This window comes from Phyllobates terribilis, unplaced genomic scaffold, assembly GCF_046119375.1.
Source record: "Phyllobates terribilis strain yellow unplaced genomic scaffold, ASM4611937v1 Scaffold_234__1_contigs__length_3078370, whole genome shotgun sequence".
In the NCBI taxonomy this organism is placed as follows: domain Eukaryota; kingdom Metazoa; phylum Chordata; class Amphibia; order Anura; family Dendrobatidae; genus Phyllobates; species Phyllobates terribilis.
This window is the reverse complement of record NW_027362994.1, coordinates 525,212-669,390: the sequence shown is the minus strand read 5'-3', so window position 1 is coordinate 669,390 and position 144,179 is coordinate 525,212.

Below are 144,179 nucleotides of genomic sequence, written 5' to 3'. Positions count from 1 at the left end.
CTGTTCACAGAGTGCTGTATCCGAGCATATTAATGGACGTGGAAGGAAAAAGTGTGGTAGAAAAAGGTGCACAAGCAACTGGGATAACCGCAGCCTTGAAAGGATTGCTAAGAAAAGGCCATTCAAAAATTTGGGGGAGATTCACAAGGAGTGGACTGCTGCTGGAGTCACTGCTTCAAGAGCCACCACACACAGACGTATCCAGGACATGGGCTACAAGTGTCGCATTGCTTGTGTCAAGCCCCTCATGACCAATAGACAACGCCAGTAGCGTCTTACCTGGGCCAAAGAGAAAAAGACCTGGACTGATGCTCAGTGGCCCAAGGTGTTGTTTTCAGATGAAAAGTAAATTTTGCATTTCATTAGGAAATCAAGGTCCCAGAGTCTGGAGGAAGAGTGGAGAGGCCACAATCCAAGCTGCTGGAGGTCTAGTGTGAAGTCTCCACAATCAGTGATGGTTTGGGGAGCTATGTCATCTGCTGGTGGAGGTCCACTGTGTTTTATCAAGACCAAAGTCAGCGCAGCCGTCTACCAGGACATTTTACAGCACTTCATGCTTCCCTCTGCCCACAAGCTTTATGGAGATGGAAATGTCATTCTCCAGCAGGACTTGGCCCCTGTCCACACTGCCAAAAGTACCAATACCTGGTTTACACACAACAGTATCACTATCCTTGATTGGCAGCAAACTCGCCTGACCTTTACCCCATAGAGAATCTATTATAGAGAATCTATGGGGTATTGTCAAGAGGAAGATGAGACCCCAGACCCCACAATACAGATGAGCTGAAGGCTGCTATCAAAGCCACCTGGGCTTCCATAACACCTCAGCAGTGCCACAGGCTGATCCCTCCATGCCACATTGCCGCATTGATGCAGTAATTGATGCACAAGGAGCCCGAACAACTATTGAGGGCATTTACTAAACATACATTTCAGTAGGCCAACTTTTCGGATTTTAAAAACATTTTTCAAGCTGTTGTTATGAAGTATTCTAATTTACTGAGATAATGACGTTTGTGTTTTCATTGGCTGTAAGCTATAATCATCAACATTAACAGAAATAAACACTTAAAATAGATCCCTCTGTGTGTAATGACTCTATATAATAGATCCCTCTGTGTGTAATGACTCTATATAATAGATCCCTCTGTGTGTAATGACTCTATATAATAGATCCCTCTGTGTGTAATGACTCTATATAATAGATCCCTCTGTGTGTAATGACTCTATATAATAGATCCCTCTGTGTGTAATGACTGTATATAATAGATCCCTCTGTGTGTAATGACTCTATATAATAGATCACTCTGTGTGTAATGACTCTATATAATAGATCCCTCTTTGTGTAATGACTCTATATAATAGATCCCTCTGTGTGTAATTACTCTATATAATAGATCCCTCTGTGTAATGACTCTATATAATAGATCCCTCTGTGTGTAATGACTCTATATAATAGATCCCTCTGTGTAATGACTCTATATAATAGATCACTCTGTGTGTAATGACTCTATATAATATAGGAGTTTCACTTTTTGCATTGAAGAAATGAAATAAACTAACTTTTGATGATATTCTAATTTTGTGAGAAGCACCTGTATATAGTATGAAGCCCCACTGCCCCATATCTGTATGTATAATTTGATGCACATGACTCGCCCCCTGGGCCGTGGGGTACACGGAACCGGGCCTTCTAGTGTACGGTGCTGATGGGGGTAGTAGTGGTAACCCGATCCCGTGGCTCAGGGTGGTCAGACCAAATGGTGGCAGTCTATTTATCAGTGTTTTGAATGTCCGACTACGCCACCCGTGGATTGCGGTCAGGGATAACCGCCGCTGCGAGGCAGACTGCTGAGGCTGGTGTTGGTGTGCAGCACAGGTGTAGGATAACTCCCCACGGGAAGAGTGTAGCCTCAGGGCAGTGTAGGTGGATGTTGGGGGTGATAGTGCAGGCCGCAATAGTAAGAGTTCAGAGTCCGCTTCAAACAGTTCAGGGTCTTTATTGTAGATATTATTAATGACCCAACAGTACCGGTTAGGAATGGGCCTGGGTGTCTGAGAGCATTCGGGCGAGCCCCACTGGTCAGGGTGAGTGTGTAGGCCTACCGTTCTCTCTATGCTCTTTCTGACTATCCCCCTTTTCGTGGTGTAATAGCCCACGTCCCTGAACTGGCCGTGTACTTCTCGCCTGTATGGCATGCGACTAGGGCCTTGGGTACCTGTTGCTTGTGTAGCACCCTGAGGATTCGGCTGCTACAGGGGTATTGCACCTCAACCCAGAGGTGTGGTATTCCACTCCCGGGTAAGGATGGAGTGTGGAACTGAGCTCAGATAGACTGCATGCACTACATACATCCCATTTCCGGGGGGCAGACCAACGGTACTCCCACTTAAGAAATGTGCAGGTACGACCGTGTCTGTTCCTGGCTGGAGTGGGAGGGGGGTGGAACATCCCAGTAGTGTAGGGGCAGATAGGGGGAGCAGTCTGGGTAATGCTAGGAGCTCATTGGGTGCTGGTCACCTGAGCTCACACATAGAGGGAGTATATAAGGTGGGAACCATCTTAGATCAGGGTCAGTCAGTCAGCCTGTCTTTTGTAGAGGAAGAGAGCAGAGAAGCAGAGCAGCTCCAAGGCCCAGAGAGAGAGAGGAGAAAGAAGGACCCAGAGGGGGAGAAAGAAGGAACTCCAAGAGCCCAAATTAGACCAGAGGGTGAAGAGTTGGCACAAGGGTACCGGATCCCAAGCTGGTGGAGGGCACTAATCCTTAGCCAGAGACCGGAGGTCGTGGGCAGAATCTGTCACGACCACCCACTAAATCCACCCGGAAGGCAAACCGTGCATAGGGTCAGGGAACCCAGAGACAAGGGTTTACCAACAAGAGGCCCGAGGGAGCCGGACATAGGTGGATCCCTGGTGGGGAAGGCCAGAGAGGAGGACAAGTCAGAAAGGGAGCTCAGGACCACGCTCCAGAATCACCTGGGGGTTGGCCGAGTCCAGGACCTGGTGGACGCAGCACGGCTCGGGTGGTCACTCAAGGCCGGAGTGACCAGAACATCTGCAGTAAGTAAAAACCCTGAACTGCACAGCCCGACTCGGAGTCTTATTACCACTCTCACTGCACCACCCCAACCCCCATCCTCTGCGACTGACCCCCTGAGGCTATACCCCTCCCGTTGGGGGTCATACTACTACCAAGCTGCGCACACACCACCAGCCTCAGCGGACCCTGCTGCAGCGGCGGCCGTATTTACCGCACATCAACGGGTGGCGTAGTCGACACAAAAGAACACTAATAACATCTGTAAGGACTGCCACACACTGAGCTTGACACCCTGGGCACGGACCGGGTCACCGCCACTCGGAGACTACAACCCCCATCTGATCCGGCTCCGGGTATCCCCCAAACAACACTGGCCCAGGGGGTGCGTCAACTTTGGCGTAGTCGGCAGGATTACGTGCCCGCAACAACCGGGTACTGCGTGCCTGAAGAAAAGTTCACCGTTACCTCAAAAAGAAGTCTCCCGCCGGTTCCGGAGGGTCCCCGCCAACGGGCCCCATCACAAGTCGTTTCCCGCCGGTTGCCCGCCATTTGCAGCTTTTTCCCGCCATCCATGGAGTTTCCCGCCACTGGGAGACGATTCCCGCCATTTCCAAAGATTTCCCGCCTTGGAAGAGCGGACGCCATTATGGGCGTGCCAGAGGGTGGCAAAAGGCCACCTCCCATCGTGGGCCAGGTCGAAGAATGGCGCCAAAAGCGGAAACCGCGCCCACCAACAGAGACTGTGATGCTGGAAGTGTCCATCAGCGTGAGAGAACTGCCCCTGGAACTGAAGTTGCCCCGGGACCACCCTCGATGTGGGCGGAGACAGAACAAAAGAGCAAAGATGGGTGCCGCCTGGAGCAGTCTAGAGAGAGCGCACCCGGAGACAAGACGTCTGGAGAAGAGTCCAGAGAGAACATACCCGGAGATGGAGGGAGAGACAGGCAGCACCGACCCAGTGGTCAGGAGCCTGCTGCAAGCAACAAGCCCACTAGGCTTAGTGGAGATCCTGGCACAGCTCCCCCGAGATCGGGAGTGTGCACAGACTGCGCTGGAGGGCCTCGCACGGAGGATGGCCCGGGTGCAGCGGGAGGCGTTGACGGAGTGGAGCCGAGAGATGGCCCAGCAGACCGAAACCCGTCAGCGGAGCACGCCACCCGAGACGAGGAGACAGACCGCCTCTGAGGATGGTGCAGGAGGACTGAAGGCCGGAGACGGCGCCGAGAAGGGAGCCGAACGAATGGAGGCAGGTAAAGGGGACGTCTATACCCCGAGCCGGGAAACCGCGTACCTGCCCCAGCTCCCCGTCGCAGAGCCCGAAGTTCCCCCTGCCGTGCCCGTCGCTGCATCGTCACCGCCGCTGACTAGGCCTCAACCGGAAGCCGCGGCCGCGACCCCTGTGACGTCACACGCCTCGACCTCGAGCGTGGCCAAGCAGGAAGTACCATCGGCCTGGTCGCAAGGCCTAGTACCCCCGGGCGCCGCAATACCAACAGCGCCCCCTACCTCCGCGGAGCCCCCGGCCTGGTCGCAGGGCCGAATAACCCAGGGCGCCGCCGTTCTTACGGTGCCCTTTGCCTTTAAGGTGCCGCCGGCCTGGTCGCAAGGCCTGGTCAATCCGGGCGCCGCTACCACCACAGCGCCTATAGCATCTCGAGTGCCGCACCTGGGCGAAAATCTATTTGCCCAGCACACGTGCCCGGATGGGCAGCCCTTCATATGGCCTGAGGAGTACATTCAACTGGAGCTCCAGAGAGCAAGGCCCATGTGCGAGCCCCTGATTCCGGCTCCGAAGCCCGTAAAGAGGACCTCGTCCCCGCTGGAGGAGGCACAGTTTGAGTGGGACCCCACCGGAGAAGACCTCATGGGGTTCACTCAGGAGACTCGGGCGGCCGCAGCGGAGCGTGCAGAGTGCTGCCGGCAGCAGCTCGAGGTTTTCGAGAAGGAGCGGAGAGAGAGGCGGGTCCGGGAACAGCAAGCCCAAATAAGGAGCGCGGAGCAGAAGAGCCGGACCAGGAGAGATCCCCGTGCAGCGCATGGTCCCCGCACCATCGGGACTGTGATAAAGTTCAATCTGCAGCATGGGTGGGGCTTCATCAGAGACCATCATACCCCCGGCGACGTCTTTGTCACACGCAGAGACGTAGAGAGCCATCTGCCGGAGGGACACAGAGGTCGTGACCTGTATTTAGGGGACGAGGTCACCTTCACCCGGCACAAGTGTGCCAAAGGACCCTACGCCCTCCATGTGCATCGCCTGACGGAGGAGGAGCTGCGGTGTGAGGAGGAGCAAGAGGACCCGGACGGGTCTGAAACAGAAACTGAATCCAAAGAAAGAGCAGGAGGACGCCGTCGTTGAGTATGGTAGAGAAGAGACTGTATATAGTTGCCCGTCGGGGTACCAAAAACTGTTGCTGCTTTAAATATGTCCCCGTTGGGACAAGAGTGAACTGTTTACCCGTGTGTCCCTATTCCTAATACCTGGCCGAGGACTGAGAGCGGCCATATCCCCTTTTGTATATAGTTGCGCTTTCTAAAGCGCCCCCTACTGGTTTTATAGGAAAGCCGAGTTTTGTTTTCAAGAAAAGACTGTCGCACTTTACCCGGTCACAAGTTGCACCGTGACCGGAGGAACCAGAAACAAGAATATTTACAAGAATGTTTTATATGAAAAAGTTTTTATTGCTGATAATATATGTGATGTTTTATATGTTGTTTTATATGTTGATGTTTATGAAAAATAATTGTATGTTTTGGATGTTTTTGTATCTTACAGCCCGAGGACGTGCTGTGATTTACCAGGGGGGAATGTAGCACCCTGAGGATTCGGCTGCTACAGGGGTATTGCACCTCAACCCAGAGGTGTGGTATTCCACTCCCGGGTAAGGATGGAGTGTGGAACTGAGCTCAGATAGACTGCATGCACTACATACATCCCATTTCCGGGGGGGCAGACCAACGGTACTCCCACTTAAGAAATGTGCAGGTACGACCGTGTCTGTTCCTGGCTGGAGTGGGAGGGGGGTGGAACATCCCAGTAGTGTAGGGGCAGATAGGGGGAGCAGTCTGGGTAATGCTAGGAGCTCATTGGGTGCTGGTCACCTGAGCTCACACATAGAGGGAGTATATAAGGTGGGAACCATCTTAGATCAGGGTCAGTCAGTCAGCCTGTCTTTTGTAGAGGAAGAGAGCAGAGAAGCAGAGCAGCTCCAAGGCCCAGAGAGAGAGAGGAGAAAGAAGGACCCAGAGGGGGAGAAAGAAGGAACTCCAAGAGCCCAAATTAGACCAGAGGGTGAAGAGTTGGCACAAGGGTACCGGATCCCAAGCTGGTGGAGGGCACTAATCCTTAGCCAGAGACCGGAGGTCGTGGGCAGAATCTGTCACGACCACCCACTAAATCCACCCGGAAGGCAAACCGTGCATAGGGTCAGGGAACCCAGAGACAAGGGTTTACCAACAAGAGGCCCGAGGGAGCCGGACATAGGTGGATCCCTGGTGGGGAAGGCCAGAGAGGAGGACAAGTCAGAAAGGGAGCTCAGGACCACGCTCCAGAATCACCTGGGGGTTGGCCGAGTCCAGGACCTGGTGGACGCAGCACGGCTCGGGTGGTCACTCAAGGCCGGAGTGACCAGAACATCTGCAGTAAGTAAAAACCCTGAACTGCACAGCCCGACTCGGAGTCTTATTACCACTCTCACTGCACCACCACAACCCCCATCCTCTGCGACTGACCCCCTGAGGCTATACCCCTCCCGTTGGGGGTTATACTACTACCAAGCTGCGCACACACCACCAGCCTCAGCGGACCCTGCTGCAGCGGCGGCCGTATTGACCGCACATCAACGGGTGGCGTAGTCGACACAAAAGAACACTAATAACATCTGTAAGGACTGCCACACACTGAGCTTGACACCCTGGGCACGGACCGGGTCACCGCCACTCGGAGACTACAACCCCCATCTGATCCGGCTCCGGGTATCCCCCAAACAACACTGGCCCAGGGGGTGCGTCACTTGCTCCTCGCTGTACTGGTCCCTCTGTGTGGCGGAGCCTCCAGGATTCTTAGGCCAAGGGACCTGAAATCCCTCGCAGGTTGGTTCTCTGCTGCTGGGCTTGTAACCCTGACAGCCCCGGACCCCAATGCCCGGTAGATTGGTTCTCTTCCAGGACCGGCTCTCGTCGCCTCTGTCCCTGGCTTGCAGTTTCTCCTCTGCCTCACGGACTCCTCAGCTACAGCTGAATTGTCCCTCCTTCTCTGGGACTAGTCTCACTCCTGAGCTAGGTCTTCCAGTTCTCTCTAACCCTGCCCCCAGTTCCAGCTTTTATAGGGGCAGCCAGCTCCCCCTGCTGGCCTGGGACAGGAGGTGCTGTATGCTAATTGTCCCTAACCAGTGGACCTCCCTCCTGCTCTCAGACACAGATTATTGTTTGTGGCATCCAGGCCTGGGGTGACACATTCTCCCCTAGTAAAATTTAGTACTTCGGACTAAACAGGAACCACAAATACAGGGTATAAATGACAACATAACATATACACAAGTATATTTTGTCCTTGAGGTCACAGCGCTTCCGTGACCGGGTGTCCATGTCACCCAACAAGGTGAAGTTTTCCACGGTGTGGGGACCTGTTTCCATAAACCCCAAGTTCCTGGCCTTGGGCGTGGCGACAAGGCTGAGCTCTCTACTTTGGGCCACAAGGAGGCCACACCGGACAGATTTTTCTTCCGTGGCCATCTTCGAAAGAGGGCACCAAGTGCAACTATCTACAAGACAGTTCCGGTTATTCAGCGTCCATAACCTGTTAGTCCATGAACTAGAAAGACTGGAAAAACATAATTAGCAACCAGGCAACAAACATAAAACATTTACAATATACAGCATTTAGATCTTCCAGCGAGCTGGTATTTGCCCCCTAGTGCTCCGGGTTGACCTGCGTAACCCACTGTCTGGTGGTGGTCTAACCTGACTTTCCCCACTAGCATTCAGGGTACAGCTTCTAGCTGGGTTTACAGGCAGTGCAGGCAGCTATCTGCGGGTCCTTTGGCTTACCGCAGGTATGGCAGGCTCACTGTCAGCAGAGGGTTGACTCTCTTGGGCTGCTGGCATGGGTTCTTCTGCCTCTAGGGCTGCTTGGTCTTCTAATTCCTCCTGCTCTCCTGTAGGTTCCTGCTGGGTTGGTTGAAGGAAGTGTAGGACGGGTACCACTATTGCATCATTTATCCGAGTCCAGGACCGGGGGAACTCTCCAAGAACTGTGCTGATCATTTCTTTCTTGTCTTCTGCGGGTTCAAGGTCATCTTGATCTTCTCCTGCACTCTGTAGTTGCTTGGGGCACCTTTTTAGGTGGTCTCTGGAGACGGTGCTAGTGGTTTCTCCTCCATCCTTGGTAATTACACATACCTTCGGGTTGTTGTGGTTGGACTGCAGTACTGTGTACGGGTCGCTCTCCCACTGGTCATCTAGCTTGTGAAGCCTTCTCTTCCGCTTCAGGACCTGCTCACCAGGTTCCAGGGAACCAGCAGGGGCGTGTTGGTTGAAGAGCCTCTCTTGCTTTTCTCTCGCTTGAGCCAGACTCCTCTCCACACTCTCCTGTACCTTCTTGTACTGTAGCCGCCGTTCCGTATCCCAGTCCGCGTCTGGGGAGGTGTCCTCGGGGGTCAGGACTCCCATGTCCAGGTCTATCGGCAGCTTACCTGGTCTTGCCCTCATCAGGTAAGCCGGGGTGCAATTTGTAGCATTCACCAAGATATGGTTGTATAAGTCTATCAGGTCTGGCAGCTTCTCCGGCTACAGGCTGCGTTCTTCCAGGGGCAACGTTTTGAGGAGATCAATGACGATATTATTCATTTTCTCACATAGCCCGTTGGTTTGTGGGTGGTAAGACGTTGTCCGAATCTTCTTACAGCCGTAGAGGTTGCAGAACTCCTGGAAGATTTCAGCCTCAAACCCTGGACCTTGATCTGTCAAGACCTGTTCCGGATACCCGTGTGGACGGCAGAAGTGTTGTTGGAAGGCTCTGGCCGCTGTTTGGGCTGTCAAGTCTTTAACAGGAACCACCACCAGGAACCGGGAATAGTGGTCCACTATTGTCAGGGCATAGACGTAGCCCAACCGGCTTGGAGCCAGTTTCACATGGTCCAGAGCTACCAGCTCAAGAGGCTGCCTGGTGATGATGGGCATCAAGGGCGTCTTCTGGCTGGTACCGTCCTTCCTTCTGAGGTTACATGGGCCGCAGTCCCTGCACCACTTCTCTATGACCCCTCTCATTCCGACCCAGTAGAACCGCTCTCTCAGTAGGAACTCCAGTTTCTTCCACCTGAAGTGTCCCGCTCTGTCATGGTAGGCCTCCAGGACCATTGCTGCATCTCGTCTCGGGACCACTACCTGCCAGGTCAGCTCGTGCGTCCGGTGGTTGACAAGCCTTCTGCACAGCTTACCTTCGTAGAGGAATAGCCTGCTTTTCTCCTTCCATAACTGCTTGGCTTCCTCTGGAGCGTCCGAGCCAGGGCTAGCGTCTGCCTGGGTCAACAGGTCTTTCACCAGGCGAATTGCAGGGTCACTATCTTGCGTTTCAGCCCAGCCGTGGTGAGGTAAGGGATTGAACATGACAGTGGTCAAGTCTTTGTCTCTTACACGGTGGGAGTACTGAGTGGCCCCGTACCGGTGGAATGCAGGGAGCTCTATTTCCTCCAACTCATCTGGATCTTCTCCCTCATCAGGCAAGTGGGGAATTCTCGATAGGGCATCTGCATTGGCATTGGCTCGGCCTGCCCGGTACTTGATGGTGAAGTCATAGTTTGCTAGCCGGGCCATCCACCGCTGCTCTAGGGCACCAAGTCTCGCATTGTCCAGATGTGTCTACGGATTGTTGTCCGTGTACACAGTGAACTTCACAGAGGCCAGGTAATGCTTGAAACGTTCTGTTACGTCCCACACCACTGCCAAGGACTCCAGCTTAAAGGAGCTGTAATTCTCCGGGTTTCTCTCGGTGGGCCTCAGCTTCCGGCTGGCGTACGCGATCACCCTTTCTCTGCCCTGTTGGTTCTGTAACAGTACGGCTCCCAGCCCCACATTACTGGCGTCTGTGTGGAGGATAAAAGGCTGGCCATAATCAGGGTAGGCCAGGATCTCATCCCCCGTGAGGGCCATCTTCAGCTGGCGGAAGGACTCCTCTTCCGGCTTGTCTCACTTGAAGGGTGGCTTTTGGCTTCTGGTCTTAGATTGTCCTATAAGGAGGTCCTGCATAGGGGCTGCCATCTTGGTGAACCTGGGGATGAACCTTTGGTAGTAGCCTACCAACCCGAGGAACTGCCTCACTTCTTTTATGTTAGAGGGGCTTGGCCAGTTCTTTATTGCCGTGATTTTGCAGGGTCGGGGGCTACTCCTTCTGCACTCACCACATGTCCCAGGTACTGTACCTTCGGCTTTAACAGATGGCACTTGGAGGGTTTCACTTTCATGCCAAAGCCTGCCAGGGCATCGAACACCTCGGCCAGGTGCTTTAGATGGTCCTCGTAAGTCTTCGAATAGACAATCACGTCGTCCAGGTAAAGTAGGACCGTCTCAAAGTTTCGGTGCCCTAGACAGCATTCCATCAGCCTCTGGAAGGTCCCGGGTGCGTTGCAGAACCCGAACGGCATATAGTTGAATTCACTTAATCCCATCGGGGTGGTGAAGGCGGTCTTCTCCTTATCAGCCTCTGCCACAGGAACCTGCCAGTACCCACTAGTAAGGTCCAAAGTAGAGAAGAAATTAGCTGATTTTAGTGCGACCAAAGACTCCTCTATTCTAGGCAACGGGTATGCGTCTTTATGGGTGATACGATTGACTTCTCTATAGTCCACGCACATTCTCATAGTACAGTCTTTCTTTTTTACCAGAACCAAGGGGGCTGCCCAGGGGCTACAACTGTCTCTAATGACCCCGGCTTCCTTCATTTCTCTCAGCATGCCCTTTGCGTTCTGATAGTGTGCGGGGTGGTACAGATCTGTATCTTTCTTTTATTGGTGGGTGGCTCCCCATGGGGATGTGGTGTTCTACCCCTTTCACTCTGCCGAAGTCTAGCGGGTGCTTACTAAAGATTCTCTCGTACTCTTGAACCACCCGGTAGACTCCTTGTTTTTGGTGCAAGGGAGTGGAGTCAGCACCCACGTGGAGTTTCTGGCACCAGTCCTCCTTGGGTTTCTGGGAACCATTACCCTCTGCTTGGGGAGATGGAGGCAAGGGTTCCATGGCCCTGACAGCATTGTGTTCAACAGTATACAATTTGGCTAGTGTAGCGTACCAAGGCAAGTGTACTTCCCTTTCCCCAATGTTTAAGATCCAGACGGGCACCCTTCCATGGCGGACATCGACCACCCCCTGGGCTGTCAAAATGGTGGGCCTGCTGTCTGAGTACACGGGTTCTACCATGGCTTGGTATTCTCTCCCTCTTAACCCGATTGCATTCCGACACCAGATCATTTCACTTTTGGGGGGCATGGCAATGGGGAACGGGTCGCTCATCCATTCCTCACGCTACCGATCTCACCACCAGACAGTTCTACCTGTTGCCATCTCATCAGGGCTCTTATCTCCTTCTGGAGGACCCTCTGCTGGCTGGAGCTCACATTCATCGCCACCTGCTGCAAAATTACAATTGCTTCTGAAAGACAATTTTCAATCACATTAGTACCCAAGGTTATTTTAGGGTGACTTTCTCGACGGTCAATGTCCACAATGATCACTCCCTGTGCCGGCAGTTCAACTTTACCAATCTTAATGGTCATCTCTCTGAACCCCACCTGCGGCACAGGTTGACCATTGCTGGCGATGATGCTCAAGTCATCATCTGGATAACGAGTTATATCAGTGTCACTCCAGTACTGCTTAAAAAGTACATATTGGATGGTAGTCACTTGGGACCCGGTGTCCAGCAGTGCACTCATGGGGATACCGTCCAGCACTACGGGTAAAACCGGGCGTTCCCCTACCTACTTATCACGCCAATTAGATGGGCCTGATGACCTTATGCCTGGGGGTTCGCCCTTTGCCCCAGGTCGGACCCATTTAAAGTACAGTACCTGGCTACGTGTCCCGGCTGGCTGCAACGGCGGCAAATCGGCTGTCCATCCTCAGTGTAATGATCAGCGGGCCTCCCTCTGAACGACGGGATCCTCCTCCGTCGACGCCACGGGACATCCTCCGGACTGGAAGCCAGCTTGATTGGTCCTGACGGGTCCATCTGTAACGACTGTACGGTCCTGGACAATGCAGCAACACTCTTTGTTAGTTCTTGGACCTGATGGTGCAGGTTTGCAGGCGGGGATGGATTTAGGGCCTGCGCATCAGCCCCCACAAGGTCTGCGGGATAGGGTGCCGCCCCCTGGTGGTAAGGGATGGCTGGGCGCCGGGAAGCTACAGCGCCACCCGGTGCAGGTTCTCGGAGCACCCGGATGGCCCTATCGTTGAACTGTGCAAAAGTCAAATCGGGGTTCTGTAGGGCCATGAGGCGCAGCTGGGTTCTGTGGGCGCTGGACAGCAGACCTTCTATGAACTGGTCAGTCAATAGTTTATCTGTATCCTGCACGCTGCCAGGGTCAGCTTGCTTAATTGCCCCCAAGGCTTCCTGTAAATTTAGGGCATAATCTCGGATGCTATCTTGAGCTCGCTGCTTACATCCATAGAACCGCATTTTGATTTCTGCTGAGGTACGGGTATCAAAGGTGTCCCGTAGACGGGTCAGAACCCCCCTTACAGTCCTTTTCTCCTCAGCTGTCCAAGACTTTACCTCCCGCTGGGCCGCACCAGTTAACTGCCCTATCAGTATGCTTACCTTCTGTTCTTCTGTCAGGGGATAAACTTTGAACAGGCTATACAGCCTTTCTTTAAAGTCGCCCAAGGTATGCGACTCGCCGGCATACTGGGGCAGCCAGGCCGCTCCGGGGATATAGGCAGGGGTGGATTAAGAGTAGCAAGGGCCCCGGGCAGTTTAGAAGGCGCGGGCCCCCTCCACACAGCTGATTTATCACGTGACATGTCACATGATCCCCTGTGATAGATCATGTGATAGTTCATGGGAAATTAATTTGGCATAATATTAATTGTGCTGCCTCATCTGAGAGCAGCACAATATTGGGGCAGATACCCTGATTCCAGCGATGTGTCACTTTATCAGCTACTTGTTGCCATTTTGAGAAAATCACCGTTTTATCTGCTGCAGATCTAGCAGCTCTCTGAATGCTGCGCTCTGTATAGCCCCACCCACACCACTGATTGGCAGCTTTCTGCCCATGCTCAGTGTACACAGAAATCTACTGATCAGTGATGGGGGTGGGGTCCTACAGAACTTACTAGTCATCTAGTGATAATTACCTTCTGACAAATCAATGATTTTATCAAAACAACACTAAACAGCCCAGTAAGTGACACATTACTGGAATCAGTGCCTCTAACCCTACATTATGCTGCTCTCAGATTAGGTGGCAAAAACCTGATGACAGATTCCCTTTAAAAGAGCTGTAAAGACAAAAAAGTTTGTATTAAAAAAAATACAAGCCATTTGTTAAATTAACTTTTTTTCATTGTTAATTCACGTTAGACTGTATCTTCAACACTTTTGTCAGCAGGTCTTATTACAGACTCTGAATAGGGCAGCTCTCTCCCTCTCCCTCAGCAGAAAGTCACAGCATGGTTAAAAAACTGGATCTTTTATGATTTTCTCATAATAAATAAAAAGGACATGCAAGTCCTCCAAACTATTTTTCGTTTCTCTATAGGGGAGGTCCTAAATCTTTCTTGCTCTTTAGTTGATCACATGTCAAAAATGCAAAGCATTTACTATGAACTCGCCTAAAAAAATATACACTTGGAGAGTAATATCATCATCTACATGTAAATATTCCTTGACTCTAAGGGCTCGCTCACACTGTCGTATAACACGGCCGAATGCTATGTGATGTTTTATCGGATAGGACTCGGCTCTATGTTATACTATGGGACAGTGCGATTATTGGCATGAGAAAATAATCTCATTCGATATTCGGACCATGTGCACCCATACAAGTCTATGGGTGCACGTAAAACATTGGACTGCACTCGGACGTCATCCAAGTGCAGTCCGATCAACACTCACAGAGACTATGGAGAAGATGGAGAAAGTAAGTTCTCCATCTTCTCCATATCTGTGCTGCGAGAGAATCGGATCACACTCAGTTGAAGCTCTGACAGAGTTTGAGCCGAGTGTCATTAGCATAATTGGCCCTATTCTCTTGCATGAGAGAATATATGGCTTAGTGAGTGGACCCTAAAACTGAATAGTAGTGACGGACAGGCACCACACAAGCGGGATCCATGTAGCTCTCAGATGTCATGTAGGTAGGGCTTCATTCCATGGGGTAGAGCTTAATTTCAAAGTATATAAAAAAAATGGACTTCAAATAAAAATTAAATAAACACAAAAAGCACTAATTGAATTATTTTTTTCATATTTATGTTTGCAGCCCCTTTAAAAACCCTTTGAGGACCAAGGCACATATATGTCCCATAGTTTTAAACTGGAAAAAAATTGATTGAATAAAATTTAAGGTCCTCCAAGGTTTAAGTAGGTCATAAATTCATATGAATACTTGCTCATACAATTGCACATGCCAAAAGATGAAGAAGAACAGAATCAAAAATATGACATTAAGTGGAACACTTACAGGTATTCAAGGTGAAAGAGACCAGCAAAGGCATCGTCTCGAATGACAGTAAATGAGTTAGAATTCAGCAAGCTGAAAATGAAGACAGCAGGTTAGAAGCGAACCAGACTTTATGGTGCTCAGAATTAGTCAAGCAGAATTTATTGACTGCTCTTGCAAAACACTGAGACTCCCGCTGTGTATAGATGGCTCCGTGCGGCCTCCCGCTGTGTATAGATGGCGCCGTGCGACCTCCCACTGTGTATAGATGGCGCCGTGCGGCCTCCCGCTGTGTATAGATGGCACCGTATAGATGGCTACGTGCGGCCTCCTGCTGAGTATACGTGTATAGCTGGCTACGGTCGGCCTCCTGCTGAGTATAGATGCCGCACGGCGCTCCCCCCAGAGACAGCAGGAGGCCGCACAGCGCCATCTATACTCAGCGGGAGACCGCACGTAGCCATCTATACACAGCAGGAGGCCGCACGGCGACATCTATACTCAGCGGGGGGCCGCACGTAGCCATCTATACACAGCGGGGGGCGCACGTAGCCATCTATACACAGCGGGGGGGCGCACGGCGCCGTCTATAAACAGCGAGGGGCCGCACGTAGCCATCTATACACAGCGGGAGGCTGCACGGAGCCCCCCCAGAGACATCAGGAGGCCGCACGGCGCCAACTATACTCAGCAGGAGGCCGCATGCAGTCATACACACACACAAACATATACAGACACGCATAAACACATTTGAAACACAAAAATACATACAAACAGGCATCACACAATGACATCTGCCCACACACACACACACACACACAAACAGACAGACATCACACACACACACACCTGCCCACACACACACCTGCCCACACACACACACCTGCCCACATACACATCTGTGTGTGTGTATGTATAGTGTGTGTGTGTGTGTATAATGTGTGTGTATGTATACTGTGTGTGTATGTATAGTGTGTGTGTGTGTGTATAATTTGTGTGTGTGTATTTTTTTTTTAAGTTAAAAACAAGTAAAATGCTTGTGGCATCAATATCAAGACTCCAGATATAAGGGCCTATTCACACTGAATTTTGCAATGCATTCATCTCCTCTTTCCAGGCTTCTATCTAAATCCCTGAAAAATGGCATTCAGATGTGCCTTGACATAGCCATTGATTTGAACAAAGGCAAACCGAGGCTAAAGTCTGAATCTTTAGGCTCCATTTTCTCTGCTTTCAGATGTCTCATTTCAGACAGCACAATCCTGAATTTCAGGGATTCAGTTGTAAGCCTTGTGTAAAGACCTGAATGCAGCGCTGAATGTAGTGTGAATAGGTCCTTACATCCTACACCACCTCAGGGGATTGTTGTTATGGAGTATTGCCCCTGGGTGGCCGCAGTTATGACCACCACCAGGGCTTGCGGTCACCCACCCTAACTTTGGTATTCTGGGGAGCTGGTATAATGAATATCTGAGAAGAGCCCTAGAGAAGCAAGAACATTGGACAACCAAGAGGTGGTGGCCTCAAGTCAGGTGTAGTGTTCAACAGGGCAAGACTTTCTAACCTGCCCACACACACACACACACACACATATACACACACACACCTGCCCACACAGACACACACACACACCTGCCCACACAGACACACACACACCTGCCCACACACACACACACACACACACACACCTGCCCACACACATACACATCTGCCCACACACACACACACACACACACCTGCCCACACACACACACACACCTGCCCACACACAAACACACCTGCCCACACACAAACACACCTGCCCACACACACACCTGCCCACACACACACACACCTGCCCACACACATACACACCTGTCCACACACACACACCAACACCTGCCCACACACACACACACCTGCCCACACACACACACACACCTGCCCACACACACACACACACCTGCCCACACACACATCTGCCCACACAGACACCTGCCCGCAAACACACACACACACCCATATACACACACCTGCCCACACACACACCTGCCCACACACACACACACACCTGCCCACACACACACCCACACCTGCTCACACAGACACCTGCCCACACACACACACACACACACACACACATATACACACACACACATATACACACACACACCTGCCCACACAGACACACACACATATACACACACACACATATACACACACACACACACACCTGCCCACACAGACACCTGCCCCCACAGACACCTGCCCACAAACACACACACACCTGCCCACACACACATCTGCTCACACACACACACACTCACCATCCCCCGGCTCAATTCCTCCTGCCTGCTCTCTCTCTTTTCCGGTGCAGCACTGCAGGCCGGGGCGCACTGTGTGACGTCACAGCTAGGAGACACAGCCGCGCACAGGGCCATGTCTCCTAGCAGTGACGCGGCCGGGCCAGCACAGGGAAGTTAACTGCTGCAGTGCTGGCCCGGCCGATGAAGAAGTAGCGGTGGCCGCTGCTGGGGGAGCAGTCCAGGCCCCCCCCTCCCGCCACTGCTACCGCTATGTGCCGCGGCGGCCCGCACATATAATGAGGGCAATCCGGCATTAGACACCCCGCCTGGAGCCGTGGACCCCCTGCAGGCTCAGGGCCCTGGGCGGTCGCCCGGATTGCCCTCATTATAATCCGCCTATGGATATAGGGCATGGAAAACGGCATCACAGCTGCAGCGGCTACGCTGGTGGTAGAGGGTCCCTCCGCGTCCGACATCTTCCTCCCTCCTAATTAACCGTGGCCTACCTTCTGGCGATCCTCTTCTGTAGGCCGCGGCTTCCCTCGCGATGCTCTGGGAGAGGACCTTGCGTTGCTCGGTGATGACGTCGGCATCCGCTGGATCTCCATCCACGACCTTGAGCAGCGTCTCAGCGTAGGGCGGGGCTTCAGGTCTCACGCGTTTTTGGACGTCCACGCCCCTCTTCTTCCCGCGCGTCGTCCCGAAGATGGCGCCCGATGGCGGGAAACGGCTCCGATTGGCGGGAAATGGCCCCAAATGGCGGGAAACTTCACTCAGATATGTATAGAGTCTTTTCCAGGCACGCAATACCCGTTTGTGGCGGGTTGGTCACAATTCTGCCGACTACGCCAAAGCTGACTCCCCCCCTGGGCCGTGGGGTACCCGGAACCGGGCCTTCTAGTGTACGGTGCTGATGGGGGTAGTAGTGGCAACCCGATCCCGTGGCTCAGGGTGGTCAGACCAAATGGTGGCAGTCTATTTATCAGTGTTTTGAATGTCCGACTACGCCACCCGTGGATTGCGGTTGGAGATAACCGCCGCTGCAAGGCAGACCGCTGAGGCTGGTGCTGGTGTGCAGCACAGGGGTAGGATAACTCCCCATGGGAAGAGTGTAGCCTCAGGGCAGTGTAGGTGGATGTTGGGGGTGATAGTGCAGGCCGCAATAGTAAGAGTTCAGAGTCCGTCAAACAGTTCAGGGTCTTTATTGTAGATATTATTAATGGCCCAACAGTACCGGTTAGGAATGGGCCTGGGTGTCTGAGAGCAATCGGGCGAGCCCCACTGGTCAGGGTGAGTGTGTAGGCCTACCGTTTTCTCTATGCTCTTTCTGACTATCCCCCTTTTCGTGGTGTAATAGCCCACGTCCCTGAGCTGGCCGTGTACTTCTCTCCTGTATGGCTTGCGACTCAGGCCTTGGGTACCTGTTTGTTGCTCCTCGATGTACTGGTCCCTCTGTGTGGCGGAGCCTCCAGGCTTCTTAGGCCAAGGGACCTGAAATCCCTCGCAGCTTGGTTCTCTGCTGCTGGGCTTGTAACCCTGACAGCCTCGGACCCCAATGTCCAGTAGATTGGTTCTCTGCCAGGACCGGCTCTCGTCGCCTCTGTCCCTGGCTTGCAGTTTCTCCTCTGCCTCACGGACTCCTCAGCAACAGCTGAACTGTCCCTCCTTCTCTGGGACTAGTCTCACTCCTGAGCTAGGTCTTCCAGTTCTCTCTAACCCTGCCCCCAGTTCCAGCTTTTATAGGGGCAGCCAGCTCCCCCTGCTGGCCTGGGACAGGAGGTGCTGTATGCTAATTGTCCCTAACCAGGGGACCTCCCTCCTGCTTTCAGAAACAGATTATTGTTTGTGGCATCCAGGCCTGGGGTGACACACACACACTGCTCTATATTTAGTATGATGCCCCCACTCCTCCATATATATAGCATGATAGTCCCACTGCTCCATATACAGGTGCATCTCACTAAATTAGAATATCATCAAAAAGTTAATTTATTTCAGTTCTTCAATACAAAAAGCTGTCTTTCAGCTCATCTGCATTGTTGGGTCTGGTGTCTCTCATCTTCCTCTTGACAATACCCCATAGATTCTCAATAATAGATTCTCTATGGGGTTAAGGTCAGGCGAGTTTGCTGCCAATCAAGCACAGTGATACTGTTGTGTGTAAACCAGGTATTGGTACTTTTGGCCGTGTGGACAGGGGCCAAGTCCTGCTGGAGAATGACATTTTTATCTCCAAAAAGCTTGTCGGCAGAGGGAAGCATGAAGTGCTGTAAAATGTCCTGGTAGCCGGCTGTGCTGACTTTGGTCTTGATAAAACACAGTGGACCTACACCAGCAGATGACATGGCCTCCCAAACCATCACTGATTGTGGAGCCTTCACACTAGACCTCAAGCAGCTTGGATTGTGGACTCTCCACTCTTCCTCCAGACTCTGGGACCTTGATTTCCAAATGAAAATTGGAACTCTAGGACCTTGTGGAGTGTGTCAATGACTGCCTTCTGGACATCTGTCAAGTCAGCAGTCTTCCTCATGATTGTGGAGCATACTGAAACAGTATTGAAGAACTGGAATAAATTAACTTTTTGAAGATATTCTAATTTAGTGAGATGCACCTGTATATACTATGATGGTCCCACTGCCCCACATACATATAGTATAATGGCCCCACTACTCCATATGTAGTATGATGGACCCACTACTCCAGATATATAGTAGGATGGCTCCACTGCCCGATCATTTAAAAAAATATCTCACTTAATCCTGATTCCCTACATCACGGCCTCTGTCTCCTCTTCCATGGCGGGACAGCAGAGCAGAGCGATGCAATGATGTCACCGAGCCACCTGCGTGAGGATGCTGACATCTCGTTAACCGCAGGCCTATGGCGATCTGTGGCATATGAAAGAGATAGTGATAGGGCAGGGAGCTTGTGTCCCACTGCTTTATCATGCGACGCCTCTGCATAAGAGACATTAGGGCTACATTAGCTACGTCACAGAAGACACTGGAGCTGGAGTATATAGAATAGGAGACACTGGGGCTGGCGTATATTCATCACAGGATACATTGGGGCTAGAGCATATACATCACAGAAGAAGCTGGAGTATATAGAATAGGAGACACTGGGGCTGGAGTATATAGAATAGGAGACACTGGGGCTGGCGTATATTCATCACAGGATACATTGGGGCTAGAGCATATACATCACAGAAGAAGCTGGAGTATATAGAATAGGAGACACTGGGGCTGGAGTATATAGAATAGGAGACACTGGGGCTGGCGTATATTCATCACAGGATACATTGGGGCTAGAGCATATACATCACAGAAGAAGCTGGAGTATATAGAATAGGAGACACTGGGGCTGGAGTATATAGAATAGGAGACACTGGGGCTGGCGCATATACAGTTCTGCTCAAAAGTTTACATACCCCGGCAGAATTTTTCCTTTCTTGGCCTTGTTTCAGAAAAAATGAATGATAACAAAAACACTTTTTCTCCACTCATGGTTATTGGTTGGGTGAAGCCATTTACTGTCACATTTCTGTGTTTTCTCTTTTTAAATCTTAATGACAACTAGTGATGAGCGAGCATGCTCGCTACTGCTCGGTGCTCGCCCGAGTATCTCACTGCTCGAGATGCTCTGCGCTCACCGAGTATTTCCGGGTTGGTCGGGCGGGAAGTCGGGACCCATCCCTGCATGTTTGGTGCTCTTTACAGAGCCAATGAACATGCAGGGATTGCCTGCCATGCACTGTAATGCCATAGCCATGTTGGTTGTGGGCATTACAGTGATTGGCTGGCCGCACAGCGTCATCAGGTCTATATCTGACCTGGCACCGCCATGCTCATCACAGTCACTCCGGATCAGACAGTGTAGGGAGAGCTGCTGCTGCGTTAGGGAGAGATTTGATCGTGCATTAGGTAGTGTAGTGAGAAAAACCGCACATTACACATATACATCTCAACAAACAGTCCTTCTGAGGACTAATCCATCTGCAGAGATATCAGGCAGGCAGTGTAAATAGGCAGGCAGGCAGTGTATATAGCAGACTGCAGTGCATATAGCACAAGAGGCTCCATTCCAATTCTGCCTTCTGCTGCTGTTAGATATTTCTATACAAAGGCCCAGGTCTCAGGGGCGAGGAATACTTTTCTTTGGATCTTAATCCTCATTATTTGCTTATAAAGCAATCCAGAGAACACCGTTTTTCTGCACCATTTGCTTGTTGGCACTGCAGAATACAGCCAGGTCCTTTCCATATTAGAGCGCTAGAAATCCAGCTATTTAAAACTGTGTTTTCTCCGTCACACAGATCACATATACGTTGTCAGAAAATACTGCCATTTCTGGCCTCCATTTTTTCAGTGTGTCAGTGAAGCAATTCACAGCAGTTTGCTGTTCACACTACTTACCTACAGGCCAGGTATTTAAAACTCTGTTTTCTCCATCACACCGATCACATATAACTTCGCTTCAAACTCAATCATTTGTAGTGAGCGTGGAAGATACTATCCTCCATTTAAAATGGGCAAGGCACGTGGCAAGGGACGGGGAACTGGACGTGATGGTAATGGTGCATGCAGAGGCCGAGGACAAGGCCGTGGGCAAGCCGAAATTGTGCCACAACAAACACCCACATCTTCTCGCCTGACCTTCCTGTCCCAATTTCTAGGGGACCGCAGCACACCACTATTGAACCCAGATCAGTGTCAAAAGGTTGTTGGTTGGATAGCGGATAATGCTTCCAGTCACTTAGCCACCACCACCACCACCACCCTGTCTTCCACACGGTCAAGTCTCAGTAGCCATGAGTCTGGACCTCATATTCCTCACCCTGATCCTCCTTCCTCCCACCATGCCGAGTACCCAGAGACAATTGATCCCACACTTGGACAATCTGAAGAGCTGTTCACTTTTCCATTTATAGATTCGGGCCTCTCGCCCGGTCCACTTGAAGCGGGGCAAGAGGAGATCACGTGTAGCGATGCCCAAATATTTGAGCAGCCACGGTCACACGAAGGCGACGGTGGGAAACTGTCATAAGAGGTGGACGATGATGAGACACAATTGACAGAAAGTCAGGAATAGTACCAGGGTGCAGAAGTGGGAGACGAGGTGGTGGATGATATAGTAACTGACCCAACCTGGCAGGAGGACATGCAGAGCAAGGACAGCAGCACACAGGGGGAGGGAGGCAGAGCACCCCAACAGGCAGGAAGAAGCAGTGTGGTGGCCGCAGACAGAAGGCAGGCTACCGTTTCCCGTAACACCAACATGAAGGAAGTTGCCACTACAACTGTTAGGTCTTCCCGAGTCTGGTTGTTTTTTAAAGACTCTGCCGATAACTCCAAAAAGGCCATTTGCATCACGAGCCAGACCAGCATCAGCAGGGGTGGCAAAACGACCAGCCTGACCACCACCAGCATGATGAGGCACATGGCAGCAAAGCACTCGACTTTGTGGGCCGAACACCAGGGTCCAGGAACAGTGTCTACAGGTGGCACCATTGCTTCTTCTGCTGTTGTGCATGCAAGTCAATCCCCTGTCCATAGTGCATGCAAAGATGCCTCCTGCCCTGCTCCTGTCATTGCACACTCTCAAGTAGCAGCATCAGGAAGCACGTCCATGTCCTTGTCCCAGCGCAGCGTTCAGTTGTTCATACTCCAGTCCTTGGAATGCAAGCGCAAATATGCAGCCAACGTCCCACAGGCCACACTACTAAATTCTCACAATTCACGACTGCTTGGCTCGAAATGTTGCCTTTTAGGCTTGTGGAAACAGAAGCATTCCGCAACCTGATGGCGGCGGCCGTCCCTCGGTACTCTGTCCCCAGCCGCCACTATTTCTCCCAGTGTGCCGTCCCCACATTACACAAGCAAGTGTCCCAAAACATTAGCCGTGCCCTCAACAACGCAGTTACCGGTAAAGTCCACCTAAACACGGACACGTGGACAAGTGCTTGTGGGCAGGGACGGTACATCTCGCTGATGGCACACTGGGTTAACATAGTGGAAGCCGGGACCCAGTCGGACCTTGGGACGGAACACGTCCTCCCGACGCCAAGGATTGCAGGCCCTAGGTCAATCAGGGTTGCCCCCACGGTCTACAGCTCCTGAACCTCATGCTCCTCAGCCTGCTCCTCCTCCTCAGCCTCCATCTCCGAAATGACCACATCAGTCACAAGCTGGAAGCACTGCAGCACTGCCTCGGCCAAGCGGCAACAGGCTGTGCTGAAGCTAATATGCTTAGGTGAAAAAACACACAATGCTGAAGAGTTATGGACAGCTCTGAAAGAGCAGGCAGATCTGTGGCTCAAACCGCTGAACCTACAGCCAGGCATGGTCGCGTGTGACAATGGCTGGAACCTGGTGGCGGCTCAGAGGCGAGGCGAGCTCACACACGTACCATGCCTGGCCCATGTGCTTAACCTCGTGGTTCAGCAGTTACTCAAATCCTACCCGGAGCTGCCGGATCTGCTTGTTAAAGTATGCCGCCTGTGTGCCCATTTTAGAAAGTCAGCTACAGCTTCCGCTGCCCTTGCAGTGTTTCAGCAGCGTTTGCAGCTTCTGGCTCACAGACTGGTGTGTGATGTCCCCACACGTTGGAACTCTACATTGCAGATGTTGGGAAGGATTTGTGAGCAGAAGAGGGCAGTTGTTGAGTACCAGCATCAAAAAGGCTATCGGTATTCAGTTCAGACTCCACACATAAGACCTCAGTAGTGGACGTGGATGTCAGACATATGTACCATCCTCCAAAACTTTGAGGACTCCACCAAGATGGTGAGCGGCGATGACGCCATAATTAGCGTCACCATCCCGCTTCTCTGTCTTCTGAAACGCTCTCTGCTCACAATCAAAGATGATGCATTGCAGGCGGAGAATGATAAGATGGAGCAATTAACCATACAGGGTGATTACACACAGCCAAGCCTCATCTCATCCCAACGTGGATTGGGTGACAATGAGGAAGAGGAGGAGGAGGAAGGACAGGAACTAGTTTCATGCACTATAGACGGTGCTATCTGCACAGCTGTCATACCGTCTGTTCAGCGTGGATGGCCAGAGGACAGAGAGGAGGAGGAGGAGAGCATGGTCAGTCATCCTCTTGGTGAGGACACGGAAGTCTTGCCTGTTAGTAGTCTGGCACGCATGGCTGAGTTTATGTTATGCTGCCTTTCCCATGACCCTCGCATTCTCAAAATTTTAGGTCATTACTGGTTGGTGACACTTCTAGACCCACTCTACAAGGAGAACTTTATATCTCTTATTCCTGAGGCGGACAGGTGTACAAAAATGAGGCAGTACCAGAAGGCCCTTGTTGCGGACCTATTAAAAAAATTCCCATCTGAAAACGCTGGAGGCAGAGGGCACACTTCGTTCGACAACCAAGGAGTACAGGCGAGAGAGACACAACTTCAATCCAGCAGAGGCAGGGGAACACTGTCAAAGTTCTGGGAGAGTTTTCTCAGACCCTCCCATCGCACAGGCCCTGAGGCGCAGGGTACTCTCACAAGGAGTGCAAAGTTTGGGAAGATGCTGAGGGAGTACCTTGCCGTACCGTACCAACGTCCTCCGTGATTCCTCTGTGCCTTATAAATATTGGGTATCCAAGCTAGATATGTGGAATGAACTGGCTCTCTATGCCTTGGAGGTCCTGGCCTACCCTGCTGCCAGCGTTTTATCAGATCGGGTTTTTAGTGCCGCTGGTGGAATTATAACTGATAAGCGCATCCTCCTGTCAACTGAAAATGCTGACAGGCTGACTCTTATAAAAATGAACAAGGGCTGGATTGGGCCAGACTTCTCAACACCACCGAATGATAGTGACGCGCCCCCTGGGCCATGTTCAGGGGATACCCGGAGCCGGATCTGGATAGGGGTAGTAGTCCTTGTGGCGGTGACCCGGTCCGTGCCCAGGGTGTCAAACTAAGTGGCAGTCTATGGCAGTAGATGTTAACTTGATCGACTACGCCACCCGTTGAGTGCGGCTTTGAAGCCGCCGCTGCAGAACAGTCCACTGAGGCCAGGTGTATCAGGATGTGCAGCATGGTGGTATAACCCCCAACGGGAGGGGTATGGCCTCAGGGCAGCAGATGCGGATAGTTGTAGTGTAGAAAGGAGAGTCAGAGACGTGGGATGCAGTTTCAGGGTTTTTACTCACGGGTGTTCCTTTGGTCACTCTGGCCTTGAGTGACCACCCGAGCCGTGCTGCGTCCACCAGGTCCTCGACTCGGCCAACCCCCAGGCAGTTCCGGAGCGTGGTCCTGAGCTTCCCTCTCTCCTCTCTTTCTCCTGGCCGTCCCCACCAGGGATCCACCTTTGGCCGGCTCCCTCGGGTCTCTTGGTGGTTAAACCTTCTCTGGGTTCCCTGACCCTATACTTGGTGTGCCTTTCTGGTGGATTTGGTGGGCGTCGTGGCAAATCTTGACCATGACCTCCGGTTCCTGGCTGAGGATGATTGACCTCCACCAGCTTGGGTTCCGGTACCCGTGTCCGCCAACCCTTCACCCTTCTGGCTTAATTCTGGGTTCTCAGGGTTCCCTCTTGTTTTCCACTCTGGGCCTTCCTTCTTCCTCTCTCCTCACTGCAGGCCTAGCCCTGGAGCTGGGCCCAGACGGAGCCACAGCTCCTGTCAGCCCTCCTGGCTGAACTCTTCCTCAGCTCCTAAAAAGACCCTGTCCTAAGATGGTGCCCACCTTATATACTCCCTCTATGTGTGAGCCCAGGTGACCATCACCCAATGAGCTCCTAGCTTTACCCAGAGTGCTCCCCCTATCTGCCCCTACACTACTGGGATGTTCCACCCCCCTTCCCACTCCAGCCAGGGACAGACGCTGTCGTACCTGCACATATATACTTGGTGGGAGTACCGTAGTTCTGTCCCCCGGAAATGGGATGTATGTAGTGCATGCAGCCTACTAAGCTCAGTTCCACACTCCATCCTTACCCGGGAGTGGAATACTACACCTCTGGGTTGAGGTGCAATACCCCTGTAGCAGCCGAGTCCTCAGGGTGCTACATTCCCCCCTGGTAAATCACAGCACGTCCTCGGGCTGTAAAAGAATAAAAACATACCAAAACATACAATTTTTTTTCATAACATCCATAAACATATAAAACATTATATACATTATCAGCAGCATAAAACTTTTTCATAATAAACTTTTCATTGTAAACATTCTTGTTCCTCCGGCCACGGTGCAACTTGTGACCAGGTAAAGTGCAACAGTCTCTTTTAGAAAAAACACAGTTTCCTATAAAACCGGTAGGGGGCGCCTTAGGAAGCGCAACTATATACAAGGGGTTATGGCCGCTCTCAGTCCTCGGCCAGTGGGGATAAGGATTAGCTGTTCACAGTCCTCAGCCTGTTAAGGGATAGGGGACACACGGGTAACAGTTCACACTTGTCCCAACGGGGACTATACTTTTCTGGCAACAGTTCCTGTACCCTTACGGGTAACTATTTACAGTTCCACTTTACCGTACTTCAGTAACGGCGTCCTCCTGCTCCTTCTCGCGGGTAGGCTTCAGACCCATCCGGGTCCTCTTGTCCTTCCTCACACCGCAGCTCTTCCTCCGTCAACCGGTGTACATGAAGGGCGTAGGGTCCTTTGGCACATTGATGCCGGGTAAAGGTGACCTCGTCACCCAGGTATAGGTCACGACCTCTGTGTCCCTCCGGCAGATGGCTCTCGACGTCCCTGCGGGTCACAAAGACGTCGCCGGGGGTGCGGTGGTCCCGGATGAAGCCCCAACCATGCTGCAGTTGGAATTTGATTACAGTCCCGGTGGCACGGGGACCATGGGCTGCACGGGGGTTCCGTCGGGTCCGGCTCTTCTGCTCTGCACTCTGTACTTGCAGCCGCTCCTCGCGGACCCGCCTCTCTCTCCGTTCCCTGTCGAAGACCTCCAATTGCTGCCGGCAGCACTCCGCACGCTCAGCTGCGGCCGCCCGGGTTTCTTGAGTGAACCCGATGAGGTCTCCTCCAGTGGGGTCCCACGCGAACTGCGCCTCCTCCAACGAGAGTGGGGTGATCTTGACAGGCGCCGGAGCCGGAATCAGGGGCTCGCACAGGGGTCCTTCCTTCCGGAGTCGGAGATGGTAGTACTCCGGTGGCCACACAAAGGGCTGCCCATCCGGGCAAGTGTGTTGGGCGAATAGGTCTTCACCCAGGTGCGGCACTGTGGAAGTTGAGGGCGCGGTGGTGGCAGCGGCGCCCGGGTCTTCCAGGCCTTGCGACCAGGCTTGGGGCACCCTGAAGGTAAAGGGCACCGTGGAGACGGCGGCGCCCGGGGGTACTTGACCTTGCGACCAGGCCGGTGGCTTAGTGGAGGTAGAGGGCGCTGTTGGGTCTGCGGCGCCCGGGGGTACTCGGCCCTGCGACCAGGCCGGTGGCATTTCCTGCTTGGCCGCGCTCAGGGTTGGGGCGCGTGACGTCACAGGGGGCGTGGCCGCGGCTCCTGCCGCTTGAGGCCTAGCTGGGAACGGTGGCGGTGCAGCGACAGGCACGGTAGGGGGAATTTCGGGCTCTGCGACGGGGAGCTGGGGCAGGTTCACGGTTATTAGGCTTGGGGTTGTGACGTCCCCTTTACCTGCCTCCGTCTCTTCAGCTCCTTCCTCGGCGTCGTCTCCGGCCTTCATTCCTCCTGCACCATCCTCAGAGGCGGTCAGACTCCTCGTCTCGGGTGGCGTGCTCCGCTGGCGGGTTCCAGCCTGCTGGGCCATCTCCCTACTCCACTCAGTCAGCATTTCTCGCTGCACCCGGGCCATCCTCCGTGCGAGGCCCTCCAGCGCGGTCTGTGCACGCTCCCGGTCTTGGGGGAGCTGTGCCAGGATCTCCACCAGGCCTAGTGGGGTGGTTGCTTGCAACAGGCTCCTGACCACAGGGTCGGTGCTGCCTGACTCTCCCTCCATCTCCGGGTGCGACCTCTCCAGACTCCTCCAGGCTGCACCCATCCTCGCTCTTTTGTTCTGTATCCGCCCATACTGAGGGCGGTCCCGGGGCAACTCGGTGATTGTCAGTTCCAGGGGCAGTCCCCTCACGCTGATGGACATCTCTATCATTACAGTCTCTGCTGGTGGGGGCGGTTTCCGCTTTTGGCGCCATTCTTGGACCTGGCCCACGATGGGAGGTGGCCTCTTGCCACCCTCTGGCACGCCCATAATGGCGTCCGCTCTGCCAGGGCGGGAAATCTTCTCAGATGGCGGGAATCGTCTCCCAGTGGCGGGAAACTCCGTGGATGGCGGGAAAAGACTGCAGATGACTGGCAAACGGCGGGAAACGATCCGAGATGGCGTCCGATGGCGGGGACCCTCCGGAACCGGCGGGAGACTTCTTTTTGAGGTAAATGTGAACTTTTCTTCAGGCACGCAGTACCCGGTGGTTGCGGGCACGTAATCCTGCCGACTACGCCAAAGTTGACGCACCCCCTGGGCCATGTTCAGGGGATACCCGGAGCCAGATCTGGATAGGGGTAGTAGTCCTTGTGGCGGTGACCCGGTCCGTGCCCAGGGTGTCAAACTAAGTGGCAGTCTATGGCAGTAGATGTTAACTTGATCGACTACGCCACCCGTTGAGTGCGGCTTTGAAGCCGCCGCTGCAGAACAGTCCACTGAGGCCAGGTGTATCAGGATGTGCAGCGTGGTGGTATAACCCCCAACGGGAGGGGTATGGCCTCAGGGCAGCAGATGAGGATGATGGGGGTAGTTGTAGTGTAGAAAGGAGAGTCAGAGACGTGGGATGCAGTTTCAGGGTTTTTAACTCACGGGTGTTCCTTTGGTCACTCTGGCCTTGAGTGACCACCCGAGCCGTGCTGCGTCCACCAGGTCCTGGACTCGGCCAACCCCCAGGCAGTTCCGGAGCGTGGTCCTGAGCTTCCCTCTCTCCTCTCTTTCTCCTGGCCGTCCCCACCAGGGATCCACCTTTGGCCGGCTCCCTCGGGTCTCTTGGTGGTTAAACCTTCTCTGGGTTCCCTGACCCTATACTTGGTGTGCCTTTCTGGTGGATTTGGTGGGGGTCGTGGCAAATCTTGACCATGACCTCCGGTTCCTGGCTGAGGATGATTGACCTCCACCAGCTTGGGTTCCGGTACCCGTGTCCGCCAACCCTTCACCCTTCTGGCTTAATTCTGGGTTCTCAGGGTTCCCTCTTGTCTTCCACTCTGGGCCTTCCTTCTTCCTCTCTCCTCACTGCAGGCCTAGCCCTGGAGCTGGGCCCAGACGGAGCCACAGCTCCTGTCAGCCCTCCTGGCTGAACTCTTCCTCAGCTCCTAAAAAGACCCTGTCCTAAGATGGTGCCCACCTTATATACTCCCTCTATGTGTGAGCCCAGGTGACCAGCACCCAATGAGCTCCTAGCTTTACCCAGAGTGCTCCCCCTATCTGCCCCTACACTACTGGGATGTTCCACCCCCCTTCCCACTCCAGCCAGGGACAGACGCTGTCGTACCTGCACATATATACTTGGTGGGAGTACCGTAGTTCTGTCCCCCGGAAATGGGATGTATGTAGTGCATGCAGCCTACTAAGCTCAGTTCCACACTCCATCCTTACCCGGGAGTGGAATACCACACCTCTGGGTTGAGGTGCAATACCCCTGTAGCAGCCGAGTCCTCAGGGTGCTACAATAGCAGCGTAACATAAACTCAAATCCAGTGTCTTTTCTTGGGAGGTGTATTCCCATGCACCTTTTCACACCCACACATGGGTATACGCTTCCTGATTTTGGCTATTTGCTCTTGTCCTCCTCCTTCTCCTCATCCTCCACCACCATATCACCAGGGTGACCGTGGTCCATGATGCAACACCCACATAATTTTTTTTAAGGGTGTTTGACTCGCCCCTGGGCCGTGGGGCACTCGGAGCCGGGCAATAGGGAGACGGTGGGGGTAGTAGTGGCGACCCGGTTCCGTGGCTCAGGGTGGTCAGACCAGTGGTAGTCCTTTAGCCGTCCTAAGTGATGTCCGACTGCGCCACCCGTGGATTGCGGTTATTATGAACCGCCGCTGCAAGGCAGATCGCTGGGGCTGATGATGTATGCAGCTGAGGTAGTGTGACTCCCCACGGGAAGAGTGCAGCCCCAGGGCAGTGTAGTGGATGGTGGGGGTGATGGTGCAGAGAGTCCCAGTGCCGTTAGTGCTGGAGGAGCGAAAGAGTACACAGACAACGTACTGCAGTCCAATGTCTTTTACTCACAGTTCATGTACTCCGGGTCACTTCTGTCAGCAATGACCGCCCGAGCCGTGCTGCGTCCACCAGGTGAGGGGCTCGGTCAACCCCAGGCAGTTCAGGAGCATGACACAGGACCCCTTCAATCCTTTCTCTGGCCTGCCTCACCAGTGACCCACTTTTGTCCAGCTGCCGCGGACTTGTGCGGGTAAATGTGGTTCCCGTTCCCCGCTGTCCTATATGGTGCCTTCCTAGCAGGTTTGATGAGGTGTCGCACCAATAAATGATCACGACCTCCGGTCTTTGGCTGAGGGCTGTTTCTCCTCCACCAACTTGGGATCCGGTACCCTTAATCTGCCTGACCCTTCACCCTGTATTCTCGTTGGTTCTTAGGGTCCCTTCTGCCGTCTTGTTCCTGAGCCCTTCTGTTTCTCTCTTTCTCTTTCTCTTCTGTTCCTTTCTGTTCTTGTTCCTTTCTGTTCTTGTTCCTTTCTGTTCCTGGCCTTCACCCTAGGCCTGCCTCGTGGAGCTGGGCCCAGACTGAGCCACAGCTCCCTGTCAGCCCTCTCTGGCTGAACTCCTTCTCTTACTCCACTCACTGAACTTCTCTTCTTCTCTTCTCTCTGTGCTGGCTGGGCCTCAGAGGCTAGGCCCGCCTACGGAGAAGAGCCCCTTGCAGAGGCCCCCACTCTGTCACTTCTTCTCTCTGACTGAACACTGTTCTAAGATGGTGCCCACCTTTTATACCTCCCTCTAGAACATGAGCCCAGGTGACCAGCAAACAATGGGCTCCTATCTACGCTCAGGAACCAACCCCTATCTGCTCCTACATCACTGGGTATTCCTACCCCCTCCCCACTCCAGCCAGGGACATGGTCTGTCGTGCCTGCATTTCTGTCTAATGGGAGCACCGTTGAGCTGTCCCTCGGAAATGGGGTGAGTGTGCTGTATGCAGCTAACTGAACCCTGGTCCATACTCCATCCTTACCCGGGAGTGGAATATCACACCTCTGGCAGAGGTGCAATACCCCTGTAGCGGTCGAGCCCTCGGGGCGCTACATTTTTATGATGCCCTTAAAAAAAATTTTTTATACAGTATGTTCATGTATACCCCCCAGGAGTAAATGTTTGTCAGCCCATACACTTAGTGCATGGCATTACAAGTATAGGAGGCCCGCTCCTTTCTAATGGTAACAATTTTTTATGATGCGCTCCTCCACGTCTCTTCCAAGGGCCATTGAAGTGCCTCCAAATTTTTGGCAGCTCTTGCAGTCACTGCATAGTCCAACACTATGGGAGACTCTCTCCTTTCTAATGGGAATTTGTCATTACTGTGGCCTGGTCTATGTGTCTTTAAATTCTTAGTGGGTTTTTTCCTAAACTTGGTCAGCTGGTGGACTCACTGCATACCCTATAACTGTATAGCAGACCCTCTCCTTTCTAATGGGAACATGTCGTACCTTGTTAATGTGGCCCTGCTCTGTGTGTCCTTAAATTCTTAGTGGGGTTTTTCCTAAAATTTGTCAGCCGTTGGATTCACTGCATACCCTATAACTGTATAGCAGACCCTCTCCTTTCTAACGGGAACATGTCGTACCTTGTTACTGTGGCCATGCTCTTTGTGTCTTTAAATTGTTAGTGTTTTATTCAAAAATTTTGCCCACCCTTGCAGTCACAGCATGGGCATTACCACTATAGAAGACCCGCTCCTTTATAATGGGAACATTTTTTTTACTGAGACCCTCCTCTATGTCTCTTCAAAGGGGTATTAGGTTGCGTCCAAATTTTTGACAACCCTTGCAGTCACTGGATGCGCAATAACAGTATAGGAGACCCACTTGTTAATAATGGGAACAACAAAGCATAGCCCTCTGATGGCTCTCTAACAATAGCTAGGGCCGACTGCTGGCCTTTTAAGAATAGTAAGGGCCGTCTGATGTTCCTATAAAAATAGGCTTTATGACTTTCAGAGTCCCTCCATCATAAATAAAACAGGATGTGTCTGATGACACCACATTACCAGATTAGGTTGTAAAATGTTAAAATGACTTTTCCCGGTGAATGCATTTGTCATAAAAAATAACATAAAAAAACATAACAATAGGATCTTTCTTTAGTATAAAAAACAGCATCACCAATTTAACCTCAATGTAATCACATTGTTCAGCTCATGCACCTCCTCCTCCATCTCCGAAATGACCACATCAGTCACAAGCTGACAGCACTGCTGCACTGCCTTGGCCAAACAGCAGCAGGCTGTGCTGAAGATAACATGCTTAATGCTTAATTAACAAACCGCCCAGCGCTGCATAGTTGTTGAAAGCTGTAACACAGCAGCTTGATCTGTGGCTCTCACCGCTGAACATACAGCCAGGCATGGTCGTGTGTTACAATGGGCGGAACCTGGTGACGGAGAAATGACAACCGGGGTAAATAAGGTTTCCCTATATGCCAGTCCTTTCACAGAGCTAAAGAATATGGCATGCTGTGAAATACAACTCCCACTGAGAAGCTGTTTCAGATTGAAAAACATTCTGCCCACCAGAGGATTTGTTTCTGAGGGCTAACCTTTCTCACCCGCTCAAGAGCCCCATAGCAGCTGCAAAGTTAGCGCTATCATGAACTCTCCTGAGGTAGAAGCCAAGGCACACCAGAGAATTCTCTGGTGGGACTGTCCAACCCTGTGGGAGAACATACAAATTTCTTGCAGATGTTGTCCTTGCTGGGATTTGAACCCAGGATCCCAGTGCTGCAAGACTTCAGTGCTAACCACTGATCCAATGTGCTGCCGTTCACCCTCTAATATCTAACAGGCTGGAGAAACTTGAACCTACTGCCACTCTATCATCAGCTACTTTGTGAGAAAATTTATTTTGGCAGCCACTCAGTCTACCAAATAAAATTCCAGAGAAGGAAATTGAGGATGGCTTCGCTGCTGGTACTGGGGGCAGTGCTAATACCATGGTGTTGTACCATAGTTTGCTGGAAATATTCCAGGCTGGTAGGAGGCAAGAAAATTGCCACAGAAAAGTACCAGCAGTAATGTTCAGGCCACATTTCAAGTGCAAGCAGCTTTAGAGGGCTTCCTGGGAGAAATGACACTCAGGGTAGATACGGTTTCCTTCTATGCCAGTCCTTTCACTGAGCTAAATACAACTCTTATCAAAAAAAGTTGTGGACTGGCTCCGTACCGTCCCTGGCCACATTCACCTGTCCACGTGTTTGTGGTTAGGCAGTCCTTCTTAGTAAGTGCACTGGGTAGGGCATGGGTAATGTTGTGGGACCCGTGCTTGTGGAAGGCGAAGGCGATACCGGAAAAATACTGGCGGCTGGGGACCGAGTATGGACACCCGGCCGCCGCCTGCATGAGGTTGTGAAAAGCTTCCACCTCCACAAGCTTAAAAGGCCATATTTCAAGTGCAAAGAGCTGCCCAGAAATCTGTCAGTTTAGTGTTGCGGTCTGTGGGTGGGTGGGTGGCTGGCTGCATACTTGCAATTGCATTCCAAGTAACAGAAAACTAAGCAGATGATGGCCTCTATCATCATCATGGCCTCACCTCGGCACTATGAACTCTCCTGAAGGAGAAGCCAGGGCCCGCCGGAGGAGTCTCTGGTTCTCTGGTGGGCCCGTGCAACCCTGCCGAAAAGCAGCCCTGGCTAAGAAAAGTGTGGGGGAAGGTTCCTGGACACTCTATGGCTGCTTTTTTAATGCGGATCGGCCATGCTTATGCATATTACGGATCAGGCCATTTTCCAATTCTGTATTCAAGAAATTAAATGCGCAAAGAAAGATGTGTGTGTGTCAAAGCACCATTGACAAGTGCGAGTTGATGTTGGATGGGCTGCCATTGCTTCTGCAACAAGCTCAATTACAGGATTTTCTGGGAGAAATGACGCGCAGGGTAGATACGGTTTCCCTCTATGCCAGTCCTTTCACCGAGCTAAATACAACTCTTAGCAAAAAAAGTTGTGGACTGGCTCCGTACCGTCCCTGGCCACATTCACCTGTCCACGTGTTTGTGGTTAGGCGGTCCTTCCCAGTAAGTGCACTGGGGAGGGCACGGGTAATGTTATTGGACCCGTGGTTGTGGAAGGCGGAGGCGATACCGGGAAATATAGTGGCGACTGGGGACCGAGTATGGACACCCGGCCGCCGCCGGCATGAGGTTATGAAAAGCTTCCGCCTCCACGAGCCTAAAAGGCCACATTTCAAGTGCAAGCAGCTGTCAAAAATTTGGCAGTATAGTATTGCAACCTGTGGGTGGGTGGCTGCCGGCATTCTTGTGCTTGCATTCCAAGGAATGGGGTAGGGACAACTGAACACTGCAGTGGGACAAGGACGTGGACGGTGATTGTTGCAAGTCTGCAACGACAGGTGCATGGCGGGAGGCATCTTCGCATGTGCCAAGGATCACTTATGATGGGCACACATTTAGGCAGTGACCTGGGATTCAGAGATGTTTCCAGAGGTCTTCCCCTTGCTGTTCCCATGTCTTTTCAGCACTGTATGCATGTGTCTGATGATGTGTCACACACCACATGGCCAGATAAGGTTGTAAAATGTTAAAATGACATTTCCTGGTGAATGCATTTGTCTTGGTTGGAAGCTATGCAAAAGTGCAAAAACGTGTCAAAAATGCTACGTGTGAACATAGCCCAAGGTGTGTAGGAGTATTTGTGTTTTTGTTTATTTATTTTGCCTTATATACAAGTCATCACCCTGGAAAGGATGTTCCTTACGCCGTAAAAGTGGCGTAATACTCTGACGACGTTGTTGACAGCAGTGATCTGGGAGTCAGAGATGCTTCCAGGGGTCTTCCCCATGCTGTTCACATGTCATTTGAGCACAGTTCCCATCGATTTGGGCAATTTTTAGGCCCTCTGCAGACCGCCGTGGGGAGCCACCTGAAAAATGCTCAAGTTTCCCCTAGACTTATATTGGGCTCATTGCTCGGGTTGAGCACCCGAGTATTTCAATTTGCTCGACCCGAGCAACGAGTACTCGAGCATTTTAGTGCTCGCTCATCACTAATGACAACCAAAAACATCCAAATAATCCTGATCAAAAAGTTTACATACCCTGGTGATTTTGGCCTGATAACATGCACAGAATTTGACACAAATGGGTTTGAATGGCTACTAAAGGTAACATCCTCACCTATGACCTGTTTGCTTGTAATCAGTGTGTGTGCATAAAGCTGAGTGAGTTTCTGGGATCCAGCCACTGACGTTTCTGGATTTTGAGATGGGGAAAGCAAAAGAATTATCAACGGATCTACGGGAAAAGGTAGTTGAACTGTATAACACAGGAAAGGGAGGCAAAAAGAGTATAACACAGGAAAGGGATACAAAAAGATATCCCAGGAATTGATAATGCCAGTCTGCAGTGTTCAAACTGTGATTAACAAATGGAAAATCAGATGCTCTGTAAAAACCAAACCACAGTCAGGTAGACCAACAAAAATTTCAGCCACAACTGCCAAGAAAATTGTTCGGGATGCAAAGAAAAACCCCAAATAACATCAGCTGAGAACACACTTAGGGGTGTACTCACTTTTGTTGCCAGCTGTTTAGACATTAATGGCTGTGTGTTGAGTTATTTTGCAGGCACACCAAATTTACAGTTAAACAAGCTGTACACTGACTACTGTACATTGTATCAAAGTGTCGCATCTTCAGTGTTGTCCCATCAAAAATATATATATGTATTCCGGCCCATTTTTGGAGTTTTGTGTGAAATTATGTCCAATTTGCCTTTTTTTTCTCAGTTTTTTTGTGTTGTTCCAATAAACACAAAGGAAATAAACATGCGTGTAATAAAACATGTGTAATTTTCTGAAACAATTTCAAGGGTGCCAGCACTTTCCGCCATGACTGTATATGCAAGTAGAGTCCTTAACCCCTTTACAACCCAAAGTGGTTTGCACGTTATTGAGAAGGCCAATTTTTACAATTCTGACCACTGTCACTTTATGAGGTAATTACTCTGGAACGCTTCAACGGATCCCCCTGGTTCTGAGAATATTTTTTCATGACATATTGTACTTTATGATTGTGGTAAAATTTCTTCGATATCACTTGTGTTTATTTGTGAAAAAAACAGATATTTGGCGAAAATTTAGAAAATTTTGCAATTTTCAAAATTTGAATTTTTATGCCCTTAAATCGGAGAGATATGTCACACAAAAAAAGTTAATAAATAACATTTCCCATATGTCTACTTTACATTGGCACAATTTTGGAACCCAAATTTATTTTTATTAGGGAGCTATAAGGGTTAAAATTGACCAGCGATTTCTCATTTTTCCAACAAAATTTACAAAACCATTTTATTAGGGACCGCATCACATTTGAAGTCACTTTGAGGGGTCTTTATGACTGAAAATACCCAAAAGTGACACCATTCTTAAAACTGCACCCCTCAGTGAATCGGGTCATCATGACAACATCCGGGAAGCCGCGGCACACATTGCTGGACGCCGGCAGGAGAGGTGACTATCCCGATCACCTCCCCTTGCCCCCGCAATGCTGCGAACGACTTAGATCCCAGCATTGCGGGGGTTAATGTGCGGGACCTCTCCCAGCACATAGCACCAGGTGTCAGTTGTGACAATCAGTTGACACCCGGCGGCGATCACGCCCGCACAGCCTGTGTGCGGGCGCGATCGCAAAGATGTACTAATACGTATCAGGCTCTTAAGTCCCAGGGCGCAGATACGTATCAGTACGTCTTGGGCTTTAAAGAAGTTAAAATTATGTGAAAATGGGAAAAGTCACAAAACTTTGCAACTTTTCAAGAGCTTTATGCCAGTTTTCTGGCAAAAACACTGGTGAATCGGGTTCATAATCTCTAATCCTTTCAGCTCCCTTTAATTAGACTACTTTCAACAAACTAATTATAAGTATTGGGTCTGGTTTTTTTTTAATGCTTTTAAAATAATTGTAAATATTTTCAATCCCCTTTTGTTATAAGGATTTCCCAAAAATTAGCTAATCATAGGTTGTCCTGCATTCGTGACAGTGATTGACTGCGCGGTCACTTGGAAGTTTACATTGGCATCACTACAGGGCCGGTAAAGAAGGACTGTCAGGGACCCCCAGAGTGTGGTAAAATGCGCCAACTAATTCATAATTCATTTAATTCTCACACAATATACTAAGTTAGTGTAAGTCTACAAAAAAGCAACAAAACTTGGTGCTAAAAAAATTGAGCATAACTTTTTGAAAAATGAACCAGGTTATGCCAAATCTTACATATTTTGTGACTTTGTGATCAGTTATCAACACAAATATTTTACTCAAATTACCAGATCGATGGATAAGAATTGGGACTTTTCCCTAAATCTCTCCAAAACATCACCGCTTATAGAAGACCACCCTCATATCCAGATCAGATTTTCTGTGAGAGATGCCCAGATTCACAATATAGTATGCATACTGGCCATCTATGAGAAGTCCACCCCAATGGAAGTCCAGTTATTAAAGAGGATTTTACTGTTTATATAAGGGGCAGACAATGACAGTGAAGGGCCCTTAATCAGGACTTCTGATCTGGGCCCCCCACCCTCCATCAGGCACCACCTACATATACATTTCCATGTATATTTATATTAGGCACACATATAAAATTTGCACATGCTAATACTCTATACACATTTTAACGTATGCGTATGTGGCACCCCAGGGGTCTGGTTTCCACAGTAACAGCAATGTTATGTCTAGGAGCAGGTGGGAGGTCTCTTGGTCAGGAATCCTATGCATGCCACACCTCCTGCCCAGTCCTGGGAGGGGAAGGACTTCCCCTATATAAACCTGGGGCTGAGGCAGGGCTAGAGAGTTCAAAGGGAGAGTTGAGCCAGGAGGGCGGACAGGGAGCTGTGGCTTCGGCTGGGCCCAGCTCCCGGGCCATGCCAGAAGTAGAGACAGAGAAGAGAAGCAGCATAGGAAGAAACAACAGGAGCTCTGTGGGAGCAGTGCTACAAGGAGTCAGGGGCTGGCAGCTGCAGAGCTCGCCCTGACTGAGAAGTTATCACCGGACCCGGAGTCCGAGGCTGTGGGGACTAACCCTTACCCAGCAGCAGAAACCGTCCGGCAGGGGATTTCAAGTCCTCTGGCCCAGAAACCCGAAGGCACGGTCACACGCGTGGGACCAGCACCGCCGTCGTGGAGCGGAAGGCACTAGAAGGCCCCGAGTCACCGGCCATACGGGTGAGCACCACACGGTACACTCAGGGACGTGGGCTAATTTTACCCGCCTCTAGCAAGGTAGCCAGAAGAGTACAGTTAGTTGGGAAGGCCTACAACTCCACCTGGCCAGGGGAGATCCCATCTGCTCAAGGACTGACCAGGCCCCGATCGCTAGCAAGTACTCCGGGAGGGTCTGTCTTTGTCACCAGTAAAGACCCTGAACTGAGTGGTTCCTGCTACCCCCATCTTCCACGTCGGCTGCCCTGAGGCCATACCCCTCCCGTTGGGGGTTATACCATCCACGCTGCACCATCCTTCCACCGGCCTCAGCGGTCTGCCCTGCAGCGGCAGCTCCATAGCTGCATTCAACAGGTGGCATAGTCATCCTACATCTACTGCTAATATACCGCCACTTAGTCTGACTCCCTGGGCACGGACCGGGTCACCTCCACGAGACTACTACCCCTATCAGATCCGGCTCCGGGTAGTCCCTGCGTGCGCAACGCTACGTCACATAGGCCCAGGGCGCGTCAACTTTTGGCGTAGTCGGCAGGATTTCGTGCCCGCAACCACCGGGTACTGCGTGCCTGAAAGAGAAACTTTTAAAACTTACCTGTGGTGAAGATTCCCGCCATCCGGCGCCATCTTCAGCCTTCTTCCCGCAATCCGTGAAGTTTTCCCGCCATCCGGCGCCATCTTCAGCCTTCTTCCCGCCATCTGTGGAGTTTTCCCGCCGTTGGACGCCATTTTGAGGACGCCGCGCGGGAAGAAGAGGGGCGTGGACTCCGAAAAGCCCGCGAGAACTGAAGCCCCGCCTCACGTCCGGACGTTGCGTAAGGTCCTGGAAGGAGCCCAGCAGACGCCGACGTCACAGGAGCGCGACGAGAGGTCCTCAACCCTGACGATCCACTGCGGAGCCGCGGCCTACGGAAGAGGATCATCGCAAGGTAGGCCACGGTCCACTAGGGGGGAGGAAGATGTCGGATACGGAGGAGAGCTTCACTGCCTCAACCCCCGCCAGCGCCACCGCTGCTGCAGTCATGCCTTTCACCATGCCCTATATCCCGGGAGCGGCCTGGCTACCCCAGTACTCAGGGGAGTCACATACCCTACATGACTTTAGAGAAAAGCTGGATAGCCTCTTCCAGGTGTACCCCCTCACAGAAGAGCAAAAAGTGAGCATCCTGGTGGCCCAATTAACCGGGGCAGCCCAAAGGGAGGTAAAGTCCTGGCCACCTGGGAGGAGGACTGTCGCAGAGATACTAACCCGGCTAACCGAGGAGGAGCTGCAGTACTACCAATATGAGGAAAGCCAAGAGGACCCGGACGGGTCTGAGGACTACCCTCAGGAGGGAGCACAAAGAGGACATAGCTGCTGAAGGGAAGTAGCGTGAATAAAGAGCTGTACATAGTTACCCGTTAGGGTACAAGGACTGCTGCTAATTAAAATATGGTCCCCGTTGGGATTAGTGAATTGTTCCCCGTGTGTCCCTATCCCTTACCAGGCTGAGGACTGTGAGCAGCCAATCCTTATCCCCACTGGCCGAGGCCTGAGAGCGGCCATATCCTGTAAATAATTATGTGTTTCTAGTTATTTTTAGGAGTCCTTGGTGGATTTACCGGGAATCCTTGTACAGTTAGTGGAGCGTAACCCAGGATGGACTAAAGACTGTTAAGGACTCGGGGCAGGACAGACCCCTACCTGGTTACGTCTCCCTGTTTTGGTGAAATGGACACCTTTGTTTTCTTCAAAGACTGCACCCGGTTGCGGACACGCCGTGACCGTCTTTATGTGTTTCCTTATTGTAATGTTATTTTTTTTTTTATGCCTTGTTATGTTGACAAAAGTATGTTCAGTCCCGGAGTACTAAATTTCACTAGGGGGGAATGTGGCACCCCAGGGGTCTGGTTTCCACAGTAACAGCAATGTTATGTCTGAGAGCAGGTGGGAGGTCTCTTGGTCAGGAATCCTATGCATGCCACACCTCCTGCCCAGTCCTGGGAGGGGAAGGACTTCCCCTATATAAACCTGGGGCTGAGGCAGGGTTAGAGAGTTCAAAGGGAGAGTTGAGCCAGGAGGGCGGACAGGGAGCTGTGGCTCCGGCTGGGCCCAGCTCCCGGGCCATGCCAGAAGTAGAGACAGAGAAGAGAAGCAGCATAGGAAGAAACAACAGGAGCTCTGTGGGAGCAGTGCTACAAGGAGTCAGGGGCTGGCAGCTGCAGAGCTCGCCCTGACTGAGAAGTTATCACCGGACCCGGAGTCCGAGGCTGTGGGGACTAACCCTTACCCAGCAGCAGAAACCGTCCGGCAGGGGATTTCAAGTCCTCTGGCCCAGAAACTCGAAGGCACGGTCACACGCGTGGGACCAGCACCGCCGTCGTGGAGCGGAAGGCACTAGAAGGCCCCGAGTCACCGGCCATACGGGTGAGCACCACACGGTACACTCAGGGACGTGGGCTACTTTTACCCGCCTCTAGCAAGGTAGCCAGAAGAGTACAGTTAGTTGGGAAGGCCTACAACTCCACCTGGCCAGGGGAGATACCATCTGCTCAAGGACTGACCAGGCCCCGATCGCTAGCAAGTACTCCGGGAGGGTCTGTCTTTGTCACCAGTAAAGACCCTGAACTACACCGCATCGTCTCTGAGTGGTTCCTGCTACCCCCATCTTCCACGTCGGCTGCCCTGAGGCCATACCCCTCCCGTTGGGGGTTATACCATCCACGCTGCACCATCCTTCCACCGGCCTCAGCGGTCTGCCCTGCAGCGGCAGCTCCATAGCTGCATTCAACGGGTGGCGTAGTCATCCTACATCTACTGCTAATATACCGCCACTTAGTCTGACTCCCTGGGCACGGACCGGGTCACCGCCACGAGACTACTACCCCTATCAGATCCGGCTCCGGGTAGTCCCTGCGTGCGCAACGCTACGTCACATAGGCCCAGGGCGCGTCACATATACATAGTGCACACAAACATAAAATACGGACATACACATAAGATGCACATACACAGTATAGAGTCCCGGTAGTCCTCATAGTTTTAAGCATGGACCCTGGCAAATTGTAGACGGACTTTTATTGTTCATGGGCTTTAAGGGAGAGAGGCTTCCTTTGTGGAGGACACTCATGAATGCCATTCATTTGCAGTGTACACCGTGTCGTGTCATGGAAAACACTCACCTTAGTTTGGCTTTCTACTTCTTCAGCTAATAGCAATGAATTTGCCTGTCGATTTTCTTCTCATCAGAAGATGCTTTTGTTTAGATGTTAACTTCCATCTGACTGATAAGAAAAGCTTTGCTGATCTTCTTGTAGACTTCACATTTTTTGTAAAGAAATTATTTTCTTTCTCAGAAATGTCTTGTGACATTTCTCTTCTATGTGGTGCCACTTACCCTTCTCATCAGAGGACGCTTTTGTTTAGGTGTTAACTTCCATAGTCGGCCTGGACGTCTCTGTAAGATGGTTGCAGTTCCATCTTTGTTATAGTTTTGCATCACTTTTGCTACAGTATTCTGACTGATAAGTAAAGTTTTGCTGATCTTCTTGTAGACTTTACATTTATTGCAAAGAAATTATTTTCTTTCTCAGGTTTTGTGACATTTCCCTTCTATGTGGTGCCATTGCTGATAGCATGAAATGGGAAGGAGTTTTCTTTATTAAGTAACTTCCTTTTACAGACACCTGTCTGCTGGACATCTGTTTAATGAATAATTACACTTACCTGTGGTTCAGTTCTTGTTAATTATAATTTTGTTGTCTAAACTTAGCTTTTCTCTTAAGACTGTTACTGGGATGTTCTCATTTTTGAAACATGATCTTGAATGAGTTTGTTAAGAAAATTACTTTTTTGGGGTCTGCAAAATACCAAATCTTGTTTGCATTCAATGGCTCAAATTTGCGAGAGTATTTTGTAGTATGGTATCCCATATAAAATGATGATTCTGAAAGGAAACTACAGGTTTGCTGACAAATCTATTTGGGTGTACTGATTTATGCTAAACACTGTATATATATATATATATATATATATATATACAGTACAGACCAAAAGTTTGGACACACCTTCTCGGTTAAAGATTTTTCTGTATTTTCAAGACTATGAAAATTGTACATTCACACTGAAGGCATCAAAACTATGAATTAACACATGTGGAATAATATACTTAACAAAAAAGTATGAAACAACTGAAAATATGTCTTATATTCTAGGTTCTTCAAAGTAGCCACCTTTTGCTTTGATGACTGCTTTGCACACTCTTGGCATTCTCTTGATGAGCTTCAAGAGGTAGTCACCGAAAAAGGTTTTCACTTCACAGGTGTGCCCTGTCAGGTTTAATAAGTGGGATTTCTTGCCTTATAAATGGGGTTGGGACCATCAGTTGTGTTGTGCAGAAGTCTGGTCGATACTCTGCTGATAGTCCTACTGAATAGACTGTTAGAATTTGTATTATTGCAAGCAAAAAGCAGCTAAGTAAAGAAAAACGAGTGGCCATCATTACTTTAAGGAATGAAGGTCAGTCAGTGCGAAAAATTGGGAAAACTTTGAAAGTGTCCCCAAGTGCAGTTGCAAAAACCATCAATCGCTACAAAGAAACTGGCTCACATGAGGACCACCCCACGAAAGGAAGACCAAGAGTCAGCTCTGCTTCTGAGGATAAGTTTATCCGAGTCACCAACCTCAGAAATCGCAGGTTAACAGCAGCTCAGATTAGAGGCCGGGTCAATGCCACACAGAGTTCTAGCAGCAGACACATCTCTTCAACAACTGTTAAGAGGAGACTTTGTGCAGCAGGCCTTCATGGTAAAATAGCTGCTAGGAAACCACTGCTAAGGACAGGCAACAAGCAGAAGACACTTGTTTGGGTTAAAGAACACAAGGAATGGACATTAGACCAGTGGAAATCTGTGCTTTGGTCTGATGAGTTCAAATTTGAGATCTTTGGTTTCAACCACCGTGACTTTGTGCGATGCAGAAAAGGTGAACGGATGGCTCTACATGCCTGGTTCCCACCATGAAGCATGGAGGAGGAGGTGTGATGGTGTGGGGGTGCTTTGCTGGAGACACTGTTGGGGATTTATTCAAAATTGAAGGCATACTGAACCAGCATGGCTACCACAGCATCTTGCAGCGGCATGCTATTTCATCCGGTTTGCGTTTAGTTGGACCATCATTTGTTTTTCAACAGGACAATGACCCCAAACACACCTCCAGGCTGTGTAAGGGCTATTTGACCAAGGAGGAGAGTGATGGGGTGCTACGCCGGATGACCTGGCCTCCACAGTCACCAGACCTGAACCCAATCGAGATGGTTTGGGGTGAGCTGGACCACAGAGTGAAGGCAAAAGGGCCAACAAGTGCTAAGCATCTCTGGGAACTCCTTCAAGATTGTTGGAAGACCATTTCCGGTGACTACCTCTTGAAGCTCATCAAGAGAATGTCAAGAGTGTGCAAAGCAGTCATCAAAGCAAAAGGTGGCTACTTTGAAGAACCTAGAATATAAGACATATTTTCAGTTGTTTCACACTTTTTTGTTAAGTATATAATTCCACATGTGTTAATTCATAGTTTTGATGCCTTCAGTGTGAATGTACAATTTTCATAGTCATGAAAATACAGAAAAATCTTTAAATTAGAAGGTGTGTCCAAACTTTTGGTCTGTACTGTATATATATATATATATATAAACCTTATAAGTTTGGTATCACAGTAATCGTACTACTGACTCTGAATCATTTTGTCAGTTTGTTTTTACAACACAATACACACTGTAAAATGAAGGAACCCAAACCTGGCATTTTTTCTCATTTTTCAACACATTATATGATAAAATGAATGGTGTTGTTCAAAACTACAACACTAAGCGTCAGCACACTGTGATTTGCTGATCTGTAAGATGCGTTCTTTGTGCTGTGAAAATACACAGCTGTGATATCTCACCAAATATTCATAGTGGGAACTTAAAATTATGTTTTTCTGCCATGATTAAGGATGGTTTGGATGTATGAAACATGTTGACCTTTTATTTCTATCTTTGTGGAATTAAGGCTGCATGAACCAGTCACCAACCATTATCTGTATATGTACAAATATTAAGTGCTACTGAGTGCTGTAGGAAAAACTTAGAATAGTGAGGTGATTTGACAGTCCTGCCACAAATAATCTGTTTCTACTGCACACTTAAAATCTCTGATAGTGGGAATGAACCTGATTGCCTGCAGTAGTGCACTCCTGAGAGCTGGTGCAGCAGAGAAAATGTCTTGGACATGAGAGTGGGAGGTCCTGATTATGGAGGATGTTAATCTTAGCTCATTGGAGTGTAGATATGGTAGAGATGCAGGACTGTGCAGCAGTGTGGAGAGGTTTGTGGATGAGTGTAATGACTGGTACAGGGTGGATGCACCAGTGTAATTGCTGGACAGAAATATGAGACTGACTGCTGCATTAAGGATAATGAGAAATACATTTAGTGGGAAGAAGAGCAATTAGTGAGTTACAAGTATTTGTGAATTCAAGACAAAAAGGAATCAGAGCAACAGTAACAGATTTTACTTTTTTTTAATTAATAATGGGATGAATAAAATCGTGAACATTGTCAATAGAATAAATCAAAGTCAGGAAGATAGCCGAGGTCAGATACCAGGTGATCAGTAAATGACAAGTCAGACGAGCAGTATGAATACCGCGGAGCCCGATGACAGAGGCGTTACTGAAACTTGTCCAGGTTGACCAGTCAGAAGGCCACAGGTAGATGGTGAAGGTCCTTCTATACAGCTCCAGCAGTGATGATGGATCTGCTGGACTTCAGGGCGCTGGATGCTTAGGTGTCCCGTCTTTTAGATGGTTTTAGGGCAACAGTGACAGCATGCAAATGCGCGAGCAGCCCTGGATAATCCACGCCGGCAGGATGATAAGATCCGGCGGAAGATGGAACCTATGAGAAGAGAAATAAATATAATGTAAGTGATGGGACTCCATATTACATGATAATGCTGTGCAGTCACTGTGGCCGGACGGCAGAGGAATATTATCATACAGAGGTCAGGGGTCATTGTCAGCAATCATACATGTGACAATCCCATCACTGACAGATGACATCTACTCCACATGAATTATTCTCACTGACATCACACAACATGGAGTTGATTCTCACACTTACCTCGTCTCTTTTTCCCATTTTTTCCATTTTCTGAGTTTTGTTGCTCCATACTCAGATTTATTGCCGATTTTCTTTCTTCATGAGATGGAAATTCTGATGAAAAATTAAAAAAAAAATCAGTAACAATATATTCTTATAGGATCTGCTTTGTCATAATATGGATAACATAAGAGACCTATAGTATTGTATAAAACCATGTGGGAATATTTGAGCCTTGAAGTCACCATTCACATTGCTGGTGCTGTAGACATGTACATACCTGGCAATGGGGACGAGGGTGGCAAGATGGTAACAGCATCGTCTGTATTACATACAGGAACAGATACTTTCTGCCTGTTTGAAGAAGAAAAACATGTAAATCTCAAGTAAACTCCATATAAAAGGGGTTGTCTCACTAGAAGAACACCGACTATAAGGCCTAGTAGGACATATGACTGTCATAGTGGGGAAGGTCTTCTGCTCAAGACTACCTTTTATAGAGAGCTGAGAGGAAAACAACTACCAAGAATGGCCGGCATTTCATACTACATCTCTCCTACAGTGAGGGCAGCACTAAAAGTGCATGACCGGCCACAATTATGGGCTGTTATCTCCAACAATTCCGAAAGCTGAAAGCACAATGACCCATAACCATGGGGCGGTGGATGCTGCATTTGATATTATGGTATTTATGTCCTATATTTGGTGTTGTGCACATATATCAGCCTGGAGCTCCCAGTAATGACCCCATAATCTACTCACATTTCTGAGATGTTTGTGTTGGATTCTGGTGTACACTCTGGAGGGGCCTTGGGATCCTCGTTGTTCACCATCCTGTTAGTGGTGGTAGAGTGCTAAATGTGGATAACAATAAGTTATTAAATATACATACTTTTTAATTTTATAGATCCTTTTTTTGTACATATTTTGGATTTATCGATCACATACTTACTTTAGAAAGCCTCTCAGAAGATGATGATGCAAATATTCGGAAGATAAAGTTCTCATCGTCCTCACTTGTGCCCTCCTTATCCTCTTTGATCAGATGGTTGTTTTCATCAGAGTGATCTACAAGACATAGGTAATGAAGGATTGTTAGAGGGTGTCAGTATAACACAGTCGCTATATCTCACTAGGTTAATAGATGATGCAACGTAATATACAGAATACATGAAAAAAAACTCCTGTACAAAATTAAGGAAATAGGGATACAGTACGAACCCATGGTCAACATAGCTGAGATCCATGAAACATGGATAACATAGTAGACCAGAAAAACCATGTGGAAATATTTGAGCCTTGAAGTCAACATTCACATTGTTGGTGCTGTAGACATGTACATACCTGGCAATGGGGACGAGGGTGGCAAGATGGTAACAGCATCGTCTGTATTACATACAGGAACAGATTCTTTCTGCCTGTTTGAAGAAGAAAAACATGTAAATCGTAAGTAAACACAGTATAAAATGGGTTGTCTCACTATAAGAACACTGACTATAAGGCCTAATAGGACATATGACTGTCATAGTGGGGAAGGTTTTCTGCTCAAAACTACCTTCCATGGATCAGAACACAACTACCAAGAATGGCTGGCAAGTAATACTACAGCTCTCCTACAGAGTAGGCAGTGCTAAAAATGCATGACCTGCCACAATTATGGGCTGTTATCTTCTGCATTTTCTGAAGCCAAAAGTACAATGACCGTTAACCATGAAGCGGTGAATGCTGCATTTGATATTCTGATATTTATGTCCTATATTTGGTGTTGTGTACATAGATCAGCCTGGAACTCCCAGTAATGAAGTAATGACCCTTTCTAATCTACTCACATTTCTGAGATGTTTGTGTTGGTTTCTGGTGTATACTCTGGAGGGGCATTGGGATCCTCATTGTTCACCATCCTGGTAGCGATGATACAGAGCTAAATACGGATAAAAATAAGATATAAAATATTTTTTTTATGTACTTTTAGAGTTGTTTTACATTTTTTTTACATGTTTTGGATTTATTAATCACATACTTACTTTACAAAGCTTTTCAGAAGATGACGTAAAATTTTGGAAGTCAAGGCTCTCATTGTTCTCACTTGTGCCTTCCTCATCCTTTGAGACCAGATGTTTGTTTATATCAGAATGATCTACAAGAAATAGGTAATGAAGTATTATTAGAGGTTGTCAGTATAACACAGTCACTATTTATCACTAATATTAATGGGAACAGATGATCACATATTAGGGAAGATGAGACAAACAGTCGCTTAGTCTAGATGACGTCTCCTTCTACTTACTGATAAATAAGCTGGTGTCTGCGTCTGAAACAAGCTGAGGAACATACTCCAGCTCCTGGCTCAGAATGTTGTCAAAGTCCAAGTCACTCAGGAATGGATGAACCTTGATCTCAAATGCTCCTCCTAGAAAAAGAAAAACAAAAGTGATGCGGACATAGTCAGGGATGGCTCCATATCTGAACAGTTTATCGTAATCTGAACTAATGACAAAACTGAGCCGACATGAAGGAAATAAACTGAAAGTCTTAGTGTGGAGAACTAGAAATACAGTAGATGAGCTGATAGAGAAATGCTGATCTTCATGGACATGAGCGATATGTCCTTGGTCTAATAAGGGAATATTAATACTAGTATATCTGTTACCTGTCCCAAGTCTACGCACAGGATTTCTTCTGAGCAGCTCAGTGATGAGATTCTGAGCATCCAGGGGTGGAGCGCGATCACAATTCCAAATTAGTTCTCCTGTTACATAGAAAATTACAGAAAATAAAACCTCTTTACTGGACTGTAACTTAGAGCAAAGGAAATAACTAAACAAATGTAACCAATCAACGCAATGATCGGATTATTCTACTCACCAATGACAACCCTTTTATAAAGCTCAGTGAGGGAATCAGCATCAAATGGTACACATCCCAGCAGGAATTTATACAGGATGATCCCCAATGACCACCAGTCAACAGGTCTTCCATAGCCTTCTTTCAGGATGATCTCTGGGGCTATGTAACATGGGGTGCCACAGAACTGGAAACCAACAGAACATAGAGATGAGAATCGATGAAACAATTATTATGACAAGTTATCATCGTTAAAACACAATGCAGAAGATAAAATATTAGTGGAAAAGTTCTCTAGAAAGGAAGAACGTAGAGAAGAGACAATAGTGTGATGAGATTTGCAAATAACAAGCTAAGTTCTTGTAGGTGATGCTGACCTCACGGTCCTGGAACTCTCTGGAGATGTCCACTGCTAATTCCTTGTAGGTGTTAGTTTTCGGTATCATTAGACCAAGTTTTGAAATCCCAAAATCGGTAACTTTAATATGTCCAGTAGATGTAATCAGGAGGCTGCAAAAGAGAAGATGGTTTTAGCCTCACAGACTGAATGATAATAAATGACAACTTTCCCCACTTTATTATACTACGGGGGCACTTACTTTTCCGGCTTCAGGTCTCTGTGCACCACACCGTAACTATGCAGGTATTCCACGGCAAGTACCGCCTCTGCAAAGTACAAGCGGGCCATGGGGACAGAGAAAGGACCCCTGGTGCTTAGAAGGGTCCCACAGTCTCCACCTATAGAAGAAAGGAAATATGACCAGTGAGGGGTTTATACAGCAGATGACCATGATATACCACGAGCAGATAACCATGATGTATAATGAGCAGTGAGCGGAAACATCCTGGGGAGATCACACAGATAATGGCGTACATAGAAATCACAAGACCCCATATCAAAAGTTGTAATTGCCCCCCACCCTAAAAAATAAAAAAGAAATATATTTATATCCCTGTTGAAGCAGCTTGGTGTTCTCACCAGCAATACAACTTTTATGGCCATTTTAGAGTATGATGCTCCCAAAAATGCCCACACCCACACTCAATGAGTATGGTATCCCCACAGTGAATCCTCCTAAGGAGGCCACCACTTAGAAGGAGGCCAGCCACAACCCCCTACTCGGTGTGATGGCACCCACAGCAACCCTCCCACTCAGGATAATGGTTCCCACAGTCCCTCACACAATATAATGGTCCGCATAACTCCCCACTCAGTATGATGTCCCCACACAGAATGGGGGCCTCCATACAGAGTGAGGACCCCCACAGCACCCCACTTAATATGATGACCTCCACTCAGCATTCACAGTCCCCCCATATCTAGTCATACGGCCCCCTTTCAGTATTTTGGCCCCTACTAGCCACCTACTCAGTATTTTTGCCCCCACCAGCCCCACCTCCTTGAAGAAGCAAATACCGCTGAAATTGTGATGACAGGTGGAGGGATGCTGCCCACTGCTGAGCGTCGACAGACCCCCTCCGACTGATGAGCCCCATAGCGCCCCTGCACCAAGATCAATGAATTTACGAGCATCTTGGTAATAGATAACCTATAGTAAATGCTCTGTGGGGAAGTAACCAACAATGTCCTAATGATATGAGCAGTGATAAGATGAAAGCAGACATGGGCTGAATATAATACAATAGATGTGTCTTACCTCCTACATACTCCATGACCATACACAGGTGAGATCTAGTTGGAAAGGAGCAGAGCATGGAGACCACAAAGGGACAATCAGCAAATGTTAAGATGTCCCTCTCCAGAAAGGCCCATTCCAATCTCTGTGCAGTATTTAGGTTCCGCTTAGCCATTTTCTTCATAGCAAAGGTCTGGTGTGAGTCTTTATGATGCACTAAGTAGACGGCCCTGGAGAGAAGGAGAATCCATCGGTTATAATAAATCCTTATTAATAATCCATCTATAGAAATCATTATATGTTTAATACTGGTATCCTGGTAACATTTCTCCTTGCGGAGAGTGACATGTTAAGCTTGTCAAGGTGAGGAGACTTTTAAGCCTCAATGATCCTCTGGGAAATATGCAAATTGTCTCTTCAGAGAGGAAGAGAACTAGAACTCTAGTGCCACCTATAGGAAGTAGTAATCCTAAAAGTCAATATCGACCCTTTAACGAGCCTTATCACATGACATGGAATAATAGCCATAACCAAAATCTCAATTTTCGGACACTATGTTTTGGGGTACAAGCACTCATCAGTGCAAAGTGTGAGATATGGTTTGGCTGGGTAAGAGGCATCTGACCGGGATCCAAGCGGTAACGTTTCTCCTTGCGGAAAAAGCCATGTTAAGCATGTCAAGGTGAGGAGACTTTTAAGCTGCAATGCTCTTCTGGGAAATATGCAAATTGTCTCTTTTCAGAGAGGAAGAGAACTAGCACCCTAGTGCCACCTATGGGAAGTAGCAATCCTATTTCCCAGAGGAGCATTGTGGCTTAAAAGTCTCCTCATGTCCGCAAGGAGAAATGTCAACCCCTTGGATACCGGTCAGACACCTCTCACCCAGTCAAACCATATCTCACACTTTGCACTGAAGAGGGGCAGTACCCCAGAACACAGTTCCTGCAAATTGAGATTTTGGTTTTGGCTATTATCCTAAGTCATGTGACAAGGCTTGTTAAAGGGTCGATATTGACTTTTAGGATTGCTACTTCCTATAGGTGGAGTTCTAGTTTGCTTCCTCTCTGAAGAGACAATTTGCATATGTATAATACTAAAAGTCTGGCCGCCACTATAAATGCACATCTAGAAATACATAAAATAGCACTACATAGATCACCTATTGGAGGTCTCCACAATGCCACTTCTGCCGGAGCCATCACCCAGGTCACATTATAGATACGAGAATCTATCGAAATTCTCTTTGGGCAGATTCGCTATAACTGACCAAATACAATTTAGTGCAAATAAAATTGGTCCAAAATGAATGTGCTCCAGGGCTCTCTTCTGCTGCTGAGGCCAGTGATTGGGCCCACATGGTCATGGTGGAGGGTGTAGATGTCATTGACGTCAATATGGTGTCACCCTTCATGTGACCATGTGTAGCCAACTTCTCTGATCAGCTTCATAATGGAGCCCCCCCCATCAAAACAAAGATCAGAGTGGAGAGCAGAAAAGCTCAGGTGGAGGAGGCAGCATAAGAACAGATGAGAGTCTAGCACAGGCGAATGTAATAATATTATATTATTATATATTATATTATATGTAATTATATTATTTAAATCGCTTTCCTTACAGTTTGATTTGCTACAGATCACATAATTTCCCTATGATAACACTGAATGGCAGAGTGCAGGGGCAGAAGCATTGTCATAGGGAACCCTGAGAAATGTGGATTATGGCAACAGAAATCTCACCCAAAATTTCCACTGCTGATGAGTTTGGAAGTTTCATAGTCGGTCATATGCGGCTTTCTCGCCGGAACCAATGAATCCATCACACTCTATAAAAGAATAAGAAATAATACTGATTTATTGAAGATGCAGGAAAAAAGTTACAGATGCAAAAACTTCTCCCCCCATATTATGTCCCAGATGATTTACACTGATATGATGTTGGGAGGATACAAACCGGACGCTGGGCAGACCTGGCGCTAGCACCCTGCACACCCAGGCAAGTGCCGGGGCCCTGAGTAGGCGGGCCTTGCTCCCCCCCCCCTCAATGCTTGCCCAGGACCACGGCCGGCACAATACTTACCTCTCCACAGCTGGTGAGCAGTGAGGTGAGCATTTGATTTTTTTTTTTATGTATGGAGGTATGGGGCATTATATGGGGGGAGAAGTGACATCCTGCATGGGGCATTATATGGGGGGGAGGTAGGGACATCCTGCGTGGGGTATTATATGGGGGGGAGAAGTGACATCCTGCAATGGGCATTATATGGGGGGGAGTGACATCCTGCATGGGGCATTATATGGGGTGAGAGGTGACATCCTACATGAGGCATTATATGGGGGGGACATCCTGCATGGGGCATTATATAGGGGGGTGACATCCTGCATGGGGTATTATATGAGGGGGAGAAGTGACATCCTGCATGGGTCATTATATGGGGGGGGGAGTGACATCCAGCATAGGGCTTTATATGGGGTGAGAGGTGACATTCTGCATGGGGCATTATATGGGGGGTGACATCCTGCATGGGGCATTATATGGGGGGAGTGACATCCTGCATAGGGTATTATATGGGGGGAGAAGTGACATCCTGCATGGGGCATTATATGGGGTGAGAGGTGACATCCTGCATGGGCCAATATATGGGGTGAGAGGTGACATCCTACATGGGGCATTATATGGGGGGGTGACATCCTGCATGGGGCATTATATGGGGGGTGACATCCTGTATGGGTCATTATGTGAGGTGGGACATCCTGCATGGAGCATTATGTGGGGGGGGGACATCCTGCATGGGAAATTATATGGGGGGTGACATCCTGCATGGGGCATTATGTGGGGGGGATATCCTGCATGGGGCATTATGTGTGGGGGACATCCTGCATGGGGCATTATGTGGGGTGGGACATCCTGCATGGGGCATTATGTGGAGGGGACATCCTGCATGGGGAATTATATGGGGGGTGACATCCTGCATGGGCCATTATGTGGGGGGGCACAGCCTGCATGGGGCATTATGTGGGGGGCACAGCCTGCATGGGGCATTATGTGGGAGGGACATTCTGCATGGGGAATTATATGGGGGGTGACATCCTGCATGGGCCATTATGTGGGAGGGGGACATCCTGCAAGGGGCATTATGTGGGGGGGGCACAGCCTGCATGGGGCATTATGTGGGGGGTCAAAGCCTGCATGGGGCATTATGTGAGGGTCACAGCCTGCATGAAGCATTATGTGGGGGGTCAAAGCCTGCATGGGGCATTATGTGGGGGGCACAGCCTGCATGGGGCATTATGTGTGGGGTCACAGCCTGCATGGGGCATTATATGGGGGCACAGCCTGCGTGGAGCATTTTATGGGGTCCATTATTCTATATGGAGCAATATATGGAGCTCATAATACGGTATAGAGGACTATGTGGTGCCATTATACTGTGTGGAGGACATTACTGTCCGGTCTGCACTGTGAGCTGTGAGGATTCGCCGCTTTCTGAGTTATTGTGGAATTTACAATAGATATCGCTCATGTAATGTAAGAAGTGAAATCTTCGGCCTTGTACTATATATATATATATATATATATATATATATATATATATATATATATATTTATCTGCGGTATCTGTGCATCATGAATCGTGGTATGTGTTAAAGGGGCCACTGAGACTCTTTCGCCCAGGGCCCACGAAATCCTGGAGCCGCCCTGCAACGGTCATCATACATTACTATAACATTCTGGATAATGTGGGAGATCACACAGAGGAGGACTTACAGGTAATCTGTCACCAGGTGTTTGCTATGTATTCTGAAAGCACCATGATGTAGGGGCAGAGACCCTGATTCCAGTGATGTGTTACTTACTAGGCTGTGTGTGGCTGTTTCAATAAAATCAGTAGATTATCACTAGAAGACTATCTGTCTAGCCAGGTAGTCCTATTGCTCTGTACCCCTGCCTCCACCACTGATTAGCAGCTTTCTGCCTATGCACAGTGTACACAGAAAGCTGCCAATCAATGGTGTGGGCGGGGTTATACAAGACTCAGCATTCAGAGCTCTGCAGCAGAAAAAAATAGTGATTTTATCACAACTGCTCCACCGAGTAAAGTAATCAACACATGGAATCAGGGTCTCTGTCCCTGCATCATGCTTCTCTCAGACCAAATAGCATAAACCTGGTGACAGATTCCCTGTAATTCACATGTAATTAACACCATAGGGTCATCTACACTTAGAATAGAGACGTACCATGGTTGTATGGGGGATAATACTGGACGAGTCATTCACACCCCATGATCTGATGACACACACGCATCCCCCTCTATGATACTTACGGATTCTTGGATCTCCGGGATCTCACTAATTCCATTGTTAGGATTCGACAGCTCAGTTGTTTCTAAAATAATGATGAAGAAATGAAATGTATTAGAGGATATTATTCCTACATAGATAATACAGCAATAAAACGGAGAAATGACAAGATGTCTGTAAATGGGATTAATACTCGTTATATGGGGATTCTAAATATGAGAATATACGGGGAATCCATAGATAAATGTAATGTAAATGATGGAGGAACCCCTTCATAAATAACAAAAGACTGACCATCACTTCCGAAAAGAAAATGGGTGTGAACAGGTGCATACTAAGAGTAGCCATCCAAATACATAACTAACAAAGTTGCACTCTGTAACGCTATAGCATGTAAACATGAAATAAATGAAATTTGAATTGCATTACTGCTGTATAAAATAGGATAAAAGGAAGATACTTAGCGCATAATTTGGCCAATTCATGCATGGCCAGCAGCCACGGCAAGGCGACCTTCTTTTTCTGGGTGCATGCCAAGTAGCCACGGCAAGGTGACCTTTTTTTTTGCTGGGTGCACGCCCAGCAGTCACGGCAAGACGACCTTCTTTTGCTGGGTGCATGCCCAGGAGTCACGACAAGGCGACCTTCTTTTGCTGGGTGCATGCCCAGCAGTCACGACAAGGCGACCTTGTTTTGCTGGGTGCATGCCTAGCAGCCACGGCAAGGCGACCTTCTTTTGCTCGATGCATGCCCAGCAGTCACGGCAAGGCGACCTTTTTTGCTGGGAACCTATCTCCACCCATCAGCCCGGGGTGGTTTTAATTACAACAGGATCCTACCTACCCATATAAATGTAGGCTTCAGCCTAGGAGAGGATTCACATTAGGAGAGGATTCCAACAAAAAGATCGCCTTGTCATTGGCTGCTGGGCATTCATGAATTGGCCAAATTATGTGCTCAGTATCTTAGTTTTTTCCCATTTTCTAGAGCAGTAATGCAATTTAAATTTAATTTATTTCATGTTACTTGCTATAGCACTGCAGAATGGACCCTCCAGCACATGAATGAGGAAGCCCCCACCCACGCTGCACATATGAGTGATGGTAAGAGAGCTGAAACATAGGAGAGATTTGCAAATTAGCCTGGAAGTGCACTGGGGGCGTGTCACTGCACTTGGATTTCTTCTTTCACGCCCCCAGTGCACTTCCATTCTAATTTGAATATGGTGTCTACTTTACATTTCTCCTGACTGGCACATTGGATTTCTACAAACAATTATTATTAGGGGACAATGGCCTATACCGTCACACCACTACTTCTATATGTAACAATGTGCTGCCAGGTTCCCATTACACAGAGTAGAGAGTAAATCTAACATTATCCTCCGTCCTCTGTAATATCTGGATATTCCTTGTAGAAGGTCAGGTGATCGCTCACCTGTAATCAGATCGCTGTTCAGCTCCGGCTGACTCCTATTAGGGTCAGGGATTTTCGGGGTCACATTTTGCCCATATTTGGCGTCGCCTCCTGTTGTTTCCTGATAGATATAATATATATAATTACTATGTGGAAGATTTCACTAAATCACCAAATACATAAATCATGAAGGACTAAACCAACATTTACAGATGCACCAATTGTAACGATACAAATCCCGCGCCATCTTCAGACCTTTTCTCAGAAAGTCTCCTCAGATACGGTGGATTAAGATACGTCTATTAATATTGATCCTTACCGGGCGTTCCAATGAGCGTTCTAGTATAGACAGGACTTTTTCGGCCAGTTCTTTAAAGACAGCCAAATCTTCAGTCTGAGATCTTTCTTCAGCCTATAAAGAAGGAAAAATGGAAAGGAGAATTTTGAGATGAGAGCGATCAGAATGGAGGCGGAAATTGTATGTGACATCGGTTCTCTGTCTGCAGATACAATGACTACATACTGTATTTGGGGACTCGTTGTGTTTTACCGTATTTTTTGGACTATAAGATGCCTTTTTTTCCAAAATTTTTGACCTCCCTTCTAACACTCTCGCACCCCTCCAATCTATCCTAAACTCTGCTGTCTGACTAATCCACCTGTCCCCCCGCTATTCCCTGGCTTTTCCCCTCGCTCCGCCAATCCCGTCACTGGCTCCACATTACCCAGAGACTCCAGTTCAAGACCCTAACCTTGGCATGCAAAGCCACCCACAACCTGTCTCCTCCATATATCTGTGACCTAGTCTCCCGGTACTTACCTGCACGCAACCTCCGATCCTCACAAGATCTTCTTCTCTACTCCCCTCTTATCTCCTCTTCCCACAATCGCATACAAGATTTCTCCCGTGCATCCCCCCTACTCTGGAACTCTCCACCCCAGCATATCAGACAGATTATTAATAATAATAATTGTCTGAATGTAGCTTACCAGGGGGGTGGCTGTGGTGGAGTGAGGTCACAGGAAGTAGGGTCACTGCTGCAGGAAGCCAGCAGTAGAAGTGGGGCGCTCCTGCGGGCCAGCGGGGTGTCCAGGAGGTGCGAGGCTGCGGGCCCTGGGCTTCAAGGAAATGTTAGCGGTGATTTAGGAGGGGAGTCCCCGCTCTGCCCATTGAATTTCTGGCGGTGGGCTTCAGGCAAATGGCCGCTGGAGGCAGTGCATGTGCAGATTTAGATCTCGGCTCAATGAGGAGCTGAGATCTCAAACTGCGTATTGGCCATCTCCAGCAGCCTACTTCTTGAAGCCCACTGCAGAGAAATCAATAAGCAGAGCAGGGCCTCCCCTCCTGAATTACCGCTAACATTTCCTTGAAGCCCAGGGCCCGCAGCCTCGTACCTTCTGGACACCCCGCTCCTCCCAGCTTGGAGCCCGCAGCAGCGCCCCACTCCTACTGCCGACTTCCTGCAGCAGCGACTCTGCCTCCTGTGACCTCGCTCCACTGCCACCACCCCCCCTCAGTAAGCAACCGAAAATTCGGACTATAAGACAGACCCCCATTTTATTATAATAAATGTTTTTCCTATTTACCTCCCAAAAAATTTTGGTACGTCTTATGGTCTGCAAAATACGATATATTAGAAGAAAAAGCTTCTATCCCTCCATTATTATCTGTTAATATTGAGATGTTCTGTGCAGAGTGTCCGCCACTTACCTGGTGTAGTAATGTCCTGATGTTCTGAAGTAAATCCGTCAGATAGTCTGACGTTAGACGACGTTGTCGGTGTTTGGTCAGGCAATCCTTTACTAGCTCCATCACCAGCCGGTGAGTGAAGCTGAGGACGCCATCGGGTGGTAGAAGCACACTGTTAGGACGATTGATCATAAGGATCATCAATAGTGCTTTTACCTGAGGAATGTCCAAAACAATTCCAGCCATAGTGAAAAACTGCAAGTGCTATCAGTCACTATAGAGCCAAGAAAGGCACGGGTGAGCCTATGTGCATTGCATATATAGCGACTGTGAGCAGTGATGTCACCATCACCTGTGATGTCATCACGGAATCTTGTGATAGAATCTTCACGGAGCAGCTCTGCGCAAATAGAATGCGGCCTGGTAATATTTAATGTGAAAACACCATACAATTAACTACCCATGTTATCATGGCCGTTCTATTTTATATCCAATTAGAACACAACCAGGATAAAGGTGTGTTCACAAGTTGGATTTTGGCAGTATTTTTTTTCTACCTCAAAAATCAAAGGAGGCAGGAAAAACGCTGCTTAAAATTCAGGTGTTTTTACTTGTGTTTATTTTTCCATTCATTTGAATGGGTGAAAAATGCTGCAAAACCTCTGAAAGACTTGACAAGCTGCAGATTTTAAAAAAATGCAAAAAAAACAGCATGTGAATGAGATTTCAGAAATGTCATTCACTAAGATGGTGCTGTAAAACACAGCATTTATTGCTGCAGAAGAAAAAACAGTGAATACACCCTAAAGATATCCTCAGTCATATTATGGGAAATATTGTATATTTCGCATTTATTATCTCACGTGTTTTTCTTCACCATAGAACTTTTAAGGCTGTGTGCCCACTATGCGTTTTTTAGGCGTTTCTGCAGCGTAACTTTCGCTGCGGAAACACTTAAAAAACGCTTGGTGATAGGTCTGCAATGGTCCCCAATGATAATCCGCATGTGCTGTGCACATGCCGCGGAGATTTCCGCTGCGGATTATCATTGCGGAAAAATCCGCAGCACGTCCTTTAATTTTGCAGAGTCGCTGCGATTTAGCCGCCATTGACTTGCATTGGAACGCATAACATCCGCATGACTACAAATACACATGTGGATATTATGCGACTCAATGCGTGGATGGTACCCGGGTCTGGAGATGAAGAGACTCTCCTCCAGACCCGGGTACCATAGTACCTGTAGTTAAAATAGAATTAAAATAAAAAATAAACATATACTTACCTTCTGATGGCCCCTGTCTGCTCCCGGCGGTGCTGCTGGCTCTTCGGCTGCTCGCGGTGGTAAAAGGACCTTCCATGATGCCATTTAGTCATGTGACAGGTCACGTGACCGCTGACATCGGCGGTTGCGTGACCTGTCACATGACTAAATGACGTCATGAAAGGTCCTTTTACAGCACCGTGATCCGCCAAAGACACCGGACGCACCGGAGAAGGAGATCGAGGACCATCGGAAGATGAGTATAATGTTTTTTTTTTATTTTTCACCATTATTATTCTTTTTTTTCATTATTGATGCTGCATTTGCAGCATTGTAACTTGGTCACACTATATAAATCCATGACGGTTGCATGGAATTATATAGTGTGACCAAGTTGTCAAGCACTTTTCCAAGTGATGCTAAAATCACTTGGCAAAGCGCTTGACAACCCAGGGAGATGCAGAAACGCTTAGGAAAAATCCGCAGCATTTCTGCATCGTGGTCATATATCCTAACTCATTGGCGAACCGTTATACAAGGCTATATTCACACTAGACGTTTTTTTAGCGGGCTTTTTTATGCAAATTTTCAGCTGCGTTTTACAGTACCAACAAAGTCTATGAGATTTCCGAAATCTCATGCACAAAGCTTGCTTATTTGTCCTCAGTATTTTGTGCTTTCCATGGCTTTTTGCAATAGAGTATGTCACTTGTTTCAGCGTTTTTCACCCATTAAAAAAAAGGGTGGTGGAAAAAAATGCTGAAAAAAAGCCTAGTGTGAACATTTTGCTGCGTTTTTAGTGAAAAAAGCAAGTATGTGACACACATTTATTCTTGTGATTTTCCCAAGTTTAAACCATCTTGTCTTGGTCACCTGAGATAGCAGCTTGGATTATTACAGTTTAATTAAATTAGTGATGCCTACAAAGTAAACATTGGTTGAGCTAGGTGTGAGATTGAACAACACGTGTGGCCCAGGGAGGTGTGAAAATGAACAATGCCTGAGCAACTCAATGGCAAACCATAATGTGAAAGTAAATAGTGTCCTACAAATTCAATGCACTGCCAGGGTCTTAGATAAACCATTCCAGACCAATTCACCCCCCACCCGCCCCCTGTTACATTTGTAATGTGTACTTTTTCATGAACATATGTCTTGCAATGGTGACCTGTTTTCATGTGTCTATGGTGGAAGCAAAGCTGAACTTTGGGATCCTGAAAAACGCACCAAAAATGCACCAAGAACCACTGCAAAAAAACACACCAAAACCTGCGTTTTTGACGCTACTTCTTTCCTGCCAAGAGATTATGTTTTGCTGCAGAAAAAAACACCTAGTGTGAATATAGCCTAAGACTTACTCTGCCAGCATTAATAGTCAATATTCTGTATAAAAATAGGACTCCAATCCAGGTATTCAGTTTATCATAAACAAGCCTGAGTTAATCTGCCAAATACACATAGTATGCTTTCTCATAGGTGAAATATAAATCCTGTTAAAGGTCCAAGTTGCAGCAGTTAAGTAGAACAAAACAGACCTCTTCATTCTTTGTAGGTGGAAAAACTTTCGAAATTATCAGTGTATCAAGTACTTATACTCCTGACTGTATATAGTATAATTGCCGCACTGCTACATACAGGTGCTTCTCAGAAAATTAGAATATCATCAAAAAGTGAATTTATTTCAGTTCTTAAATCCAAAAAGTGAAACTCATATTATACAGAGTCATTACAAACAGAGTGATCTGTTTTAAGTGTTTATTTCTGCTAATGTTGATGATTATGGCTTACAGCCAATGAAAACACAAAAGTCACTATCTCAGTAAATTAGAATTAACAAGAAACACCTGCAAAGGCTTCCTAAGCATTTAAAAGGTCCCTTAGTCTGTTTTAGTAGGCTCCACAATCATGGGCAAGACTGCTGACTTGACAGATGTCCAAAAGGCAGTCATTGACACACTCCTCAAGGAGGGTAAGCCACAAAAGGTCATTGCTAAAGAAGCAGCTGTTCACAGAGTGCTGTATCCGAGCATATTAATGGACGTGGAAGGAAAAAGTGTGGTAGAAAAAGGTGCACAAGCAACCGGGATAACCGCAGCCTTGAAAGGATTGCTAAGAAAAGGCCATTCAAAAATTTGGGGGAGATTCACAAGGAGTGGACTGCTGCTGGAGTCACTGCTTCAAGAGCCACCACACACAGACGTATCCAGGACATGGGCTACAAGTGTCGCATTGCTTGTGTCAAGCCCCTCATGACCAATAGACAACGCCAGAAGCGTCTTACCTGGGCCAAAGAGAAAAAGACCTGGACTGATGCTCAGTGGCCCAAGGTGTTGTGTTCAGATGAAAAGTAAATTTTGCATTTCATTAGGAAATCAAGGTCCCAGAGTCTGGAGGAAGAGTGGAGAGGCCACAATCCAAGCTGCTGGAGGTCTGGTGTGAAGTCTCCACAATCAGTGATGGTTTGGGGAGCCATGTCATCTGCTGGTGGAGGTCCACTGTGTTTTATCAAGACCAAAGTCAGCGCAGCCGTCTACCAGGACATTTTACAGCACTTCATGCTTCCCTCTGCCCACAAGCTTTATGGAGATGGAAATGTCATTCTCCAGCAGGACTTGGCCCCTGTCCATACTGCCAAAAGTACCAATACCTGGTTTACACACAACAGTATCACTGTGCTTGATTGGCAGCAAACTCGCCTGACCTTAACCCCATAGAGAATCTATTATAGAGAATCTATGGGGTATTGTCAAGAGGAAGATGAGACCCCAGACCCCACAATACAGATGAGCTGAAGGCTGCTATCAAAGCCACCTGGGCTTCCATAACACCTCAGCAGCGCCACAGGCTGATCGCCTCCATGCCACATTGCCGCATTAATGCAGTAATTGATGCACAAGGAGCCCGACCAAGTATTGAGGGCATTTACTAAACATACATTTCAGTAGGCCAGCTTTTCGGATTTTAAAAACATTTTTCAAGCTGTTGTTATGAAGTATTCTAATTTACTGAGATAATGACTTTTGTGTTTTCATTGGCTGTAAGCCATAATCATCAACATTAACAGAAATAAACACTTAAAATAGATCCCTCTGTGTGTAATGACTCTATATAATAGATCCCTCTGTGTGTAATGACTCTATATAATAGATCCCTCTGTGTGTAATGACTCTATATAATAGATCCCTCTGTGTGTAATGACTCTATATAATAGATCCCTCTGTGTGTAATGACTCTATATAATAGATCCCTCTGTGTGTAATGACTCTATATAATAGATCCCTCTGTGTGTAATGACTCTATATAATAGATCCCTCCGTGTGTAATGACTCTATATAATAGATCCCTCTGTGTAATGACTCTATATAATAGATCACTCTGTGTGTAATGACTCTATATAATATAGGAGTTTCACTTTTTGCATTGAAGAACTGAAATAAACTAACTTTTGATGATATTCTAATTTTGTGAGAAGCACCTGTATATAGTATGAAGCCCCACTGCCCCATATGTGTATGTATAATTTGATGCACATGACTCGCCCCCTGGGCCGTGGGGTACACGGAACCGGGCCTTCTAGTGTACGGTGCTGATGGGGGTAGTAGTGGCAACCCGATCCCGTGGCTCAGGGTGGTCAGACCAAATGGTGGCAGTCTATTTATCAGTGTTTTGAATGTCCGACTACGCCACCAGTGGATTGCGATCAGGGATAACCGCCGCTGCGAGGCAGACTACTGAGGCTGGTGTTGGTGTGCAGCACAGGTGTAGGATAACTCCCCACGGGAAGAGTGTAGCCTCAGGGCAGTGTAGGTGGATGTTGGGGGTGATAGTGCAGGCCGCAATAGTAAGAGTTCAGAGTCCGCTTCAAACAGTTCAGGGTCTTTATTGTAGATATTATTAATGACCCAACAGTACCGGTTAGGAATGGGCCTGGGTGTCTGAGAGCATTCGGGCGAGCCCCACTGGTCAGGGTGAGTGTGTAGGCCTACCGTTCTCTCTATGCTCTTTCTGACTATCCCCCTTTTCGTGGTGTAATAGCCCACGTCCCTGAACTGGCCGTGTACTTCTCGCCTGTATGGCATGCGACTAGGGCCTTGGGTACCTGTTGCTTGCTCCTCGCTGTACAGGTCCCTCTGTGTGGCGGAGCCTCCAGGCTTCTTAGGCCAAGGGACCTGAAATCCCTCGCAGGTTGGTTCTCTGCTGCTGGGCTTGTAACCCTGACAGCCCCGGACCCCAATGCCCGGTAGATTGGTTCTCTTCCAGGACCGGCTCTCGTCGCCTCTGTCCCTGGCTTGCAGTTTCTCCTCTGCCTCACGGACTCCTCAGCTACAGCTGAACTGTCCCTCCTTCTCTGGGACTAGTCTCACTCCTGAGCTAGGTCTTCCAGTTCTCTCTAACCCTGCCCCCAGTTCCAGCTTTTATAGGGGCAGCCAGCTCCCCCTGCTGGCCTGGGACAGGAGGTGCTGTATGCTAATTGTCCCTAACCAGGGGACCACCCTCCTGCTCTCAGACACAGATTATTGTTTGTGGCATCCAGGCCTGGGGTGACACATTCTCCCCTAGTAAAATGTAGTACTCCGGACTAAACAGGAAACACAAATACAGGGTATAAATGACAACATAACATATATACAAGTATATTTTGTCCTTGAGGTCACGGCGCTTCCGTGACCGGGTGTCCATTTCACCCAACAAGGTGAAGTTTTCCACGGTGTGGGGACCTGTTTTCATAAACCCCAATTTCCTGGCCTTAGGCGTGGCGACAAGGCTGAGCTCTCTACTTTGGGCCACAAGGAGGCCACACCAGACAGATTTTTCTTCCGTGGCCATCTTCGAAAGAGGGCACCAAGTGCAACTATCTACAAGATAGTTCCGGTTATTCAGCGTCCATAACCTGTTAGTCCATGAACTAGAAAGACTGGAAAAACATAATTAGCAACCAGGCAACAAACATAAAACATTTACAATATACAGCATTTAGATCTTCCAGCGAGCTGGTATTTGCCCCCTAGTGCTCCGGGTTGACCTGCGTAACCCACTGTCTGGTGGTGGTCTAACCTGACTTTCCCCACTAGCATTCAGGGTACAGCTACTAGCTGGGTTTACAGGCAGTGCAGGCAGCTATCTGCGGGTCCTTTGGCTTACCGCAGGTATGGCAGGCTCACTGTCAGCAGAGGGTTGACTCTCCTGGGCTGCTGGCATGGGTTCTTCTGCCTCTAGGGCTGCTTGGTCTTCTGATTCCTCCTGCTCTCCTGTAGGTTCCTGCTGGGTTGGTTGAAGGAAGTGTAGGACGGGTACCACTATTGCATCATTTATCCGAGTCCAGGACCGGGGGAACTCTCCAAGAACTGTGCTGATCATTTCTTTCTTGTCTTCTGCGGGTTCAAGGTCATCTTGATCTTCTCCTGCACTCTGTAGTTGCTCGGGGCACCTTTTTAGGTGGTGTCTGGAGACGGTGCTAGTGGTTTCTCCTCCAACCTTGGTAATTACACATACCTTCGGGTTGTTGTGGTTGGACTGCAGTACTGTGTACGGGTCGCTCTCCCACTGGTCATCTAGCTTGTGAAGCCTTCTCTTCCGCTTCAGGACCTGCTCACCAGGTTCCAGGGGACCAGCAGGGGCGTGTTGGTTGAAGAGCCTCTCTTGCTTTTCTCTCGCTTGAGCCAGACTCCTCTCCACACTCTCCTGTACCTTCTTGTACTGTAGCTGCCGTTCCGTATCCCAGTCCGCGTCTGGGGAGGTGTCCTCGGGGGTCAGGACTCCCATCTCCAGGTCTATCGGCAGCTTACCTGGTCTTGCCCTCATCAGGTAAGCCGGGGTGCAATTTGTAGCATTCACCGGGATATGGTTGTATAAGTCTATCAGGTCTGGCAGCTTCTCCGGCCACAGGCTGCGTTCTTCCAGGGGCAACGTTTTGAGGAGATCAATGACGATATTATTCATTTTCTCACACAGCCCGTTGGTTTGTGGGTGGTAAGACGTTGTCCGAATCTTCTTACAGCCGTAGAGGTTGCAGAACTCCTGGAAGATTTCAGCCTCAAACGCTGGACCTTGATCTGTCAAGACCTGTTCCGGATACCCGTGTGGATGGCAGAAGTGTTGTTGGAAGGCTCTGGCCGCTGTTTGGGCTGTCAAGTCTTTAACAGGAACCACCAGCAGGAACCGGGAATAGTGGTCCACTATTGTCAGGGCATAGACGTAGCCCGACCGGCTTGGAGCCAGTTTCACATGGTCCAGAGCTACCAGCTCAAGAGGCTGCCTGGTGACGATGGGCATCAAGGGCGTCTTCTGGCTGGTACCGCCTTCCTTCTGAGGTTACATGGGCCACAGTCCCTGCACCACTTCTCTATGGCCCCTCTCATTCCGACCCAGTAGAACCGCTCTCTCAGTAGGAACTCCAGTTTCTTCCACCCGAAGTGTCCCGCTCTGTCATGGTAGGCCTCCAGTACCATTGCTGCATCTCGTCTCGGGACCACTACCTGCCAGGTCAGCTCGTGCGTCCGGTGGTTGACAAGCCTTCTGCACAGCTTACCTTCGTAGAGGAATAGCCTGCTTTTCTCCTTCCATAACTGCTTGGCTTCCTCTGGAGCGTCCGAGCCAGGGCTAGCGTCTGCCTGGGTCAAGAGGTCTTTCACCAGGCGAATTGCAGGGTCACTATCTTGCGTTTCAGCCCAGCCGTGGTGAGGTAAGGAATTGAACATGACAGTGGTCAAGTCTTTGTCTCTTACAAGGTGGGAGTACTGAGTGGCCCCGTACCGGTGGAATGCAGGGAGCTCTATTTCCTCCAACTCGTCTGGATCTTCTCCCTCATCGGGCAAGTGGGGCATTCTCGATAGGGCATCTGCATTGGCATTGGCTCGGCCTGCCCGGTACTTGATGGTGAAGTCATAGTTTGCTAGCCGGGCCATCCACCGCTGCTCTAGGGCACCAAGTCTCGCATTGTCCAGATGTGTCTACGGATTGTTGTCCGTGTACACAGTGAACTTCACAGAGGCCACGTAATGCTTGAAACGTTCTGTTACGGCCCACACCACTGCCAAGGACTCCAGCTTAATGGAGCTGTAATTCTCCGGGTTTCTCTCGGTGGGCCTCAGCTTCCGGATGGCGTACGCGATCACCCTTTCTCTGCCCTGTTGGTTCTGTGACAGTACGGCTCCCAGCCCCACATTACTGGCGTCTGTGTGGAGGATAAAAGGCTGGCCATAATCAGGGTAGGCCAGGTTCTCATCCCCCGTGAGGGCCATCTTCAGCTGGCGGAAGGACTCCTCTTCTGGCTTGTCCCACTTGAAGGGTGGCTTTTGGCTTCTGGTCTTAGATTGTCCTATAAGGAGGTCCTGCATAGGGGCTGCCATCTTGGTGAACCTGGGGATGAACCTTCGGTAGTAGCCTACCAACCCGAGGAACTGCCTCACTTCTTTTATGTTAGAGGGGCTTGGCCAGTTCTTTATTGCCGTGATTTTGTCAGGGTCGGGGGCTACTCCTTCTGCACTCACCACGTGTCCCAGGTACTGTACCTTCGGCTTTAACAGATGGCACTTGGAGGGTTTCACTTTCATGCCAAAGCCTGCCAGGGCCTCGAACACCTCGGCCAGGTGCTTTAGATGGTCCTCGTAAGTCTTCGAATAGACAATCACGTCGTCCAGGTAAAGTAGGACCGTCTCAAAGTTTCGGTGCCCTAGACAGCATTCCATCAGCCTCTGGAAGGTCCCGGGTGCGTTGCAGAGCCCGAACGGCATATAGTTGAATTCACTTAATCCCATCAGGGTGGTGAAGGCGGTCTTCTCCTTATCAGCCTCTGCCACAGGAACCTGCCAGTACCCACTAGTAAGGTCCAAAGTAGAGAAGAAATTAGCTGATTTTAGTGCGGCCAAAGACTCCTCTATTCTAGGCAACGGGTATTTATCTTTATGGGTGATACGATTGACTTCTCTATAGTCCACGCACATTCTCATAGTACCGTCTTTCTTTTTTACCAGAACCAAGGGGGCTGCCCAGGGGCTACAACTGTCTCTATTGACCCTGGCTTCCTTCATTTCTCTCAGAATGCCCTTTGCGTTCTGATAGTGTGCGGGGTGGTACAGGTCTGTATCTTTCAGCAATTGGTGGGTGGCTCCCCGTGGGGATGTGGTGTTCTACTCCTTTCACTCTGCCGAAGTCTAGCGGGTGCTTACTAAAGATTCTCTCGTACTCTTGAACCACCCGGTAGAGTCCTTGTTTTTGGTGCAAGGGAGTGGAGTCAGCACCCATGTGGAGTTTCTGGCACCAGTCCTCCTTGGGTTTCTGGGAACCATTACCCTCCGCCTGGGGAGATGGAGGCAAGGGTTCCACGGCCCTGACAGCATTGTGTTCAACAGTATACAATTTGGCTAGTGTAGCGTACCGGGGCAAATGTACTTCCCTTTCCCCAATGTTTAAGATCCGGACGGGCACCCTTCCATGGCGGACATAGACCACCCCCCGGGCTGTCAAAATGGTGGGCCTGCTGTCTGAGTACACGGGTTCTACCATGGCTTGGTAGTCTCTCCCTCTTAACCCGATTGCAGTCCGACACCAGATCATTTCACTTTTGGGGGGCATAGCAATGGGGAACGAGTCGCTCATCCTCACGCTACCGATCTCACCACCAGACAGTTCTACCTGTTGCCATCTCATCAGGGCTCTTATCTCCTTCTGGAGGACCCTCTCTTGGCTGGAGCTCGCATTCATCGCCACCTGCTGAAAAATTACAATTACTTCTGAAAGACAATTTTCAATCACATTAGTACCCAAGGTTATTTTAGGGTGACTTTCTCGATGGTCAATGTCCACAATGATCACTCCCTGTGCCGGCAGTTCAACTTTACCAATCTTAATGGTCATCTCTCTGAACCCCACCTGCGGCACGGGTTGACCATTGCTGGCGATGATGCTCAAGTCATCGTCTGGATAACGAGTTATATCAGTGTCACTCCAGTACTGCTTGAAAAGTACATAGGGGATGGTAGTCACTTGGGACCCGGTGTCCAGCAGTGCACTCATGGGGATACCGTCCAGCACTACGGGTAAAACCGGGCGTCCCCCTACGTACTTATCACGCCAATTAGATGGGCCTGATGACCTTATGCCTGGGGGTTGGCCCTTTGCCCCAGGTCGGACCCATTTAAAGTACAGTACCTGGCTACGTGTCCCGGCTGGCTGCAACGGCGGCAAATCGGCTGTCCATCCTCAGTGTAATGATCGGCGGGCCTCCCTCTGAATGACGGGATCCTCCTCCGTCGACGCCACGGGACATCCTCCGGACTGGAAGCCAGCTTGATTGGTCCTGACAGGTCCATCTGTAACGACTGTACGGTCCTGGTCAATGCAGCAACACTCTTTGTTAGTTCTTGGACCTGATGGTGGAGGTTTGCAGGCGGGGATGGATTTAGGGCCTGCGCATCAGCCCCCACAAGGTTTGCGGGATAGGGCGCCGCCCCCTGGTGGTAAGGGATGGCAGGGCGCCGGGAAGCTACAGCGCCACCCGGTGCAGGTTCTCGGAGCACCTGGATGGCCCTATCTTTGAACTGTGCAAAAGTCAAATCGGGGTTCTGTAGGGCCATGAGGCGCAGCTGGGTTCTGTGGGCGCTGGACAGCAGACCTTCTATGAACTGGTCAGTCAATAGTTATCCTGTATCCTGCACGCTGCCAGGGTCAGCTTGCTTAATTGCCCCTAAGGCTTCCTGTAAATTTAGGGCATAATCTCGGATGCTATCTTGAGCTCGCTGCTTACATCCATAGAACCGCATTTTGATTTCTGCTGAGGTACGGGTATCAAAGGTGTCCCGTAGACGGGTCAGAACCCCCCTTACAGTCCTTTTCTCCTCAGCTGTCCAAGACTTTACCTCCCGCTGGGCCGCACCAGTTAACTGCCCTATCAGTATGCTTACCTTCTGTTCTTCTGTCAGGGGATAAACTTTGAACAGGCTATACAGCCTTTCTTTAAAGTCGCCCAAGGTATGCGACTCGCTGGCATACTGGGCATCCAGGCCGCTCCGGGGATATAGGCAGGGGTGGATTAAGAGTAGCAAGGGCCCCGGGCAGTTTAGAAGGCGCGGGCCCCCTCCACACACCTGATTTATCACGTGACATGTCACATGATCCCCTGTGATAGATCATGTGATAGTTCACAGGAAATTTATTTGGCATAATATTAATTGTGCTGCCTCATCTGAGAGCAGCACAATATTGGGGCAGATACCCTGATTCCAGCGATGTGTCACTTTTTCAGCTGCTTGTTGTCATTTTGAGAAAATCACCGTTTTATCTGCTGCAGATCTAGCAGCTCTCTGAATGCTGCGCTCTGTATAGCCCCACCCACACCACTGATTGGCAGCTTTCTGCCCATGCTCATTGTACACAGAAATCTACTGATCAGTGATGGGGGTGGGGTCCTACAGAACTTACTAGTCATCTAGTGATAATTACCTTCTGACAAATCAATGATTTTATCAAAACAACACTAAGCAGCCCAGTAAGTGACACATTACTGGAATCAGTGCCTCTAACCCTACATTATGCTGCTCTCAGATTAGGTGGCAAAAACCTCATGACAGATTCCCTTTAAAGGAGCTGTAAAGACAAAAAAGTTTGTATTAAAAAAAATACAAGCCATTTGTTAAATTAACTTTTTTTTATTGTTAATTCACATTAGACTGTATCTTCAACACTTTTGTCAGCAGGTCTTATTACAGACTCTGAATAGGGCAGCTCTCTCCCTCTCCCTCAGCAGAAAGTCACAGCATGGTTAAAAAACGGGATCTTTTATGATTTTCTCATAATAAATAAAAAAGGACATGCAAGTCCTCCAAACTATTTTCCGTTTCTCTATAGGGAAGGTCCTAAATCTTTCTTGTTCTTTAGTTGATCACATGTCAAAAATGCAAAGCATTTACTATGAACTCGCCTAAAAAAATATACACTTGGAGAGTAATATCATCATTTGCATGTAAATATTCCTTGACTCTAAGGGCTCGCTCACACTGTCGTATAACACGGCCGAATGCTATGTGATGTTTTATCGGATAGGACTCGGCCCTATGTTATACTATGGGACAGTGCGATTATTGGCATGAGAAAATAATCTCATTCGATATTCGGACCATGTGCACCCATACAAGTCTATGGGTGCACGTAAAACATTGGACTGCACTCGGATGTCATCCAAGTGCAGTCCGATGAACACTCACAGAGACTATGGAGAAGATGGAGAAAATTAAGTTCTCCATCTTCTCCATATCTGTGCTGCGAGAGAATCGGATCACACTCAGTTGAAGCTCTGACAGAGTTTGAGCCCAGTGTCATTAGCATAATTGGCCCTATTCTCTTGCATGAGAGAATATATGGCTTAGTGAGTGGACCCTAAAACTGAATAGTAGTGACGGACAGGCACCTCACAAGCGGGATCCATGTAGCTCTCAGATGTTATGTAGGTAGGGCTTCATTCCATGGGGTAGGGTTTAATTTCAAGGTATATAAAAAAAATGGACTTCAAATGAAAATTAAATGAACACATAAAGCACTAATTGAATTATTTTTTTCGTATTTATGTTTGCAGCCCCTTTAAAAACCCTTTGAGGACCAAGGCACATATATGTCCCATAGTTTTAAACTGGAAAAAAATTTGATTGAATAAAATTTAAGGTCCTCAAAGGTTTAAGTAGGTCATAAATTCATATGAATACTTGCTCATACAATTGCACATGCCAAAAGATGAAGAAGAACAGAATCAAAAATATGACATTAAGTGGAGCACTTACAGGTATTCAAGGTGAAAGAGACCAGCAAAGGCATCGTCTCGAATGACAGTAAATGAGTTAGAATTCAGCAAGCTGAAAATGAAGACAGCAGGTTAGAAGCGAACCAGACTTTATGGTGCTCAGAATTAGTCAAGCAGAATTTATTGACTGCTCTTGCAAAGCACTGAGACTCCCGCTGTGTATAGATGGCGCCGTGCGGCCTTCCGCTGTGTATAGATGGCGCCGTGCGGCCTCCCGCTGTGTATAGATGGCGCCGTGCGGCCTCCTGCTGTGTATAGATGGCACCGTATAGATGGCTACGTGCGGCCTCCTGCTGAGTATACGTGTATAGATGGCTATGTGCGGCCTCCTGCTGAGTATAGATGCCTCACGGCGCTCCCCCCAGAGACAGCAGGAGGCCGCACAGCGCCATCTATACTCAGCGGGAGACCGCACGTAGCCATCTATACACAGCAGGAGGCCGCACGGCGACATCTATACTCAGCGGGGGGCCGCACGTAGCCATCTATACACAGCGGGGGGCGCACTTAGCCATCTATACACAGCGGGGGGCCGCACGGCGCCGTCTATAATGCACGGAGCCCCACCAGAGACATCAGGAGGCCGCACGGCGCCAACTATACTCAGCAGGAGGCCGCATGCAGTCATACACACACACAAACATATACAGACACGCATAAACACATTTGAAACACAAAAATACATACAAACAGACATCACACAATGACATCTGCCCACACACACACACACAAACAGACAGACATCACACACACACACCTGCCCACACACACACACACCTGCCCACACACACACACCTGCCCACATACACATCTGTGTGTGTGTATGTATTGTGTGTGTGTGTGTGTATAATGTGTGTGTATGTATACTGTGTGTGTATGTATAGTGTGTGTGTATAATGTGTGTGTATGTATAGTGCGTGTGTATGTATAGTGTGTGTGTGTGTGTGTGTGTGTATAATTTGTGTGTGTGTATTTTTTTTTTAAGTTAAAAACAAGTAAAATGCTTGTGGCATCAATATCAAGACTCCAGATATAAGGGCCTATTCACACTGAATTTTGCAATGCATTCATCTCCTCTTTCCAGGCTTCTATCTAAATCCCTGAAAATTGGCATTCAGATGTGCCTTGACATAGCCATTGATTTGAACAAAGGCAAACCAAGGCTAAAGTCTGAATCTTTAGGCTCCATTTTCTCTGCTTTCAGATGTCTCATTTCAGACAGCACAATCCTGAATTTCAGGGATTCAGTTGTAAGCCTTGTGTAAAGACCTGAATGCAGCGCTGAATGTAGTGTGAATAGGTCCTTACATCCTACACCACCTCAGGGGATTGTTGTTATGGAGTATTGCCCCTGGGTGGCCGCAGTTATGACCACCACCAGGGCTCGCGGTCACCCACCCTAACTTTGGTATTCTGGGGAGCTGGTATAATGAATATCTGAGAAGAGCCCTAGAGAAGCAAGAACATTGGACAACCAAGAGGTGGTGGCCTCAAGTCAGGTGTAGTGTTCAACAGGGCAAGACTTTCTAACCTGCCCCCCCCCCACACACACACACATATACACACACCTGCCCACACAGACACACACACACACCTGCCCACACACACACACACACACACCTGCCCACACACACACACACACACACACCTGCCCACACACACTCACATATACACACACACACACACCTGCCCACACACACACACACATATACACACACACACACCTGCCCACACAGACACACACACACCTGCCCACACACACACACACACACACACCTGCCCACACACACACACACATACACCTGCCCACACACACACACATATACACACACACACACACCTGCCCACACACACACACACATATACACACACACACACCTGCCCACACAGACACACACACACCTGCCCACACAGACACACACACACCTGCCCACACACACACACACACCTGCCCACACACATACACACCTGCCCACACACACACACACACCTGCCCACACACACACACACACCTGCCCACACACAAACATACCTGCCCACACACAAACACACCTGCCCACACACACACACCTGCCCACACACACACACACACACCTGCCCACACACATACACACCTGCCCACACACACACAAACACCTGCCCACACACACACACACTTGCCCACACACACACACACCTGCCCACACACACACACACCTGCCCCCACACACATCTGCTCACTCAGACACCTGCCCGCAAACACACACACACACCCATATACACACACCTGACCACACACACACCTGCCCCCCCCCACACACACACACATATACACACACACATATACACACACACCTGCCCACACAGACACACACACATATACACACACATATACACACACACACACACCTGCCCACACAGACACCTGCCCCCACAGACACCTGCCCACAAACACACACACACCTGCCCACACACACATCTGCCCACACACACACACACTCACAATCCCCCGGCTCAATTCCTCCTGCCTGCTCTCTCTCTTTTCCGGTGCAGCACTGCAGGCCGGGGCGCACTGTGTGACGTCACAGCTAGGAGACACAGCCGCGCACAGGGCCATGTCTCCTAGCAGTGATGCGGCCGGGCCAGCACAGGGAAGTTAACTGCTGCAGTGCTGGCCCGGCGGATGAAGAAGTAGCGGCGGCCGCTGCTGGGGGAGCGGTCCGGGCCCCCCCCTCCCGCCACTGCTACCGCTATGTGCCGCGGCGGCCCGCACATATAATGAGGGCAATCCGGATTGCCCTCATTATAATCCGCCTATGGATATAGGGCATGGAAAACGGCATCACAGCTGCAGCGGCTACGCTGGTGGTAGAGGGTCCCTCCGCGTCCGACATCTTCCTCCCCCCTAGTTAACTGTGGCCTACCTTCTGGCGATCCTCTTCTGTAGGCCGCGGCTCCGCTCGCGATGCTCTGGGCGAGGACCTTGCTTTGCTCGGTGATGACGTCGGCATCCGCTGGATCTCCTTCCAGGACCTTGAGCAGCGTCTCAGCGTAGGCGTGGCGTCCCGAAGATGGCGCCCGATGGCAGGAAACGCTCCGATTGGCGGGAAATGGCCCTGAATGGAGGGAAACTTCACTCAGATATGTATAGAGTCTTTTCCAGGCACGCAATACCCGTTTGTTGCGGGTTGGTCACAATTCTGCCGACTACGCCAAAGCTGACTCGCCCCCTGGGCCGTGGGGTACCCGGAACCGGGCCTTCTAGTGTACGGTGCTGATGGGGGTAGTAGTGGCAACCCGATCCCGTGGCTCAGGGTGGACAGACCAAATGGTGGCAGTCTATTTATCAGTGTTTTGAATGTCCGACTACGCCACCCGTGGATTGCGATTGGAGATAACCGCTGCTGCAAGGCAGACCGCTGAGGCTGGTGTTGGTGTGCAGCACAGGGGTAGGATAATTCCCCACGGGAAGAGTGTAGCCTCAGGGCAGTGTAGGTGGATGTTGGGGGTGATAGTGCAGGCCGCAATAGTAATAGTTCAGAGTCTGCTTCAAACAGTTCAGGGTCTTTATTGTAGATATTATTAATGACCCAACAGTACCGGTTAGGAATGGGCCTGGGTGTCTGAGAGCATTCGGGCGAGCCCCACTGGTCAGGGTGAGTGTGTAGGCCTACCGTTCTCTCTATGCTCTTTCTGACTATCCCCCTTTTCGTGGTGTAATAGCCCACGTCCCTGAGCTGGCCGTGTACTTCTCTCCTGTATGGCTTGCGACTCAGGCCTTGGGTACCTGTTGCTTGCTCCTCGATGTACTGGTCCCTCTGTGTGGCGGAGCCTCCAGGCTTCTTAGGCCAAGGGACCTGAAATCCCTCGCAGGTTGGTTCTCTGCTGCTGGGCTTGTAACCCTGACAGCCTCGGACCCCAATGTCCGGTAGATTGGTTCTCTGCCAGGACCGGCTCTCGTCGCCTCTGTCCCTGGCTTGCAGTTTCTCCTGTGCCTCACGGACTCCTCAGCTACAGCTGAACTGTCCCTCCTTCTCTGGGACTAGTCTCACTCCTGAGCTAGGTCTTCCAGTTCTCTCTAACCCTGCCACCAGTTCCAGCTTTTATAGGGGCAGCCAGCTCCCCCTGCTGGCCTGGGACAGGAGGTGCTGTATGCTAATAGTCCCTAACCAGGGGACCTCCCTCCTGCTTTCAGAAACAGATTATTGTTTGTGGCATCCAGGCCTGGGGTGACACACACACACTGCTCTATATTTAGTATGATGCCCCCACTCCTCCATATATATAGCATGATGGTCCCACTGCTCCATATACAGGTGCATCTCACTAAATTGGAATATCATCAAAAAGTTAATTTATTTCAGTTCTTCAATACAAAAAGCTGTCTTTCAGCTCATCTGCATTGTTGGGTCTGGTGTCTCTCATCTACCTCTTGACAATACCCCATAGATTCTCTATAATAGATTCTCTATGGGGTTAAGGTCAGGCGAGTTTGCTGCCAATCAAGCACAGTGATACTGTTGTGTGTAAACCAGGTATTGGTACTTTTGGCCGTGTGGACAGGGGCCAAGTCCTGCTGGAGAATGACATTTCCATCTCCAAAAAGCTTGTGGGCAGAGGCAAGCATGAAGTGCTGTAAAATGTCCTGGTAGCCGGCTGTGCTGACTTTGGTCTTGATAAAACACAGTGGACCTACACCAGCAGATGACATGGCCCCCCAAACCATCACTGATTGTGGAGCCTTCACACTAGACCTCAAGCAGCTTGGATTGTGGACTCTCCACTCTTCCTCCAGACTCTGGGACCTTGATTTCCAAATGAAAATTGGAACTCTAGGACCTTGTGGAGTGTGTCAATGACTGCCTTCTGGACATCTGTCAAGTCAGCAGTCTTCCTCATGATTGTGGAGCATACTGAAACAGTATTGAAGAACTGGAATCAATTAACTTTTTGAAGATATTCTAATTTAGTGAGATGCACCTGTATATACTATGATGGTCCCACTGCCCCACATACATATAGTATAATGACCCCACTACTCCATATGTAGTATGATGGACCCACTACTCCAGATATATAGTAGGATGGCTCCACTGCCCGATCATTTAAAAAAATAACGTTTATTCTCACTTAATCCTGATTCCCTACATCACGGCCTCTGTCTCCTCTTCCATGGCGGGACAGCAGAGCAGAGCGATGCAATGATGTCACCGAGCCACCTGCGTGAGTATGCTGACATCTCGTTAACCGCAGGCCTATGGCGATCTGTGGCATATGAAAGAGATAGTGATAGGGCAGGGAGCTTGTGTCTCACTACTTTATCATGCGACGCCTCTGCATAAGAGACATTAGGGCTACATTAGCTACGTCACAGAAGACACTGGAGCTGGAGTATATAGAATAGGAGACACTGGGGCTGGCGTATATTCATCACAGGATACATTGGGGCTAGAGCATATACATCACAGAAGAAGCTGGAGTATATAGAATAGGAGACACTGGGGCTGGAGTATATAGAATAGGAGACACTGGGGCTGGCGTATATTCATCACAGGATACATTGGGGCTAGAGCATATACATCACAGAAGAAGCTGGAGTATATAGAATAGGAGACACTGGGGCTGGAGTACATAGAATAGGAGACACTGGGGCTGGCGCATATACAGTTCTGCTCAAAAGTTTACATACCCCGGCAGAATTTTTCCTTTCTTGGCCTTGTTTCAGAGAAAATGAATGATAACAAAAACACTTTTTCTCCACTCATGGTTATTGGTTGGGTGAAGCCATTTACTGTCACATTTCTGTGTTTTCTCTTTTTAAATCTTAATGACAACTAGTGATGAGCGAGCATGCTCGCTACTGCTCGGTGCTCGCCCGAGTATCTCACTGCTCGAGATGCTCTGCGCTCACCGAGTATTTCCGGGTTGGTCGGGCGGGAAGTCGGGTCCCCTCCCTGCATGTTTGGCGCTCTTTACAGAGCCAATAAACATACAGTGATTGCCTGCCATGCACTGTAATGCCATAGCCATGTTGGTTGTGGGCATTACAGTGATTGGCTGGCTGCACAGCGTCATCAGGTCTATATCTGACCTGGCACCGCCATGCTCATCACAGTCACTCTGGATCAGACAGTGTAGGGAGAGCTGCTGCTGCGTTAGGGAGAGATTTGATCGTGCATTAGGTAGTGTAGTGAGAAAAACCGCACATTACACATATCTATCTCAACAAGCAGTCCTTCTGAGGACTAATCCATCTGCAGAGATATCAGGCAGGCAGTGTATATAGGCAGGCAGGCAGGGTATATAGCAGACTGCAGTGCATATAGCACAAGAGGCTCCATTCCAATTCTGCCTTCTGCTGCTGTTAGATATTTCTATACAAAGGCCCAGGTCTCAGGGGCCAGGAATACTTTTCTTTGGATCTTAATTCTCATTATTTGCTTATAAAGCAATCCAGAGAACACCGTTTTTCTGCGCCATTTGCTTGTTGGCACTGCAGAATACAGCCAGGTCCTTTCCATATTAGAGCGCTAGAAATCCAGCTATTTAAAACTGTGTTTTCTCCGTCACACGGATCACATATACGTTGTCAGAAAATACTGCCATTTCTGGCCTCCATTTTTTCAGTGTGTCAGTGAAGCAATTCACAGCAGTTTGCTGTTCACACTACTTACCTACAGGCCAGGTATTTAAAACTCTGTTTTCTCCATCACACCGATCACATATAACTTCGCTTCAAACTCAGTCATTTGTAGTGAGCGTGGAAGATACTATCCTCCATTTAAAATGGGCAAGGCACGTGGCAAGGGACGGGGAACTGGACGTGATGGTAATGGTGCATGCAGAGGCCGAGGACAAGGCCGTGGGCAAGCCGAAATTGTGCCACAGCAAACACCCACATCTTCTCGCCTGACCTTCCTGTCCCAATTTCTAGGGGACCGCAGCACACCACTATTGAACCCAGATCAGTGTCAAAAGGTTGTTGGTTGGATAGCGGATAATGCTTCCAGTCACTTAGCCACCACCACCACCACCCTGTCTTCTACACGGTCAAGTCTCAGTAGCCATGAGTCTGGACCTCATATTCCTCACCCTGATCCTCCTTCCTCCCACCATGCTGAGTACCCAGAGACAACTGATCCCACACTTGGACAATCTGAAGAGCTGTTCACTTTTCCATTTATAGATTCGGGCCTCTCGCCCGGTCCACTTGAAGCGGGGCAAGAGGAGATCACGTGTAGCGATGCCCAAATATTTGAGCAGCCACGGTCACATGAAGGCGACGGTGGGAAACTGTCACAAGAGGTGGACGATGATTAGACACAATTGGCAGAAAGTCAGGAATAGTACCAGGGTGCAGAAGTGGGTGACTAGGTGGTGGATGATATAGTAACTGACCCAACCTGGCAGGAGGACATGCAGAGCAAGGACAGCAGCACACAGGGGGAGGGAGGCAGAGCACCCCAACAGGCAGGAAGAAGCAGTGTGGTGGCCGCAGACAGAAGGCAGGCTACCGTTTCCCGTAACACCAACACGAAGGAAGTTGCCACTACAACTGTTAGGTCTTCCCGAGTCTGGTTGTTTTTTAAAGACTCTGCCGATAACTCCAAAAAGGCCATTTGCATCACGAGCCAGACCAGCATCAGCAGGGGTGGCAAAACGACCAGCCTGACCACCACCAGCATGATCAGGCACATGGCAGCAAATCACTCGACTTTGTGGGCCGAACACCAGGGTCCAGGAACAGTGTCTACAGGTGGCACCATTGCTTCTTCTGCTGTTGTGCATGCAAGTCAATCCCCTGTCCATAGTGCATGCAAAGATGCCTCCTGCCCTGCACCTGTCATTGCACACTCTCAAGTAGCAGCATCAGGAAGCACGTCCATGTCCTTCTCCCAGCACAGCGTTCAGTTGTTCATACTCCAGTCCTTGGAATGCAAGCGCAAATATGCAGCCAACGTCCCACAGGCCACACTACTAAATTCTCACAATTCACGACTGCTTGGCTCGAAATGTTGCCTTTTAGGCTTGTGGAGACAGAAGCATTCCGCAACCTGATGGCGGCGGCCGTCCCTCGGTACTCTGTCCCCAGCCGCCACTATTTCTCCCAGTGTGCCGTCCCCACATTACACAAGCACGTGTCCCAAAACATTAGCCGTGCCCTCAACAACGCAGTTACCGGTAAAGTCCACCTAACCACGGACACGTGGACAAGTGCTTGTGGGCAGGGACGGTACATCTCGCTGATGGCACACTGGGTTAACATAGTGGAAGCCGGGACCCAGTCGGACCTTGGGACGGAACACGTCCTCCCGACGCCAAAGATTGCAGGCCCTAGGTCAATCAGGGTTGTCCCCACGGTCTACAGCTCCTGAACCTCATGCTCCTCAGCCTCCTCCTCCTCCTCGGCCTCTATCTCCGAAATGACCACATCAGTCACAAGCTGGAAGCACTGCAGCACTGCCTCGGCCAAGCGGCAACAGGCTGTGCTGAAGCTAATATGCTTAGGTGAAAAAACACACAATGCTGAAGAGTTATGGCCAGCTCTGAAAGAGCAGGCAGATCTGTGGCTCAAACCGCTGAACCTACAGCCAGGCATGGTCGTGTGTGACAATGGCCGGAACCTGGTGGCGGCTCTGAGGCGAGGCGAGCTCACACACGTACCATGCCTGGCCCATGTGCTTAACCTCGTGGTTCAGCGGTTACTCAAATCCTACCCGGAGCTGCCGGATCTGCTTGTTAAAGTATGCCGCCTGTGTGCCCATTTTAGAAAGTCAGCTACAGCTTCCGCCGCCCTTGCAGTGTTTCAGCAGCGTTTGCAGCTTCTGGCTCACAGACTGGTGTGTGATGTCACCACACGTTGGAACTCTACATTGCAGATGTTGGGAAGGATTTGTGAGCAGAAGAGGGCAGTTGTTGAGTACCAGCATCAAAAAGGCTATCGGTATTCAGTTCAGACTCCACACATAAGACCTCAGTAGTGGACGTGGATGTCAGACATATGTACCATCCTCCAAAACTTTGCGGACTCCACCAAGATGGTGAGCGGCGATGACGCCATAATTAGCGTCACCATCCCGCTTCTCTGTCTTCTGAAAAGCTCTTTGCTCACAATCAAAGATGATGCATTGCAGGCTCAGCACGATAAGATGGAGCAATTAACCATACAGGGTGATTACACACAGCCAAGCCTCATCTCATCCCAACGTGGATTGGGTGACAGTGAGGAAGAGGAGGAGGAGGAAGGACAGGAACTAGTTTCATGCACTATAGACGGTGCTATCTGCACAGCTGTCATACCGTCTGTTCAGCGTGGATGGCCAGAGGACAGAGAGGAGGAGGAGGAGAGCATGGTCAGTCATCCTCTTGGTGAGGACACGGAAGTCTTGCCTGTTAGTAGTCTGGCACGCATGGCTGAGTTTATGTTATGCTGCCTTTCCCATGACCCTCGCATTCTCAAAATTTTAGGTCATTACTGGTTGGTGACACTTCTAGACCCACTCTACAAGGAGAACTTTATATTTCTTATTCCTGAGGCGGACAGGTGTACAAAAATGAGGCAGTACCAGAAGGCCCTTGTTGCGGAACTATTAAAAAAATTCCCATCTAAAAACGCTGGAGGCAGAGGGCACACTTCGTTCGACAACCAAGGCCCCCACTCTGTCACTTCTTCTCTCTGACTGAACACTGTTCTAAGATGGTGCCCTCTAGAACATGAGCCCAGGTGACCAGCAAACAATGGGCTCCTATCTACGCTCAGGAACCAACCCCTATCTGCTCCTACATCACTGGGTATTCCTACCCCCTCCCCACTCCAGCCAGGGACATGGTCTGTCGTGCCTGCATTTCTGTCTAATGGGAGCACCGTTGAGCTGTCCCTCGGAAATGGGGTGAGTGTGCTGTATGCAGCTAACTGAACCCTGGTCCATACTACATCCTTACCCGGGAGTGGAATATCACACCTCTGGCAGAGGTGCAATACCCCTGTAGCGGCTGAGCCCTCGGGGCGCTACATTTTTATGATGCCCGAAAAAAAAAATTTTTATACAGTATGTTCATGTATACCCCCCAGGAGTAAATGTTTGTCAGCCCATACACTTAGTGCATGGCATTACAAGTATAGGAGGCCCGCTCCTTTCTAATGGTAAAAAAAATTTATGATGCGCTCCTCCACGTCTCTTCCAAGGGCCATTGAAGTGCCTCCAAATTTTTGGCAGCCCTTGCAGTCACTGCATAGTCCAACACTATGGGAGACTCTCTCCTTTCTAATGGGAATTTGTCATTACTGTGGCCTGGTCTATGTGTCTTTAAATTCTTAGTGGGTTTTTCCTAAACTTGGTCAGCCGTTGGACTCACTGCATACCCTATAACTGTATAGCAGACCCTCTCCTTTCTAATGGGAACATGTCATATCTTGTTACTGTGGCCCTGCTCTGTGTGTCTTTAAATTCTTAGTGGGGATTTTCCTAAAATCTGTCAGCCGTTGGACTCACTGCATACCCTATAACAGTATAGCCGACCCTAGAATTTCTAATGGGAATTTGTCGTTACTGTGACCCTGCTCTATGTGTCTTTAAATTCTTAGTCGTTTTTTTCCTAAAATTGGTCAGCCGTTGGACTCACTGCATACCCTATAACTGTATAGCAGATCCTGTCCTTTCTAATGGGAGCATGTCGTACCTTGTTACTGTGGCCCTGCTCTGTGTGTCTTTAAATTCTTATTGAGGTTTTTCATTAAAATTTGTCAGCCGTTGGATTCACTGCATACCCTATAACTGTATAGCAGACCCTCTACTTTCTAATGGGAACATGTCGTACCTTGTTACTGTGGCCCTGCTCTGTGTGTCCTTAAATTCTTAGTGGGGTTTTTCCTAAAATTTGTCAGCCGTTGGATTCACTGCATACCATATAACTGTATAGCAGACCCTCTCCTTTCTAACGGGAACATGTCGTACCTTGTTACTGTGGCCATGCTCTTTGTGTCTTTAAATTGTTAGTGTTTTTTTTCAAAAATTTTGGCCACCCTTGCAGTCACAGCATGGGCATTACCACTATAGAAGACCCGCTCCTTTATAATGGGAACATTTTTTTTACTGAGACCCTCCTCTATGTCTCTTCAAAGGGGTATTAGGTTGCGTCCAAATTTTTGACAACCCTTGCAGTCACTGGATGCGCAATAACAGTATAGGAAACCCACTTGTTAATAATGGGAACAACAAAGCATAGCCCTCTGATGGCTCTCTAACAATAGCTAGGGCCGACTGCTGGCCTTTTAAGAATAGTAAGGGCCGTCTGATGTCCCTATAAAAATAGGCTTTATGACTTTCAGAGTCCCTCCATCATAAATAAAACAGGATGTGTCTGATGACACAACATTGCCAGATGAGGTTGTAAAATGTTAAAGTGACATTTCCCGGTGAATGCATTTTTCATAAAAAATAACATAAAAAAACATAACAATAGGATCTTTCTTTAGTATAAAAAACAGCATCACCAATTTAACCTCAATGTAATCACATTGTTCAGCTCATGTACCTCCTCCTCCATCTCCGAAATGACCACATCAGTCACAAGCTGACAGCACTGCAGCACTGCCTTGGCCAAACAGCAACAGGCTGTGCTGAAGATAACATGCTTAATGCTTAATTGACACACCGCCCAGCGCTGCATAGTTGTTGAAAGCTGTAACACAGCAGCTTGATCTGTGGCTCTCACCGCTGAACATACAGCCAGGCATGGTCATGTGTTACAATGGGCGGAACCTGGTGACAGAGAAATGACAACCGGGGTAGATAAGGTTTCCCTCTATGCTAGTCCTTTCACAGAGCTAAAGAATATGGCTGTGGTGAAATACAACTCCCACTGAGAAGCTGTTTCAGATTGAAAAACATTGTGCCCACCAGAGGATTTGTTTCTGAGAGCTAACCTTTCTCACCCGCTCAAGAGCCCCATAGCAGCTGCAAAGTTAGCGCTATCATGAACTCTCCTGAGGTAGAAGCCAAGGCACACCAGAGAATTCTCTGGTGGGACTGTCCAACCCTGCTGAGAAGCAGTCCTGGCTAAGAAAAGTGTGTGGGAAGATTCCAGGACACTCTATTTTTACTGAGGAGGAAACACATGCAAACATGGGGAGAACATACAAATTTCTTGCAGATGTTGTCCTTGCTGGGATTTGAACCCAGGATCCCAGTGCTGCAAGACTTCAGTGCTAACCACTGATCCAATGTGCTGCCGTTCACCCTCTAATATCTAACAAGCTGGAGAAACTTGAACCTACTGCCACTCTATCATCAGCTCCTTTGTGAGAAAATTTATTTGGGCAGCCACTCAGTCTACCAAATAAAATTCCAGAGAAGGAAATTGAGGATGGCTTCGCTACTGGTACTGGGGGCAGTGCTAATACCATGGTGTTGTACCATAGTTTGCTGGAAATATTCCAGGCTGGTAGGAGGCAAGAAAATTCCCACAGAAAAGTACCAGCAGTAATGTTCAGACCACATTTCAAGTGCAAGCAGCTTTAGAGGACTTCCTGGGAGAAATGACACGCAGGGTAGATACGGTTTCCCTCTATGCCAGTCCTTTCACTGAGCTAAATACAACTCTTATCAAAAAAAGTTGTGGACTGGCTCCGTACCGTCCCTGGCCACATTCACCTGTCCACGTGTTTGTGGTTAGGCAGTTCTTCTTAGTAAGTGCACTGGGTAGGGCATGGGTACTGTTGTGGGACCCGTGCTTGTGGAAGGCGAAGGCGATACCGGGAAAAATACTGGCGGCTGGGGACCGAGTATGGACACCCGGCCGCCGCCTGCATGAGGTTGTGAAAAGCTTCCATCTCCACAAGCTTAAAAGGCCATATTTCAAGTGCAAAGAGCTGCCCAGAAATCTGTCAGTTTAGTGTTGCGGTCTGTGGGTGGGTGGGTGGCTGGCTGCATACTTGCAATTGCATTCCAAGTAAAAGAAAACTAAGCAGATGATGGCCTCTATCATCATCATGGCCTCACCTCGGCACTATGAACTCTCCTGAAGGAGAAGCCAGGGCCCGCCGGAGGAGTCTCCGGTTCTCTGGTGGGCCCGTCCAACCCTGCCGAAAAGCAGCCCTGGCTAAGAAAAGTGTGGGGGAAGGTTCCCGGACACTCTATGGCTGCTTTTTTAATGCGGATCGGCCATGCTTATGCATGTTATTTCTCAAAACGCATTACGGATCAGGCCATTTTCCAACTCTGTATTCAAGAAATTAAATGCGCAAAGAAAGATGTGTGTGTGTCAAAGCACCATTGACAAGTGCAAGTTGATGTTGGATGGGCTGCCATTGCTTCTGCAACAAGCTCATTTACAGGATTTTCTGGGAGAAATGACACGCAGGGTAGATACGGTTTCCCTCTATGCCAGTCCTTTCACCGAGCTAAATACAACTCTTAGCAAAAAAAGTTGTGGACTGCCTCCGTACCGTCCCTGGCCACATTCACCTGTCCACGTGTTTGTGGTTAGGCGGTCCTTCCCAGTAAGTGCACTGGGGAGGGCACGGGTAATGTTATGGGACCCGTGATTGTGGAAGGCGGAGGCGATACCGGGAAATATAGTGGCGGCTGGGGACCGAGTATGGACACCCGGCCGCCGCTGGCATGAGGTTATGAAAAGCTTCCGCCTCCACGAGCCTAAAAGGCCACATTTCAAGTGCAAGCAGCTGTCAAAAATTTGGCAGTATAGTATTGCAGCCTGTGGGTGGGTGGCTGCCGGCATTCTTGTGCTTGCATTCCAAGGAATGGGGTAGGGACAACTGAACACTGCAGTGGGACAAGGACGTGGACGGTGATTGTTTCAAGTCTGCAACGACAGGTGCATGGCGGGAGGCATCTTCGCATGTGCTAAGGATCACTTATGATGGGCACACATTTAGGCAGTGACCTGGGAGTCAGAGATGTTTCCAGAGGTCTTCCCCTTGCTGTTCCCATGTCTTTTCAGCACTGTATGCATGTGTCTGATGATGTGTCACACACCACATGGCCAGATAAGGTTGTAAAATGTTAAAATGACATTTCCTGGTGAATGCATTTGTCTTGGTTGAAAGCAATGCAAAAGTGCAAAAACGTGTCAAAAATGCTACGTGTGTAGGAGTATTTTTGTTTTTGTTTATTTATTTTGCCTTATATACAAGTCATCACCCTGGAAAGGATGTTCCTTACGCCGTAAAAGTGGCGTAATACTCTGACGACGTTGTTGACAGCAGTGTTCTGGGAGTCAGAGATGCTTCCAGGGGTCTTCCCCATGTTGTTCCCATGTCATTTGAGCACAGTTCCCATCGATTTGGGTAATTTTTAGGCCCTCTGCAGACCGCCGTGGGGAGCCACCTGAAAAATGCTCAAGTTTCCCCTAGACTTATATTGGGCTCATTGCTCGGGTTGAGCACCCGAGTATTTCAATTTGCTCGACCCGAGCAACGAGTACTCGAGCATTTTAGTGCTCGCTCATCACTAATGACAACCAAAAACATCCAAATAATCCTGATCAAAAAGTTCACATACCCTGGTGATTTTGGCCTGATAACATGCACAGAATTTGACACAAATGGGTTTGAATGGCTACTAAAGGTAACATCCTCACCTATGACCTGTTTGCTTGTAATCAGTGTGTGTGCATAAAGCTGAGTGAGTTTCTGGGATCCAGCCACTGACTTTTCTGGATTTTGAGATGGGGAAAGCAAAAGAATTATCAACGGATCTACGGGAAAAGGTAGTTGAACTGTATAACACAGGAAAGGGAGGCAAAAAGAGTATAACACAGGAAAGGGATACAAAAAGATATCCCAGGAATTGATAATGCCAGTCTGCAGTGTTCAAACTGTGATTAACAAATGGAAAATCAGATGCTCTGTAAAAACCAAACCACAGTCAGGTAGAACAACAAAAATTTCAGCCACAACTGCCAAGAAAATTGTTCGGGATGCAAAGAAAAACCAACAAATAACATCAGCTGAGAACACACTTAGGGGTGTACTCACTTTTGTTGCCAGCGGTTTAGACATTAATGGCTGTGTGTTGAGTTATTTTGCAGGCACACCAAATTTACAGTTAAACAAGCTGTACACTGACTACTGAACATTGTATTAAAGTGTCGCATCTTCAGTGTTGTCCCATCAAAAATATATATATGTATTCCGGCCCATTTTTGGAGTTTTGTGTGAAATTATGTCCAATTTGCCTTTTTTTTCTCAGTTTTTTTGTGTTGTTCCAATAAACACAAAGGAAATAAACATGCGTGTAATAAAACATGTGTAATTTTCTGAAACAATTTCAAGGGTGCCAGCACTTTCCGCCATGACTGTATATGCAAGTAGAGTCCTTAACCCCTTTACAACCCAAAGTGGTTTGCACGTTAATGAGAAGGCCAATTTTTACAATTCTGACCACTGTCACTTTATGAGGTAATTACTCTGGAACGCTTCAACGGATCCCCCTGGTTCTGAGAATATTTTTTCATGACATATTGTACTTTATGATTGTGGTAGAATTTCTTCGATATCACTTGTGTTTATTTGTGAAAAAACAGATATTTGGCGAAAATGTTGAAAATTTTGCAATTTTCAAAATTTGAATTTTTATGCCCTTAAATCGGAGAGATATGTCACACAAAAAAAGTTAATAAATAACATTTCCCATATGTCTACTTTACATCAGCACAATTTTGGAACCCAAATTTATTTTTATTAGGGAGCTATAAGGGTTAAAATTGACCAGCGATTTCTCATTTTTCCAACAAAATTTACAAAACCATTTTATTAGGGACCGCATCACATTTGAAGTCACTTTGAGGGGTCTTTATGACTGAAAATACCCAAAAGTGACACCATTTTTAAAACTGCACCCCTCAGTGAATCGGGTCATCATGGCAACATCCGGGAAGCCGCGGCACACATTGCTGGAAACCGGCAGGAGAGGTGACTATCCCGATCACCTCCCCTTGCCCCCGCAATGCTGCGAACGACTTCGATCGCAGCATTGCGGGGGTTAATGTGCGGGACCTCTCCCAGCACATAGCACCGGGTGTCAGCTGTGACAATCAGTTGACACCCGGCGGCGATCACGCCCGCACAGCCTGTGTGCGGGCGCGATCGCAAAGATGTACTAATACATATCAGGCTCTTAAGTCCCAGGGCGCAGATACGTATCAGTACGTCTTGGGCTTTAACCCCTTAATAACATCTGACGTACTAATACGCGTCTGTGCCCTGGGACTTAAGAGCCAGACTCGTATTAGTACGTCATCGCGATCGCGCGCGCACATAGGCTGTGCGGGCGCGATCGCCGCCGGGTGTCAGCTGATTGTCACAGCTGACACCCGGTACTATGTGCAGGGAGCGGTCCTGCACCGCTCCCAGCACATTAACCCCCGCGATGCTGCGATCGAAGTCGATCGCGGCATTGCGGGGGCAAGGGGAGGTGATCGGCGATACTCACCTCCTCTTCCGGCTTCCAGCGCAGTCTGCAAAGGCTTCCCGGGTGTTGCCATGACGACCCGATGTCGTCATGACAACATCCGGGTCACCAGAGAGCAGGAAGATTGCTTGGACATGCGCAGTGCATCTCCAAGCAATCTTCACACTGTGCATTTTTGACAGCCTTCATGGCATAGGGATGGTGCTCCATTCCTGTGCCATGCAGGCGATCAGAAAAAAAAAAAGTGAAAGTCCCAGAGTGGGACAAAGTAATAAAGTGTATAAACTGTGTGAAAGTGGAAAAAAAAAAAAAAAAAGTGCAAAAATATTATAAAAAAATAAAAAAAATAATACACCAAAAATAAAAATATAATGTACCCATCAATAAATATTATTATAAAAAAAATATTTGGTATCGCCGCGTCCGGAAAAACCTGACCTATAAAACTGTCCCACTAGTTAACCCCTTCAGTGAACACGGTAAAAAAAAAACGAAGCAAAAAGCAATGCTTTATCACCATACCGCCAAACAAAAAGTGGAATAACACGCGATCAAAAAGACGCATATAAATAAAAATGATACCGCTGAAAACGTCATCTCGTCCCGCAAAAAACAAGCTGCCATACAGCTCCATCAGCCGAAAAATAAAAAAGTTATAGCTCTCAGAATAAAGCGATACTAAAAAATATTTTTTTCTATAAAATAGCTTTTATTGTGTATAAGCGCCAAAACATAGAAAAATGATACAAATGTGGTACCGCTGTAAACGTACTGACCCGAAGAATAAAGCTACCTCATCAATTTTACCACACGCGGAACAGAATAAAAAAAAAAAAAAAAAACAATTCCTGAATTGTTGGTTTTTGTTTATTCTGCCTCCCAAAAATCGGAATAGAAAGCGATCAAAAAATGTCACGTGCCTGAAAATGGCACCAATAACAACGTCAAGTCATCCCGCAAAAAACGAGCCGTCACATGACTGTCTGCCAAAATCTGGAAAAATTATAGCTCTCAAAATATGGCGATGCAAAAACTAGATTTAAAAAAAAATGCGTCTTTTAGTGTGTGACAGCTGTCAGTCATAAAAACCCCATATGATTCTGGCATTGCTGTAATCACACCGACCCGAAGAATAAAGTCGTCTAATCACTTATACCGCACAAGGAACGGCGTCAAAAATAAACTCTTGGGTTAGGATTGGGCTAGGGTTAGGGCTGGGTTTGGGGCTAGGGTTGTGCTGGGGCTAGGGTTGTGCTGGGGCTAGGGTTGTGCTGGGGCTAGGGTTGTGCTAGGGTTAGGGCTGGGGTTGGGATTTTTTTCAAAAGTAAGAAAAAAAGATGACGATATGGCGACTAGTGTTGAGAGCAAGTGCTCGCTACTTGAGTTTGCATCGGGTGCTCTGGTATGCATTGAGTATCGTGGGTATTTGAGTGACATGCTCGAGTCTCTGCCCCATATGCTTCGCGGCCAAAAAACTTTACGGGGATTGCCTGCCATGCACGAGCGATCCCCACATGTTTTTTTTGGGGTGTCTAATAACCGTGAAACATGCGGAGCAGGGACTCGAGCATGTCACTCGAGCACACGCTGTACATGGTGCATACCTGAGTACCCGATGCAAACTCAAGTAGCGAGCACTTGCGCTCAAGAATAATGACAACTTATTCAATATGATGACCTAATGTAAACAAATTCTGTGCCGTACCTCTGGGTTCAAAATGTTCACTATACACCTTAATAAAATCCTTGAGGGGTATAGTTTCCAAAATGGGGACACTTGTGGGGGAGCTCCACTGTTTAGGCACATCACGGGCTCTCCAAACGCGACATGGTGTCCGCTAACAAATTGAATGGAAAATCGGCTCAAATTGTTAGCGGACGCCATGTTGCGTTTGGAGAGCCCCTGTGTGCCCAAACATTGGAGCTCCCCCACAAGTGACCCCATTTTGGAAACTAGACCCCCGAAGGCACCTATCTAGATGCATAGTGAGCACTTGGAATCCCCAGGTGCTTCACAAATTGATTCGTAAAAATGAAAAAGTGAAAAAAAAAAACACTTTTTCATTTTTATGAATCAATTTGTGAAGCACCTGGGGTTCCAAGTGCTCACTATGAATCTAGATAGGTGCCTTGGGGGGTCTAGTTTCCAAAATGGGGTCACTTGTGGGGGAGCTCCAATGTTTGGGCACGCAGGGACTCTCTAAATGCAACATGGTATCCGCTAACAAATTGAATGGAAAATCGGCTCAAATTGTTAGCGGATACCATGTAAAGTAGACATGTGGGAAATGTTATTTATTAACTCTTTTGTGTGACATATCGCTCTGATTTCAGGGCTTAAAAATTAAAATTTTGAAAATTGCAAAATTTTCAAAATTTTCGCCAAATTTCCGTTTTTTTCACAAATAAACGCAAGTGATATCGAAGAAATTTTTCCACAATCATGAAGTACAATATGTCACGAAAAAACAATCTCAGAATCAGGGGGATCCGTTGAAGCGTTCCAGAGTAATTACCTCATAAAGTGACAGTGGTCAGAATTGTAAAAATTGGCCCGGTCATTAACGTGCAAACCACCCGCGGGGCTTAAGGGGTTAAAGAAGTTAAAATTATGTGAAAATGGGAAAAGTCACAAAACTTTGCAACTTTTCAAGAGCTTTATGCCAGTTTTCTGGCAAAAACACTGGTGAATCGGGTTCATAATCTCTAATCCTTTCAGCTCCCTTTAATTAGACTACTTTCAACAAACTAATTATAAGTATTGGGTCTGTTTTTTTTTAATGCTTTTAAAATAATTGTAAATATTTTCAATCCCCTTTTGTTATAAGGATTTCCCAAAAATTAGCTAATCATAGGTTGTCCTGCATTCGTGACAGTGATTGACTGCGCGGTCACTTGGAAGTTTACATTGGCATCACTACAGGGCCGGTAAAGAAGGACTGTCAGGGACCCCCAGAGTGTGGTAAAATGCGCCAACTAATTCATAATTCATTTAATTCTCACACAATATACTAAGTTAGTGTAAGTCTACAAAAAAGCAACAAAACTTGGTGCTAAAAAAATTGAGCATAACTTTTTGAAAAATGAACCAGGTTATGCCAAATCTTACATATTTTGTGACTTTGTGATCAGTTATCAACACAAATATTTTACTCAAATTACCAGATCGATGGATAAGAATTGGGACTTTTCCCTAAATCTCTCCAAAACATCACCGCTTATAGAAGACCACCCTCATATCCAGATCAGATTTTCTGTGAGAGATGCCCAGATTCATAATATAGTATGCATACTGGCCATCTATGAGAAGTCCACCCCAATGGAAGTGCAGTTATTAAAGAGGATTTTACTGTTTATATAAGGGGCAGACAATGACAGTGAAGGGCCCTTAATCAGGACTTCTGATCTGGGCCCCCCACCCTCCATCAGGCACCACCTACATATACATTTCCATGTATATTTATATTAGGCACACATATAAAATTTGCACATGCTAATACTCTATACACATTTTAACGTATGCATATACATAGTGCACACAAACATAAAATACAGACATACACATAAGATGCACATACACAGTATACAGTCCCGGTAGTCCTCATAGTTTTAAGCATGGACCCTGGCAAATTGTAGACGGACTTTTATTGTTCATGGGCTTTAAGGGAGAGAGGCTTCCTTTGTGGAGGACACTCATGAATGCCATTCATTTGCAGTGTACACCGTGTCGTGTTATGGAAAACACTCACCCTAGTTTGGCTTTCTACTTCTTCAGCTAATAGCAATGAATTTGCCTGTCGATTTTCTTCTCATCAGAAGATGCTTTTGTTTAGATGTTAGCTTCCATCTGACTGATAAGAAAAGCTTTGCTGATCTTCTTGTAGACTTCACATTTTTTGTAAAGAAATTATTTTCTTTCTCAGAAATGTCTTGTGACATTTCTCTTCTATGTGGTGCCACTTACCCTTCTCATCAGAGGACGCTTTTGTTTAGGTGTTAACTTCCATAGTCGGCCTGGACGTCTCTGTAAGATGGTTGCAGTTCCATCTTTGTTATAGTTTTGCATCACTTTTGCTACAGTATTCTGACTGATAAGTAAAGTTTTGCTGATCTTCTTGTAGACTTCACATTTATTGCAAAGAAATTATTTTCTTTCTCAGGTTTTGTGACATTTCCCTTCTATGTGGTGCCATTGCTGATAGCATGAAATGGGAAGGAGTTTTCTTTATTAAGTAACTTCCTTTTACAGACACCTGTCTGCTGGACATCTGTTTAATGAATAATTACACTTACTTGTGGTTCAGTTCTTGTTAATTAGAATTTTGTTGTCTAAACTTAGCTTTTCTCTTAAGACTGTTACTGGGATGTTCTCATTTTTGAAACATGATCTTGAATGAGTTTGTTAAGAAAATTACTTTTTTGGGGTCTGCAAAATACCAAATCTTGTTTGCATTCAATGGCTCAAATTTGCGAGAGTATTTTGTAGTATGGTATCCCATATAAAATGATGATTCTGAAAGGAAACTACAGGTTTGCTGACAAATCTATTTGGGTGTACTGATTTATGCTAAACACTGTATATATATATATATATATATATATATATATATATATATATATATATATATATATATATATATATAAACCTTATAAGTTTGGTATCACAGTAATCGTACTACTGACTCTGAATCATTTTGCCAGTTTGTTTTTACAACACAATACACACTGTAAAATGAAGGAGCCCAAACCTGGCATTTTTTCTCATTTTTCAACACATTATATGATAAAATGAATGGTGTTGTTCAAAACTACAACATTAAGCGTCAGCACACTGTGATTTGCTGATCTGTAAGATGCGTTCTTTGTGCTGTGAAAATACACAGCTGTGATATCTCACCAAATATTCATAGTGGGAACTTAAAATTATGTTTTTCTGCCATGATTAAGGATGGTTTGGATGTATGAAACATGTTGACCTTTTATTTCTATCTTTGTGGAATTAAGGCTGCAAGAACCAGTCACCAACCATTATCTGTATATGTACAAATATTAAGTGCTACTGAGTGCTGTAGGAAAAACTTAGAATAGTGAGGTGATTTGATAGTCCTGCCACAAATAATCTGTTTCTACTGCACACTTAAAATCTCTGATAGTGGGAATGAACCTGATTGCCTGCAGTAGTGCACTCCTGAGAGCTGGTGCAGCAGAGAAAATGTCTTGGACATGAGAGTGGGAGGTCCTGATTATGGAGGATGTTAATCTTAGCTCATTGGAGTGTAGATATGGTAGAGATGCAGGACTGTGCAGCAGGGTGCAGAGGTTTGTGGATGAGTGTAATGACTGGTACAGGGTGGAGGCACCAGTGTAACTGCTGGACAGAAATATGAGACTGACTGCTGCATTAAGGATAATGAGAAATACATTTAGTGAGAAGAAGAGCAATTAGTGAGTTACAAGTATTTGTGAATTCAAGACAAAAAGGAATCAGAGCAACAGTAACAGATTTTACTTTTTTTTAATTAATAATGGGATGAATAAAATCGTGAACATTATCAAAAGACTAAATCAAAGTCAGGAAGATAGCCGAGGTCAGATACCAGGTGATCAGTAAATGACAAGTCAGACGAGCAGTATGAATACCGCGGAGCCCGATGACAGAGGCGTTACTGAAACTTGTCCAGGTTGACCAGTCAGAAGGCCACAGGTAGATGGTGAAGGTCCTTCTATACAGCTCCAGCAGTGATGATGGATCTGCTGGACTTCAGGGCGCTAGATGCTTAGGTGTCCCGTCTTTTAGATGGTTTTAGGGCAACAGTGACAGCATGCAAATGCGCGAGCAGCCCTGGATAATCCACGCCGGCAGGATGATAAGATCCGGCGGAAGATGGAACCTATGACAAGAGAAATAAATATAATGTAAGTGATGGGACTCCATATTACATGATAATGCTGTGCAGTCACTGTGGCCGGACGGCAGAGGAATATTATCATACAGAGGTCAGGGGTCATTGTCAGCAATCATACATGTGACAATCCCATCACTGACAGATGACATCTACTCCACATGAATTATTCTCACTGACATCACACAACATGGAGTTGATTCTCACACTTACCTCGTCTCTTTTTCCCATTTTTTCCATTTTCTGAGTTTTGTTGCTCCATACTCAGATTTATTGCCGATTTTCTTTCTTCATGAGATGGAAATTCTGATGAAAAATTAAAAAAAAAAATCAATAACAATATCTTCTTATAGGATCTGCTTTGTCATAATATGGATAACATAAGAGACCTATAGTATTGTATAAAAACCATGTGGGAATATTTGAGCCTTGAAGTCAACATTCACATTGCTGGTGCTGTAGACATGTACATACCTGGCAATGGGGACGAGGGTGGCAAGATGGTAACAGCATCGTCTGTATTACATACAGGAACAGATACTTTCTGCCTGTTTGAAGAAGAAAAACATGTAAATCTCAAGTAAACTCCATATAAAAGGGGTTGTCTCACTAGAAGAACACCGACTATAAGGACTAGTAGGACATATGACTGTCATAGTGGGGAAGGTTTTCTGCTCAAGACTACCTTTTATAGATAGCTGAGAGGAAAACAACTACCAAGAATGGCCGGCATTTCATACTACATCTCTCCTACAGTGAGGGCAGCACTAAAAGTGCATGACCGGCCACAATTATGGGCTGTTATATCCAACAATTCCGAAAGCTGAAAGCACAATGACCCATAACCATGGGGCGGTGGATGCTGCATTTGATATTATGGTATTTATGTCCTATATTTGGTGTTGTGCACATATATCAGCCTGGAGCTCCCAGTAATGACCCCATAATCTACTCACATTTCTGAGATGTTTGTGTTCGATTCTGGTGTACACTCTGGAGGGGCCTTGGGATCCTCGTTGTTCACCATCCCGTTAGTGGTGGTAGAGTGCTAAATGTGGATAACAATAAGTTATTAAATATATATACTTTTTAATTTTATAGATCCTTTTTTGTACATATTTTGGATTTATCGATCACATACTTACTTTAGAAAGCCTCTCAGAAGATGATGATGCAAATATTCGGAAGATAAAGTTCTCATCGTCCTCACTTGTGCCCTCCTTATCCTCTGAGATCAGATGGTTGTTTTCATCAGAGTGATCTACAAGACATAGGTAAGGAAGGATTGTTAGAGGGTGTCAGTATAACACAGTCGCTATATCTCACTAGGTTAAAAGATGATGCAACGTAATAAACAGAATACATGAAAAAAAACTCCTGTACAAAATTAGGGAAATAGGGATACAGTACGAACCCATGGTCAACATAGCTGAGATCCATGAAACATGGATAACATAGTAGACCAGAAAAACCATGTGGAAATATTTGAGCCTTGAAGTCAACATTCACATTGTTGGTGCTGTAGACATGTACATACCTAGCAATGGAGACGAGGGTGGCAAGATGGTAACAGCATCGTCTGTATTACATACAGGAACAGATTCTTTCTGCCTGTTTGAAGAAGAAAAACATGTAAATCGTAAGTAAACACAGTATAAAATGGGTTGTCTCACTATAAGAACACTGACTATAAGGCCTAATAGGACATATGACTGTCATAGTGGGGAAGGTTTTCTGCTCCAAACTACCTTCCATGGATCAGAACACAACTACCAAGAATGTCTGGCAAGTAATACTACAGCTCTCCTACAGAGTAGGCAGTGCTAAAAATGCATGACATGCCACAATTATGGGCTGTTATCTTCTGCATTTTCTGAAGCCAAAAGTACAATGACCGTTAACCATGAAACGGTGAATGCTGCATTTGATATTCTGTTATTTATGTCCTATATTTGGTGTTGTGTACATAGATCAGCCTGGAACTCCCAGTAATGAAGTAATGACCCTTTCTAATCTACTCACATTTCTGAGATGTTTGTGTTGGTTTCTTGTGTATACTCTGGAGGGGCATTGGGATCCTCATTGTTCACCATCCTGGTAGCGATGGTACAGAGCTAAATACGGATAAAAATAAGATATAAAATATTTTTTTATGTACTTTTAGAGTTTTTTTTCTTTTTTTTTACATATTTTGGATTTATTAATCACATACTTACTTTACAAAGCTTTTCAGAAGATGACGTAAAATTTTGGAAGTCAAGGCTCTCATTGTTCTCACTTGTGCCTTCCTCATCCTTTGAGACCAGATGTTTGTTTATATCAGAATGATCTACAAGAAATAGGTAATGAAGTATTATTAGAGGTTGTCAGTATAACACAGTCACTATTTATCACTAATATTAATGGGAACAGATGATCACATATTAGGGAAGATGAGACAAACAGTCGCTTAGTCTAGATGACGTCTCCTTCTACTTACTGATAAATAAGCTGGTGTCTGCGTCTGAAACAAGCTGAGGAACATACTCCAGCTCCTGGCTCAGAATGTTGTCAAAGTCCAAGTCACTCAGGAATGGATGAACCTTGATCTCAAATGCTCCTCCTAGAAAAAGAAAAACAAAAGTGATGCGGACATAGTCAGGGATGGCTCCATATCTGAACAGTTTATCGTAATCTGAACTAATGACAAAACTGAGCCGACATGAAGGAAATAAACTGGAAGTCTTAGTGTGGAGAACTAGAAATACAGTAGATGAGCTGATAGAGAAATGCTGATCTTCATGGACATGAGCGATATGTCCTTGGTCTAATAAGGGAATATTAATACTAGTATATCTGTTACCTGTCCCAAGTCTACGCACAGGATTTCTTCTGAGCAGCTCAGTGATGAGATTCTGAGCATCCAGGGGTGGAGCGCGATCACAATTCCAAATTAGTTCTCCTGTTACATAGAAAATTACAGAAAATAAAACCTCTTTACTGGACTGTAACTTAGAGCAAAGGAAATAACTAAACAAATGTAACCAATCAACGCAATGATCGGATTATTCTACTCACCAATGACAACCCTTTTATAAAGCTCAGTGAGGGAATCAGAATCAAATGGTACACATCCCAGCAGGAATTTATACAGGATGATCCCCAATGACCACCAGTCAACAGGTCTTCCATAGCCTTCTTTCAGGATGATCTCTGGGGCTATGTAACATGGGGTGCCACAGAACTGGAAACCAACAGAACATAGAGATGAGAATCGATGAAACAATTATTATGACAAGATATCATCGTTAAAACACAATGCAGAAGATAAAATATTAGTGGAAAAGTTCTCTAGAAAGGAAGAACGTAGAGAAGAGACAATAGTGTGATGAGATTTGCAAATAACAAGCTAAGTTCTTGTAGGTGATGCTGACCTCACGGTCCTGGAACTCTCTGGAGATGTCCACTGCTAATTCCTTGTAGGTGTTGGTTTTCGGTATCATTAGACCAAGTTTTGAAATCCCAAAATCGGTAACTTTAATATGTCCAGTAGATGTAATCAGGAGGCTGCAAAAGAGAAGATGGTTTTAGCCTCACAGACTGAATGATAATAAATGACAACTTTCCCCACTTTATTATACTTCGGGGGCACTTACTTTTCCGGCTTCAGGTCTCTGTGCACCACACCGTAACTATGCAGGTATTCCACGGCAAGTACCGCCTCTGCAAAGTACAAGCGGGCCATGGGGACAGAGAAAGGACCCCTGGTGCTTAGAAGGGTCCCACAGTCTCCACCTATAGAAGAAAGGAAATATGACCGGTGAGGGGTTTATACAGCAGATGACCATGATATACCACGAGCAGATAACCATGATGTATAATGAGCAGTGAGCGGAAACATCCTGGGGAGATCACACAGATAGTGGCGTACATAGAAATCACAAGACCCCATATCAAAAGTTGTAATTGCCCCCAACCCTAAAAAATAAAAAAGAAATATATTTATATCCCTGTTGAAGCAGCTTGGTGTTCTCACCAGCAATACAACTTTTATGGCCATTTTAGAGTATGATGCTCCCAAAAATGCCCACACCCACACTCAATGAGTATGGTATCCCCACAGTGAATCCTCCTAAGGAGGCCACCACTTAGAAGGAGGCCAGCCACAACCCCCTACTCGGTGTGATGGCACCCACAGCAACCCTCCCACTCAGGATAATGGTTCCCACAGTCCCTCACACAATATAATGGTCCGCATAACTCCCCACTCAGTATGATGTCCCCACACAGAATGGGGGCCTCCATATAGAGTGAGGACCCCCACAGCACCCCACTTAATATGATGACCTCCACTCATCATTCACAGTCCCCCCATATCTAGTCATACGGCCCCCTTTCAGTATTTTGGCCCCTACTAGCCACCTACTCAGTATTTTTGCCCCCACCAACCCCACCTCCTTGAAGAAGCAAATACCGCTGAAATTGTGTTGACAGGTGGAGGGATGCTGCCCACTGCCGAGCGTCGAAAGACCCCCTCCGACTGATGAGCCCCATAGCGCCCCTGCACCAAGATCAATGAATTTACGAGCATCTTGGTAATAGATAACCTATAGTAAATGCTCTGTGGGGATGTAACCAACAATGTCCTAATGATATGAGCAGTGATAAGATGAAAGCAGACATGGGCTGAATATAATACAATAGATGTGTCTTACCTCCTACATACTCCATGACCATACACAGGTGAGATCTAGTTGGAAAGGAGCAGAGCATGGAGACCACAAAGGGACAATCAGCAAATGTTAAGATGTCCCTCTCCAGAAAGGCCCATTCCAATCTCTGTGCAGTATTTAGGTTCCGCTTAGCCATTTTCTTCATAGCAAAGGTCTGGTGTGAGTCTTTATGATGCACTAAGTAGACGGCCCTGGAGAGAAGGAGAATCCATCGGTTATAATAAATCCTTATTAATAATCCATCTATAGAAATCATTATATGTTTAATACTGGTATCCAAGGGGTAACATTTCTCCTTGCGGAGAGTGAAATGTTAAGCTTGTCAAGGTGAGGAGACTTTTAAGCCTCAATGATCCTCTGGGAAATATGCAAATTGTCTCTTCAGAGAGGAAGAGAACTAGAACACTAGTGCCCCTTATAGGAAGTAGTAATCCTAAAAGTCAATATCGACCCTTTAACGAGCCTTATCATATGACATGGAATAATAGCCATAACCAAAAACTCAATTTTCGGACACTATGTTTTGGGGTACAAGCACTCATCAGTGCAAAGTGTGAGATATGGTTTGGCTGGGTGAGAGGCATCTGACCGGGATCCAAGCGGTAACGTTTCTCCTTGCGGAAAAAGCCATGTTAAGCATGTCAAGGTGAGGAGACTTTTAAGCTGCAATGCTCTTCTGGGAAATATGCAAATTGTCTCTTTTCAGAGAGGAAGAGAACTAGCACCCTAGTGCCACCTATAGGAAGTAGCAATCCTATTTCCCAGAGGAGCATTGTGGCTTAAAAGTCTCCTCATGTCCGCAAGGAGAAACGTCAACCCCTTGGATACCGGTCAGACACCTCTCACCCAGTCAAACCATATCTCACACTTTGCACTGAAGAGGGGCAGTACCCCAGAACGCAGTTCCTGCAAATTGAGATTTTGGTTTTGGCTATTATCCTAAGTCATGTGACAAGGCTTGTTAGAGGGTCGATATTGACTTTTAGGATTGCTACTTCCTATAGGTGGAGTTCTAGTTTGCTTCCTCTCTGAAGAGACAATTTGCATATGTATAATACTAAAAGTCTGGCCGCCACTATAAATGTACATCTAGAAATACATAAAATAGCACTACATAGATCACCTATTGGAGGTCTCCACAATGCCACTTCTGCCGGAGCCATCACCCAGGTCACATTATAGATACGAGAATCTATCGAAATTCTCTTTGGGCAGATTCGCTATAACTGACCAAATACAATTTAGTGCAAATAAAATTGGTCCAAAATGAATGTGCTCCAGGGCTCTCTTCTGCTGCTGAGGCCAGTGATTGGGCCCACATGGTCATGGTGGAGGGTGTAGATGTCATTGACGTCAATATGGTGTCACCCTTCATGTGACCATGTGTAGCCAACTTCTCTGATCAGCTTCATAATGGAGCCCCCCCCATCAAAACAAAGATCAGAGTGGAGAGCAGAAAAGCTCAGGTGGAGGAGGCAGCATAAGAACAGATGAGAGTCTAGCACAGGCGAATGTAATAATATTATATTATTATATATTATATTATATGTAATTATATTATTTAAATCGCTTTCCTTACAGTTTGATTTGCTACAGATCATATAATTTCCCTATGATAACACTGAATGGCAGAGTGCAGGGGCAGAAGCATTGTCATAGGGAACCCTGAGAAATGTGGATTATGGCAACAGAAATCTCACCCAAAATTTCCACTGCTGATGAGTTTGGAAGTTTCATAGTCGCTCATATGCGGCTTTCTCGCCGGAACCAATGAATCGATCACGCTCTATAAAAGAATAAGAAATAATACTGATTTATTGAAGATGCAGGAAAAAAGTTACAGATGCAAAAACTTCTCCCCCCATATTATGTCCCAGATGATTTACACTGATATGATGTTGGGAGGATACAAACCGGACGCTGGGCAGACCTGGCGCTAGCACCCAGCACACCCAGGCAAGTGCCGGGGCCCTGAGTAGGCGAGGGGCCCACTTGCTGTCGGGCACCCTGGCGCGCTATGGGACCGGTGAGCAGAGGAGAGTGGTGCCAGCGCCAGCTAGTGGGCCTTGCTCCCCCCCCCAATGCTTGCTCAGGACCACGGCCGGCACAATACTTACCTCTCCACAGCTGGTGAGCAGTGAGGTGAGCATTTGATTTTTTTTTTTTATGTATGGAGGTATGGGGCATTATATGGGGGGAGAAGTGACATCCTGCATGGGGCATTGTATGGGGGGGAGGTAGGGACATCCTGCGTGGGGTATTATATGGGGGGGGAGAAGTGACATCCTGCATGGGGCATTATATGGGGGGAGTGACATCCTGCATGGGGCATTATATGGGGTGAGAGGTGACATCCTACATGAGGCATTATATGGGGGGGACATCCTGCATGGGGCATTATATAGGGGGGTGACATCCTGCATGGGGTATTATATGAGGGGGAGAAGTGACATCCTGCATGGGTCATTATATGGGGGGGGGAAGTGACATCCAGCATAGGGCTTTATATGGGGTGAGAGGTGACATTCTGCATGGGGCATTATATGGGGGGTGACATCCTGCATGGGGCATTATATGGGGAGAGTGACATTCTGCATGGGGTATTATATGGGGGGAGAAGTGACATCCTGCATGGGGCATTATATGGGGTGAGAGGTGACATCCTGCATGGGGCAATATATGGGGTGAGAGGTGACATCCTACATGGGGCAGTATGTGTTGGGGGGACATCCTGCATGGGGCATTATATGGGGGGGGTGATATTCTTCATGGGCATTATATGGGGGGTGACATCCTGTATGGGCCATTATGTGGGGTGGGACATCCTGCATGGAGCATTATGTGGGGGGGACATCCTGCATGGGGAATTATATGGGGGGTGACATCCTGCATGGGGCATTATGTGGGGGGGATATCCTGCATGGGGCATTATGTGTGGGGGACATCCTGCATGGGGCATTATGTGGGGTGGGACATCCTGCATGGGGCATTATGTGGAGGGGACATCCTGCATGGGGAATTATATGGGGGGTGACATCCTGCATGGGCCATTATGTGGGGGGGCACAGCCTGCATGGGGCATTATGTGGTGGGCACAGCCTGCATGGGACATTATGTGAGAGGGACATTCTGCATGGGGAATTATATGGGGGGTGACATCCTGCATGGGCCATTATGTGGGAGGGGGACATCCTGCATGGGGCATTATGTGGGGGGGGGGGGCACAGCCTGCATGGGGCATTATGTGGGGGGTCAAAGCCTGCATGGGGCATTATGTGGGGGTCACAGCCTGCATGGAGCATTATGTGGGGGGTCAAAGCCTGCATGGGGCATTATGTGGGGGGCCAGCCTGCATGGGGCATTATGTGTGGGGTCACAGCCTGCATGGGGCATTATATGGGGGCACAGCCTGCGTGGAGCATTTTATGGGGTCCATTATTCTATATGGAGCAATATATGGAGCTCATAATACGGTATAGAGGACTATGTGGTGCCATTATACTGTGTGGAGGACATTACTGTCCGGTCTGCACTGTGAGCTGTGAGGATTCGCCGCTTTCTGAGTTATTGTGGAATTTACAATAGATATCGCTCATGTAATGTAAGAAGTGAAATCTTCGGGCTTGTACTATATATATATATATATATATATTTATATATTTATATATATATATATATTTATCTGCGGTATCTGTGCATCATGAATCGTGGTATGTGTTAAAGGGGCCACTGAGACTCTTTCGCCCAGGGCCCACGAAATCCTGGAGCCGCCCTGCAACGGTCATCATACATTACTATAACATTCTGGATAATGTGGGAGATCACACAGAGGAGGACTTACAGGTAATCTGTCACCAGGTGTTTGCTATGTATTCTGAAAGCACCATGATGTAGGGGCAGAGACCCTGATTCCAGTGATGTGTTACTTACTAGGCTGTGTGTGGCTGTTTCAATAAAATCAGTAGATTATCACTAGAAGACTATCTGTCTAGCCAGGTAGTCCTATTGCTCTGTACCCCTGCCTCCACCACTGATTAGCAGCTTTCTGCCTATGCACAGTGTACACAGAAAGCTGCCAATCAATGGTGTGGGCGGGGTTATACAAGACTCAGCATTCAGAGCTCTGCAGCAGAAAAAAATAGTGATTTTATCACAACTGCTCCACCGAGTAAAGTAATCAACACATGGAATCAGGGTCTCTGTCCCTGCATCATGCTTCTCTCAGACCAAATAGCATAAACCTGGTGACAGATTCCCTGTAATTCAAATGTAATTAACACCATAGGGTCATCTACACTTAGAATAGAGACGTCCCATGGTTGTATGGGGGATAATACTGGACGAGTCATTCACACCCCATGATCTGATGACACACACGCATCCCCCTCTATGATACTTACGGATTCTTGGATCTCCGGGATCTCACTAATTCCATTGTTAGGATTCGACAGCTCAGTTGTTTCTAAAATAATGATGAAGAAATGAAATGTATTAGAGGATATTATTCCTACATAGATAATACAGCAATAAAACGGAGAAATGACAAGATGTCTGTAAATGGGATTAATACTCGTTATATGGGGATTCTAAATATGAGAATATACGGGGAATCCATAGATAAATGTAATGTAAATGATGGAGGAACCCCTTCATAAATAACAAAAGACTGACCATCACTTCCGAAAAGAAAATGGGTGTGAACAGGTGCATACTAAGAGTAGCCATCCAAATACATAACTAACAAAGTTGCACTCTGTAACGCTATAGCATGTAAACATGAAATAAATGAAATTTGAATTGCATTACTGCTGTATAAAATAGGATAAAAGGAAGATACTTAGCACATAATTTGGCCAATTCATGCATGGCCAGCAGCCACGGCAAGGCGACCTTCTTTATCTGGGTGCATGCCAAGTAGCCACGGCAAGGTGACCCTTTTTTTTGCTGGATGCATGCCCAGCAGTCACGGCAAGACGACCTTCTTTTGCTGGGTGCATGCCTAGCAGTCACGGCAAGGCGACCTTTTTTGCTGGGAACCTATCTCCACACATCAGCCCGGGGTGGTTTTAATTACAACAGGATCCTACCTACCCATATAAATGTAGGCTTCAGCCTAGGAGAGGATTCACATTAGGAGAGGATTCCAACAAAAAGATCGCCTTGTCATTGGCTGCTGGGCATTCATGAATTGGCCAAATTATGTGCTCAGTATCTTAGTTTTTTCCCATTTTCTAGAGCAGTAATGCAATTTAAATTTAATTTATTTCATGTTACTTGCTATAACACTGCAGAATGGACCCTCCATCACATGAATGAGGAAGCCCCCACCCATGCTGCACATACGAGTGATGGTAAGAGAGCTGAAACATAGGAGAGATTTGCACATTAGCCTGGAAGTGCACTGGGGGCGTGTCACTGCACTTGGATTTCTTCTTTCACGCCCCCAGCGCACTTCCATTCTGATTTGTATATGGTGTCTACTTTACATTTCTCCTGACTGGCACATTGGATTTCTACAAACAATTATTATTAGGGGACAATGGCCTATACCGTCACACCACTACTTCTATATGTAACAATGTGCTGCCAGGTTCCCATTACACAGAGTAAAGAGTAAATCTAACATTATCCTCCGTCCTCTGTAATATCTGGACATTCCTTGTAGAAGGTCGGGTGATCGCTCACCTGTAATCAGATCGCTGTTCAGCTCCGGCTGACTCCTATTAGGGTCAGGGATTTTCGGGGTCACATTTTGCCCATATTTGGCGTCGCCTCCTGTTGTTTCCTGATAGATATAATATATATAATTAATATGTGGAAGATTTCACTAAATCACCAAATACATAAATCATGAAGGACTAAACCAACATTTACAGATGCACCAATTGTAACGATACAAATCCCGCGCCATCTTCAGACCTTTTCTCAGAAAGTCTCCTCAGATACGGTGGATTAAGATACGTCTATTAATATTGATCCTTACCGGGCGTTCCAATGAGCGTTCTAGTATAGACAGGACTTTTTCGACCAGTTCTTTAAAGACAGCCAAATCTTCAGTCTGAGATCTTTCTTCAGCCTATAAAGAAGGAAAAATGGAAAGGAGAATTTTGAGATGAGAGCGATCAGAATGGACGCGGAAATTGTATGTGACATCGGTTCTCTGTCTGCAGATACAATGACTACATACTGTATTTGGGGACTCGTTGTGTTTTACCGTATTTTATGGACTATAAGATGCTTTTTTTTCCAAAATTTTTGACCTCCCTTCTAACACTCTCGCACCCCTCCAATCTATCCTAAACTCTGCTGTCTGACTAATCCACCTGTCCCCCCGCTATTCCCTGGCTTTTCCCCTCGCTCCGCCAATCCCTTCACTGGCTCCACATTACCCAGAGACTCCAGTTCAAGACCCTAACCTTGGCATGCAAAGCCACCCACAACCTGTCTCCTCCATATATCTGTGACCTAGTCTCCCGGTACTTACCTGCACGCAACCTCCGATCCTCACAAGATCTTCTTCTCTACTCCCCTCTTATCTCCTCTTCCCACAATCGCATACAAGATTTCTCCCGTGCATCCCCCCTACTCTGGAGCTCTCCACCCCAGCATATCAGACAGATTATTAATAATAATAATTGTCTGAATGTAGCTTACCAGGGGGGTGGCTGTGGTGGAGTGAGGTCACAGGAGGTGGGGTCACTGCTGCAGGAAGCCGGCAGTAGAAATGGGGCGCTCCTGCGGGCCAGCGGGGTGTCCAGGACGTGCGAGGCTGCGGGCCCTGGGCTTCAAGGAAATGTTAGCGGTGATTTAGGAGGGGAGTCCCCGCTCTGCCCACTGATTTTCTGGTGGTGGGCTTCAGGCAAATGGCCGCTGGAGGCAGTGCATGTGCAGATTTAGATCTCGGCTCAATGACGAGCTGAGATCTCAATTTGTGTATTGGCCATCTCCAGCAGCCTACTTCTTGAAGCCCACTGCAGAGAAATCAATAAGCAGAGCAGGGCCTCCCCTCCTGAATTACCGCTAACATTTCCTTGAAGCCCAGGGCCCGCAGCCTCGCACCTTCTGGACACCCCGCTCCTCCCAGCTTGGGGCCCACAGCAGCGCCCCACTCCTACTGCCGACTTCCTGCAGCAGCGACTCTGCCTCCTGTGACCTCGCTCCACTGCCACCACCCCCCTCAGTAAGAAACCGAAAATTCGGACTATAAGACAGGACTATAAGACAGACCCCCATTTTATTATAATAAATGTTTTTCCTATTTACCTCCCAAAAATTTTTGGTGCGTCTTATGGTCTGCAAAATACGATATATTAGAAGAAAAAGCTTCTATCCCTCCATTATTATCTATTAATATTGAGATGTTCTGTGCAGAGTGTCCGCCACTTACCTGGTGTAGTAATGTCCTGATGTTCTGAAGTAAATCCGTCAGATAGTCTGACGTTAGACGACGTTGTCGGTGTTTGGTCAGGCAATCCTTTACTAGCTCCATCACCAGCCGGTGAGTGAAGCTGAGGACGCCATCGGGTGGTAGAAGCACACTGTTAGGACGATTGATCATAAGGATCAACAATAGTGCTTTTACCTGAGAAATGTCCAAAACAATTCCAGCCATAGTGAAAAACTGCAAGTGCTATCAGTCACTATAGAGCCAAGAAAGGCACGGGTGAGCCTATGTGCATTGTATATATAGCGACTGTGAGCAGTGATGTCACCATCACCTGTGATGTCATCACGGAATCTTGTGATAGAATCTTCACGGAGCAGCTCTGCGCAAATAGAATGCGGCCTGGTAATATATAAAGTGAAAACACCATACAATTAACTACCCATGTTATCATGGCCGTTCTATTTTATATCCAATTAGAACACAACCAGGATAAAGGTGTGTTCACAAGTTGGATTTTGGCAGCATTTTTTTTCTACCTCAAAAATCAAAGGAGGCAGGAAAAACGCTGCTTAAAATTCAGGTGTTTTTACTTGTGTTTATTTTTCCATTCATTTGAATGGGTGAAAAATGCTGCAAAACCTCTGAAAGACTTGACAAGCTGCAGATTTAAAAAAAATGCAAAAAAACAGCATGTGAATGAGATTTCAGAAATGTCATTCACTAAGATGGTGCTGTAAAACACAGCATTTTTGCTGCAGAAGAAAAAACAGTGAATACACCCTAAAGATATCCTCAGTCATATTATGGGAAATATTGTATATTTCGCATTTATTATCTCACGTGTTTTTCTTCACCATAGAACTTTTAAGGCTGTGTGCCCACTATGCGTTTCTTAGGCGTTTCTGCAGCGTAACTTCCGCCGCGGAAACACTTAAAAAACGCTTGGTGATAGGTCTGCAATGGTTCCCAATGATAATCCGCATGTGCTGTGCACATGCTGCAGAGATTTCCGCTGCGGATTATCATTGCGGAAAAATCCGCAGCACGTCCTTTAATTTTGCAGAGTCGCTGCGATTTAGCCGCCATTGACTTGCATTGGAACGCATAACATCCGAATGACTAAAAATACACATGTGGATACTATACGACTCAATGCATGGATGGTACCCGGGTCAGGAGATGAAGAGACTCTCCTCCAGACCCGGGTACCATAGTACCTGTAGTTAAAATAGAATTAAAATAAAAAATAAACATATACTTACCTTCTGATGGCCCCTGTCTGCTCCCGGCGGTGCTGCTGGCTCTTCGGCTGCTCGCGGTGGTAAAATGACCTTCCATGATGCCATTTAGTCATGTGACAGGTCAAGCGACCGCTGACATCGGCGGTCGCGTGACCTGTCACATGACTAAATGACGTCATGGAAGGTCCTTTTACAGCACCGTGATCCGCCGAAGACACCGGACGCACCGGAGAAGAAGATCGAGGACCATCGGAAGATGAGTATAATGGTTTTTTTTTATTTTTCACCATTATTATTCTTTTTTTTATTATTGATGCTGCATTTGCAGCATTGTAACTTGGTCACACTATATAAATCCATGCCGGTTGCATGGAATTATATAGTGTGACCAAGTTGTCAAGCACTTTTCCAAGTGATGCTAAAATCACTTGGCAAAGCGCTTGACAATCCAGGGAGATGCAGAAACGCTTAGGAAAAATCCGCAGCATTTCTGCATCATGGTCATATATCCTAACTCATTGGCGAACTGTTATACAAGGCTATATTCACACTAGACGTTTTTTTAGCGGGCTTTTTTATGCAAATTTTCAGCTGCGTTTTACAGTACCAACAAAGTCTATGAGATTTCCGAAATCTCATGCACAAAGCTTGCTTATTTGTCCTCAGTATTTTGTGCTTTCCATGGCTTTTTGCAATAGAGTATGTCACTTGTTTCAGCGTTTTTCACCCATTAAAAAAAAGGGTGGTGGAAAAAAATGCTGAAAAAAAGCCTAGTGTGAACATTTTGCTGCGTTTTTAGTGAAAAAAGCAAGTATGTGACACACATTTACTTTTGTGATTTTCCCAAGTTTAAACCATCTTGTCTTGGTCACCTGATATAGCAGCTTGGATTATTACAGTTTAATTAAATTAGTGATGCCTACAAAGTAAACATTGGTTGAGCTAGGTGTGAGATTGAACAACACGTGTGGCCCAGGGAGGTGTGAAAATGAACAATGCCTGAGCAACTCAATGGCAAACCATAATGTGAAAGTAAATAGTGTCCTACAAATTCAATGCACTGCCAGGGTCTTAGATAAACTATTCCAGACCAATTCACCCCCCCCTATTACATTTGTAATGTGTACTTTTTCATGAACATATGTCTTGCAATGGTGACCTGTTTTCATGTGTCTATGGTGGAAGCAAAGCTGAACTTTGGGATCCTGAAAAACGCACCAAAAATGCACCAAGAACCACTGCAAAAAAACACACCAAAACCTGCGTTTTTGACGCTACTTCTTTCTTGCCAAGAGATTATGTTTTGCTGCAGAAAAAAAACACCTAGTGTGAATATAGCCTAAGACTTACTCTGCCAGCATTAATAGTCAATATTCTGTATACAAATAGGACTCCAATCCATGTATTCAGTTTATCATAAACAAGCCTGAGTTAATCTGCCAAATACACATAGTATGCTTTCTCATAGGTGAAATATAAATCCTGTTAAAGGTCCAAGTTGCAGCAGTTAAGTAGAACAAAACAGACCTCTTCATTCTTTGTAGGTGGAAAAACTTTCGAAATTTTCAGTGTATCAAGTACTTATACTCCTGACTGTATATAGTATAATTGCCGCACTGCTACATACAGGTGCTTCTCAGAAAATTAGAATATCATCAAAAAGTGAATTTATTTCAGTTCTTCAATCCTAAAAAATGAAACTCATATATTATACAGAGTCATTACAAACAGAGTGATCTGTTTTAAGTGTTTATTTCTGCTAATGTTGATGATTATGGCTTACAGCCAATGAAAACACAAAAGTCATTATCTCAGTAAATTAGAATTAACAAGAAACACCTGCAAAGGCTTCCTAAGCATTTAAAAAGGTCCCTTAGTCAGTTTCAGTAGGCTCCACAATCATGGGCAAGACTGCTGACTTGACAGATGTCCAGAAGGCAGTCATTGACACACTCCTCAAGGAGGGTAAGCCACAAAAGGTCATTGCTAAAGAAGCAGCTGTTCACAGAGTGCTGTATCCGAGCATATTAATGGACGTGGAAGGAAAAAGTGTGGTAGAAAAAGGTGCACAAGCAACTGGGATAACCGCAGCCTTGAAAGGATTGCTAAGAAAAGGCCATTCAAAAATTTGGGGGAGATTCACAAGGAGTGGACTGCTGCTGGAGTCACTGCTTCAAGAGCCACCACACACAGACGTATCCAGGACATGGGCTACAAGTGTCGCATTGCTTGTGTCAAGCCCCTCATGACCAATAGACAACGCCAGTAGCGTCTTACCTGGGCCAAAGAGAAAAAGACCTGGACTGATGCTCAGTGGCCCAAGGTGTTGTTTTCAGATGAAAAGTAAATTTTGCATTTCATTAGGAAATCAAGGTCCCAGAGTCTGGAGGAAGAGTGGAGAGGCCACAATCCAAGCTGCTGGAGGTCTAGTGTGAAGTCTCCACAATCAGTGATGGTTTGGGGAGCTATGTCATCTGCTGGTGGAGGTCCACTGTGTTTTATCAAGACCAAAGTCAGCGCAGCCGTCTACCAGGACATTTTACAGCACTTCATGCTTCCCTCTGCCCACAAGCTTTATGGAGATGGAAATGTCATTCTCCAGCAGGACTTGGCCCCTGTCCACACTGCCAAAAGTACCAATACCTGGTTTACACACAACAGTATCACTATCCTTGATTGGCAGCAAACTCGCCTGACCTTTACCCCATAGAGAATCTATTATAGAGAATCTATGGGGTATTGTCAAGAGGAAGATGAGACCCCAGACCCCACAATACAGATGAGCTGAAGGCTGCTATCAAAGCCACCTGGGCTTCCATAACACCTCAGCAGTGCCACAGGCTGATCCCTCCATGCCACATTGCCGCATTGATGCAGTAATTGATGCACAAGGAGCCCGAACAACTATTGAGGGCATTTACTAAACATACATTTCAGTAGGCCAACTTTTCGGATTTTAAAAACATTTTTCAAGCTGTTGTTATGAAGTATTCTAATTTACTGAGATAATGACGTTTGTGTTTTCATTGGCTGTAAGCTATAATCATCAACATTAACAGAAATAAACACTTAAAATAGATCCCTCTGTGTGTAATGACTCTATATAATAGATCCCTCTGTGTGTAATGACTCTATATAATAGATCCCTCTGTGTGTAATGACTCTATATAATAGATCCCTCTGTGTGTAATGACTCTATATAATAGATCCCTCTGTGTGTAATTACTCTATATAATAGATCCCTCTGTGTAATGACTCTATATAATAGATCCCTCTGTGTGTAATGACTCTATATAATAGATCCCTCTGTGTAATGACTCTATATAATAGATCACTCTGTGTGTAATGACTCTATATAATATAGGAGTTTCACTTTTTGCATTGAAGAAATGAAATAAACTAACTTTTGATGATATTCTAATTTTGTGAGAAGCACCTGTATATAGTATGAAGCCCCACTGCCCCATATCTGTATGTATAATTTGATGCACATGACTCGCCCCCTGGGCCGTGGGGTACACGGAACCGGGCCTTCTAGTGTACGGTGCTGATGGGGGTAGTAGTGGTAACCCGATCCCGTGGCTCAGGGTGGTCAGACCAAATGGTGGCAGTCTATTTATCAGTGTTTTGAATGTCCGACTACGCCACCCGTGGATTGCGGTCAGGGATAACCGCCGCTGCGAGGCAGACTGCTGAGGCTGGTGTTGGTGTGCAGCACAGGTGTAGGATAACTCCCCACGGGAAGAGTGTAGCCTCAGGGCAGTGTAGGTGGATGTTGGGGGTGATAGTGCAGGCCGCAATAGTAAGAGTTCAGAGTCCGCTTCAAACAGTTCAGGGTCTTTATTGTAGATATTATTAATGACCCAACAGTACCGGTTAGGAATGGGCCTGGGTGTCTGAGAGCATTCGGGCGAGCCCCACTGGTCAGGGTGAGTGTGTAGGCCTACCGTTCTCTCTATGCTCTTTCTGACTATCCCCCTTTTCGTGGTGTAATAGCCCACGTCCCTGAACTGGCCGTGTACTTCTCGCCTGTATGGCATGCGACTAGGGCCTTGGGTACCTGTTGCTTGCTCCTCGCTGTACTGGTCCCTCTGTGTGGCGGAGCCTCCAGGATTCTTAGGCCAAGGGACCTGAAATCCCTCGCAGGTTGGTTCTCTGCTGCTGGGCTTGTAACCCTGACAGCCCCGGACCCCAATGCCCGGTAGATTGGTTCTCTTCCAGGACCGGCTCTCGTCGCCTCTGTCCCTGGCTTGCAGTTTCTCCTCTGCCTCACGGACTCCTCAGCTACAGCTGAACTGTCCCTCCTTCTCTGGGACTAGTCTCACTCCTGAGCTAGGTCTTCCAGTTCTCTCTAACCCTGCCCCCAGTTCCAGCTTTTATAGGGGCAGCCAGCTCCCCCTGCTGGCCTGGGACAGGAGGTGCTGTATGCTAATTGTCCCTAACCAGTGGACCTCCCTCCTGCTCTCAGACACAGATTATTGTTTGTGGCATCCAGGCCTGGGGTGACACATTCTCCCCTAGTAAAATTTAGTACTTCGGACTAAACAGGAACCACAAATACAGGGTATAAATGACAACATAACATATACACAAGTATATTTTGTCCTTGAGGTCACAGCGCTTCCGTGACCGGGTGTCCATGTCACCCAACAAGGTGAAGTTTTCCACGGTGTGGGGACCTGTTTCCATAAACCCCAAGTTCCTGGCCTTGGGCGTGGCGACAAGGCTGAGCTCTCTACTTTGGGCCACAAGGAGGCCACACCGGACAGATTTTTCTTCCGTGGCCATCTTCGAAAGAGGGCACCAAGTGCAACTATCTACAAGACAGTTCCGGTTATTCAGCGTCCATAACCTGTTAGTCCATGAACTAGAAAGACTGGAAAAACATAATTAGCAACCAGGCAACAAACATAAAACATTTACAATATACAGCATTTAGATCTTCCAGCGAGCTGGTATTTGCCCCCTAGTGCTCCGGGTTGACCTGCGTAACCCACTGTCTGGTGGTGGTCTAACCTGACTTTCCCCACTAGCATTCAGGGTACAGCTTCTAGCTGGGTTTACAGGCAGTGCAGGCAGCTATCTGCGGGTCCTTTGGCTTACCGCAGGTATGGCAGGCTCACTGTCAGCAGAGGGTTGACTCTCTTGGGCTGCTGGCATGGGTTCTTCTGCCTCTAGGGCTGCTTGGTCTTCTAATTCCTCCTGCTCTCCTGTAGGTTCCTGCTGGGTTGGTTGAAGGAAGTGTAGGACGGGTACCACTATTGCATCATTTATCCGAGTCCAGGACCAGGGGAACTCTCCAAGAACTGTGCTGATCATTTCTTTCTTGTCTTCTGCGGGTTCAAGGTCATCTTGATCTTCTCCTGCACTCTGTAGTTGCTTGGGGCACCTTTTTAGGTGGTCTCTGGAGACGGTGCTAGTGGTTTCTCCTCCATCCTTTGTAATTACACATACCTTCGGGTTGTTGTGGTTGGACTGCAGTACTGTGTACGGGTCGCTCTCCCACTGGTCATCTAGCTTGTGAAGCCTTCTCTTCCGCTTCAGGACCTGCTCACCAGGTTCCAGGGGACCAGCAGGGGCGTGTTGGTTGAAGAGCCTCTCTTGCTTTTCTCTCGCTTGAGCCAGACTCCTCTCCACACTCTCCTGTACCTTCTTGTACTGTAGCCGCCGTTCCGTATCCCAGTCCGCGTCTGGGGAGGTGTCCTCGGGGGTCAGGACTCCCATCTCCAGGTCTATCGGCAGCTTACCTGGTCTTGCCCTCATCAGGTAAGCCGGGGTGCAATTTGTAGCATTCACCAGGATATGGTTGTATAAGTCTATCAGGTCTGGCAGCTTCTCCGGCCACAGGCTGCGTTCTTCCAGGGGCAACGTTTTGAGGAGATCAATGACGATATTATTCATTTTCTCACATAGCCCGTTGGTTTGTGGGTGGTAAGACGTTGTCCGAATCTTCTTACAGCCGTAGAGGTTGCAGAACTCCTGGAAGATTTCAGCCTCAAACCCTGGACCTTGATCTGTCAAGACCTGTTCCGGATACCCGTGTGGACGGCAGAAGTGTTGTTGGAAGGCTCTGGCCGCTGTTTGGGCTGTCAAGTCTTTAACAGGAACCACCACCAGGAACCGGGAATAGTGGTCCACTATTGTCAGGGCATAGACGTAGCCCAACCGGCTTGGAGCCAGTTTCACATGGTCCAGAGCTACCAGCTCAAGAGGCTGCCTGGTGATGATGGGCATCAAGGGCGTCTTCTGGCTGGTACCGTCCTTCCTTCTGAGGTTACATGGGCCGCAGTCCCTGCACCACTTCTCTATGGCCCCTCTCATTCCGACCCAGTAGAACCGCTCTCTCAGTAGGAACTCCAATTTCTTCCACCCGAAGTGTCCCGCTCTGTCATGGTAGGCCTCCAGGACCATTGCTGCATCTCGTCTCGGGACCACTACCTGCCAGGTCAGCTCGTGCGTCCGGTGGTTGACAAGCCTTCTGCACAGCTTACCTTCATAGAGGAATAGCCTGCTTTTCTCCTTCCATAACTGCTTGGCTTCCTCTGGAGCGTCCGAGCCAGGGCTAGCGTCTGCCTGGGTCAACAGGTCTTTCACCAGGCGAATTGCAGGGTCACTATCTTGCGTTTCAGCCCAGCCGTGGTGAGGTAAGGGATTGAACATGACAGTGGTCAAGTCTTTGTCTCTTACACGGTGGGAGTACTGAGTGGCCCCGTACCGGTGGAATGCAGGGAGCTCTATTTCCTCCAACTCATCTGGATCTTCTCCCTCATCAGGCAAGTGGGGAATTCTCGATAGGGCATCTGCATTGGCATTGGCTCGGCCTGCCCGGTACTTGATGGTGAAGTCATAGTTTGCTAGCCGGGCCATCCACCGCTGCTCTAGGGCACCAAGTCTCGCATTGTCCAGATGTGTCTACGGATTGTTGTCCGTGTACACAGTGAACTTCACAGAGGCCAGGTAATGCTTGAAATGTTCTGTTACGTCCCACACCACTGCCAAGGACTCCAGCTTAAAGGAGCTGTAATTCTCCGGGTTTCTCTCGGTGGGCCTCAGCTTCCGGCTGGCGTACGCGATCACCCTTTCTCTGCCCTGTTGGTTCTGTGACAGTACGGCTCCCAGCCCCACATTACTGGCGTCTGTGTGGAGGATAAAAGGCTGGCCATAATCAGGGTAGGCCAGGATCTCATCCCCCGTGAGGGCCATCTTCAGCTGGCGGAAGGACTCCTCTTCCGGCTTGTCTCACTTGAAGGGTGGCTTTTGGCTTCTGGTCTTAGATTGTCCTATAAGGAGGTCCTGCATAGGGGCTGCCATCTTGGTGAACCTGGGGATGAACCTTTGGTAGTAGCCTACCAACCCGAGGAACTGCCTCACTTCTTTTATGTTAGAGGGGCTTGGCCAGTTCTTTATTGCCGTGATTTTGTCAGGGTCGGGGGCTACTCCTTCTGCACTCACCACATGTCCCAGGTACTGTACCTTCGGCTTTAACAGATGGCACTTGGAGGGTTTCACTTTCATGCCAAAGCCTGCCAGGGCATCGAACACCTCGGCCAGGTGCTTTAGATGGTCCTCGTAAGTCTTCGAATAGACAATCACGTCGTCCAGGTAAAGTAGGACCGTCTCAAAGTTTCGGTGCCCTAGACAGCATTCCATCAGCCTCTGGAAGGTCCCGGGTGCGTTGCAGAGCCCGAACGGCATATAGTTGAATTCACTTAATCCCATCGGGGTGGTGAAGGCGGTCTTCTCCTTATCAGCCTCTGCCACAGGAACCTGCCAGTACCCACTAGTAAGGTCCAAAGTAGAGAAGAAATTAGCTGATTTTAGTGCGACCAAAGACTCCTCTATTCTAGGCAACGGGTATGCGTCTTTATGGGTGATACGATTGACTTCTCTATAGTCCACGCACATTCTCATAGTACAGTCTTTCTTTTTTACCAGAACCAAGGGGGCTGCCCAGGGGCTACAACTGTCTCTAATGACCCCGGCTTCCTTCATTTCTCTCAGCATGCCCTTTGCGTTCTGATAGTGTGCGGGGTGGTACAGATCTGTATCTTTCTTTTATTGGTGGGTGGCTCCCCATGGGGATGTGGTGTTCTACCCCTTTCACTCTGCCGAAGTCTAGCGGGTGCTTACTAAAGATTCTCTCGTACTCTTGAACCACCCGGTAGACTCCTTGTTTTTGGTGCAAGGGAGTGGAGTCAGCACCCACGTGGAGTTTCTGGCACCAGTCCTCCTTGGGTTTCTGGGAACCATTACCCTCTGCTTGGGGAGATGGAGGCAAGGGTTCCATGGCCCTGACAGCATTGTGTTCAACAGTATACAATTTGGCTAGTGTAGCGTACCAAGGCAAGTGTACTTCCCTTTCCCCAATGTTTAAGATCCAGACGGGCACCCTTCCATGGCGGACATCGACCACCCCCTGGGCTGTCAAAATGGTGGGCCTGCTGTCTGAGTACACGGGTTCTACCATGGCTTGGTAGTCTCTCCCTCTTAACCCGATTGCATTCCGACACCAGATCATTTCACTTTTGGGGGGCATGGCAATGGGGAACGGGTCGCTCATCCATTCCTCACGCTACCGATCTCACCACCAGACAGTTCTACCTGTTGCCATCTCATCAGGGCTCTTATCTCCTTCTGGAGGACCCTCTGCTGGCTGGAGCTCACATTCATCGCCACCTGCTGCAAAATTACAATTGCTTCTGAAAGACAATTTTCAATCACATTAGTACCCAAGGTTATTTTAGGGTGACTTTCTCGACGGTCAATGTCCACAATGATCACTCCCTGTGCCGGCAGTTCAACTTTACCAATCTTAATGGTCATCTCTCTGAACCCCACCTGCGGCACGGGTTGACCATTGCTGGCGATGATGCTCAAGTCATCATCTGGATAACAAGTTATATCAGTGTCACTCCAGTACTGCTTGAAAAGTACATATTGGATGGTAGTCACTTGGGACCCGGTGTCCAGCAGTGCACTCATGGGGATACCGTCCAGCACTACGGGTAAAACCGGGCGTTCCCCTACCTACTTATCACGCCAATTAGATGGGCCTGATGACCTTATGCCTGGGGGTTGGCCCTTTGCCCCAGGTCGGACCCATTTAAAGTACAGTACCTGGCTACGTGTCCCGGCTGGCTGCAACGGCGGCAAATCGGCTGTCCATCCTCAGTGTAATGATCGGCGGGCCTCCCTCTGAACGACGGGATCCTCCTCCGTCGACGCCACGGGACATCCTCCGGACTGGAAGCCAGCTTGATTGGTCCTGACGGGTCCATCTGTAACGACTGTACGGTCCTGGACAATGCAGCAACACTCTTTGTTAGTTCTTGGACCTGATGGTGCAGGTTTGCAGGCGGGGATGGATTTAGGGCCTGCGCATCAGCCCCCACAAGGTCTGCGGGATAGGGTGCCGCCCCCTGGTGGTAAGGGATGGCTGGGCGCCGGGAAGCTACAGCGCCACCCGGTGCAGGTTCTCGGAGCACCTGGATGGCCCTATCGTTGAACTGTGCAAAAGTCAAATCGGGGTTCTGTAGGGCCATGAGGCGCAGCTGGGTTCTGTGGGCGCTGGACAGCAGACCTTCTATGAACTGGTCAGTCAATAGTTTATCTGTATCCTGCACGCTGCCAGGGTCAGCTTGCTTAATTGCCCCCAAGGCTTCCTGTAAATTTAGGGCATAATCTCGGATGCTATCTTGAGCTCGCTGCTTACATCCATAGAACCGCATTTTGATTTCTGCTGAGGTACGGGTATCAAAGGTGTCCCGTAGACGGGTCAGAACCCCCCTTACAGTCCTTTTCTCCTCAGCTGTCCAAGACTTTACCTCCCGCTGGGCCGCACCAGTTAACTGCCCTATCAGTATGCTTACCTTCTGTTCTTCTGTCAGGGGATAAACTTTGAACAGGCTATACAGCCTTTCTTTAAAGTCGCCCAAGGTATGCGACTCGCCGGCATACTGGGGCAGCCAGGCCGCTCCGGGGATATAGGCAGGGGTGGATTAAGAGTAGCAAGGGCCCCGGGCAGTTTAGAAGGCGCGGGCCCCCTCCACACACCTGATTTATCACGTGACATGTCACATGATCCCCTGTGATAGATCATGTGATAGTTCATGGGAAATTAATTTGGCATAATATTAATTGTGCTGCCTCATCTGAGAGCAGCACAATATTGGGGCAGATACCCTGATTCCAGTGATGTGTCACTTTTTCAGCTACTTGTTGCCATTTTGAGAAAATCACCGTTTTACCTGCTGCAGATCTAGCAGCTCTCTGAATGCTGCGCTCTGTATAGCCCCACCCACACCACTGATTGGCAGCTTTCTGCCCATGCTCAGTGTACACAGAAATCTACTGATCAGTGATGGGGGTGGGGTCCTACAGAACTTACTAGTCATCTAGTGATAATTACCTTCTGACAAATCAATGATTTTATCAAAACAACACTAAACAGCCCAGTAAGTGACACATTACTGGAATCAGTGCCTCTAACCCTACATTATGCTGCTCTCAGATTAGGTGGCAAAAACCTGATGACAGATTCCCTTTAAAAGAGCTGTAAAGACAAAAAAGTTTGTATTAAAAAAAATACAAGCCATTTGTTAAATTAACTTTTTTTCATTGTTAATTCACATTAGACTGTATCTTCAACACTTTTGTCAGCAGGTCTTATTACAGACTCTGAATAGGGCAGCTCTCTCCCTCTCCCTCAGCAGAAAGTCACAGCATGGTTAAAAAACTGGATCTTTTATGATTTTCTCATAATAAATAAAAAGGACATGCAAGTCCTCCAAACTATTTTTCGTTTCTCTATAGGGGAGGTCCTAAATCTTTCTTGCTCTTTAGTTGATCACATGTCAAAAATGCAAAGCATTTACTATGAACTCGCCTAAAAAAATATACACTTGGAGAGTAATATCATCATCTGCATGTAAATATTCCTTGACTCTAAGGGCTCGCTCACACTGTCGTATAACACGGCCGAATGCTATGTGATGTTTTATCGGATAGGACTCGGCTCTATGTTATACTATGGGACAGTGCGATTATTGGCATGAGAAAATAATCTCATTCGATATTCGGACCATGTGCACCCATACAAGTCTATGGGTGCACGTAAAACATTGGACTGCACTCGGATGTCATCCAAGTGCAGTCCGATGAATACTCACAGAGACTATGGAGAAGATGGAGAAAGTAAGTTCTCCATCTTCTCCATATCTGTGCTGCGAGAGAATCGGATCACACTCAGTTGAAGCTCTGACAGAGTTTGAGCCGAGTGTCATTAGCTTAATTGGCCCTATTCTCTTGCATGAGAGAATATATGGCTTAGTGAGTGGACCCTAAAACTGAATAGTAGTGACGGACAGGCACCACACAAGCGGGATCCATGTAGCTCTCAGATGTCATGTAGGTAGGGCTTCATTCCATGGGGTAGAGCTTAATTTCAAGGTATATAAAAAAAATGGACTTCAAATATAAATTAAATAAACACAAAAAGCACTAATTGAATTACTTTTTTCATATTTATGTTTGCAGCCCCTTTAAAAACCCTTTGAGGACCAAGGCACATATATGTCCCATAGTTTTAAACTGGAAAAAAAATTCATTGAATAAAATTTAAGGTCCTCCAAGGTTTAAGTAGGTCATAAATTCATATGAATACTTGCTCATACAATTGCACATGCCAAAAGATGAAGAAGAACAGAATCAAAAATATGACATTAAGTGGAGCACTTACAGGTATTCAAGGTGAAAGAGACCAGCAAAGGCATCGTCTCGAATGACAGTAAATGAGTTAGAATTCAGCAAGCTGAAAATGAAGACAGCAGGTTAGAAGCGAACCAGACTTTATGGTGCTCAGAATTAGTCAAGCAGAATTTATTGACTGCTCTTGCAAAACACTGAGACTCCCGCTGTGTATAGATGGCTCCGTGCGGCCTCCCGCTGTGTATAGATGGCGCCGTGCGACCTCCCACTGTGTATAGATGGCGCCGTGCGGCCTCCCGCTGTGTATAGATGGCACAGTATAGATGGATACGTGCGGCCTCCTGCTGAGTATACGTGTATAGCTGGCTACGTGCGGCCTCCTGCTGAGTATAGATGCCGCACGGCGCTCCCCCCAGAGACAGCAGGAGGCCGCACAGCGCCATCTATACTCAGCGGGAGACCGCATGTAGCGATCTATACACAGCAGGAGGCCGCACGGCGACATCTATACTCAGCGGGGGGCCGCACGTAGCCATCTATACACAGCGGGGGGCGCACGTAGCCATCTATACACAGCGGGGGGGCGCACGGCGCCGTCTATAAACAGCGAGGGGCCGCACGTAGCCATCTATACACAGCGGGAGGCTGCACGGAGCCCCCCCAGAGACATCAGGAGGCCGCACGGCGCCAACTATACTCAGCAGGAGACCGCATGCAGTCATACACACACACAAACATATACAGACACGCATAAACACATTTGAAACACAAAAATACATACAAACAGGCATCACACAATGACATCTGCCCACACACACACACACACACACAAACAGACAGACATCACACACACACACACCTGCCCACACACACACCTGCCCACACACACACACCTGCCCACATACACATCTGTGTGTGTGTATGTATAGTGTGTGTGTGTATAATGTGTGTGTATGTATACTGTGTGTGTATGTATAGTGTGTGTGTGTGTGTGTATAATTTGTGTGTGTGTATTTTTTTTTTAAGTTAAAAACAAGTAAAATGCTTGTGGCATCAATATCAAGACTCCAGATATAAGGGCCTATTCACACTGAATTTTGCAATGCATTAATCTCCTCTTTCCAGGCTTCTATCTAAATCCCTGAAAAATGGCATTCAGATGTGCCTTGACATAGCCATTGATTTGAACAAAGGCAAACCGAGGCTAAAGTCTGAATCTTTAGGCTCCATTTTCTCTGCTTTCAGATGTCTCATTTCAGACAGCACAATCCTGAATTTCAGGGATTCAGTTGTAAGCCTTGTGTAAAGACCTGAATGCAGCGCTGAATGTAGTGTGAATAGGTCCTTACATCCTACACCACCTCAGGGGATTGTTGTTATGGAGTATTGCCCCTGGGTGGCCGCAGTTATGACCACCACCAGGGCTCGCGGTCACCCACCCTAACTTTGGTATTCTGGGGAGCTGGTATAATGAATATCTGAGAAGAGCCCTAGAGAAGCAAGAACATTGGACAACCAAGAGGTGGTGGCCTCAAGTCAGGTGTAGTGTTCAACAGGGCAAGACTTTCTAACCTGCCCACACACACACACACACACACACATATACACACACACACCTGCCCACACAGACACACACACACACCTGCCCACACAGACACACACATACCTGCCCACACACACACACACACACCTGCCCACACACATACACATCTGCCCACACACACACACACCTGCCCACACACACACACACCTGCCCACACACAAACACACCTGCCCACACACAAACACACCTGCCCACACACACACACCTGCCCACACACACACACACCTGCCCACACACATACACACCTGTCCACACACACACACCAACACCTGCCCACACACACACACACCTGCCCACACACACACACACACCTGCCCACACACACACACACACACACCTGCCCACACACACATCTGCCCACACAGACACCTGCCCGCAAACACACACACACACCCATATACACACACCTGCCCACACACACACCTGCCCACACACACACACACACCTGCCCACACACACACCCACACCTGCTCACACAGACACCTGCCCCCCCCCACACACACACACACATATACACACACACACATATACACACACACACACCTGCCCACACAGACACACACACATATACACACACACATATACACACACACACACACCTACCCACACAGACACCTGCCCCCACAGACACCTGCCTACAAACACACACACACCTGCCCACACACACATCTGCTCACACACACACACACTCACCATCCCCCGGCTCAATTCCTCCTGCCTGCTCTCTCTCTTTTCCGGTGCAGCACTGCAGGCCGGGGCGCACTGTGTGACGTCACAGCTAGGAGACACAGCCGCGCACAGGGCCATGTCTCCTAGCAGTGACGCGGCCGGGCCAGCACAGGGAAGTTAACTGCTGCAGTGCTGGCCCGGCCGATGAAGAAGTAGCGGTGGCCGCTGCTGGGGGAGCAGTCCAGGCCCCCCCCTCCCGCCACTGCTACCGCTATGTGCCGCGGCGGCCCGCACATATAATGAGGGCAATCCGGCATTAGACACCCCGCCTGGAGCCGCGGACCCCCTGCAGGCTCGGGGCCCTGGGCGGTCGCCCGGATTGCCCTCATTATAATCCGCCTATGGATATAGGGCATGGAAAACGGCATCACAGCTGCAGCGGCTACGCTGGTGGTAGAGGGTCCCTCCACGTCCGACATCTTCCTCCCTCCTAATTAACCGTGGCCTACCTTCTGGCGATCCTCTTCTGTAGGCCGCGGCTTCCCTCGCGATGCTCTGGGAGAGGACCTTGCGTTGCTCGGTGATGACGTTGGCATCCGCTGGATCTCCATCCAGGACCTTGAGCAGCGTCTCAGCGTAGGGCGGGGCTTCAGGTCTCACGCGTTTTTGGACGTCCACGCCCCTCTTCTTCCCGCGCGTCGTCCCGAAGATGGCGCCCGATGGCGGGAAACGGCTCCGATTGGCGGGAAATGGCCCCAAATGGCGGGAAACTTCACTCAGATATGTATAGAGTCTTTTCCAGGCACGCAATACCCGTTTGTGGCGGGTTGGTCACAATTCTGCCGACTACGCCAAAGCTGACTCCCCCCCTGGGCCGTGGGGTACCCGGAACCGGGCCTTCTAGTGTACGGTGCTGATGGGGGTAGTAGTGGCAACCCGATCCCGTGGCTCAGGGTGGTCAGACCAAATGGTGGCAGTCTATTTATCAGTGTTTTGAATGTCCGACTACGCCACCCGTGGATTGCGGTTGGAGATAACCGCCGCTGCAAGGCAGACCGCTGAGGCTGGTGTTGGTGTGCAGCACAGGGGTAGGATAACTCCCCATGGGAAGAGTGTAGCCTCAGGGCAGTGTAGGTGGATGTTGGGGGTGATAGTGCAGGCCGCAATAGCAAGAGTTCAGAGTCCGCTTCAAACAGTTCAGGGTCTTTATTGTAGATATTATTAATGGCCCAACAGTACCGGTTAGGAATGGGCCTGGGTGTCTGAGAGCAATCGGGTGAGCCCCACTGGTCAGGGTGAGTGTGTAGGCCTACCGTTCTCTCTATGCTCTTTCTGACTATCCCCCTTTTCGTGGTGTAATAGCCCACGTCCCTGAGCTGGCCGTGTACTTCTCTCCTGTATGGCTTGCGACTCAGGCCTTGGGTACCTGTTGCTTGCTCCTCGATGTACTGGTCCCTCTGTGTGGCGGAGCCTCCAGGCTTCTTAGGCCAAGGGACCTGAAATCCCTCGCAGCTTGGTTCTCTGCTGCTGGGCTTGTAACCCTGACAGCCTCGGACCCCAATGTCCAGTAGATTGGTTCTCTGCCAGGACCGGCTCTCGTCGCCTCTGTCCCTGGCTTGCAGTTTCTCCTCTGCCTCACGGACTCCTCAGCTACAGCTGAACTGTCCCTCCTTCTCTGGGACTAGTCTCACTCCTGAGCTAGGTCTTCCAGTTCTCTCTAACCCTGCCCCCAGTTCCAGCTTTTATAGGGGCAGCCAGCTCCCCCTGCTGGCCTGGGACAGGAGGTGCTGTATGCTAATTGTCCCTAACCAGGGGACCTCCCTCCTACTTTCAGAAACAGATTATTGTTTGTGGCATCCAGGCCTGGGGTGACACACACACATTGCTCTATATTTAGTATGATGCCCCCACTCCTCCATATATATAGCATGATAGTCCCACTGCTCCATATACAGGTGCATCTCACTAAATTAGAATATCATCAAAAAGTTAATTTATTTCAGTTCTTCAATACAAAAAGCTGTCTTTCAGCTCATCTGCATTGTTGGGTCTGGTGTCTCTCATCTTCCTCTTGACAATACCCCATAGATTCTCTATAATAGATTCTCTATGGGGTTAAGGTCAGGCGAGTTTGCTGCCAATCAAGCACAGTGATACTGTTGTGTGTAAACCAGGTATTGGTACTTTTGGCCGTGTGGACAGGGGCCAAGTCCTGCTGGAGAATGACATTTCTATCTCCAAAAAGCTTGTCGGCAGAGGGAAGCATGAAGTGCTGTAAAATGTCCTGGTAGCCGGCTGTGCTGACTTTGGTCTTGATAAAACACAGTGGACCTACACCAGCAGATGACATGGCCTCCCAAACCATCACTGATTGTGGAGCCTTCACACTAGACCTCAAGCAGCTTGGATTGTGGACTCTCCACTCTTCCTCCAGACTCTGGGACCTTGATTTCCAAATGAAAATTGGAACTCTAGGACCTTGTGGAGTGTGTCAATGACTGCCTTCTGGACATCTGTCAAGTCAGCAGTCTTCCTCATGATTGTGGAGCATACTGAAACAGTATTGAAGAACTGGAATAAATTAACTTTTTGAAGATATTCTAATTTAGTGAGATGCACATGTATATACTATGATGGTCCCACTGCCCCACATACATATAGTATAATGGCCCCACTACTCCATATGTAGTATGATGGACCCACTACTCCAGATATATAGTAGGATGGCTCCACTGCCCGATCATTTAAAAAAATATCTCACTTAATCCTGATTCCCTACATCACGGCCTCTGTCTCCTCTTCCATGGCGGGACAGCAGAGCAGAGCGATGCAATGATGTCACCGAGCCACCTGCGTGAGTATGCTGACATCTCGTTAACCGCAGGCCTATGGCGATCTGTGGCATATGAAAGAGATAGTGATAGGGCAGGGAGCTTGTGTCCCACTGCTTTATCATGCGACGCCTCTGCATAAGAGACATTAGGGCTACATTAGCTACGTCACAGAAGACACTGGAGCTGGAGTATATAGAATAGGAGACACTGGGGTTGGCGTATATTCATCACAGGATACATTGGGGCTAGAGCATATACATCACAGAAGAAGCTGGAGTATATAGAATAGGAGACACTGGGGCTGGAGTATATAGAATAGGAGACACTGGGGCTGGCGTATATTCATCACAGGATACATTGGGGCTAGAGCAAATACATCACAGAAGAAGCTGGAGTATATAGAATAGGAGACACTGGGGCTGGAGTATATAGAATAGGAGACACTGGGGCTGGCGTATATTCATCACAGGATACATTGGGGCTAGAGCATATACATCACAGAAGAAGCTGGAGTATATAGAATAGGAGACACTGGGGCTGGAGTATATAGAATAGGAGACACTGGGGCTGGCGCATATACAGTTCTGCTCAAAAGTTTACATACCCCGGCAGAATTTTTCCTTTCTTGGCCTTGTTTCAGAAAAAATGAATGATAACAAAAACACTTTTTCTCCACTCATGGTTATTGGTTGGGTGAAGCCATTTACTGTCACATTTCTGTGTTTTCTCTTTTTAAATCTTAATGACAACTAGTGATGAGCGAGCATGCTCGCTACTGCTCGGTGCTTGCCCGAGTATCTCACTGCTCGAGATGCTCTGCGCTCACCGAGTATTTCCGGTTTGGTCGGGCGGGAAGTCGGGACCCATCCCTGCATGTTTGGTGCTCTTTACAGAGCCAATGAACATGCAGGGATTGCCTGCCATGCACTGTAATGCCATAGCCATGTTGGTTGTGGGCATTACAGTGATTGGCTGGCTGCACAGCGTCATCAGGTCTATATCTGACCTGGCACCGCCATGCTCATCACAGTCACTCCGGATCAGACAGTGTAGGGAGAGCTGCTGCTGCATTAGGGAGAGATTTGATCGTGCATTAGGTAGTGTAGTGAGAAAAACCGCACATTACACATATACATCTCAACAAACAGTCCTTCTGAGGACTAATCCATCTGCAGAGATATCAGGCAGGCAGTGTAAATAGGCAGGCAGGCAGTGTATATAGCAGACTGCAGTGCATATAGCACAAGAGGCTCCATTCCAATTCTGCCTTCTGCTGCTGTTAGATATTTCTATACAAAGGCCCAGGTCTCAGGGGCGAGGAATACTTTTCTTTGGATCTTAATCCTCATTATTTGCTTATAAAGCAATCCAGAGAACACCATTTTTCTGCACCATTTGCTTGTTGGCACTGCAGAATACAGCCAGGTCCTTTCCATATTAGAGCGCTAGAAATCCAGCTATTCAAAACTGTGTTTTCTCCGTCACACAGATCACATATACGTTGTCAGAAAATACTGCCATTTCTGGCCTCCATTTTTTCAGTGTGTCAGTGAAGCAATTCACAGCAGTTTGCTGTTCACACTACTTACCTACAGGCCAGGTATTTAAAACTCTGTTTTCTCCATCACACCGATCACATATAACTTCGCTTCAAACTCAGTCATTTGTAGTGAGCGTGGAAGATACTATCCTCCGTTTAAAATGGGCAAGGCACGTGGCAAGGGACGGGGAACTGGACGTGATGGTAATGGTGCATGCAGAGGCCGAGGACAAGGCCGTGGGCAAGCCGAAATTGTGCCACAACAAACACCCACATCTTCTCGCCTGACCTTCCTGTCCCAATTTCTAGGGGACCGCAGCACACCACTATTGAACCCAGATCAGTGTCAAAAGGTTGTTGGTTGGATAGCGGATAATGCTTCCAGTCACTTAGCCGCCACCACCACCACCACCCTGTCTTCCACACGGTCAAGTCTCAGTAGCCATGAGTCTGGACCTCATATTCCTCACCCTGATCCTCCTTCCTCCCACCATGCCGAGTACCCAGAGACAATTGATCCCACACTTGGACAATCTGAAGAGCTGTTCACTTTTCCATTTATAGATTCGGGCCTCTCGCCCGGTCCACTTGAAGCGGGGCAAGAGGAGATCACGTGTAGCGATGCCCAAATATTTGAGCAGCCACGGTCACACGAAGGCGACGGTGGGAAACTGTCATAAGAGGTGGACGATGATGAGACACAATTGACAGAAAGTCAGGAATAGTACCAGGGTGCAGAAGTGGGAGACGAGGTGGTGGATGATATAGTAACTGACCCAACCTGGCAGGAGGACATGCAGAGCAAGGACAGCAGCACACAGGGGAGGGAGGCAGAGCACCCCAACAGGCAGGAAGAAGCAGTGTGGTGGCCGCAGACAGAAGGCAGGCTACCGTTTCCCGTAACACCAACATGAAGGAAGTTGCCACTACAACTGTTAGGTCTTCCCGAGTCTGGTTGTTTTTTAAAGACTCTGCCGATAACTCCAAAAAGGCCATTTGCATCACGAGCCAGACCAGCATCAGCAGGGGTGGCAAAACGACCAGCCTGACCACCACCAGCATGATGAGGCACATGGCAGCAAAGCACTCGACTTTGTGGGCCGAACACCAGGGTCCAGGAACAGTGTCTACAGGTGGCACCATTGCTTCTTCTGCTGTTGTGCATGCAAGTCAATCCCCTGTCCATAGTGCATGCAAAGATGCCTCCTGCCCTGCTCCTGTCATTGCACACTCTCAAGTAGCAGCATCAGGAAGCACATCCATGTCCTTGTCCCAGCGCAGCGTTCAGTTGTTCATACTCCAGTCCTTGGAATGCAAGCGCAAATATGCAGCCAACGTCCCACAGGCCACACTACTAAATTCTCACAATTCACGACTGCTTGGCTCGAAATGTTGCCTTTTAGGCTTGTGGAAACAGAAGCATTCCGCAACCTGATGGCGGCGGCCGTCCCTCGGTACTCTGTCCCCAGCCGCCACTATTTCTCCCAGTGTGCCGTCCCCACATTACACAAGCAAGTGTCCCAAAACATTAGCCGTGCCCTCAACAACGCAGTTACCGGTAAAGTCCACCTAAACACGGACACGTGGACAAGTGCTTGTGGGCAGGGACGGTACATCTCGCTGATGGCACACTGGGTTAACATAGTGGAAGCCGGGACCCAGTCGGACCTTGGGACGGAACACGTCCTCCCGACGCCAAGGATTGCAGGCCCTAGGTCAATCAGGGTTGCCCCCACGGTCTACAGCTCCTGAACCTCATGCTCCTCAGCCTGCTCCTCCTCCTCAGCCTCCATCTCCGAAATGACCACATCAGTCACAAGCTGGAAGCACTGCAGCACTGCCTCGGCCAAGCGGCAACAGGCTGTGCTGAAGCTAATATGCTTAGGTGAAAAAACACACAATGCTGAAGAGTTATGGACAGCTCTGAAAGAGCAGGCAGATCTGTGGCTCAAACCGCTGAACCTACAGCCAGGCATGGTCGCGTGTGACAATGGCTGGAACCTGGTGGCGGCTCAGAGGCGAGGCGAGCTCACACACGTACCATGCCTGGCCCATGTGCTTAACCTCGTGGTTCAGCGGTTACTCAAATCCTACCCGGAGCTGCCGGATCTGCTTGTTAAAGTATGCCGCCTGTGTGCCCATTTTAGAAAGTCAGCTACAGCTTCCGCTGCCCTTGCAGTGTTTCAGCAGCGTTTGCAGCTTCTGGCTCACAGACTGGTGTGTGATGTCCCCACACGTTGGAACTCTACATTGCAGATGTTGGGAAGGATTTGTGAGCAGAAGAGGGCAGTTGTTGAGTACCAGCATCAAAAAGGCTATCGGTATTCAGTTCAGACTCCACACATAAGACCTCAGTAGTGGACGTGGATGTCAGACATATGTACCATCCTCCAAAACTTTGAGGACTCCACCAAGATGGTGAGCGGCGATGACGCCATAATTAGCGTCACCATCCCGCTTCTCTGTCTTCTGAAACGCTCTCTGCTCACAATCAAAGATGATGCATTGCAGGCGGAGCATGATAAGATGGAGCAATTAACCATACAGGGTGATTACACACAGCCAAGCCTCATCTCATCCCAACGTGGATTGGGTGACAATGAGGAAGAGGAGGAGGAGGAAGGACAGGAACTAGTTTCATGCACTATAGACGGTGCTATCTGCACAGCTGTCATACCGTCTGTTCAGCGTGGATGGCCAGAGGACAGAGAGGAGGAGGAGGAGAGCATGGTCAGTCATCCTCTTGGTGAGGACACGGAAGTCTTGCCTGTTAGTAGTCTGGCACGCATGGCTGAGTTTATGTTATGCTGCCTTTCCCATGACCCTCGCATTCTCAAAATTTTAGGTCATTACTGGTTGGTGACACTTCTAGACCCACTCTACAAGGAGAACTTTATATCTCTTATTCCTGAGGCGGACAGGTGTACAAAAATGAGGCAGTACCAGAAGGCCCTTGTTGCGGACCTATTAAAAAAATTCCCATCTGAAAACGCTGGAGGCAGAGGGCACACTTCGTTCGACAACCAAGGAGTACAGGCGAGAGAGACACAACTTCAATCCAGCAGAGGCAGGGGAACACTGTCAAAGTTCTGGGAGAGTTTTCTCAGACCCTCCCATCGCACAGGCCCTGAGGCGCAGGGTACTCTCACAAGGAGTGCAAAGTTTGGGAAGATGCTGAGGGAGTACCTTGCCGTACCGTACCAACGTCCTCCGTGATTCCTCTGTGCCTTATAAATATTGGGTATCCAAGCTAGATATGTGGAATGAACTGGCTCTCTATGCCTTGGAGGTCCTGGCCTACCCTGCCGCCAGCGTTTTATCAGATCGGGTTTTTAGTGCCGCTGGTGGAATTATAACTGATAAGCGCATCCTCCTGTCAACTGAAAATGCTGACAGGCTGACTCTTATAAAAATGAACAAGGGCTGGATTGGGCCAGACTTCTCAACACCACCGAATGATAGCAGCGTAACATAAACTCAAATCCAGTGTCTTTTCTTGGGAGGTGTATTCCCATGCACCTTTTCACACCCACACATGGGTATACGCTTCCTGATTTTGGCTATTTGCTCTTGTCCTCCTCCTTCTCCTCATCCTCCACCACCATATCACCAGGGTGACCGTGGTCCATGATGCAACACCCACATAATTTTTTTTAAGAGTGTTTGACTCGCCCCTGGGCCGTGGGGCACTCGGAGCCGGGCAATAGGGAGACGGTGGGGGTAGTAGTGGCGACCCGGTTCCGTGGCTCAGGGTGGTCAGACCAGTGGTAGTCCTTTAGCCGTCCTAAGTGATGTCCGACTGCGCCACCCGTGGATTGCGGTTATTATGAACCGCCGCTGCAAGGCAGATCGCTGGGGCTGATGATGTATGCAGCTGAGGTAGTGTGACTCCCCACGGGAAGAGTGCAGCCCCAGGGCAGTGTAGTGGATGGTGGGGGTGATGGTGCAGAGAGTCCCAGTGCCGTTAGTGCTGGAGGAGCGAAAGAGTACACAGACAACGTACTGCAGTCCAATGTCTTTTACTCACAGTTCATGTACTCCGGGTCACTTCTGTCAGCAATGACCGCCCGAGCCGTGCTGCGTCCACCAGGTGAGGGGCTCGGTCAACCCCAGGCAGTTCAGGAGCATGACACAGGACCCCTTCAATCCTTTCTCTGGCCTGCCTCACCAGTGACCCACTTTTGTCCAGCTGCCGCGGACTTGTGCGGGTAAATGTGGTTCCCGTTCCCCGCTGTCCTATATGGTGCCTTCCTAGCAGGTTTGATGAGGTGTCGCACCAATAAATGATCACGACCTCCGGTCTTTGGCTGAGGGCTGTTTCTCCTCCACCAACTTGGGATCCGGTACCCTTAATCTGCCTGACCCTTCACCCTGTATTCTCGTTGGTTCTTAGGGTCCCTTCTGCCGTCTTGTTCCTGAGCCCTTCTGTTTCTCTCTTTCTCTTTCTCTTCTGTTCCTTTCTGTTCTTGTTCCTTTCTGTTCTTGTTCCTTTCTGTTCCTGGCCTTCACCCTAGGCCTGCCTCGTGGAGCTGGGCCCAGACTGAGCCACAGCTCCCTGTCAGCCCTCTCTGGCTGAACTCCTTCTCTTACTCCACTCACTGAACTTCTCTTCTTCTCTTCTCTCTCTGCTGGCTGGGCCTCAGAGGCTAGGCCCGCCTACGGAGAAGAGCCCCTTGCAGAGGCCCCCACTCTGTCACTTCTTCTCTCTGACTGAACACTGTTCTAAGATGGTGCCCACCTTTTATACCTCCCTCTAGAACATGAGCCCAGGTGACCAGCAAACAATGGGCTCCTATCTACGCTCAGGAACCAACCCCTATCTGCTCCTACATCACTGGGTATTCCTACCCCCTCCCCACTCCAGCCAGGGACATGGTCTGTCGTGCCTGCATTTCTGTCTAATGGGAGCACCGTTGAGCTGTCCCTCGGAAATGGGATGAGTGTGCTGTATGCAGCTAACTGAACCCTGGTCCATACTCCATCCTTACCCGGGAGTGGAATATCACACCTCTGGCAGAGGTGCAATACCCCTGTAGCGGTCGAGCCCTCGGGGCGCTACATTTTTATGATGCCCGTAAAAAAAATTTTTTATACAGTATGTTCATGTATACCCCCCAGGAGTAAATGTTTGTCAGCCCATACACTTAGTGCATGGCATTACAAGTATAGGAGGCCCGCTCCTTTCTAATGGTAACAATTTTTTATGATGCGCTCCTCCACGTCTCTTCCAAGGGCCATTGAAGTGCCTCCAAATTTTTGGCAGCTCTTGCAGTCACTGCATAGTCCAACACTATGGGAGACTCTCTCCTTTCTAATGGGAATTTGTCATTACTGTGGCCTGGTCTATGTGTCTTTAAATTCTTAGTGGGTTTTTTCCTAAACTTGGTCAGCTGGTGGACTCATTGCATACCCTATAACTGTATAGCAGACCCTCTCCTTTCTAATGGGAACATGTCGTACCTTGTTAATGTGGCCCTGCTCTGTGTGTCCTTAAATTCTTAGTGGGGTTTTTCCTAAAATTTGTCAGCCGTTGGATTCACTGCATACCCTATAACTGTATAGCAGACCCTCTCCTATCTAACGGGAACATGTCGTACCTTGTTACTGTGGCCATGCTCTTTGTGTCTTTAAATTGTTAGTGTTTTATTCAAAAATTTTGGCCACCCTTGCAGTCACAGCATGGGCATTACCACTATAGAAGACCCGCTCCTTTATAATGGGAACATTTTTTTTACTGAGACCCTCCTCTATGTCTCTTCAAAGGGGTATTAGGTTGCGTCCAAATTTTTGACAACCCTTGCAGTCACTGGATGCGCAATAACAGTATAGGAGACCCACTTGTTAATAATGGGAACAACAAAGCATAGCCCTCTGATGGCTCTCTAACAATAGCTAGGGCCGACTGCTGGCCTTTTAAGAATAGTAAGGGCCGTCTGATGTTCCTATAAAAATAGGCTTTATGACTTTCAGAGTCCCTCCATCATAAATAAAACAGGATGTGTCTGATGACACCACATTGCCAGATTAGGTTGTAAAATGTTAAAATGACTTTTCCCGGTGAATGCATTTGTCATAAAAAATAACATAAAAAAACATAACAATAGGATCTTTCTTTAGTATAAAAAACAGCATCACCAATTTAACCTCAATGTAATCACATTGTTCAGCTCATGCACCTCCTCCTCCATCTCCGAAATGACCACATCAGTCACAAGCTGACAGCACTGCTGCACTGCCTTGGCCAAACAGCAGCAGGCTGTGCTGAAGATAACATGCTTAATGCTTAATTAACAAACCGCCCAGCGCTGCATAGTTGTTGAAAGCTGTAACACAGCAGCTTGATCTGTGGCTCTCACCGCTGAACATACAGCCAGGCATGGTCGTGTGTTACAATGGGCGGAACCTGGTGACGGAGAAATGACAACCGGGGTAAATAAGGTTTCCCTATATGCCAGTCCTTTCACAGAGCTAAAGAATATGGCATGCTGTGAAATACAACTCCCACTGAGAAGCTGTTTCAGATTGAAAAACATTGTGCCCACCAGAGGATTTGTTTCTGAGGGCTAACCTTTCTCACCCGCTCAAGAGCCCCATAGCAGCTGCAAAGTTAGCGCTATCATGAACTCTCCTGAGGTAGAAGCCAAGGCACACCAGAGAATTCTCTGGTGGGACTGTCCAACCCTGTGGGAGAACATACAAATTTCTTGCAGATGTTGTCCTTGCTGGGATTTGAACCCAGGATCCCAGTGCTGCAAGACTTCAGTGCTAACCACTGATCCAATGTGCTGCCGTTCACCCTCTAATATCTAACAGGCTGGAGAAACTTGAACCTACTGCCACTCTATCATCAGCTCCTTTGTGAGAAAATTTATTTTGGCAGCCACTCAGTCTACCAAATAAAATTCCAGAGAAGGAAATTGAGGATGGCTTCGCTGCTGGTACTGGGGGCAGTGCTAATACCATGGTGTTGTACCATAGTTTGCTGGAAATATTCCAGGCTGGTAGGAGGCAAGACAATTGCCACAGAAAAGTACCAGCAGTAATGTTCAGGCCACATTTCAAGTGCAAGCAGCTTTAGAGGGCTTCCTGGGAGAAATGACACTCAGGGTAGATACGGTTTCCCTCTATGCCAGTCCTTTCACTGAGCTAAATACAACTCTTATCAAAAAAAGTTGTGGACTGGCTCCGTACCGTCCCTGGCCACATTCACCTGTCCACGTGTTTGTGGTTAGGCAGTCCTTCTTAGTAAGTGCACTGGGTAGGGCATGGGTAATGTTGTGGGACCCGTGCTTGTGGAAGGCGAAGGCGATACCGGGAAAAATACTGGCGGCTGGGGACCGAGTATGGACACCCGGCCGCCGCCTGCATGAGGTTGTGAAAAGCTTCCACCTCCACAAGCTTAAAAGGCCATATTTCAAGTGCAAAGAGCTGCCCAGAAATCTGTCAGTTTAGTGTTGCGGCCTGTGGGTGGGTGGGTGGCTGGCTGCATACTTGCAATTGCATTCCAAGTAACAGAAAACTAAGCAGATGATGGCCTCTATCATCATCATGGCCTCACCTCGGCACTATGAACTCTCCTGAAGGAGAAGCCAGGGCCCGCCGGAGGAGTCTCTGGTTCTCTGGTGGGCCCGTGCAACCCTGCCGAAAAGCAGCCCTGGCTAAGAAAAGTGTGGGGGAAGGTTCCTGGACACTCTATGGCTGCTTTTTTAATGCGGATCAGCCATGCTTATGCATGTTATTTCTCAAAACGCATTACGGATCAGGCCATTTTCCAACTCTGTATTCAAGAAATTAAATGCGCAAAGAAAGATGTGTGTGTGTCAAAGCACCATTGACAAGTGCGAGTTGATGTTGGATGGGCTGCCATTGCTTCTGCAACAAGCTCAATTACAGGATTTTCTGGGAGAAATGACGTGCAGGGTAGATACGGTTTCCCTCTATGCCAGTCCTTTCACCGAGCTAAATACAACTCTTAGCAAAAAAAGTTGTGGACTGGCTCCGTACCGTCCCTGGCCACATTCACCTGTCCACGTGTTTGTGGTTAGGCGGTCCTTCCCAGTAAGTGCACTGGGGAGGGCACGGGTAATGTTATTGGACCCGTGGTTGTGGAAGGCGGAGGCGATACCGGGAAATATAGTGGCGACTGGGGACCGAGTATGGACACCCGGCCGCCGCCGGCATGAGGTTATGAAAAGCTTCCGCCTCCACGAGCCTAAAAGGCCACATTTCAAGTGCAAGCAGCTGTCAAAAATTTGGCAGTATAGTATTGCAGCCTGTGGGTGGGTGGCTGCCGGCATTCTTGTGCTTGCATTCCAAGGAATTGGGTAGGGACAACTGAACACTGCAGTGGGACAAGGACGTGGACGGTGATTGTTGCAAGTCTGCAACGACAGGTGCATGGCGGGAGGCATCTTCGCATGTGCCAAGGATCACTTATGATGGGCACACATTTAGGCAGTGACCTGGGATTCAGAGATGTTTACAGAGGTCTTCCCCTTGCTGTTCCCATGTCTTTTCAGCACTGTATGCATGTGTCTGATGATGTGTCACACACCACATGGCCAGATAAGGTTGTAAAATGTTAAAATGACATTTCCTGGTGAATGCATTTGTCTTGGTTGAAAGCAATGCAAAAGTGCAAAAACGTGTCAAAAATGCTACGTGTGAACATAGCCCAAGGTGTGTAGGAGTATTTGTGTTTTTGTTTATTTATTTTGCCTTATATACAAGTCATCACCCTGGAAAGGATGTTCCTTACGCCGTAAAAGTGGCGTAATACTCTGACGACGTTGTTGACAGCAGTGATCTGGGAGTCAGAGATGCTTCCAGGGGTCTTCCCCATGCTGTTCACATGTCATTTGAGCACAGTTCCCATCGATTTGGGCAATTTTTAGGCCCTCTGCAGACCGCCGTGGGGAGCCACCTGAAAAATGCTCAAGTTTCCCCTAGACTTATATTGGGCTCATTGCTCGGGTTGAGCACCCGAGTATTTCAATTTGCTCGACCCGAGCAACGAGTACTCGAGCATTTTAGTGCTCGCTCATCACTAATGACAACCAAAAACATCCAAATAATCCTGATCAAAAAGTTTACATACCCTGATGATTTTGGCCTGATAACATGCACAGAATTTGACACAAATGGGTTTGAATGGCTACTAAAGGTAACATCCTCACGTATGACCTGTTTGCTTGTAATCAGTGTGTGTGCATAAAGCTGAGTGAGTTTCTGGGATCCAGCCACTGACGTTTCTGGATTTTGAGATGGGGAAAGCAAAAGAATTATCAACGGATCTACGGGAAAAGGTAGTTGAACTGTATAACACAGGAAAGGGAGGCAAAAAGAGTATAACACAGGAAAGGGATACAAAAAGAGATCCCAGGAATTGATAATGCCAGTCTGCAGTGTTCAAACTGTGATTAACAAATGGAAAATCAGATGCTCTGTAAAAACCAAACCACAGTCAGGTAGACCAACAAAAATTTCAGCCACAACTGCCAAGAAAATTGTTCGGGATGCAAAGAAAAACCAACAAATAACATCAGCTGAGAACACACTTAGGGGTGTACTCACTTTTGTTGCCAGCTGTTTAGACATTAATGGCTGTGTGTTGAGTTATTTTGCAGGCACACCAAATTTACAGTTAAACAAGCTGTACACTGACTACTGTACATTGTATCAAAGTGTCGCATCTTCAGTGTTGTCCCATCAAAAATATATATATGTATTCCGGCCCATTTTTGGAGTTTTGTGTGAAATTATGTCCAATTTGCCTTTTTTTTCTCAGTTTTTTTGTGTTGTTCCAATAAACACAAAGGAAATAAACATGCGTGTAATAAAACATGTGTAATTTTCTGAAACAATTTCAAGGGTGCCAGCACTTTCCTCCATGACTGTATATGCAGGTAGAGTTCTTAACCCCTTTACAACCCAAAGTGGTTTGCACGCTAATGAGAAGGCCAATTTTTACAATTCTGACCACTGTCACTTTATGAGGTAATTACTCTGGAACGCTTCAACGGATCCCCCTGGTTCTGAGAATATTTTTTCATGACATATTGTACTTTATGATTGTGGTAAAATTTCTTCGATATCACTTGTGTTTATTTGTGAAAAAAACAGATATTTGGCGAAAATGTTGAAAATTTTGCAATTTTCAAAATTTGAATTTTTATGCCCTTAAATCGGAGAGATATGTCACACAAAAAAAGTTAATAAATAACATTTCCCATATGTCTACTTTACATCAGCACAATTTTGGAACCCAAATTTATTTTTATTAGGGAGCTATAAGGGTTAAAATTGACTAGCGATTTTTCATTTTTCCAACAAAATTTACAAAACCATTTTATTAGGGACCGCATCACATTTGAAGTCACTTTGAGGGGTCTTTATGACTGAAAATACCCAAAAGTGACACCATTCTTAAAACTGCACCCCTCAGTGAATCGGGTCATCATGGCAACATCCGGGAAGCCGCGGCACACATTGCTGGACGCCGGCAGGAGAGGTGACTATCCCGATCACCTCCCCTTGCCCCCGCAATGCTGCGAACGACTTCGATCCCAGCATTGCGGGGGTTAATGTGCGGGACCTCTCCCAGCACATAGCACCGGGTGTCAGCTGTGACAATCAGTTGACACCCGGCGGCGATCATGCCCGCACAGCCTGTGTGCGGGCGCGATCACAAAGATGTACTAATACGTATCAGGCTCTTAAGTCCCAGGGCGCAGATACGTATCAGTACGTCTTGGGCTTTAAAGAAGTTAAAATTATGTGAAAATGGGAAAAGTCACAAAACTTTGCAACTTTTCAAGAGCTTTATGCCAGTTTTCTGGCAAAAACACTGGTGAATCGGGTTCATAATCTCTAATCCTTTCAGCTCCCTTTAATTAGACTACTTTCAACAAACTAATTATAAGTATTGGGTCTGTTTTTTTTTTAATGCTTTTAAAATAATTGTAAATATTTTCAATCCCCTTTTGTTATAAGGATTTCCCAAAAATTAGCTAATCATAGGTTGTCCTGCATTCGTGACAGTGATTGACTGCGCAGTCACTTGGAAGTTTACATTGGCATCACTACAGGGCCGGTAAAGAAGGACTGTCAGGGACCCCCAGAGTGTGGTAAAATGCGCCAACTAATTCATAATTCATTTAATTCTCACACAATATACTAAGTTAGTGTAAGTCTACAAAAAAGCAACAAAACTTGGTGCTAAAAAAATTGAGCATAACTTTTTGAAAAATGAACCAGGTTATGCCAAATCTTACATATTTTGTGACTTTGTGATCAGTTATCAACACAAATATTTTACTCAAATTACCAGATCGATGGATAAGAATTGGGACTTTTCCCTAAATCTCTCCAAAACATCACCGCTTATAGAAGACCACCCTCATATCCAGATCAGATTTTCTGTGAGAGATGCCCAGATTCACAATATAGTATGCATACTGGCCATCTATGAGAAGTCCACCCCAATGGAAGTCCAGTTATTAAAGAGGATTTTACTGTTTATATAAGGGGCAGACAATGACAGTGAAGGGCCCTTAATCAGGACTTCTGATCTGGGCCCCCCACCCTCCATCAGGCACCACCTACATATACATTTCCATGTATATTTATATTAGGCACACATATAAAATTTGCACATGCTAATACTCTATACACATTTTAACGTATGCATATGTGGCACCCCAGGGGTCTGGTTTCCACAGTAACAGCAATGTTATGTCTGAGAGCAGGTGGGAGGTCTCTTGGTCAGGAATCCTATGCATGCCACACCTCCTGCCCAGTCCTGGGAGGGGAAGGACTTCCCCTATATAAACCTGGGGCTGAGGCAGGGTTAGAGAGTTCAAAGGGAGAGTTGAGCCAGGAGGGCGGACAGGGAGCTGTGGCTCCGGCTGGGCCCAGCTCCCGGGCCATGCCAGAAGTAGAGACAGAGAAGAGAAGCAGCATAGGAAGAAACAACAGGAGCTCTGTGGGAGCAGTGCTACAAGGAGTCAGGGGCTGGCAGCTGCAGAGCTCGCCCTGACTGAGAAGTTATCACCGGACCCGGAGTCCGAGGCTGTGGGGACTAACCCTTACCCAGCAGCAGAAACCGTCCGGCAGGGGATTTCAAGTCCTCTGGCCCAGAAACCCGAAGGCACGGTCACACGCGTGGGACCAGCACCGCCGTCGTGGAGCGGAAGGCACTAGAAGGCCCCGAGTCACCGGCCATACGGGTGAGCACCACACGGTACACTCAGGGACGTGGGCTACTTTTACCCGCCTCTAGCAAGGTAGCCAGAAGAGTACAGTTAGTTGGGAAGGCCTACAACTCCACCTGGCCAGGGGAGATCCCATCTGCTCAAGGACTGGCCAGGCCCCGATCGCTAGCAAGTACTCCGGGAGGGTCTGTCTTTGTCACCAGTAAAGACCCTGAACTACACCGCATCGTCTCTGAGTGGTTCCTGCTACCCCCATCTTCCACGTCGGCTGCCCTGAGGCCATACCCCTCCCGTTGGGGGTTATACCATCCACGCTGCACCATCCTTCCACCGGCCTCAGCGGTCTGCCCTGCAGCGGCAGCTCCATAGCTGCATTCAACGGGTGGCGTAGTCATCCTACATCTACTGCTAATATACCGCCACTTAGTCTGACTCCCTGGGCACGGACCGGGTCACCACCACGAGACTACTACCCCTATCAGATCCGGCTCCGGGTAGTCCCTGCGTGCGCAACGCTACGTCACATAGGCCCAGGGCGCGTCACATATACATAGTGCACACAAACATAAAATACGGACATACACATAAGATGCACATACACAGTATAGAGTCCCGGTAGTCCTCATAGTTTTAAGCATGGACCCTGGCAAATTGTAGACGGACTTTTATTGTTCATGGGCTTTAAGGGAGAGAGGCTTCCTTTGTGGAGGACACTCATGAATGCCATTCATTTGCAGTGTACACCGTGTCGTGTCATGGAAAACACTCACCCTAGTTTGGCTTTCTACTTCTTCAGCTAATAGCAATGAATTTGCCTGTCGATTTTCTTCTCATCAGAAGATGCTTTTGTTTAGATGTTAACTTCCATCTGACTGATAAGAAAAGCTTTGCTGATCTTCTTGTAGACTTCACATTTTTTGTAAAGAAATTATTTTCTTTCTCAGAAATGTCTTGTGACATTTCTCTTCTATGTGGTACCACTTACCCTTCTCATCAGAGGACGCTTTTGTTTAGGTGTTAACTTCCATAGTCGGCCTGGACGTCTCTGTAAGATGGTTGCAGTTCCATCTTTGTTATAGTTTTGCATCACTTTTGCTACAGTATTCTGACTGATAAGTAAAGTTTTGCTGATCTTCTTGTAGACTTTACATTTATTGCAAAGAAATTATTTTCTTTCTCAGGTTTTGTGACATTTCCCTTCTATGTGGTGCCATTGCTGATAGCATGAAATGGGAAGGAGTTTTCTTTATTAAGTAACTTCCTTTTACAGACACCTGTCTGCTGGACATCTGTTTAATGAATAATTACACTTACCTGTGGTTCAGTTCTTGTTAATTATAATTTTGTTGTCTAAACTTAGCTTTTCTCTTAAGACTGTTACTGGGATGTTCTCATTTTTGAAACATGATCTTGAATGAGTTTGTTAAGAAAATTACTTTTTTGGGGTCTGCAAAATACCAAATCTTGTTTGCATTCAATGGCTCAAATTTGCGAGAGTATTTTGTAGTATGGTATCCCATATAAAATGATGATTCTGAAAGGAAACTACAGGTTTGCTGACAAATCTATTTGGGTGTACTGATTTATGCTAAACACTGTATATATATATATATATATATATATATATATATATATATATATACAGTACAGACCAAAAGTTTGGACACACCTTCTCGGTTAAAGATTTTTCTGTATTTTCAAGACTATGAAAATTGTACATTCACACTGAAGGCATCAAAACTATGAATTAACACATGTGGAATAATATACTTAACAAAAAAGTATGAAACAACTGAAAATATGTCTTATATTCTAGGTTCTTCAAAGTAGCCACCTTTTGCTTTGATGACTGCTTTGCACACTCTTGGCATTCTCTTGATGAGCTTCAAGAGGTAGTCACCGAAAAAGGTTTTCACTTCACAGGTGTGCCCTGTCAGGTTTAATAAGTGGGATTTCTTGCCTTATAAATGGTGTTGGGACCATCAGTTGTGTTGTGCAGAAGTCTGGTCGATACTCTGCTGATAGTCCTACTGAATAGACTGTTAGAATTTGTATTATTGCAAGCAAAAAGCAGCTAAGTAAAGAAAAACGAGTGGCCATCATTACTTTAAGGAATGAAGGTCAGTCAGTGCGAAAAATTGGGAAAACTTTGAAAGTGTCCCCAAGTGCAGTTGCAAAAACCATCAATCGCTACAAAGAAACTGGCTCACATGAGGACCACCCCACGAAAGGAAGACCAAGAGTCAGCTCTGCTTCTGAGGATAAGTTTATCCGAGTCACCAACCTCAGAAATCGCAGGTTAACAGCAGCTCAGATTAGAGGCCGGGTCAATGCCACACAGAGTTCTAGCAGCAGACACATCTCTTCAACAACTGTTAAGAGGAGACTTTGTGCAGCAGGCCTTCATGGTAAAATAGCTGCTAGGAAACCACTGCTAAGGACAGGCAACAAGCAGAAGACACTTGTTTGGGTTAAAGAACACAAGGAATGGACATTAGACCAGTGGAAATCTGTGCTTTGGTCTGATGAGTTCAAATTTGAGATCTTTGGTTTCAACCACCGTGACTTTGTGCGATGCAGAAAAGGTGAACGGATGGCTCTACATGCCTGGTTCCCACCATGAAGCATGGAGGAGGAGGTGTGATGGTGTGGGGGTGCTTTGCTGGAGACACTGTTGGGGATTTATTCAAAATTGAAGGCATACTGAACCAGCATGGCTACCACAGCATCTTGCAGCGGCATGCTATTTCATCCGGTTTGCGTTTAGTTGGACCATCATTTGTTTTTCAACAGGACAATGACCCCAAACACACCTCCAGGCTGTGTAAGGGCTATTTGACCAAGGAGGAGAGTGATGGGGTGCTACGCCGGATGACCTGGCCTCCACAGTCACCAGACCTGAACCCAATCGAGATGGTTTGGGGTGAGCTGGACCACAGAGTGAAGGCAAAAGGGCCAACAAGTGCTAAGCATCTCTGGGAACTCCTTCAAGACTGTTGGAAGACCATTTCCGGTGACTACCTCTTGAAGCTCATCAAGAGAATGTCAAGAGTGTGCAAAGCAGTCATCAAAGCAAAAGGTGGCTACTTTGAAGAACCTAGAATATAAGACATATTTTCAGTTGTTTCACACTTTTTTGTTAAGTATATAATTCCACATGTGTTAATTCATAGTTTTGATGCCTTCAGTGTGAATGTACAATTTTCATAGTCATGAAAATACAGAAAAATCTTTAAATTAGAAGGTGTGTCCAAACTTTTGGTCTGTACTGTATATATATATATATATATATATATATATATATATATATATATATATATATATATATAAACCTTATAAGTTTGGTATCACAGTAATCGTACTACTGACTCTGAATCATTTTGTCAGTTTGTTTTTACAACACAATACACACTGTAAAATGAAGGAACCCAAACCTGGCATTTTTTCTCATTTTTCAACACATTATATGATAAAATGAATGGTGTTGTTCAAAACTACAACACTAAGCGTCAGCACACTGTGATTTGCTGATCTGTAAGATGCGTTCTTTGTGCTGTGAAAATACACAGCTGTGATATCTCACCAAATATTCATAGTGGGAACTTAAAATTATGTTTTTCTGCCATGATTAAGGATGGTTTGGATGTATGAAACATGTTGACCTTTTATTTCTATCTTTGTGGAATTAAGGCTGCATGAACCAGTCACCAACCATTATCTGTATATGTACAAATATTAAGTGCTACTGAGTGCTGTAGGAAAAACTTAGAATAGTGAGGTGATTTGACAGTCCTGCCACAAATAATCTGTTTCTACTGCACACTTAAAATCTCTGATAGTGGGAATGAACCTGATTGCCTGCAGTAGTGCACTCCTGAGAGCTGGTGCAGCAGAGAAAATGTCTTGGACATGAGAGTGGGAGGTCCTGATTATGGAGGATGTTAATCTTAGCTCATTGGAGTGTAGATATGGTAGAGATGCAGGACTGTGCAGCAGTGTGGAGAGGTTTGTGGATGAGTGTAATGACTGGTACAGGGTGGATGCACCAGTGTAATTGCTGGACAGAAATATGAGACTGACTGCTGCATTAAGGATAATGAGAAATACATTTAGTGAGAAGAAGAGCAATTAGTGAGTTACAAGTATTTGTGAATTCAAGACAAAAAGGAATCAGAGCAACAGTAACAGATTTTACTTTTTTTTAATTAATAATGGGATGAATAAAATCGTGAACATTGTCAATAGAATAAATCAAAGTCAGGAAGATAGCCGAGGTCAGATACCAGGTGATCAGTAAATGACACGTCAGACGAGCAGTATGAATACCGCGGAGCCCGATGACAGAGGCATTACTGAAACTTGTCCAGGTTGACCAGTCAGAAGGCCACAGGTAGATGGTGAAGGTCCTTCTATACAGCTCCAGCAGTGATGATGGATCTGCTGGACTTCAGGGCGCTGGATGCTTAGGTGTCCCGTCTTTTAGATGGTTTTAGGGCAACAGTGACAGCATGCAAATGCGCGAGCAGCCCTGGATAATCCACGCCGGCAGGATGATAAGATCCGGCGGAAGATGGAACCTATGAGAAGAGAAATAAATATAATGTAAGTGATGGGACTCCATATTACATGATAATGCTGTGCAGTCACTGTGGCCGGACGGCAGAGGAATATTATCATACAGAGGTCAGGGGTCATTGTCAGCAATCATACATGTGACAATCCCATCACTGACAGATGACATCTACTCCACATGAATTATTCTCACTGACATCACACAACATGGAGTTGATTCTCACACTTACCTCGTCTCTTTTTCCCATTTTTTCCATTTTCTGAGTTTTGTTGCTCCATACTCAGATTTATTGCCGATTTTCTTTCTTCATGAGATGGAAATTCTGATGAAAAATTAAAAAAAAAATCAGTAACAATATCTTCTTATAGGATCTGCTTTGTCATAATATGGATAACATAAGAGACCTATAGTATTGTATAAAACCATGTGGGAATATTTGAGCCTTGAAGTCAACATTCACATTGCTGGTGCTGTAGACATGTACATACCTGGCAATGGGGACGAGGGTGGCAAGATGGTAACAGCATCGTCTGTATTACATACAGGAACAGATACTTTCTGCCTGTTTGAAGAAGAAAAACATGTAAATCTCAAGTAAACTCCGTATAAAAGGGGTTGTCTCACTAGAAGAACACCGACTATAAGGCCTAGTAGGACATATGACTGTCATAGTGGGGAAGGTCTTCTGCTCAAGACTACCTTTTATAGAGAGCTGAGAGGAAAACAACTACCAAGAATGGCCGGCATTTCATACTACATCTCTCCTACAGTGAGGGCAGCACTAAAAGTGCATGACCGGCCACAATTATGGGCTGTTATCTCCAACAATTCCGAAAGCTGAAAGCACAATGACCCATAACCATGGGGCGGTGGATGCTACATTTGATATTATGGTATTTATGTCCTATATTTGGTGTTGTGCACATATATCAGCCTGGAGCTCCCAGTAATGACCCCATAATCTACTCACATTTCTGAGATGTTTGTGTTGGATTCTGGTGTACACTCTGGAGGGGCCTTGGGATCCTCGTTGTTCACCATCCCGTTAGTGGTGGTAGAGTGCTAAATGTGGATAACAATAAGTTATTAAATATACATACTTTTTAATTTTATAGATCCTTTTTTTGTACATATTTTGGATTTATCGATCACATACTTACTTTAGAAAGCCTCTCAGAAGATGATGATGCAAATATTCGGAAGATAAAGTTCTCATCGTCCTCACTTGTGCCCTCCTTATCCTCTGAGATCAGATGGTTGTTTTCATCAGAGTGATCTACAAGACATAGGTAATGAAGGATTGTTAGAGGGTGTCAGTATAACACAGTCGCTATATCTCACTAGGTTAATAGATGATGCAACGTAATATACAGAATACATGAAAAAAAACTCCTGTACAAAATTAGGGAAATAGGGATACAGTACGAACCCATGGTCAACATAGCTGAGATCCATGAAACATGGATAACATAGTAGACCAGAAAAACCATGTGGAAATATTTGAGCCTTGAAGTCAACATTCACATTGTTGGTGCTGTAGACATGTACATACCTGGCAATGGGGACGAGGGTGGCAAGATGGTAACAGCATCGTCTGTATTACATACAGGAACAGATTCTTTCTGCCTGTTTGAAGAAGAAAAACATGTAAATCGTAAGTAAACACAGTATAAAATGGGTTGTCTCACTATAAGAACACTGACTATAAGGCCTAATAGGACATATGACTGTCATAGTGGGGAAGGTTTTCTGCTCAAAACTACCTTCCATGGATCAGAACACAACTACCAAGAATGGCTGGCAAGTAATACTACAGCTCTCCTACAGAGTAGGCAGTGCTAAAAATGCATGACCTGCCACAATTATGGGCTGTTATCTTCTGCATTTTCTGAAGCCAAAAGTACAATGACCGTTAACCATGAAGCGGTGAATGCTGCATTTGATATTCTGATATTTATGTCCTATATTTGGTGTTGTGTACATAGATCAGCCTGGAACTCCCAGTAATGAAGTAATGACCCTTTATAATCTACTCACATTTCTGAGATGTTTGTGTTGGTTTCTGGTGTATACTCTGGAGGGGCATTGGGATCCTCATTGTTCACCATCCTGGTAGCGATGATACAGAGCTAAATACGGATAAAAATAAGATATAAAATATTTTTTTTATGTACTTTTAGAGTTGTTTTACATTTTTTTTACATGTTTTGGATTTATTAATCACATACTTACTTTACAAAGCTTTTCAGAAGATGACGTAAAATTTTGGAAGTCAAGGCTCTCATTGTTCTCACTTGTGCCTTCCTCATCCTTTGAGACCAGATGTTTGTTTATATCAGAATGATCTACAAGAAATAGGTAATGAAGTATTATTAGAGGTTGTCAGTATAACACAGTCACTATTTATCACTAATATTAATGGGAACAGATGATCACATATTAGGGAAGATGAGACAAACAGTCGCTTAGTCTAGATGACGTCTCCTTCTACTTACTGATAAATAAGCTGGTGTCTGCGTCTGAAACAAGCTGAGGAACATACTCCAGCTCCTGGCTCAGAATGTTGTCAAAGTCCAAGTCACTCAGGAATGGATGAACCTTGATCTCAAATGCTCCTCCTAGAAAAAGAAAAACAAAAGTGATGCGGACATAGTCAGGGATGGCTCCATATCTGAACAGTTTATCGTAATCTGAACTAATGACAAAACTGAGCCGACATGAAGGAAATAAACTGAAAGTCTTAGTGTGGAGAACTAGAAATACAGTAGATGAGCTGATAGAGAAATGCTGATCTTCATGGACATGAGCGATATGTCCTTGGTCTAATAAGGGAATATTAATACTAGTATATCTGTTACCTGTCCCAAGTCTACGCACAGGATTTCTTCTGAGCAGCTCAGTGATGAGATTCTGAGCATCCAGGGGTGGAGCGCGATCACAATTCCAAATTAGT